The sequence below is a fragment of the Miniopterus schreibersii genome, assembly GCF_964146895.1.
Source record: "Miniopterus schreibersii genome assembly, chromosome: 15".
Taxonomy (NCBI): domain Eukaryota; kingdom Metazoa; phylum Chordata; class Mammalia; order Chiroptera; family Miniopteridae; genus Miniopterus; species Miniopterus schreibersii.
Window position 1 is genome coordinate 23139841 of NC_138115.1, and position 140987 is coordinate 23280827.

The window sequence follows — 140987 nt, forward strand, 5'->3', positions numbered from 1 at the left end:
CAACTGGGGCCCAGAGAGGCCAAGATTACCAGCAGCAGAACTGGGATTGAATTCATGTCCCCGCAATGCAGTCAGGCTGCCAAAAATTGGAAAGTGGAACAGAAAAGGTTGAGTCCTTTTTTTTTTTTTTTTCTCCTGTTTTCTCTACCCTTCTCTGTATCTCCTTCAGCACCCATCTCAACTTAACACTACAGAGAGCCCCCCGTGCACCCTAAGCTGAGGGCCTGCAGGCCGCATCCAGTTTTGTTTGACCACAAATAATCTGAAAGTTATTTCTTTGGTTAATCCTCAGTGGAGGATATTTTTTCCATTGATCTTTTAAGAGAAAGTAGAAGGGAGAGAGAGGGGGGGAGAGAGAAACAGAGAGAGAGACAGAGGGAAGGAGGGAGAGATTGGGAGTTGGTTGCCTCCCAAATGCTTCCAGACCAGGGCTGGGGATCAACCCTGCAACCCAGGTACATGCCCTTGACCAGGACTCGAACTTTTGACACTTTGGTGCTTGGGCAGATGCTCTATCCACTGAGCCACACAGGCCAGGGCTGAAATATATATATATATATATATATATATATATATATATATATATATATATATTTAATTTTATTGTTGTTTAAAATATTACAGATGTCCCTTTTTCTCCCCAATGACCCGTTCCACCCCGTCCCATCCCCCTCCCGTTCCTCTCCCCACCATTGTCTGTCTCCTTGGGTTGTGCATATATGCATATAAATTCTTTGGTTACTCTCTCTCCCTCCACCCACCCACCCTCCTCCATCCCTCTGACATTCGTCAGTCTGATCTATGCTTCCATGTCATTGAATCTATTCTGTTCATCAGTTTATTAAGTTCTTTAGATTCCACATGTAAGCTGAAATATATTTTTAATTGTGGTAAAATACACATAATGTAAAATATACCATCTTAACTGTTCTTAAGTCTCCAGTTCAATGGTATTAAGCACTTTCACATTGTTGTACAAACATCACCACCACCCATCTCCAGAACTTTTTCATCCCAACTAAAATTTTGTACCCATTAAACATGAACTCTCCATTCCCTTCTCCCCCCAGCCCCTAGCAACCACCATTCTACTTTGTTTCTAGGAATCTGCTCTAGGGACCTCATATAAGTGGAATCATACAGTATTTATCCTTTTATGATTGGCTTATTTTATTTAGCATAATGTCCTCCAGGTTCATCCATGTGGTAGCATGTGTCAGAGGTTTTCTCTCTTTTTAAGGTGGAATAATATTCCATTGTGTATATAGACCACATATCGTTTATCTATTCATTCATCAGTGGACACTTGGGTTGCTTTCATGTTTTGGCCTTTGTGAATCAAGCTATTATGAACACAGGTGTGCAAACATTTCTTTGAATTCCTGCTTTCAATTCTTCAAGGTCTATATCCAAAGGTAGACTTGCTGGATCATATGTAATTCTATTTTTAATTTTTTGAAGAACCACTATACTGTTCTCTATAGTATAATTTGAAATTTTAAAAAATTAGTTGCCAACATAAAAGTATCTGGGCTTAATACTTCTTTTGAGAAACTGAAGGTCTGACACAACCGGTCCTACACTCCTAGCACCAGCCTCATCAGGCCCCCTCTCAGGGACACCAGCACCCACAGGCAGTCCCCCCTCCTCAGAGGTCTGGATCCCAGTTCTGCAGGGCCCTGTTCTTGGTTCTAACCTCTTTCTTTTGTTCCCCCAGCCCTAAGTGGTAACTGCTTTCCTCTGTGAGGCTCTATGATACCTCAGTGGGCCCCTTTGCCTTTTCAGTCTTCGTGTACCTATTGAATGCATCCCCTATATTAGATCTTTCTGTTAAAATACCTAGTGTGGCTCTGTTTTCCTGGCTAACTCTGGCTGGTGCTCCTGCCTGGCAACACTGGATAGCAGCAGCCCTCTTTGGTCAGACTTCAGTTCTCCTGGTCCCCTGACCCCCACTCCCCATTATTCTACATCTGGCTGACTTTCCCTCCTCGACAGTAAGGCACCTGATGTGTGCCTCTGCTCTAATCTAGTAACTCTTGCTTACGTAGCATCTACTATGTGCCAGAGACTGTATTAGAGGATTATCTCATGAATCCTCTCTACAGCACTGTGAGGTAGGCACTATTGTGACTCTCCACTGTACAGATGGGGAACTGAGGCTGGGACAGGGAGGGCTAACCACACTGTCCTTAAGTCAGCAAGTTCATATTTCTATAATGACCCTTTGCCTTCTATTTATAGAAGGCATTTGATAAATATCTGATCTGTGCACTCCAGGCTCCCTTTAGATGAAAGTAAGTGACACACAATTGCTTGAAAGCAAAACCTCAGAAACTAACAATTCTTGTCTTAGTTTTCTCCTCTGTAACATGGGGATCATGACAGATACTACTTCACAGGGTTTCAACGAGAATTAAATGACATGATGTGTGCAAAGTGCTTAGCTCCACACCCAGCATGTGAGAAGTACTGAACAACGTTAGTGACTTATATTACTTCTTAAATATAGAAGGATTATTATGTAAAGCATGAAATACAGAGCGGCTGGGAATGATGCTTATGGAGAGTATGTAGTAGTGGAAAGATACTTATTCTAGGTGGAAGAAAAAGGACCCAAAATAAAAATAAATGGACTCACGCACTAAAAAGACTCAGAGAAAACAACCAACATATTAACTGTGATTGATTTGGGGTGCTGAGATTTGGGACAATTTTTTTCCTAATGAAACTGTAAAAGATGCAATCCCATCAACATTCCCATTAGCTTCTTCGCAGAAGTTGATAAGCGGATCCTAAAGCTTGTATGAAAATGCAGGGACCCAGGACAACCAAAACAATCTTGAAGAAGAGGAACACGGTTGGAGGACTGTGTCACAGGCATGGATGTCAAGGCCAAGCTGAGAGCTGAGTTTGAGACAATACAGCTGTGACTATCAAGAATGTTCCCTACTCTTAGGTCACTGTTTTTCTGAAAGAATGCCCTAAGCTTCATTGACAGAGGTATCTTGGAACAAGGGTAGAAAATTCTTGTAGTAGGAGTTGCTTTGGGAAGTAGTGAGGCTTTCATCACTTGAGGGGTGTAAGCTGAGCTGGAAAATCCCAGAAACAAGAGAATGTAAATTCTCTAGTCTCGTGGTTTCCAAAAGACACATTTTTAACCAGACCACAGTGATTTGAGGAAAGCTTAGTTTTTCATAAAGCTTAGATTTTCATAAAGCTTAGTTTATTCACTTTAAATCCCATTTTGTTTCTGATGATCATTTCCCTGCTTCTGATGTAAAAGCATCCTTTCTTTAATAAAATGGTGCTGAGAGTTGATGTTTTGTGTTGTTTTTATTGTTCTCAATTGGCACAGTAAAGAGCAGACAGCCCTCTTTCTCTCACTTTTAAAGAATATTCTATAACTGAGAATCCCAAGGTCTGGGAATGACTGGGAAAAACTGGCAGCTCTGACAACTTATTTCCTGTGGGAACTTGAGCAAGTTTTGAAACCTCTTTGAGCCTCTGTTTTTCCAGCTGCAAAATGGGGATGATTCACACATCTCAAAGCAGCTGTGAGAACTAAACCAGATAATGCGTGTGAGTTTACTGAGAACATCATAACCACCTGGGAAAGTGTCCTCCAGAGTCTGTGAGCTCCATGACGGCTCCCGCTTTTCTCTTATGCAAGCTGAAGAGTTCTTGTTTCTCTGATCATTCTTTATATTCCCACTCTGGTCTCTTCTGTGTGTTCTCAGTTTGTCACTGTTGTTCTTCATCTATGAGCCTAGAACTGAACATATGATTTTGGTGTGGCCTGGCTGTGTAAAGGAGGACCTACTATCACTGCCTTCAATCCAGACTCTGTACCTCCATTAATTCAACCAAAGTTTACAATGGACTTTGTTTTGTGCTCTTATCTCACTTTCATAATATTTGTTGAGCTGAGAGTACCTAACAGTCCCCAGATCTTTTTCATAAAAATGTTTGCAAAACCCTGTCTCCCATTCCAAACCCATGCAGTTGAAGTCTTGGACCTAAAATGAGAGGCTTTACTTTATATTTATTCCCTTTTATCCTTTATCCTGATAGATGGGGCTGCAGAAGTCCCCATATGTATTCTTGCACTCAGGAAACCTAAAGGAATATTCATGGACCTTTTTAGTACAAGGAAGAAAACCTTTATTTGAAGCTTGATAGAGTCCGGGGCCGCAAGGCTGGCATCGGGTGATGGAGCCCAGATGCTGTGGTTTAGTCTCCCATGTCTCACCCACATCAGGTTCACCCAGTGGGCCTGACACGGTGGTTCCCTGTCTCAGGACAGTGGACTATATGTCTGTCCTGGGATGGCTGTGTAGAGAAACCAGGAGTCCAGACGGATTACAGCTTGCAGGGCCCAATCCTACTGCCTCCTGAGAGCAGTGATGTCCCAGAATCTTCCTGCTGATCCAGGAGCCACGAAGTGCTCAGTTCCCGCACCCTCCCTCTGCCTTCCATCCTGGCAGCTGGATTGCATGCCAGCGCTGCCCAAATGGTACCACTGCCAGGTCTAGTGCCAACGTTCAGACCACATGGAAGGAAAAGGGCTCTATTTATTGCTTTAGCCTGGCCTGCCTGCGTGTCTCCCAGAACGTCGCTCTGTGCTCAGGGGATGCCATGGTGGTCACGCTGGGGCTTGCTTGGCCTGGTTGCCCGCCTGGCACTGGCCTCAGTCAGTCTTCCTGAACCCTGGGAGGAAAAGCCCAAAGGATGGCATGAGATTCTGAAGGCAGCCAGGCCTCATTCCCACCATCACCCCAGATGCTTAAAAACCCCTCACAGCTGGAATAATCTACTTACCCCAGAAGCCACGGGTCTCAATGATCCACAGCCATTGCAACCAATTTCCCCGTTATGAATTAAATGTCTTAAAGGAAATGGAAATCCCCAGCCCAGAGACACACAGCCCCCTGGTCTCTGAGTTTTGAGACTTAGTGGTAGGTACAGAGCTGCTGGTCATAAAAGAGGATCTCCTTCAGCTCAGTCCAACCACTCTAGCTGTGTGACCCTGGGCAAGTCACTTTACCTCTCTGAGCCTCAGTTTCATCAGACAAGTGCAAAATAAGTAAAGCCCACCTCCACCCCCAGTGCTATCAGGCAAATAAAATCATGGAGAAGATAGAGTTTAGGGAAATGTAAAGTTCTATGACAGAACACCCAGATTCTCTTCTCTTTTCTACTGTGTGTCACACTTAGGGACTTCTGCACCCATTCCTCACATGATTTTCACAACATCCTTGGTGCAGTAGGTGTTATTACACCCATTTTTCAGTTGAGGAAACTGAGGCTAAAAGATGCTCGAGGGCCCCAGAACTGGTAAATTGGAAGAGTCAGGAATTGAACCCAGGCCCCAACTCCAGGTCCTGTGCTCTTTTCTATATGCTAAGCCTCACTGGCAAGAGAAGATCCTGATCGCGAGAGAAAGTGAATTTAGGAAGAATGTAAAAGTTACCTATCAGCCTGAGCTTCTGAAAGAGGGGGATGAAGCCTTGCAGGACGCTGTGGATCCGGTACACTGCCCAGGCAAAAAGAGAAAGGTGACTGAGCTTTGGGCCTCCTCAAGGGATCCGGGGTCAGACCTCCTCCCGCCCACACTTGGACCACGGCTTAACCCACACAAACAAGGCTCTAACGGTGGAATTTCAGGCAGCAGGTTAAGCTTAGATAATAGTACTGGAGCTGTTATTTAAAACAACAGCCACGAACAGCAAAACAGCGCCAGGAAACGGAGAATGCAGCACCCAACCCCATGAACTAACTTGTTTTCAGTATCTGCCTAATTCTGTTTGTTTGCCACTTTCAGCTGTTTTTGTTGCATTTTTACAGAGCTGCCCATTTTTTCCACAGAGTTTTGCCAAAGACCTCCCGTTGACCTTGAACGTGGTCAGGAAGAAAACAGGAGCATAAGGAAATCTTTAAAAAGTGTTTAGGTCATGGCTTTCTGGCCCTTGGCAAGCATCTGTGGCTGGTCCAGCCACCAACCTCTGAGCGTGGGTGGGGTGTGTGTGTGGGGGGTGCTTACCCAGACCGAAGTAGATGCCAACAGTCTCCAGGGAGGCGAAGGTGAGCAGGCCAACCCCAAGGGACATGAACCATTCTGCAAGGGCAGCCAGGGAGCGAGTGGTTAGGCTGTGGGCCTGAAGCCCCGCGCCCAGCCCCTGTTCCCCAGCCCCCACTCACCTGCGTAATAGTGATAACACACCAGCAAGGCCCCGATTGCAAAGCAGAGGATGACAAAGTGGAAAAACTCGTCTGTGAAGGCAGAGGAGGTGGGGAATTCACTTTTTACTTCTTTCTCCCTCCTTGTCTAATTACTAAAAGTATTCCTGTTCTGCTGAAACGGAGCTTTTATTCAGAGATGCTTCTCCTGACCAGCCCAACTAAAACAGCGCGCCAAACCCCACCCTTTCCAGCCTTTATCTCACTTTATTATTTTTCTAACACTGATCACCACTCAACTGGTTATATTTCCATCTCTGTGTTTATTCTCCGTCTCCCTCAGTAGGGCGGTGGGTGGAGATTTTGCCCGTGGACTGAAGCATCATCGGGCATGCAGAGCTGCCGCCGATACTTTATTTGTGGAATGAATGTTAAAGGTAATTGTAAAAAAATGCAAATGCATCAAGTTTAAAAGTTTCACATTGCCCCGTTCTCCCTCCCTAATCCCACTCCTTAAAATTGAATGGTGATTGGCAAAACTTTTCCAGGTACATATAGGTACATGCATATTTTCAAAAACAAAAGCAGGACCAATTTGTACACTTGCTACTCTATAATTTGCTTTGTCCCTCTTGTTGCTAGATCAGGGCCATCTTTCCATTTCAGAGCATATATAGATCTGCCCTGCACTTTTTGATGGCTGTATAGTGTTCCATGGTAGAAAGTTATCCTAGTTTTTTTAACTAGTCCCCCACGGATGAATTTATTGACATCAGATGTTTGTTGTTATTACTGATGTTGTACCAAACATCACTGTACATGAACCTCGGTGCATTCTGTGGGCCCGGTGCCCAGAAGTGGAACTGCAAGTGTGGAATGTTCTTAACAGAATGTAGTTAAACAGAGATAGAGACAGGAGTGGAGAGGCTGGGCCTGTGCCTGGGGCAGGAATTCAGGGGCAGTCTGTGAAAGAGGCCCCCCTGCGCTTTGCCAGGCACTGTGTGAGTCATCAAGGGGGAGGACACAGGGGCTTTGACCCACTCAAGGGGCTGTGATTAGAAGAGATGTAAATAAAGGTTTCCAAGAAGAAAGAAAGAAAAAGAAAAAAAAGGACAAGTTAGAGACTGTTCCCGGGAATGAGGCAGGCTTCCTGAGTGGGTGTTGAAGCTGCCAGGAATGTGTCTTAGTTTAGTCCAGTTTAGCCACCGATGTGCTGTGAAGTTTTGGACAAGTGTCCTGACCCTTCTGAACCTCAGTGTTCTCACTGATACATTGAGGAGAGCAATCTCAATGCCACTGAGAGGATGGATGGGGATCTTGTGTGGGAAAGTGCTTTGTAAATGGTAAAAGGCATTGTGATACTTCATACCACAGCTGGCAAGGGGCATTCTGAAGGCAAATGAATGGAAGAGGAAAAGGGTATTTCTGGTTTTGTTTTCCTGGGTAGAAATTAAAACGAGCATTTCTAGGACTTTCTTGGCTCTGAAATCAGTTTACCCTTTAGGGAAAAAAAAGTACATTATGCAGAAATGGACTTAAAGTTTAAGAAAGCATGAGGCTTAGCTCTCTTCAGAGGTGTGAAAACCTGGGGTGAAGTGGACTCTTTTCTTTCAGAAACAAAAAATGAGTTCTTAACAGAGAAATTCTTTCTTATTTTCCGTTTTCTTAAGAATATTTAAAAAATATAAGTGTTTGAGAGAGAGAGATCAACAAAATGCAAGATGAAATAGAGGACTGGATGGGTAGGATGGCTTAAAAAATCAGAAAAATGTCTATCCAGTGGGGAATAAGTACATAATAATGTACCCACACTGTGAAATATTATGCAGTTGTTAAGATGTCATAAAAATTCAGGGGTCACCATGGCTGGGGCTGGGGCAGTCCAGGAGGGCTTCGTGGGTGAAAGAGAGTTTGAGCTGAACCTTAAAGATTGCCAAGGCAGTGGGACTTGAATGAGCGGGAAGGACATGTGTGTACATGCACATGCTACTTGGGAGGGACAGCATGACACAAGGAAAGGAGGTAAGACCAAGGCCCGGGCCCAGAATAGTGACAGGTTGGCTCAGCCAGGTGAGTGGAGGGGCTATTAGGAACTAGAAGTTTTGGAGGCTGAAGAGATAGGACAGGAGAAGGACTCCAGGGTTTTGTTTGAGCCTGGAGGGACCTGGAGGATCATTCTTGTCTGGTTTTTCTCAAATTTCAGCCATTCACACATCACCTTTGTGGTTTTTGCTCTTTCTATGTACCACTGCTTCCCATCTTCACAATTTCATGCTAATCCAAGGACCATCTGTACTCTAATATTTACTTAAGATTTCTCTTTAAACAGATTCCTTTTTCAGCTAAATAGATTTACATTAAAAGAAAAACTTATGTTCTGGCAGTAAATGGAAAGCGAGGATCCCCCTGTCTTAATGAAAACTTCTCCCATCACACACACACGAATTTGTAACTATGTATGGCGACAGATGTCAACTAGACTTATTGTGGTGACCACATCACAATGTATACAAAGATTGAATCATTATGTTGTACATTTGAAACTAATATAATGTTGTATGTCAATCATATCTCAACTTAAAAAATAAACTAAATTTCATTCAGAAAGTCAGGGGCATCTTAAACTTAAACATAAGTGTTACCAAATATACTTAAAAGCTTTGCTGCTCTAAATAGCAAAACAGCAGTAGTTTTCATTTATAAGAACTATAGTTATTGTTTCATAAATAATGTTGGAATACGCATAAGGCCAATGGTAATACTTCGTTTTGTAGAACAGTTCTTTGAACAGACAGTTCAAAATGCCCCAGTTGCCAGATTTTGCTGAGTGTGGGACACACACACACGCGCGCGCACACACACACTCCCGGCATACAAAGCAAGGTGATGAAGTTCTAGCTGGCCAGCTGCCTGCAGAAGGCTCTGCACACAGGGAGAGACTGCTCTCTGTGTCTGAAGGGCCATGAGCAAGGGTCACAGCAGCGTTAGAGGCATGGGGTCCCCAAACTGTGACCATGCTCTAAAAGAGAGAGTGGAGAGGGGACTCACCTTTTCACTTTGGGGTATAGTGCCTGTCCTGAAGCAACTCAGACATGGTCTGCACTTTGAGAATCCCAGTTTTAGTCTAACAAGGCTTGTTTTCTAGCCCAGGAAAATTAAACAGCATGCACTGGCCATCTCTCTGGACAGAGGCAGAGTAGGGGGCAAGGACCAGGTGTCCACCCCCTGAAGGTAGGCTTTTACAACAATTAAAATGTTTCTAGAACAACTGCTATTTATTTAATCAAAAATCATGGTTTCCCCTTCCACCCTTCTCCTCCATGAAGCTCCCACAAATTCCAGGCCCGGAGTGGAGGAGGTCCCTCTGGTTCTCATCGCCCATTCTCTAGTCTAGACTAACCCTAACTCACAGCTTCCGCAGCCCAGCCATGTCTAGCTCCCTATCCTGCCCACAAGGCCTGGAGGGCATTTATCATCCTAGTAACTCCACGTACAGAAGAAAGAGCTTAAGACCAGGGTGCAAGCTTAAGTCATTCCACTCACTAATTATGAGACCACTCCTTATTCTTGAGCCTCAGTTTCCATATCTGCAAAATGGAAATCATTGTATCACCTTCTGGAGGTGATTTTAAGCTGGGTACTTTGCAAACTTCAGGGCATACGACAGGGATGGGCTATGATTACTATTGTTCTAGGCCACCAGCTAACTTTCTACCCATAGAAATCTGGACAAGAGAAGTAGAAGCAGCTTTGGAACATTAATTTCCTTACCATCTTTCTTTATATTCAGTCTTCTTAACTGAGAGGCCTCCATTTCTCCTTAGGGACAAGAAATTAGTGTTTAACTTTGACACAGGATGGCAGGTGGGATTTTCTCTTCCCTGTCTCACTGAGAATGGCTGTCCTGGGTTCTTTTTCCTGAGTGAGAGGACATCTCCTGCAAGACCCATCAGGGCCAAGCTGTGAAGGTGGGGATGGCTGTCTTTGGACCCCCACTGGCCCCCTCCTCCCTCTACAAGCCTGAGTCTGTGCTCTGTTCCATTTCCCCTGAGGTTGGAAGTCCCCTTCCTAAATCACAGTGACACTCTGTCTGGTGATAGCATCCTTGCTGGGACTGACCCACCCTCCCAGGATGGCTATGATCCTATCCCACCCCCCTGGAATTCAGGCCGCCTTCAGCTCTCTTCTTGCAGCTTCAGTATTTACCACTTGCTGGGTCTGAGCCTCTCCTTCGGATTCCTGGAAATTAGAAACTCAGCATTAGTCCCCAGGTCAGCCTGGGTCCTTAACAGCTGTTTGCACACTGGGGGAGGCCATAGGTGACCTATGAAAATTCTCCTGTCAAATTGCCCAGTCCCCAGGAGCTCTTTCTGTCTCTCTATGGCTGGTTATAATCTCTGCCTCTTTCCCGGACCCCCTTTCTAATCTCCACCGACTCCCTGCCTCATGCCACAGCCAGCCCTGCCTGCTTGCTGAGCCCAGGTCAGAGCCCCAGGCTCTCAACTGGACGTGGAGCCCCCATCTCACAGGCATGAACCCTGATAACAGCTGGTGATGCCCAGACCTCATTCAACATCAGCACTGACAAACTCTCTCCCCAAAATGGGTACTCACCTGATTCTCCAGAAGGCACCACCTCCCCAGGGACACCTGAGCAGAAGGAAAATCAGTGATCACAGATCCATTACCCTCTGGGATAATTCCCTCACTCAGAGACTTTCCATTTGATCTGATTGGGTCAAGTGGGGACTGGAACAAGCTGGAGGGCTCCTATTCCATCTAAAGGAGCAGTTACCACCCACAGGCCACTAAAACTGCTGTGGGAATGCCTGCCCAGTGTTACAGGTCTTGCAATTTCCCAGGAGAAGCCAGAAATCCAGGTTTTTACAGAAACTTCTTGATTATAAAAAAGGTTGTCAACTCTTGTATTTTAGCAAATCAGAGAGTTTGTGAGACATCACATTTTTTTATATGTTACTATGTAAGGAAAACCACTGCCAACTATCATTGTAAGTTACCAGTAATTTAATGATGCACTCTGATTTCAGATATGTCCAAATGTGAAAAAGTGTGAGTTGTAGAATTGATGAAATGTATTAATAATAATTTTTAAAAGCACTCTGTGAGCTTTGTACCCAGCAGAGCAGCTCCCTCTCTGCGATCTATTGAAAGCCAGCCCTCGACACAAGGGTGTGTAGAAAAATAAAAGAAAAATAAAGACACTCTATGAGCTAGATAAAACACATCTGCGGACACATGGGTCACCAATTTACAATCTATGCCTGTTCATGACTATCTAGATCCCAGTGATGACACCTAACCACAAAGCCCCAGCCCCACCAGGCCCTGAACTCCTGGGAGCCACGCTGGGTTGTACATGGGAGCCCCAACCCCCCACCCTGAGTGTCAAGCCCCTTGCCTGGGTGACCCGAGTCCTATATACCTGCCCCGCGTTGCAGCCTTACCGTTAATCTGGTCTGGGGAGACCTTCACACCCCATTCACCTTCTAGTCCCTGGTGCCTATTCTAGTTTCTGGTGACCTCTCTCTTAGTCCATCACCTTCCTCGCCTCAAGGGCAAGTAGGACCCCTTGTAACCACCTCCACTACAACCACCACCACCAGGAGCCCCCACTCCTGTATACTTCTAGTCTTTTAAGTTAGCCCCAGGACACCAGAAGAGGGCACCCTGGGCACATGACAATAAGCATTCAGTATGCTCTTCTGTCCTTAGGGCTAATAAGCACACAGATTACCCACACTGCTACCACCTGGAAACAGCCATTGGTAATATCTTGCTGCAGAACATCAAAATATTTCATTTACATTTCTTCAAATATACATAAACATTTCCCGATGTTTTTCTTGGGTCATTATCAAGAATTAGGACACTAAGTAGATTATGGAAATGTTGGATGAAACAGAGTTAAAGAGGTTTTCTTATCTGGCCATGTGCATTACTCAGGCTTTTTGGCAAACTGGTTCATTCCTATAAATTCCCCCATTTCATCAGAGCGCTATGAAGCAAAGGGCCATAGTATTTCGATCTTGCTGTAATAATCATGATGCTTGGAGACAATTATTCCATAATATGAGTCTTGTAGAGATCAGATTCTTAATTTTCTCTTGCAGGCTTAAACAGCCAAGTATTCCAGGAGAGCAGGTACTGATCATGTCTCATTTTGTTGTTTGGGAAGCTGAGGCCCACAAGGGTTGGGGAACCGGTCAAGTCAAGGTTACAGGTTAGAAGAGAACCCAGGACAGTTCCACCATGGTGCAGAATGCTTGCCCCCATCCCCAACTGCCAACGTTATAACCACTCACTTTGCCATATTTCCTGTATCTGCCCATGACTTTTAGCTCAACAAACACACTTATGATCTCGTTTCTGCCCAACAAACCCCTAGGCCCCCTGTCCTTTGTCTAATTCTGTTTTCTCCAAAGTCACTGGACAATCAATTACCTTCATAGAGTTGAAGCTCATCCTTCAAAGCGTCAGGCTTCCCGTGCTCAGCACCTGGGTGGAGACAAACCCCATTAGTCATTTCTTCCAAGGAGCAGCATCCCAGGGCAGCTTTCATCTCCCACCTGCATGAAGCCATAAAAAGTCACACAGTTCTTGTGCTGGGGATAAGCTGAGTGATCTTTAAGAGGCAAGACAGCCTTACAAGTGTTTCCCCTTTATTCTGTCCTACTCCCTCCTTCCCCAACACACCCAGAGGTGACCCTGTTCAGTTTACTAAGAAAGAATTAGGGGTTTGAGAGGACCTGGGCCTTGTTCAAAGTCAATGATAAAAGTTGCTATTTATTGAGCGCTTACTATGTACCAACACTGTATGAAGTATTTTATATTTAGTATTTCATTTGATCCTCATGGAAATCCTATGAAGGAGGTATTAGTCTCCCCCCTCCCCCATTTTACAGATAAGGAAACTGAAGCTTACAAAGTTAAATTATTTCCTGAAGTTCACGTAGTCAGGAAATGACAAGTCCAGGGTTCAAACCCAGGTCTGTCGCTAAGGCCTGCAATCCTAATCATCTTTATTTCCAGAAACAGAACCCAGAGTTCAACTCCAGCTTCATGGGCAGCATTTATTAAACAACTTAGGTGTTCCAGGACTTGTACTAGGCATTAATCCAGGCTCTTTTTCTCATGTTCTTTTCTTCCCATGATCCACTTGAGCTGAAATTTATTTTCCTTTTTTTTCTGCAAAAAAATTCTCTCTGTTGTTAAAAATAAAGCATGCTCATTGTAAAATATTTGTAGTATAGAGCAGTTTGGAAATAAAAATAAAAATCACTCATAATTTAACTATCCAGAGATAACCACTATTAACATTTGGATATTTTTCCTTTCAGTCTTGTTTATAGCCACATATGTGTGAATTTCGACAAGTGCGTTATGAGATCAAACTGATTATATGATTTGACATCTTTCTTTTTCACTTCAGAGAGACATAAAGAAGGGAGCTCTAACCAAGACAGAGTGTGGCATCATTGACCTGTTTTGTAGTTTTCGGACATTAGATTGTTTTCCATTGTTGTCTTACTACAAACAATGCTTCGAAGGACATCTTCGCACAGACATGTTGAGGCCCAGTGAGAAACTCAACAGTGAGCTGAGTGGGGAAGGAGAAATGGTAAGGCCTATTGCCTACCGCGTGAGCCGCCCCTGTGGGGATGTCCAGCCCCCTGGCTCTGCCGATGTTTTCGGGTTTCTCTGGGGTGCTGATCCTCATCACTGCTCTCTGCAGGGAACAAATACAAGCTGTAGGAGAACCTCAGACTGAAATGAGCCTGGAATGCCCTTGTTCTGCTGTTCATTCTCAGAATTTAGTTTTCGTGAGGAGTGTGGTCTGGGGGAAATATACTAGTACATGTTTAGCAGTTAACTCTGGGTGACAGAACAAAGGATGATTTTTTTCTTCTTTCTATATGTTTATATGTTTCACATTTTGTACAATGTGCCTATGAGTAATCTTTCACAATAAAAAAAAATTTAATTAAAAAATAACAGGATATATTAAGAAAAGATGTAGGGAGAGCAGTGCTGGGTGCTGGACTATCAGTTAGGGTCCTGCATGTGGAGGAAGACTTGGGGCTGCAGTGAGACACCGGGTTTGGGGCCTTGAGGTCACCATCTAAGCTGGAAAAATGGGCATGGTCTCAGTTCCAGCAACAGGCCAGTCATTGTGGATCAGACACCAGGATCCTGAATATCAGTCTGGCTCTGTGCTTCTGCGTTTATTTGCCTGTTGCTTTCTCTTAGCGTTCAGCTTTGCTAACCACAGCCAGTCCCACGTGTGCTGTGGAGACAGGAGGGAAGTGCTTTATGGCCACATTTGAGGAACAACATTAGTGTGGGAGCAGCACCCCCTAAGGGGCAACAGAATCAGAAAACAGAATATCCCTTCCTACCAGGGAGGAGAAACAAAGGGACAGAGTCCCCCTGCAAGAGTCCCCCTGCACCTGGAAGCCCTTCTTCCAGAGCTAAACCTTGAAGTGGGTGGGTCTGTATACTTTTTAATAAGGGGGGTGGTTTCCTTTCCAGTCCCATGAGGAGACTGGCTACACACAAACCCACTGGACCCACTAACCATTCTCTCTCTTCTGTCTGCTGAAATAAGCATAGATTTTGTGGCCTTGACCCTCAGTCTCATCATTTGCAACATGAGGACATGAGGCTAGAGTGTTAGGACTTGCAAGCACTTTTAAAAGTTTTCTTTCATCACATAAAATCTCAGACCCAGGTCTGAGATTTCTTTCATCACATAAAATCTCAGACCCAGGTCCACAATGTACAACAGATAAGGAGCTCTGGTTGAGAAGGAGTAGACCAGAGCCAATCCTTAGGCTCCCCAGTCCCAGAAAGACCACCAGGGAATCCCAGGTTAGCTAAAGAAGGATTTGAACCCGGCAGGCTGCTTGGACTGACAGAGGCACTGACTCTGGCACCAGAGTGCCCCCTAGGGACCCTCGGTGTTACTTTACGGGAGATGCAGCCGCTTGGGGGGTGATTCGGAGGCACGAGGAACAGCTGCAAAGATATTGCAGAATGACAGGGCAAAATACGAAGGAGAAGGCAGCAAAGTATTTTTAACCATGGACAAAACTGTCCCTACGATCATATATAACTGTGTACAAGCTATGGGTACGGATAGGCGGGCTCTGGAAGGGAATGTGGGAAAATAGACTTGGCGTGTCAAGGCGGGAGATTATGGGGGATGGGTTTCCCACAGAAAGGCTTTCTGAATAATATAAGGTTATATATATATATATATTTAAATCTTTGCTATACCTGAGGCAGAGGAGGATGACGATGATGATGAGGAGGAGGAGGAAGAGGAGGAGGAGGAAGATGACTTGTCTCTCTTATATTGTTTTTGAGGAAGGAGCCTGGCCTCCTGGTTTTGCTTGTGGAAATCTGTCTCTCTGACTGGGAAGAACACATAGGCAAGGATGAGTGTTTCCCACCCTCCCACCCCAGAGACCACCAAGGTCTCCTCAGGGGCCTGTCTGGACTTGGGGACACAGGAGGGACTGGGTACTCTTCCCAAACCCTTAGAGCCAATGGAAGGGGCAGAAGGCCCAGGCTCTCAGGGGCCCCAGGGGTTCTAGGAAGGCCCAAGGCAGAACTTTCTCTAAATATGGAGCCCAAAGAGGGGCTTCTAAGGCTCCTGTCCTGCCCTGAGACCACTAGACTATATAAGTAGTTGCCAATTTAGGATTCTGTGTAAATTTCAGGGCAGGTGGGATCGGATTAAGCCCTAAACCTTCTTATCTCCTATTCCGGGGCTATGCAGGACCTTTCCCACCTTCTAGGTGCCAGCCCAAGCCCCCAGAGACTCCTAGAGACTTGGGAAGCAGCTGAGGGTTCCCACAGCTAGAAAGTGCTAGAGGACAGACTGGACTAAGCGCATATGTGTGTCTATATTATGTAAAATCACTGCTTCTTTAGAGGTTTCCACTGTGACTTGAACTATTGTGCCACATGAGGTAAGCAGGGTCTTCTTCTGTTCTACCCACTGCTGGGCTCTACCTCCCACGTGGCTTTGCCCAGAGAATCAGAGAAGGCAAACGTACTGTCTACGTCTGTATCTCCGTGGACTCCACTGTGGTCTTGAGTCTGGGAGGAGGATCCTGAAGTCTCCATTGCCTTCCCTGGAGGAATAACAATAACAAGTAATTAATATCACTTATAATGAATATCACAAGTAGTTAATAATCAATAACAAGTAGTTAATATCCTGAATATATAAAGAGCTTGGCAAACAAATAAGAAAATAATAATACCCAATTTAAAAAGATATAGGAAGAACAATTTACCAAAAAGAATTACAATTAGGGAAATTTGAATAATTTGAATAACGATAATTTTTTGACAATATAAGAACTTACCTAGTTTTAAAAAAATGACTTTAGTTTTTAGAGCAGTTTTAGTTCACAGTAAAATTGAGTGGAAGGTACAGAGATTTCCCATATACCTCTTATCTCCATACATGTATAGCTTCCCCATTATGAACATCCTCCACTAGTATTTTTTCAGATGTGATATTTATATCGAGGCTATATTTATTTAAAGTATCCTTAAATTTAGAGATAAATATTGAAATATTTATGATAAAATTATATGATGTCCGACACTGACTTCAAAATAAATTTGTTGGGTAGTTGGAGGGCAGAGGTGGGCATCCAGATAAACAAACATGACCATCAATCAATAATTGTTGGAGCTATATCAAAATATAAATCATGGTTCTCTCCAGGTGGTGGTATTATGTGTATTTTCAGTTTCTTATTTTTACTTTGCATTTTCTAAATTTCTAACAACATTATTATTGTCATAATAAAATAACCAATAATTTTTCATTACTTAAAAATGTAACATGCCATCTTATATCAGTATAGCACTTAACAGTTTTCCAAGGGCTATGTGTCTATAATTCCATCTGAGCCTAATCACAAACCAGTCAGGTAAGACATGGGATTAACTAGTGCTTACACTGGAATTGTAGTTTCTAGACAGAAAAAACTTCCCAAAAGATTGTCTCATTTGACCTTTACAAAAAAAAACCCTTCAAAGTAAGTTTTATTATCCCCATTTTATAGAGGAGAAAACTGAGACTCAAAGAAATGAAGTGACTTGCTCCAGATGGGACTCCAGACCCATATTCTATTTCAGGTACTCCAAAACGTTGGTCTGGGGCACAAAACTGCTCAAAGGCCACCGTGGAGTCCAGCTCCCGGGAATGGAATGCTGAATGTCCCCTGGGGACAAAGATCACTCCCACTTGAGAACCGCTGGCTTAGACAATCTAGTGTTTTTAAAAAAAATTTTGACGGACAGAAGAATAGGCCATATGATGGAAGCAAGATGCTACCCTGCTGGCTTTGAAGATGGAGGAAAAGGCCAGGAGCCAAAGAATGAAAGGAACACCTGCAGCTCTGGAAGCTGGAGAAGGCCTGGAGGCAGATGCTCTTCTAAATCCATTGGAGCCCGGCCGGGCGTGGCTCAGCGGTTGAGCATCGACCTAGGATCCAGGCGATCGGGGTTCGATTCCCGGTCAGGGCACGTGCCCTGGCTGTGGGCTCAATCAATGAATCTCTCATCATTGATGTTTCTATCTCTCTCTCTCTCTCCCTTTCCTTTCCTCTCTCTGGAATCAATAAAGATATATTTAATAAATAAATAAATAAATAAATAAATAAATAAATAAATCCATTGGAAGGATATCAGCCCTGATTTTGGACTTTGCTCCCCAGAACTCTGTGTGTATGTGTGTGTTTAAAACTTTTTTTTTCTGAATTGAGGTATAATTGACACATAACATTGTATTAATTTTACATATGCCACATAATGATTCAGGATTTGCATACACAGCAAAACAATGAGCACAGTAAGTCTGGTTAACATCCGTCAGCACACATAGTTACAAAATATCTTTTTCTTGTGATGAGAACTTTTAAGATCTATTCTCTTAGCAACTTTTAAATATACAATGACAGTCGCCATGCTGAACATTACATTTCTAGGACTTACTTATTTTATAACAGGGAGTTTGTATCTTTTGCGCCCTTTATCCACTTTGCCCAGCCCCAAACCCCACCTCTGGCAACCGTCTATCTGTTCCCTGTATCTACGAGTTGGGTTGTTTTTGTTCTAGCAGAGAATCTACTCTTGACTCACCACAAGACCTTGGCAAGGCAATATCTTTCCCTCTGTCTCAGAGCTGGATCACCTGGGTTTGAATCCTATCTGACACTGCCAGCTGTGGGAACTGAGCATGTTACTGAACCTCTTGCTGTGCTTCAGATTTCTCATCTGTAAAATGGGGACAATAATAGTGCTTACCTCACAGTATTGTTGTGAAAACAGCATGAGTTCAAACATGTGAAACACTTAGAACAATGCTTGGTACAGAGTAAATATTGAATAAATGCCAGCTGAGATTATTATTAAGATTATTATTAAGATGGTGGATGGGGGGGGGGGGCGGCAAAAAGATAGTATTTGTTTAGTGGCAAGAGCATGTGCTTTGGGGTCAGACTGACCAGGGTCCAACCCCACTTCTGTCACCTGTGCATGGGTTGACTTTGAGTAGGTAGGTTCCCTTCTCTAAGCTCTATTTATCACAATTGTAAACTAGTGATGGGAGAGGCTTAGGAAAGAAAGATGGCCAGTGCTTACCCCTAGAGGCCTTAGAAAATGTGAGTTCTCTCTTCTCCAGTCCTCCTATTATCCTCCAACATCCACTGTTGAGCCCCAGCCCTGCTCATCCCCCATCTCCTATTACCCTCTTTCTAGAATAAAAATTTCCATATCACAGGGCAGAATTTAGCTAAGCATTTGGAAGTCACTAGCCAACAAAACTGATTGTATTCAGGTGCGAATGACTGATAACCATAAGCCTCCAGGGCATATCTATGTTTTGAAAAGAACTCTTTGTACGTAGCAGGTGTCTAGTACATGCTCATTAGCTGAGATCATCTCTAATGGTGGAATTTCAGGTAGAGTGGAGGAAGAGATGGAGCACATATGGGGAAAAGAGCTTCTGGCTAATACCAAATATACCAAAAGTTCACCAAGCTGGTCCTATCTCTTTCCTGCCCTAGCTGTGATGATCACGTGGCAGTCCCTGGTCACAAACAGCATTTTCAGGCCTCCAGACTTCTATCTAGGCCATTTTTCCTATTGTCAAAATTTTATCTGACCTTCTAGGTACAGCTCAAATAACGTCTTCATGAAGGCCTGTGCTAGTTGTCTAACCAGAACTCTCCCTCCCGACCCCCACTCCATTAGCCCTTCTACCACCACCACCCTTGGACTTCTTCCTTGCTAGCAAAGCTGCAATTTTATTCTTCCAACTCCAGTTAGACACTCATTTTTCAAGTCTTTCTTGTAGCTGAGGGTGCCCATGTGATCCAATTTTCGCTAATGAAAAGTTAGCAGAAATTCTTGGGGGTTCAGGAATGGTTTTGCTTCTCCTGACAAAAGAGACAACAGGACTGGTGCTGGGTCTTGCCTCTCCTTCCTTCTTTGAACATGAATGAATGTGATGGCAGGAGCTACAGGGGCCATCTTGTGACCTTGAGGAAAAGCCAAAGCAAACAGGGATGTTGTTGAGCTCCTGAGCCCTTGCCCACAGCTGCCTGCTTAGTCAGGATTTTTGGCATTTGTAACTGAACACAATTCTGACTGAAACACATTCTCTCTCTTACAATTCTACATTAATTGAGCACCTCCTGTATGCTAGCACTGGGGAAACTGGTAAACAAGTTGCAGCACTGCTCTGGCTGGTGTGGCTCAGTTGGTAGAGCATCGTCCCATGCACCAAAAGGTCGCCGGTTCGATTCCTGGTCAGGGCGCATGCCCGAATTGCAAGCTCAATCCTCAGCAGGGGGAGTGCAGGAGGTAGCCAATAGATGTTTCTCTCTCTCTCCCTCTCCCTTCCTCTCCTTCTAAAATCAATAAAAACATACTAAAAACAAGCAAACAAGTTACAGCACTTTCTTCAAGGAATTTCAAGGTAGGCCTGGGGGCTGTTGGAACCCAGGAGCCAAATGAGATCAGAGTCAGTCAAGGAAGGCTCCTGATGGAGGAGATGCTGGGGATGCTGGGGGTGAGTTGGAAGGGCCAGAGGGAAAAATGTACAAAGGCACAGAGGCAAGGGGCCATGAACCACATGGAAAACAGTTGGCAGGAAGCAGTGTTAAAGAAAAATGGGGTTTGGGGGAGGCCCAGAGAACACTCCCACCCCCATCCCCAGCACATCACTCTCTTGAACCACAGTCAACTCTGCCTTGTATCAGACTCTTCTTCAAGGCAGGGAGGGCACCTTGTTGCATAACTCCAGGAGCCACTGTTCTTACTCCCCTTCAGATCTGGGCCCAGGGCTCAGCAGAAGGTCTGACACACCCAGGGTGTGTCTCTTCCACTAGATCATGAACCCTGGCGGGGTTAGAGACTGAGGCTGATTTATCTATGTGTCACTGAACCCTTCACAGGGCCTGACAGAAACCAAAAATGATAATGATGACGACGACAATAACAAATAAGTGCTTACTATATGCCAGGCAATGAGCTAAGCGTGTTACAAGTATTAACTTGTATTCCTCACCACAATCTTAGTAAGGCTCACCGTGGTTGTGTTCATTTTATAAGTTAAGAACATTGAGGCACAGAGAGGCTAAGAAACTTGCCCAGAGCTACATAGCTAGTAAGTGGCTAAACAAGGATAGCTGCTCAGTTCATGTTAGGGGCTGGGAGAACTGATGTCGCCACATCTTCCCAGGCCCCTGTCATTTGTACCAGGAAAGAAGCCACTAATAGTCACCGGAGTGTTATGCAAATGATGCTGACTTAGCTTATATTTAGCCTCTGGTGGAGCCCAGAGCAAGTGTCCTCACAGCCAAGGTCACTTCCTTGGGCTGTTCTTCAGCACACTGATCCATCAAGAGAGGAGAAATGGTAGGACCTATCCTCGCCCCACCCCTCCTTCACCCTTATTTCTGCTATGAGAAAGGATAAATAGAATTTAAAAAAATTTTTTAATATGCTTTTATTGATTTTAGAGAGAGAGGAAGGGAGAGAGAGCGAAACATTGATTGTTTGACTCCTGTACACACCCAGACTAGGGATCGAACCTGCAACTTGGGTATGTGCCCTGACTGAGAATCAAAGTGGTGACCTTTCGGTGCATGGGATGAAGCTCAACCAGCTGAGCCACACCAGCCAAGGCATAGAATTTTTGTAATTTAAAACTCAAGGATTAATGTGCAAGGCAATACTTAACACAAAGGACAAAGCACTAGTGGTAGAACATCAGGCACTGGCAGAGGGATTGCTGGAAGGGGCTTCTAAAAGCTCAAGTTCAGTTTACATGACTTTGAGTCAAGAAGAACCACAGGGAGTTGACAGAGAAGTGTAAAAAGAAGAAAGAAGGAAGAGGAAAAGAAACATGGCACATTCTTGAAATTTTATTTCATTCTAGCAAATGTTATTTATTTTATGCAGGAAATAACTGAGGTTTAGACAAAGTGACTTGGCCAAGGTCTTCCATCTTACAGATGGACTCAAATCCCACCCTTGCCCTCACAGAGAACTCCCATTCCTAGCCCTGGTTAGAGGCCTCTAGGGCCTCCTCTCTCAGGTGGCCCCACATTTGAGGCTCATCCTATAAAGAAATGGACTAACTTTCTAGGACTTTTCTCCAAAAAAGCCCAGCCCTGCTGAGTCACAGGTGGAGGAAGGGCCTCTGCACCCACAGGTCTTGCTAAACTGGATTTCCCCCTCCATTCAGCCCAGATTTCCTAAGCTCCTACTGTCACAAGGGCCTGGGCCTGGGAGGGAGGGATATTAGGAGACACTGAGCCATCACAGCCTCACAGAACTTTTCCTGCCCAGCTCTCGATCCTCATACTAACCAGAATGGAGACAGGCAGGGTAGGGATTATTGTCCTATTTTACAGGTGGGGAAACTGAGGCCTAGAAATGGAGAAACTTGCACAAGGTCACATAGCAACTCAGGGGCAAGGGTGGCTCCAGAACCCTGTCTCTTGATTCAGGGGCCGCTTATTTTTCCCTGGTGTCCCTCCCTGGAGGAGGGGGTTGAGGCAACTAAGTTTGAGTTGGATTTCAACAGGTGGCAAAAGACAGAGTTGGAGAAAGATTTAGTGGAGGGCGGCAGTGGGCAGTTGGAAGGGTAAGAGCCCACTGAGGCTGGGAAAGTAGTTGTGGGCCTTGAATGCCAGGTTAATGGCCAACTTTTCCCACAGGTGAACTGTGAGGAACATTCCTAGGGGCCACAAATGCAAGGCCAGTTCAGTTCAACAAGCCCAGGGCAGGAACTGGGGTCAGGGGCACAGGAAGCAGAAACAGCAGCTGTGAGGGAAACAGAGCTGACAGAGAGGTAGGCACTTGTTTGTTTTTGCCCACCCAGCATTGAAGTTCCCTTCTTCTGGCATTTACACCAAGGGGGAAAGTTAGAGCCCTTAATAATCTCCTCTAGCTTCCCAAGCCTCCCAAACAAGCATGCACCCTAATTTCAAACATATCCTGGTCAGGCAGACACAAATCCAGGACAAGAATCCCCCAAATTGATTGTATCCCCCCAACATGCTCCTTTGATATGGAAATTCTGGAGGGGTCGCTGTCCATTACCCAGGTTAGATCATCAGCCTCTCTTTCCCAGGAATCTGACTTGTGACATGTGTGACACAAAGCCTGAAATCAACTGGTGTTGGTCTGCCCTGAGACAGAGCCCTGAAGAGGCTGTCCTCTTTATTTCAGTTCCTGGCCACTGTCTGCTCTGCAGTTTAGTTCCTCAGCAACTTCCTTTCTTCTGTGAGACCCCCATATCCTCCCAAGAAAGTCCTTTTCTGGTAGCCTGAGGTGGTTTCTGCCACTTGCAACCAAAGCATGTTAGTGAAGACAAATGTGTAGGGAAGGCTCCGAGATTCTAGGCAGAGCAAAGCAGGGCTGGGGACAGAGAGATCCACAGATTTCACTCAAGGACAAGACTTGGGAAGGGTCCCAGAGGTTCTCCATACATGATCTTGCATCTCAACTCCAGGCTGCGTTGAGGATTTCCACTGTCCCATCATCTCCTTCCCTATAACCACCCAAGCAGCAGTCACCCTGAAGATCTTGCCCTAGAGACTTATACCCTTGCTGAGGTCAAAGACCATCTTAGAGTAAAGAGAGAATCATAAAAGTAGCTCTTCCTTGCTGCTGTTTTTATGTCTTCTCCTTCCACCCCACCCTCCTTATCCTTCATTTTCCTTGTTTTTCCAGCTTCTAGAGGCCACCCACATTCTTTAGCTTGTGGCCCCATCTTTCATCTTTAAAGTCAATGATGTCAGGTCAAGTCCTCCCATTGTGCACTCTGACCTTAGTGAGAACTTACACAAAGAGATAGAATGCATAAAAAAGAACCAATCAGAAATGAAGAATACAATATCTGAGATGAAGACTACATTAGAAGGAATCAAGAGAAGAATAGATAAAGCAGAGAACTGAATCAACGATTTGGAAAACAAGGTAGCTGAAAACACCCAATTGGAACAGCAAAAAGAAAAAGAATTCAAAAATAAAAAAATAAGCATAGTTTAAGGGACCTCTGGGACAACATCAAGCATAACAACATTTACATCATGGGGGTACCAGAAGAAGACAGAGAGCAAGGGATTGAAAACCTATTTGAAGAAATAATGACTGAAAACTTCTCTAGCCTGGTGAAGGAAATAGACATACAAATCCATGAAGTGCAGAAAGTCCCAAACAAGATGAACCCAAAGAGGCCCACCCCAAGACACATCATAACTAAAATGCCAAAGGTTAAAGACAAAGAGAGAATATAAAAGTAGCAAGAGAGAAGCAGTTAAGTACAAGGGACCTCCCATAATAGTTGGGAAATCCCAACTAATTTCTCAACAGAAGCTTTGCAGGCCAGAAGGGACTGGCACAAAACATTCAATGCAAGGACCTACAACCAAGAGTACTCTACGCAGAAAGGTATCTTTTGGAGTTGAAAGACAGATAAAGACCTTCCCAGACAAGAAAAAACTAGAGATGTTCATCAGCACCAAACCAGCATTACAAGAAATATTAAAGGGACTTTTTTAGGAGAAAGAAGAAAAAAAGACAAAAAAAATAAGAATAAAATAAAATATGAATAAAATACATACCTATCAATAATTACTTTAAATGTAAATGGATTAAATGTTCCAATAAAAAGAGATAGGGTGGCTGAATGGGGAAGAAAACAAGACCCATATATGTATATGCTGCTTAAGAGTGACCCACTTCAGATCCAAAGACTCACAGACTATAAGTAAAAAAATGGACAAGTTGGCAGTTACGAAATAGTCACAGGGATGTAAAGTATAGCATAGGGAATATAGTCAATAATATTGTAATAACTGTATGTTGTCAGAGGGGTACTAGGCTTATCTAGGGATCACTTTGTAAGTTATATAAATGCCTAACCACTATACATACGCTTGAAACTTATATAATATTGAATATCAACTGTATTGAAAAATAAAAAACAAAAACAATGTGCAATTTAAAATTTAAAAAAAATTAAAAAGTCATAAAGTGCTAAATTTAAGAGCTTAGAGAAATAATGTTAGGCGGGCAAAGTTTCTTTAGCATCTCCCTCTTCCCTTCAGAAGATCTTCCACTTGTTCACAGCCCTTCTTGTCCCCCTCCTCCCTCTCCTCCCTCCTCTTCTTCTTTAGAACCCTCCCCCTTCCTGCTCCAGACTCACCTTACCCCCCTCTCTCCACCAGCTCCCCTAGTTTGGCAGTCTCTCTTTCTCCAAGCTAGAATTCTACAGAGTTACAGCCAAGAGGTCAAAACTGAGCCCCAGAAAAGAGACTTGCCGCAGACCACGCAGCAAGGAGTCTGGATATGAACTCAGATCTGAGGCTGAAGTCCAAGCATGAGGGAAAGAAGGAAGATGCCACCATTTCCATCTCGTTGGCCACTTTGTCCCAAGTTTGTCCAGGCAGTTTAATAGTGAGAAAACAACCTGAACTCTCCAGCCGGCTGACCACAAGCTAGATGGACCCGTCATGAATCTGGGTGAATCTGTGGCCACAGAACACCCAAGGAGACAGCCAAGGCCTCGGGTTGCCCCTGAGGAGTGCAGGGTGGTACCTAGGCTGAAACAGAAGTGTACGAAGGGACAAAACCAAGTTGTGCAGAAAGAGGATGGGTGGGCCCAGCTTGGAGGTTGTTCACACAGAAAGACCAATGATTGCTAAAAGACACTCTGAAAGGTAAATAAATGTTAGCACAAGCATCTAACTTAGTGTTAAGCATAATAGAAGATACACAATCAATGTTTGTTAAAGTGCAATATAAGCCAACAAGGTGATAGAGCTACGAAGCAAAGCTGACACAACCTTAGGTCCTATTAATAGAAGCATAGAGTCTACAGTAAGAAGGTGACCAGTAAGGTGGTCTTACCTTCCCCCATCCTGGGTGGAACCCTGGTCCTGCATGAAATAGGATCTGGACAAATGGAGAGAATTTGGAGGATATAGGGGATGCAGAGACCACACCCAAGTGGCCGGTGGAGCAGGGTGCTCAGCGGGGGATGAGCACTGCATGGACAGACCTGGTCACTATCCCCAAGTCTCTGCAGGACTCCTTCAGAACAGGGGGACAGGGGGCCTGTAAGCTCAAGGGGAAGAGCCAGGACCTTGGGGAGCCACCAGAACAAGTGCCAGCACAATATACAAAAGAATTTTCTTAAAGTGGCATTTATTTTGGGGTGGTCATGAGCACCCTACCATGAGAGGTGGCAAGCTGAGGAATGGCAGGGGTTGGCCTAGACGTCCTTAGCTCAGAACCTATTAATCTCTCAAATAATAATCTCCAAAATACAGGAGGAAAAGATTAGATCATCTATTTCTACTTAACTTTTAACTAAAATTAGTTAATAGTACATAGTTCAACTCTGATGTGCACACTCGGCCATACGTCAGACACCAAATGTCATGTCCCCAGAGGCCAGTGGGGAGCTCAACAATACAGACAGGTCTGCTGTGGCCACATTTCCATTTTCTACATTCAGCCTGTTTTGACATGTTGTGGCATACTGGTGCTGGGTTGGATGGATTTGAGGATTAAACAATACAGTTTGAACCGAATCAGCCCCCGTAGCATGGACAAGCAGCTTCAAAGAGTCCCTGCAAAGGAACCTCTAATGGAGATAACCCTAATCTGGAAAGTACAAGCAAGCAGCAGGAAATGTGGGAGACAGACCCGCCCCCGCTCCTAGTTCAAGCCCTTCATCACCCATGTTACCACGTTGCAAACAACAATGAGTGGGATTTCTCTCTCACACAATTGCTTACTGAAATAATAGTAGGAAAACAATTTCAAAAGTAAACTTCCATCCACGATCATCAGTGAGAAAATTCACTCCTAGTGTATATTGAGCCTTGAAACATTAGCTAATGGTCCATGGTACTTGTAAATAATTTCTAAATCTATAAATATGAATATGTTGGGGGTGCCTAAAGCATTTTTCTGGAGAAGAGTGTTCATCCAAAAGTGTGACAACTACTGCTCCAGACCCTTAGGCCCAGCTAGACGCTAGGAGATGCTACTCCCTATTTGGGTTTTGGGGTCTAATCAGATTTATTTCAGATTTAGGGACCAAAAAAACTAGGTGAGAGTGTGCCACTCAATAAACTTTTTTGAGGCCTCCCCAAATGTTTGAAAAGTAATGGGATGAAATAGTCCTAAAAGGTTTTCCCTGGCTCTGACTCCCCAAGGTGGGTGCCTATTTAAACGCCAGTCCAGTCTCCTTTCTCATCCTCTCATCTAAGTTTCTCTGTCTTTCTGTCTCCTCTTTCTCTTCTCTCTCTGTCTCTGTCTCTGTCTCTGTCTCTCTCTCTCTCTCTCTCACACACACGCACACACACACACACACACACACACACACACACACACACACACACACACACACAGCAATAACATAAACCAGAAAGGAGGTAAGGAGGTATTGCTGGCTCTTGGATGTCAGACAGGCCTGACTCAGTTCCCACCTCTACCTGTCACGGACTGTAAAGGCCTCAGGAAAGCCACAGCCATTCTCAGAGCCTCAGAATCCTCTGGGAAAATGAGCATGACTACAACTCAGCTATAAAAGGACAAATAACCCAATTTTAAAAGTCAAAGGATTTGAATAGGCTTTTTCTTGAAGAAGATACACAAATAGTGCAAATGGTCAATAGCACATTGAAAGATGCTGGACATCATTAGTGACTAGGGAAATGCAAGTCAAACCACAGTGAGATACCGCTGCGCATCATTAGGACGGCTGAAATAAGAAATCCAAGCCTTGCCAATGATGTGGAAAATCAGAGCCTTCATACATGGTTGATGGGATTGTAAAACAGGACAGCTGCTTGGGAAAACAATGTGACAGTTTCTCAAAATGTTAAACATAGATTTATCACATGACCAAGCAACTCCACCCCTAGGTATGCACCCAAGAGAACGGAAAACCTATGCCCAGCCCAGCCGGGAGTGGCTCAGTGGTTAAGCATCGATCTAGGATCTAGGATCCAGGAAATCAAGTTTCGATTCCCGGCCAGGGCACATGCCCGGGTTGTGGGCTCAGTCCCCAGTCGGGGCCCTGCAGGAGGCAGCCGATCAATGATGGCTCTCTCATCATTGATGTTTCTCTCTCCCTCTCTCCCTTCCTCTCTGAAATCAATAAAGATATATTTTTTTAAAAGAAGAAGAAGAAAAAAGAAACTTACATCCCCACAAAGATTTGCACAAGAATGTTCACGGAAGCATTATTCACAATAGCCAAAAGGTGGAAACAACTCAAATGTCCATCGAATGATGAATGGACCAACAAAATATGGTATAATCATGCAACACAATATTACTCAGCCATAAAGAGGAGGAAGTGCTGACACATGCTACAATACATGTAAGCCTTGAAAACATTTTGCTCAGTGAAAAAAGCAGTCAGGAAGGATCATCTATTGTAAGATTCTATTCATAAGAAATGTCTAGAACAAGCAAATCCATAGAGACAGAGAGCAGATCAGTGTTTGCCAAGGTGAAGGGGAAATAAGGAGTGGCTGACAAAGGGTATGGGGTTATTTCTGGGGTGATAAAAATGTTCTAAATTACATAGTAGTGATGGTTGCACTACTTTGTGGATATACTAAAAACCACAGAATTGTACACTTTAATCAGGTGAATTTTATAGCATGTGAATGATATCTCAATAAAGCTGTTACTCTCGTTAAAATAAAAATAAAAAAGTACTTCGCACATAGAGTTGCTGTGAAAGTAAAATAGGACCTCTGACAAGGCAGGGCCCAGCGTGGACCCAAGCGTGGAGCCAGCGTAGTGGCTTTTCGAGGACTGCAAAACGCGGGTACCTAGTTTCCTAAATGGCTACACTAGCCTGAATTCTAGAATTTCACAGCCAGAAGGAAGTCTCATTATTTATTGATCTGCTTAGTTTGGACCCCAAACAGGACACACCACATTTCACTCAATACAGTTCCCCCAACACACACTGCTGACCCAACTTTTCTCACAGTTTCTAAACAAAACAATAAAATAATAGTCCTGAGACCATATATAATCTTTCTTGTCCCCCTTAAAAGAAAAATATATTTACTTGAGGCCCAAAGGCTGCCTCTGAGAAGAGAAGGTTTGAGAGGGCATCCCCTCACCCTCCAAAGCTGTTTGGTACCACAGGGCAGAGTGGGAGAAGCCTTCAGAAAACTAGTCAGACTCTTCATTTCACAAATGGGGAAACTGAGGCTCAGAGAGGTCCAGGGGGCTTTCTGAAGGTCCCACAGCAAGTGAGTGACAGAATCAGAAGTTAGCCACCTGCTAAGCCTGACTGAAGCCTCAAAACAACCCAACCTCCCTGGATTTTTCCTGAGATGGAGACTAGGTGCCCAGCCAGCTGGGAAGACGCAGAGCTGGAATTCAAATCCAGGTTCACCTAGGAACCACAAAACACCAGCCCTGCTGAAGAGCCAATTAAAATTTAACCCCTCACCCTGCCCCACGCCCCATTACCTGTAGTCCCAAGGCCTGTCAGGTACAAGGCGAGCTGTGTGTGAACTGTGCTGATGCCAGGCTGGGCAGGCCAAGAGGACAGCAGGAGAGGCCCTGCCACACCCCCTGTGACAGGGAAGGGGCGGAGCGGAGCGTGACGTGTCCCTGGGCCACACTCTCTCACCCCAGTGGCATTCCTTCCTGCCAGTGCTATTAGCCTTAGGCCTTCCTGTCTCATTTGACTCTTCCCTGTGACACCCCAGGAGCAGCAGATGGAGTAACCACACCCCAGACCTACCCCTGGGCCATGGACATGCCCTCTGACTCCAGGGGGGAGTGACGTGGGGGACAGCTGAACCACCCTTGGCTGTACTAAGCTCTGCACAGGGAGGAGGCATGTGGGAAGGGGGGGGGGATTCACCTCACCTACCTGAATTGGTGAGGCTGACTCAGGGCCCAGCCATGTGGACCAACCTGATGCTACTGGTGAGGTTGGGCAGACAGTGGATGGGAGCTGGGGTGGGGTTCAAGGGGCTGGGGACTCCTGTGAGCAGACTGGCAGTGCCCTCTCCTGGTGAAGAAATTGGGCAAAGATTAGAACATCACTGAGTGTGCAGATGGGAAAACGCAAATCCTGAGGGATGAGGACCAGCGTCTCACAGCTAAGGCCAGGAGTAACCCCAGCTCAGCCTGCCTCTGCCTCTCACTCGCTTACCAAGCACTCTGAAAGCAGGACAGTAAGCAAGTCCTACCCTGCCCTGGGGAGCACCCAGGCCAGAGAGAGACAGGCCATGACAGGCCGCACAAGGGCAAGGCCCCAGGAGTTGTGGGTTCCCAGGAGAGCTTCCTGGAGGAGGAGTCATCCAGATTCTAAGCTCAGGCCAAAATCTTGGAGCCATCCTTTACTCTGAAAAGCCCTGTTGGCCTCACCTTCTACATATCCTGAATTTGGCCCCTTTTCTCCATGGCAACCACCCTGGTCCAGACAATACAATCGCTAGTCTCTCTGCTCCTGCCCTCAGTCCACCATTTGTGGTCATCACAGTAACCAAAAGAATCCAGCTAAAATCCACCTCAGCTCATGTACCTCCTCTGCTCAGCACCCTCCCAGGGCTCCCTCTCACTCAGCATAAAACTCAAGTTCTTATTCAACCCCGCACAATCTACAATCTACCTCTTGCTCTCTCTGACCTTAATTCCTGTGACTTCCTCTCTCCCTCTGCCCCAGTCACACTGGAATGTGCTCCAAACACTCCAGTTAGGCTCCCTCCTCAGGGCCTTTGCACTAGCTGTTCACTCTACCTAGAATGCTTTTCCCCCAGACAGCTACTTGGCTCCTTTCCTCACTTCTTCAGGTCTGTACTCAAATGTGACCTTCTCCAAGAATCTTTCCCTGACCACCCTGAGTAAAGTAGTAACTGCCAGCACCACCTTTCCCTCTCATCCTGCCTTATTGTTCACCATCTGACATACTACATATTTTCTTATAATGCATATTTCCATGTTATGTATTTGTTTGTTTTAGGATCTAGGACAGTGTCTGATACATAGCAGATGCTCAATAAATTTTGTTGAACAAATAAGTGACCTGAAAAGGTAGCCCAAGAAGCATTCCAAAGGCACTCTAGGAAGAGGCAACCATGTGCGCAACCATAAAGGCTTACAGATAAGAGGCACTGCTGTGTTGAGGTTTCTTCAGTACAGTGGGAAAGTAGGGGCCTTGGGAGCTGGAGGAGGGGAGAAGGGAAAGCGAGAGCGGCAGGGCCTCAGAAGCCAGACCAAGGAGGCTGGATGTTATGCTGAGAGTGATGGGGAGCCACGCAAGAGGGACATGATCAAATTTATGTTTTGGACAACAATTTGGCTGCCATATTGTGGACTGGTGGGGAAGCTGTGAAAGGCAGGCATCCGGTGGGCACAAGCCATGGCAGGGAGATAATAGGAGGGTCAGGATCACCGCACTGTCCAAACAGTAGCCACCAGCCACATGTGATCATGGAGTCTTTGAAATGTGGCTGGTCAGAATTGAGATGTGCTGTATGTTTAAAATACACACTGGATTTCCAAGACGTGGTATGAAAATAAAACATATACAAGCGCTTATTAACAATCTTTGTATTGATTACCCATTAAAAAGATAATATTTTGGGTATATTGGGTTAAATAAAATATATTATTAAAATTAGTTTCACCTGCTTCTTTATAGCTACTGGAAAATTAAAATTTTTTCATACGTACATAGAGCTCACAGTACATTCCTATTGGACAGCATTGATTTAGAGGGTAGAATGGACAGGGCTAGGTGGTCAATGGACCATGGGGGTGAGTGAGACCCTTGTTTTAATTGCAAGTCTCCACCCCCCTCCAATTGCTCCTTTGTGGTAACAGCATGGTCTAGAGGCAGAAAAAATGGGCCACATGGGAGAGCCAACAGAGTTAGGATTTATCTCAACCTAAGCACACACAAACGATTCATATCTTCACAGTTAGAAATCATTTGACAGAATAGGCAATTAGACCTCTGTCCTGGCGGTATATAAGAAGAAACTTGAAGACCATCATCAAGCAGGGGAAAGAAGTTGAACTAATTAGTTTGTTCTTAAAATGTGGTACCTGGACCAGCACCATCAACAGCACCTTTTAGAAATGCAAATTCTCAAGTCCCATCTCAGTCCTACTGAATCACAAACTCTGGAGGTGGCACCCACAATTTCTAATTTAACAAGTCCCCAAGGTGATTCTGATGCCTGCTCAAGTTTAAGAACTACTGGACTAAATAATACTTCCTACCATCTGAAGGTTTCAATGATTGGCACATAGTAGGTGCTAAAAAAAATTTTAAAAATCAGCCACTACCTTCTGTTGGCCTTCTAGTCCCAAGTTAAGGTACTTTCCCCCTCTGAGCAAATGCATAGTTTACCTGCTGTAGCACTTGGTTGTATATGAACTTGGCACAGGATGGAGGCACAGTCTCAGGGCATTTCCTGTCTCTGCCCCAGGCAGATCTCCAGGGCCATGACAGAGCTGCCAGAAGTATAAGGGAGGCCCCAGCTCAACTCCATCCCAAGGTGACCTCACTACCAGTGTGTGGGGGGTGGAGGAAGGTTGATTCATGAGACAACCTCCCACTGTCCTGTGGGCACAGCTGACAGACCTGGGGAGCCAGCTCAGCAGCTGAGCATGGCATCCGGCTTCCCCGCATTCCAGAACTGCCAGCCTGAGGCCCACCTGACTCAACAAGTACATACATTCTGGAAACAACAGACAGCTCAGCCTCAGTCTCCACATCCATCAGAATGGGGAGAAGGCAGCCCCTATCTATGGTGAAATTACTTGTATAAAGTGCTCAGATCAGTGTCTGGACAGTCAGTCCTCACCACACCTTGGCATTCTTGTGATGAGGCTATGGGATCCCTCCAGCTGATGGGAACTCCCCAATGACTTCTTAGATCTGAGAATTATGCCCTCTAGTTGTAAGGGGGAAAGAATGTGCACCTATTATGAGCACCCAGTTCCTGACAAAGAGCTCCTAAGACCCTGCAATTTCCTTAGTTGATGGAGGTGATAGGATTGGCTTACACAGAGCTCCTAAATCTCTTGAAATTTTCTGGGTGATGGAAACCTCTTTTGTTCTAATGAGGCAACTCTTGGTAGGCTCTTGAATAGCTCCAGGATGGAGGCTGGTCACCAGAAAGACCAAGCAGTGATTAAAAACTTGGAACTTTCAGCCTCTGGGGAGGGGAGAGAGGCTGGAGATTGAGCTAATATTTAATCATGATGAAGCTTCCAATAAAAATCCCTAAGCTATGGGGTTCAAAGAGCTTCCAGGTTAGCAAGCACATCCATGTTCCAGGAAGGTGGTGTACCCCAACTCTATGGGAACAGAAGCTCCTGTGCTTGGGGCCCTTCCAGACCTCACCCTATGTACCTCTTCATCTGGCTGTTCATTTGTATCCTTTATATCTATAAAATAAACCAGTAAACGTTTTCCTAAGTTTTGTGAGCTTTTCTAGCTAATTATTGAACCTGAGGAGGAGGTTGTGGGAATCCTCAATTAATAGCAGGTCAGTCAGAAGTGTTGGAGGCCCAGACTTGCAATTGGTGCCTGCAGTGAAGGAAGTATCATGGAAATAAGCCCTTAAACTCTGGGGCCTGTGCTAACTATGGGTAGTTAGAAAAACCACACATTTGGTGTCAACACTTAGAATACTAGGATTGAATATATAAATAAATATATTGTAGATATTGAGAGTGAGATTTATCCCTGTTAAAGAAAGATATTACAAATAAGGAAAAGGGGAAGGTTAAAATGAACCCTGTGGTGTTGAATTGAAATCAGAGGTATCAGTATGAACTTACTTGTGGGTTTTATTATAGATACAGCATTAGAGTTGCTATAACAAAATACCATAGGCTGAGTGGTTTGTAAACAATGGAAATTTATTTCTCATGGTTCTGGAGGCTGAGAAGTTCAAGATCAAGGCACCAGCAGATTCAGTATCTGGTGAGAGCCTGATTCCTAGTTCAGGGAAGATACCTTTTCACTGTGTCCTCAGATGGTAGAAGGGGCAAGGGATTTCTCTGGGGTCTCTTTTGTAAGGGCATTAATCCCATTCATGAAGGCTCCACTCTCATGACATAATTACCTCCTAAAGGCCCCCATCTGCTAATACTATCACTTTGGGGATTAAGAATTTAACATATGATTTGCAGGACATGCAAACAGACTACAGCATATAGGTAGAAATGTGTATATATGAAGGTTAATATATATATCATAGCTCTGTCTTCTGAGAGGGCCTAGAAGACATGACATCCCAGTAGCAATGAGCAAACCCAGCACCCAGATCTTGGTTTCTAAGCACTATTCTTCAGTAAAAGAAACCAGCACGCCTTCAAAAAGTAGTGCTTAGAAAAGTATGGGGGCTTCAAAAGAACACAAGAACCAACCTGAAGGAGCTCCAAATGGCCAAAACTGGGACAATCTGAGCAAATACATAGTAATAGTATTGGATGATAACCCAAAGTATAAAATGAATATACATAAAACCATAGATATAAATTAATAATTGGAAGAAAACAAATGAAGGAGAAGAGAAAGATCTTCCTTTCAGAAGAATGTCAATTAAAAATGTAGAAGAAAAGAGGAAAACAGAAGATCGTCATTTAGCACCAATGATCATAACAGAAAGGTCCACCAATGAATGTTAAAATTAGTGGGTGCAAGTTGAGGGGAAACAGGATATTTTCATAGTCTCAAAGGATCTACCTTAAGATATTTATCAAGTTCAATGTATATAATTTTATAAATTTAGCCCTGGTCAGTGTGGCTCAGTTGGTTGAGCACCATCCCATGCACCAAAAGGTCACCAGTTTGATTCCTCATCAGGGCACATGCCTGGGGTTTTGGGCTTGATCCCCAGTTGGGGGCATCAGTATTTCTCTCTCACATCGATGTTTCTCTCTCCCTCTCCCTTTCTCTCTCTAAAATTAATATATATATATTTAATTTTATAAATTTAATTTAAAATAAAATTTAAATGCAAATTTACAAAATTATAAATGTACTAATTACAAAGAGAAGCATTGTAACTTTTTAAAAAATTCTCACCCAAGGATTTTTTTATGTGTCCCAGGTATAGCCCTCTATATGCCCCTCTCATGGACTTTTATCCTTTGTGAAGGAGTATTTACATATAGGAAGTCCATTTTAAGAGTACAGCTTGATAAGTTTTTGTGTGTGTGTGGGTTTTTTGTTGTTAATCCTCACCTAAGGATATATTTTTCCATTGCTTTTCAGAGAGAGTTAGAAGGGAGGGAAACATCGATGTGAGAGAGACACATCGACTGGTTGCCTCTCACATGCGCCCTGACCAGCGGCAGGGAGTGAACCCACAACCGAGGTACGGGCCCTGAACCGGAATCCAACCCGAGACCCTTCAGAGTGTGGGCCAGCACTCTAATCACTGAGCCACGCCAGCCAGGGCAGCTGGAGAAGTTTTGACAAATGTATATAGTCATGTAATCACCATCAGAATAAAGATACAAAACATTTCTATCACCCCAAACAGTTCCCTTGGACCTCTTTGCACTCACTTTCCCTTGGCAACTACAGACCTCATCTCTCTCAATGTAGTTTTGTCTCTTCTGGACATTTCACATAAATGGAATCAAATAATATGCAAAATTTTGTGTCTGGCTCCTTTCACTTAGCATAATTGAGAATTATCCACTTTGTTGTGTATGCCAGCAATTCATTCCTTTCTATTGCTAGGTAAAAATTCCATTATATGGGTGTGTCACAATTTATTTCTCCACTCACCAGTTGATGGACAGTTGTTTCCCGGTTTTGGTGATTATAAATAAAGCTGCTATGAACATGTATGTACAAGTATTAGTGTGAGCATAGATTTTCATTTTTCTTGAGTAAATACCTATGAGTGGAATTGCTGGGTCGTATGACAAGTATACTTTATAAGAAATGGAAACCGTTTTTCAAAGTGGCCATATTATTATTTATTTCATTATTTTTGACTTGTAAAAATATATTCACTGTCTTCTAAAATTATTACAAAATATTGTTCAATGGAAAAAAAACTTGTTAAACTGCATACTTTTAAAAAATTTAATCCTTACCCAAGATATGTTTGATTTCAGAGAGAGAGAGGAAGGAAGAGAGAGAAATATCAGTGTGAGAGAGAAACATCAATAGTTGCCTCCTGCATGCACCCCAACTGGGGACTGAACCCACAACCTAGATATGTGCCCTGACTGGGACTCAAACCTTCAAACTTTTTGGTGCATGAGATGATGCTCCAATCAATTCGGCCACCCAGCCAGGGCTGCATATTTATTTCATTTCCCTCCTTTTCAAGGAGACACATTTCCATGTAGCAAAGAACAGCTCAATAAATTTTTACCTATGTATATACCCATAATCATCACCCCAATCAAGATAGAGAATATTTTCAGCACCTCAAGAAGGTTACTGTTGACCCTTCCAAATTAGTTACCCTGGTAACTACTATTCTGACTTCTATCACCTTTAGACTAGTTTTGCCTGGTTTTTGAACTTCACACAAAAGGGACCACACAGTATACATTCCTGAGCTTGACTTCTTTTATTCAATAGAACATCTCTGAGATCCATTCATGTTACTTTGTGTAGCAGTTTGTTTTCATTGCCATGTAGTATTCAATTTTTATCCACTCACCTGTTGAATACTTGGGTTGTTTCTAAATTTGGTTATTCTGAATAAACTTGTTCTAACCAGTCTTTTGTTGAACACATAAGCATTCACATATCTTGAATACATACCTGAGAGAGGAATTGCTTATCTGAGCAGGTCAAGGTAGGTATATGCTTAGCTTTTGTAAATATTGCCAAGAAGTTTTCCAATGTAATTGTGCCAATTAAATAACTTTTAAAATGTTTTTATTTATTTGAGAGAGAGAGGAAGGAAGAGGGAGAGAGAAACATGGATCAGCTGCCTCCTGCATGCCCCCTACTGGAGATGCAGCTCATGACACAGGCATGTGCCCTGATGGGGAATGGAATTGGCAACCTTTTGGTGCAGGGGACAGTGCTCAACCAACTAAGCCACACAAGACAAGGCCAGTTGTGCCAATTTAAAGCTCCCACCATAGAAGAGTTTTGTTTGTTCCAAACAAACAAAATAATAGTTAATAATAGTTAATATTGTCCATCCTTGTACACTCTCATCACTTTAAATATTACCTCCATATGAAGACCTTCCCTCTATCTCCGATGCAGTACTCTCCCTTGATGCAACTAGTGTATCCAGTCATCAATATGACATCTCTCCTCGGATGTCTTGTCGGTATCTCCACGATAACAGGTCAATGCAGAGCTCTCAGGTCCTCTTTCCTCTCAAAGGGTTCCTTTCCCTGACTTCCTCCTTCCTATGATCTTACTCAGCTGCTCCAGCTAAAAACCTATAATTCCTTCCTTTTCCTCACCTCCACATCCAATCCTTCAGAAAAGTTGTTGTATTCTATTTCTATATTACATCCAGAATCTGTCCATTTTTTCCCATCTTCACTACCATTCCCCTAATGCAAACCACCATTATTCCTGACTGCTCAGCAGCCAGGAGGATACGGTATTTCTTTTAAAAAACAGCCACCACCACCAATCATGTCACCTCATTGCTTAATGTCCTCCAGTGGCTCTGATGTAAAATCCTAACTTCTCGCCCAGACCTGAAAGGCTGTGAATAATCTGGCCTCTACCCACCTCCCTAACCTCACCTCCTACCTTAGGGGACTGACTACATTCCAACCACCTTTCTTAAATACATTAGGCTTGTACTTTTGCACAGGACCTTTGCACTTACTGTTCCCTTGTATGGGAAGCTCTCCCCTCAAATCTTTGCCCAGCTGCCTCTTTTTCATCTGTTTGGGTCTTAGCCCAAATGTCTCTTCCTCAAAAAAGGCCCTCCCTGACCACCTTGGCTAAAGTTGGCTCTCTACACCCAGGCACTCTCTATCCCCTCACCTTTTAGTTTCTGTATAGATCTTAATTTTCCTTATCTAATCATTTACTTTCTTAATGTTCTTGTCCTCCACTAGAATGTAAAGTCCCAAGGGACGAGAGTTTTGTGTGTCTAGTCTCCTGCTGTGTCCCTACTATCCAGAACTGCACTGTCCAACATGGTAGCCACTAGCCGCAGGTGGCTATTTAAGTTAATTAAAAGTAGAATTAAGAATTCAGTTCCTCAGTCACACTAGCCATATTTCAAGTGTTCAACGGTCACCTTGTGCCTAACTGTGAGCAATGGCTACCATACTGGACAGCTTACATGTGGAAAATTTCCAACATTGCAGAAAGTTCTGTTGGACAGCACTGCTGTGGAACCTAGGTACCTGTAATAACAGGTAAGCAATTAGTGGTTATATAATAAAGATTTCTTTTACCCCCATCTTTGGGTCAGATAGACATAGACCAGAGAGGCTGTCTCATTATCCCAAGGCCACACAGCCAAGAAGTAACCTAGCAGGGATCTGAACCCAGAATTGTCTTGCTCCAAAGCACCGGCAACTCCCTTTCCCAAGAGCCAGCAGCCTCCTGACTATTTACAGAGGGCTCTCCTTGTCCTCCTACAGATCCTTCCAAACTGAGCTTGTGCCTAACTGTGAGCAGCTTCATGGAAAAATTGTCACTCAAGGCATTAAGGGTTCTGGGGTCAGTACTAATTACATCCCAGATGGGTGACCCTTAGCAAGTCCCTTCGTCTCTCTAGGCCTCAGCTGCATCACTATAAAATGAAGTAACCCACCCTGATGGCCTGAGGGATGGGGACTGCAGGCAGGGACCCGGTCAGACTGGGCACCTTCTTCAGATCCTGTCTGGCTCTGGGGCAGGCCAGCATGAGGAGTGGGGTGGGGATAGAAGTGTTTGGGTTGGCTTAATCTACAGATAGCAGCTCCTGTTCCCTGAATGCCTACAGAGGAGAAAGCTGAGGCTCAGAGGAGTAGAGTAACTTGGCCAAGGCTACCCAGCAGGGGAACTGGCGGAACTAGGACTCCAACCTAAGACTGTGATACCAGGCCTGCGCTACCGAGCAGGCTGCAGGGGCACAGAGGGAAAAGCCGGGACCCGCAGGAACGCGGGAAGGACTTGTCCCGTCGTAAGTAGTGACCTCCCCGTCTCAGAGAGTGTGCAAGACGGCGCCGACAGTCCACGTGCAGAGGCTGACGCCCGGCCGGACGCTCAGGAGCGGCGGCGGAGCCCCTCGCGGGCCCCACTCTGCCTCCCGCGGCGGCGGCGGAGGCTGGGGCCCTGTGCCCGCGGGGCGGGGCGGGGCGGGGCGGGGCGGGCGGGGGTGCTATTTCTGTCCGCGGAGCGCAGCCGGAGCGGCGAGGCGGGGCGGGGGGCGCCGCGCCGCCATATTCCCTCGCGCCGGCCGCCAGCGGCGAGCAGCCACCATGAGCACCGCCGCCTTTCACATCTCCAGCCTCCTGGAGAAGATGACGTCCAGCGACAAGGACTTCAGGTGCGCCCCGCTGCCCCGCCCCCGTGGGAACCCCCGGCCTTCTCGCCTCCCGAGGCGCCGGCCACCCGCAGGACCCCGCAGCCCCGCCTCTCCGCCCCGCGCTAAACCCCGCCCCTCCCCGCGACCCCCGCGCGTCCCCGCGACCCCCGCGCGTCCCCGACCCCCGCGCGCCCCCGCCGCCGCGCCCCCGCGGGAGCTCCCGCTGGGCTTCTCCCCGCGTTGCAGCCCTGACCTCTCCGCGACGCTGATCCCGGCTTCACCTGCGGCCGAGCGGACTTCAGCCCCTGCCTCGTGTCCCCCCATCCGAGCCCCAGCTCCGCCCCCTGCACCCTGACTTTGCCTCTTCTAGCTTCCCTCGTGCCCAGCCCTCGTCTCGCCGCGCGTTTGAAGCGCCCGGCGCTGCCTGTGCTTTCTCGCATTGAAACCAGGCCCCTTCCCGGGATCACATCCCAGGGGTGACTTTTTCTCTGATAACCTCAGCACCCTTAGCTCCGCGCTCTTCTCAGAATCACTCCGGGCCTCCTCCCTGCACATCTGGGCACCCGGTCCCCTCCCCTCCCATCCCAGGCTTGCTCCCAGACAGCTTGAAGGAGGGGGCTGGGTTGAGTGGCTTTGCAGGCACAGGTAGACGATGGTTGGGGCGAGGGGTTCGAGGTTTTGTGTGCCCACTCCTCTTCTTCCTCTTTCTCCCAGCATCACTGAGCCACACAGGAGCAGGGCTGAAAAGAATGGAGGAAACCTCTGGTTACAGCTCCCTCATGCTGAAGGTGGGGTGAGGGTGGGGGACTGAGGTCCAGGGAGGTGAAGGGATGTATGTCCCATGGTCATACAGCCAGTTCTGGACCCTCTGAGCGGAAAGGAGCCCGCAGAGGCCACTATAGCTGCATCCACTTATTGAACATTCTATCACTTTATTCCCATTTTGCAGACAGGAAAACCGAGGCCCAGAGGCTTGAAAGGGATAAGTGCAGTCACAGAGCTAGGAAGTGGAGGACTTTGGGTCCAAATACAGGTCAGTCTAATACAGTGGCCAAGATCTTAGCAGGCCATCTGATTCCAGCCCCCTCACAGGTGAGGAGATTGACCCTCTGCCTTCTCCTAAACCCATTTCTCAACACCCCTCAAGAACCTCTAATACAGCTTTAGTAGAGCCTTTGAGCCATAGTCCTGGGTTTAGATCCTGGCCCCAACCACTTACTGGCTGTGTGACCATGCACAAGGCTTTTGAACCTCAGCTTTTGTTTCTATAAGATGGGGATAATAATGGAACCCACCTCAGAGGGTTGGTGTGAGGAAGAAATGAGTTAATTAATGCATGTGGAATGTTTAGATTAGTGAGCACCAGGTAAGCACTTAATAAATGGACATGTATGATTCGGTGTGCATCAAAAATCTGCCATGCTCTCTCCCCACTCTGGGCCTTTATCTGGAAGTTCTGTGCCTCCCTTCACTTCCCCCTTCACCTGGCTAGCTCCTACTCAATTGTCACCTGTTTGGGATGCCTCCTGACACCCAGACAGAGTTAGGCACCTACTCTGAGCTCCCACACCTCTTCTGCCCATGTTTCTGCTATGTCACATCTTAGCCTTGGGAGACCCAGGGCTCCTGGACCACGGAGCTGTATGCTTCCCGTTTGCCTCCCAGAGCCAGTTCTGTGTACACAGTAGATGCTCTGTGAATGATTTCTGTGTCCCGGGCTCCCTACTGTGCTCTGCAGTGTAATCTCATCAGTCCACCTACCCACCTGGGTGATAATGATTGTTCTTCCTATTCTCCAGAGGCTTGGAGAGGTGAAGTGACTTGCCTGAGATTACGCAGCTGAGGGGATTTGCACCACTGTCTCTAGGACCTTAGGTCTAGTCTCCCGGAGAAGGAGTTGGTCCTGCCACCTACAGCCTAAGAAGCCCTTTCAGCCAGCTCTGCCAGAGGCCATGAGAACACTTAAAATGACCCAAGCATATGAGGATGGTGTCTATTTTTAAAGTCCAAATACCAGGGAGGCTGGGTCCTGCTGACCAGCTGTCCAGGCACCCATGTGGCCCAGTGTTTCAACTGAGTTGCCTCTCAGATTTCTCTGGAATGAAGCTGAGACTGTGTCCTCTGGCTCTTGGAGGCGAGCAGTAACTGCAAATGGAAGTCCCAGGCAGGGCCGAGGAAGTCTTTGATCCCTGTTACTCTGTGGGCAAGAGGCTGACCTGTTCCCACTCAGACTCCAGCAGTAAAAAGGGTAAACTGGGTGCCTGGCAGGAATTCCCACATCGTTTCTTGAAAACACAACAGCATTGGTTGAGGAGCCTGGAGAACTGACTGGTGGTGGGCTGATTTTTATCCCAACTTGCTGTATGACACTGGGCAGTTGCTGCAACCTCTCTGAGCCTAGTTTCCTCATCTGCTAAGAACTCATTGTCCTCTTCAATCCTCCCAAGGATGTTATGAAGTAGGGCAAAGAAATTCTCATTTTATAGATGGAAAAAGTGGGACACAAAGAGGGGTCAGTTAGTTGCTCAGGGTCATCCAGTTGATAAGTGACAAGACCAATGTATTCACTTAAAGCCAAATTTTGGTGCTCAAGCTCTTATCTACCAAATTAAACACTTTCCTGTACACCCTCACTATCACCACCACACACATATACACAATAGGGATTTCTTTCTCAGAGAGCTAAGTGTTTCCAGGAACTCAGGGGTGTCTGCAACGCCGAGGCATATTTCAGAAGGATTGATTCCTGAGTTCAGGTTTTCACACAGCTGTTTGGCTCTGAGCCCTGTTAGAGGCTGACTCTAACCTTCCCTTCCTGCCCTCACCCTGCCCCCCAGGCCCTCTTTGGACCCGCTTTTTGCTGGGCCTGGAGTTCCAGAGATGAAACTGACAAGCTCCTGTGAGTTCCCAGTTTAATGGGGGAGACACATTGGTGACCAAGCGTGTAGCATAGTGTGAGAAGTGCTATGTTGGAGGAGTGCACAGTTATCTGAGAAGTCCTGTCCATAAGAACCAAGCGTGCTGAGAGTGTGGGTGGGGGATAGGGCAGGGCGGTCAGAGGGGTCATCCCTGAAGCTGATTTGAGATGGGTTCTTGACAGATGAATAGGTGTTCAATAGATGGAGAAGAAAGAAGGGGGCAGGAGGCCCATCTTGGGCAAAGGAGCATATCCCTTGGGTTGCCAGGCTGATCTGGGTCTCCATGGACTGCAGCAGAAATGCAGCTTAGAGACCCTGCCTGCCTTCTGAGAATGTCCCTTCAGCTGGACAGACCTAGGAGTGCATGCACCTAACCCAGGCCTTGGCCTAACTCAGATCCAAACCTCTTCCTTCACCTTACCTTGGTTGCTTCTCCTGCGATGGCCAGGCCCATAGGTGGTCACAGTCAGCCCTGCCACTCCTTTGTTCTCTCAGCAGCTTAAGGTTATCCCAACTGTTAAAAATAAACAGCTATGACATCAACAGGTGCCCTCCTGGTAACAGGGCAGTGTGGGCCACCATGGCATCCAGCAGCAGGTCTGAGCCTGCAAAGATGAGGCTGACTATGACTGATTTTGCAGGGTGCTGGTGGGGAGGCTTTTGGTTGACTGGCTCAAGCAAGAAAACAAGGCTGGTGTGAATAGGTGGGGTAGCTTGGTGGGTCAACAAAAGCTGGAAGCTTTCTGGGGCCACTGCTCTTTGTTCCCAACTTCATGGCATCTCTCCTTGCTGCTCTGTCCTGCTTTCTCCTTCAGTCTCCACTCTCAAATGCCTGCAAGAGCCTTTGAACAGGTGGAGTGAGGTTGGTGGGAACCTGGTGGCCTGGAGAGTGTGTGCCCCACCTAAAGAGGGCAGCTACAACTCACCTAGAGCCAGTTACTGTCACCAGCGACTGTAGGCCCAGTTGTATTCAAATATTCTGTTTTCAAAATAATCTGGAAATCATTACTTTTATGTCAATCCTCCCAATTTTCAAATATTGACAAATAATTCACATTTTTCGAAAAACATTTGCAAGGTGGACACAGCTGAGGACTGCCAGTTTAAGACTGCCCTCCTTTCTGAATTTTGGCAAGAATGGTGTTTCACCCTTCCCCCTACGACCCCAACTCTTCATGGCTTTACAGCTCAGACTGCCACTGCACTTTCAAATGCCTGGAACAGGGCATCAGGCCACATGGATATGCCTATCTGGGGGTGGGTAGTCCTTGACTCTGATGCCCAGTCTGGGTCAGGAGCCACAGCTGGGGACTGGTGAGCTGTTGACATCAGTGTTTAAGATATGCCCGGGCCCATCAGCATGGCCAGGGATAGTGATTCTCAGGGTGTGGTCCCTGCCCCTCAACACATCCAGGAACTTAGTAGGAATGCCCCAGCTCAGTCCTACTGATTGGGAAACTCTGGAGGTGGGGCCAGAAGTGTTTGACAAGCCCTGTAAGTGATTCTCATGCTGGCTACAGTTTGAGAACCGCTGGTGTAAGGGGAGGAGCCGAGTCAATTCTCTGAAGTGGAAGTGGGCAGGGCTAGCCCCCTCCACCTGTCTGGTAGAGAGGCTTCTTGTTGACACCTGACTCGGTTGAAAGGTGTCTGTTCAACTTTCTAGCATGAGTGAGATGTGAATGATGTACTGTCTTTTTATTTATTTATATGTTTTTATTGATTTCGGAGAGAGGAAGGGAGAAGGAGAGATGGAAACATCAATGATGAGAGAGAGTCATTGATTGGCTGCCTCCTGCATGCCCCTGACTGGGGATTGAGCCCGAAACCTGGGCATGTGCCCTGACCAGGAATCAAACTGTGATCTCCTGGTTCATGGGTCGACACTCAACCACTGAGGTACACCTGCTGGGCTGTACAGTGTCTTTGTAATAATGTCAGTGCCACTTACTGAGTGTTTATTTACTGAGTGCTCACTGTGTGCTAAGCACATCACATGCATTATCTCCTTTTATCTTCCATATAACCCATGAGGCAGGTACTATTCTCATCGCCATTTTTCAGACAGGTAAACTATGGCTCAGAAATGTGAAGTAGCTTGCACAAGTTCACATTTGTGTAAATGGCAGAAGCAAGAGCCACCAACCTTGAAGCCCTAACCATTTAGTTAGTATGATGTGCCACTCCTAGTTGGCCACAATGTGGCAGTTGGTGTCACTCATACACGGGTCTCCTGGCGGTAGCCTGACTGTACCCACAGCCCTGATAATCTGCTTTCCCTCAAATTTTTGTATCAAGATCTGCTTCTGGGGGAACTCAAATATCTTCCCAAATCACTAGGGCCCAGAAGCTGCTTGAAAATCTTCCTCTGCCCTCCCTGCCCAGGTTCATGGCCACCAGTGACCTGATGTCAGAGCTGCAGAAGGACTCCATCCAGCTTGATGAGGACAGTGAGCGCAAGGTAGTAAAGATGCTGCTTAGGCTCCTGGAGGACAAGAATGGTGAGGTGCAGAACCTGGCAGTCAAGTGGTGAGTGTCAGCCTTGGTCACCTTCTGGCTATGCTCCCTTAGTGTGGGAGCTCCCTTTTGGGGTACAGTCTCTGAGAGAAGAATTGCTAAGCAGCTCTTGGAGTCCCAGTAGAGTTGGACAGTGACTTGGTCTGGGTTCCCCCAGAAGTAGATTCAACAGTAAGGATTCAGTTGTAAGTTTATTTGAGAGGTGATCCCAGGAAAATCCAGTACAGGAATAGGGAAGCGAGGCAGGGAAGGAAGAAAGCCAATAAAGCCTGTGTCATCAAGCAAGTTACTGCTGTGGGCAAGCAGAGCTTAACCCTACTGAGGGCCCCTTAGAGTGTTTCCACTTGCCAGCTCTCTGTCAGTCCTTGGCTGAGGGCTGCTTCTGGGTAGGGTGATGGGTGATGCATTCCCTGGCACCTCCAGCCAGAGAAAGCCCTCAGGCACAGATGCAGGTGCTGGCACTGGAAGTTCGGGTTGGCATGTACCAGAGTGGTGAGAGCTAAAGGGACATGGTTGTCCCAGAAGCCTTTGCCTTTGGCATCATGAGGCTGTGGTCCTGAGATCTTGGCTACTTACCTCCAGAGCTGAAAGAACAAGATGGGGTATGTACAGGATGATGGGGGGTGGGGGTGGGTAGTGTCAATAATTAACAAAGAATTGGGGCACTGCCTCTATAGCATTATTCTGGGAACTGGACCCAAGCATTCTGGGCCATGTTAACAGATTTCAACTTGATCTCAAGAGCAAATGGAATTCAGTAAAGAGTTTTATGGCAGAATGTGACATGGTCAGGTGTGTGGTGTGGAGTAGAGATAGGGTGGGCTCTGGTTTCCCATCAGCACAACCAATATCCCCTTTTTACAACAGGTAGTCTGAAATACCCTCTTCCTCTCATGAAGTAAAATTCATACATATTATAACCTGCCTCTACACAATTTCACAGTTATATATATAATGCCCTCAGCTGTAACAGAAAGATATAGAAGGAATGTGGTTCATAGTAAAATAGCACGTGTTTCAGTAAGTGCTCGGGCCTGATGAGAGCAGAGTGATAATGAAGTCATGAGGAGCCTGCACCTCAGTGTAGGCTTACTGTCAGTGCCATGGCAGTAGCAGGTGGGGACAGGTGGAGATGTTGGGGACTCAGATACCACAAGTGGCATTGCTCTTAGTGAAGATTTTCTGAAATGGTGACTATCTCCTTGTAAAGTTTCCCAGAAAACAAAGTACAGTCTTCCTTCAGTTTACCTGATAATTACATTCTTGGAAAATGTAGGGTATATTAAAATAGTGCAAAAAGTACTTTATGTTTATATGTAAAATGAAATTAGGTTCTGGACTCAGGTGATTATAGATAGGCTTTTTAACTGTACAAATGTCCAGAGGGATGTTAGAAACACCAGCACCTGGAATGTGATTTGCTTTGCAATGTTGTCTTTCTATCATTCTTGGCCACCTCCCCCCACCTTCAATAAAAGCCAGAAGTGCCATCTCATTAGTTATGATGACCAAAAATGATCCATAAATTTTCAAAACACCCCTTGGGGCAGTGTCACACCCTATTGTGAACCAACGCTGTAGGAGGTAGAATGGGAGGTCCCATGACTTAAATGGAGGGGCCAAGATTTGCAAACTGGCATGAATTGGGGTCACATGGGACCCTTGTTAGAACTGTGTATTCCTCATCCAGGGATTCAGATTCAGGATCCAGAGGGGTGGAGGGTGGGAGCTGAGGCAGGCAGGTGAGAATTTGAATTCTAATGCATACTGACATCAGAGAACCACTCCTTTAGGTCAGAGGTGCTCAACTTTGACTGCATGCTAGAATCACCAGTGCATATAGTGTAGCTGTTTTTAAACATTAATGCACATTTGAATCACTTGGGGACTTTGTTAAAATGCAGCTTCTGGTTCAGTAGCTCTAGGGTAGGACCTGAGAGTCTGCATTTCTGACAAGTTTCTGGTGATGTTGATGATCTGTGACCACGTTTTGAGAAGCAAGGCTATAAAGCATAGGTTCTCAAAGTGTGGTCTCAGGCCACTAGCATCAGCATCTATTGGCAACTTGCTAGAAATGCAGATTCTTGAGCCCCACCTAGACCTCCTGAATCTGAAAATCTGGGGGGCGAGGAGTGTCAGCCATCTGTGTTTTAACAAGTCTTCCAGGGAGTTCTGATACATGCTCTGGTTTGAGAACCACTGCTTTTGGGCATTCCTTAGTTTCCAGCTGAGGTTACAGGGTTTGATATTTTGGTCGTATACTGAGTTGCAAAACACAGGAGGAGATGGAGGTGCCAGGAGCGACAGTGGCATAACCAGAGAGTGCCTATCCTTCTGGCAAAATGGGAGTCTCATGTTGATCCAGGGCCTTTTCCTCAGTACATGTGGCCCCATGGGCTTGAGGGGACATATGGGGCAGCCTGACTCAGTCTGAGCCTGGGGCTTTTGAACTCCCTCCCTCCCTACCTGCTCAGCCTGGGTCCTCTGGTGGGCAAAGTGAAGGAGTACCAGGTGGAGACCATCGTGGACGCTCTCTGTGCCAACATGCGGTCAGACAAGGAGCAGCTCCGAGATATTGCTGGCATTGGCCTCAAGACCGTCCTGTCAGAGCTACCCCCTGCAGCCACAGGTACGCAGGTCCCAGGGACTAGGTACTATAATTATTTGTCCTAGTTTATGGTTAAAGAAACAGAGGCTCAGAGAGTTGAAGGGACTTACATAAGGTCAACCAGCTAGTCAGTGGCAGAGAATTCAGACCCCTATCTACTTAAGTTCATGGCTCTGTGTCAGGAATGCTTTTAGCTGCAAGTTACAAAATCTAGCTCATGGCATCTTGAAGAAATAGGGGATCAGCCATTCCATTTTTGCAGCAATGGAATGGCAAGGGTTGGATCTCTGCCCAGGTCTCTTGCCCTTTATAAGAAAGACATGTGTTTCCCCAGAAGCCTCCAGAAGATTTGGACCTCTATCTCCCTGGCCATAATGGGGTCATCTGGTCCCTCTAAGCAGCAAGGGAGTCTAGGAAAGGAACTTTTCCCTTCACCCTGGTGGAAGGAGGGGCCAGGTATGGGGTGAGCCAGCCGGCAGGTTGGTCATCAGTTCTAGCTCCCCAAACTGTCACCTTTAGTTTGGTGAGGACTTTGGGTCAAGCATAGGACCACTCAGGCCCTAGCTTCCCTGGGTCAGCAGAGCAAAGTCTGACCATAGGTAGAGGCCAGCCCTGCACCTTACCATGCCCACCTTGTGCTCTGTGCAGGCTCCGGCCTGGCCACCAACGTGTGCCGGAAGATCACTGGCCAACTCACCAGTGCCATTGCCCAGCAGGAGGACGTGGCTGTGCAGCTGGAAGCCCTGGACATCCTCTCTGACATGCTGAGCAGGTGCGGGAGGCCTCCCCAGGCAAGGAGGACTGGGGTAGAAAAGGGAGCAAAGGGGACAGGGAAGGATTTAAATCCACAGAGCCCACCTACTGCACACCAGACTCTGTGCTCAGGGCTCCTTAATTGTCCATGCAGCCCTGCAAAGGAGAACTTATTTGTCACAATTTTACAGGCTATGAGAGATGATGTGGCCTGCCCAAAGTCACACTGTCAGTAAATGGCAGAACCTAGGACTTGTGCCCCAGCCATTTTGGCTCAGTGGTTAGAGAGCCGGCCTATGGACTAAAGGGTCCAGGTTCGATTCCGGCCAAGGGCATGTACCTCAGTTGCAGGCTTGATCCCCCACCCTGGTCGGGGCTCGTGCAGGAGGCAACCAATTGGTGTGTCACTCTCACATTGATGTGTCACTCTAGCGTCGATGTTTCTCTCTCTCTCTCTCTCCCTCTCTCCCTTCCACTCTCTCTGAAAAGCAATGGGAAAAAATATCCTCAGGTGAGGATTAAAAAAAAAAAAAGGAACCTAGGATTTAAACTCAGGTCTCTCCAAGGATTTAAACTCAGGCCTCTCCATAGCTGAAACCCAGGTGGGTTCATCCTATCCCTCAACCCCTTCTTTCTTTCTCTTTCTTTTGAGCTAATATAGTTGGGCCTTTGTTTTAAATTCTACTGCACATTTTAAAAGCATTCATTCATTTATTCAACCTCCCAAGATTTGAGCACCTACTTTGTGGCCAGAGAAATGTCAGGTGCCGGACTAGTGCTGCAGATGTGGAGTGGCTCAGTCGTGGTCCTTCCTAGAAAGGAGCTCTCAGACACCTCAACTGTGACTAGACTAAGAACAGCAATAAGGATAAGAGCAGCGCTTGTAGGAGCTCAGAGGAGGAGGCCCCAACCCAGCTTGGGGGGGAGGGCTTCCTAGAGAGAGTCCTGGTAGATAAGCCTTCAAGGATGGGCAGGACTTGGCCAGCATGGGCAGGAGTATCGGGGACAATGGAGGAGGAAACTGCCCTTGGCCCAGAGAGCAGAGGCAGGAGGAGACATGGGGTCCCAGGGGTTATGCAAGGCAGTCATGGGCTGGGGTGTACTGTGGAGGGGCCGGTATGGAGAGATGAGGCCTGAGGGCTGGGAAGGAGCCAGGGGTGGGTGACTAATAATTATACCAGGGCTGTGAAGAGCCCGTGAAGCGTTTTGCGGCAGGGAATGAAGAATGCTGTGTGCATATTTGTGAGTTTTAGATTAATTGTCCTATCTTCAGCGTGTACGGTAGATGGGAAGGGGTGGAACAGGCAGGGAGACTAGTTTGGAGGCTTCTGTGGGCAAGTGAATTCAGATTGTATTTGAGAAGTAGACTCCACAGGGCTTGGAGTGGGTGAGAGAGGCAAAGACTCAAGAATGATGCCCAGGTGTCTGGCTTTACTACCTGGGCCACAGACACAGGGCCATTGCTGTGGTGGGGTGACCTCTGGGAGCAGGAGCAGGTGTGGAGAAGAAAATGGATTCAGCTTCGGGCATATTGAATTTGAGGTGCCTGGGAGGCCCTCACTCAACTGAAAACTCCATAAGGGCAGGTTCTAAAGGCAGAGTCTGTCTTGCTCACTTCAGCTCCCAGCACAGGCCCTATCACAAGTAGGTAAACACATAAGTAAATAAATGAAACCCAAAAGAGCGATCTGGGCTGGATGGAAAGATATGGGAAGATGAGGTCAGTGTGTTAGTGTAGAGCAGGGATGGGGAACCTTCATTCTGCCAAGGGCCATTTGGATATTTATAACATCATTCGCGGGCCATACAAAATTATCAACTTAAAAATTAGCTATGAACAAATCTAGATTTATTAAATTCCGAGTCTTGCCTACAGTTGCCTTGGTAGGGCCAGACCAAATGATTTCGCTGGCCATATACGGCCCACAGGCTGGAAGTTCCCCACCCTTGGTGTAGAGTGAGAGAAGAAAAGGTCTTAGGACATGTGTGGGACAGAAAATGTACAGGCCTGGTCTGAAGGTGAGGATAGAAGCTGTTAAGGTGGTCAGGGGCTGTCTTCTACCTGTACAGAAACCGTTCTCTTGTGTTGCCTCTTGCCTTGAGCCCAGAGCTCAGCTTATCCAAAGGGTAGTGGGGAGCCATTGAAGGAGTGTGAGGGAGATAAGCAGAGGGGTGACCAGGTCAGAGGTAAATTTTGGACCACTCTGGTCTCAGTGGTGTGTGGGGAGCTGGACATTGAGGCAAGACCCAGAACCCCAGGAAATCAGGACAGCCCCACTGTAGCCCCCTGCACCTATTACCATTAGGTCTTCCCAAGCTGGGAGCCTGGACACCTGGGTTCAAGTTCTGGCCTTGCATTTCTTGGCTGGGTGGCCTTGAGAAAGTCCCTTCCCTCTCTGCTTTCTTTGTGTAATAATAATAAATATTCAGCCACACAGTTGCAGGGTGCCTTTTCGTTTAACAAGAGCAATAGGGTTGTCATAATTCCTGGGAGGAGGCCAGGAGAGGATGGGGAGTAATGAGGTGCCTGGCCCAGGGTGCCTGCCCGGTGGGCCTGCCTGATGTCCCCTCTGGCTCCCCAGGCTGGGCGCCCCGCTGGGTGCCTTCCACGCCAGCCTCCTGCACTGTCTCCTGCCCCAGCTGAGCAGTCCACGCCTGGCAGTGCGCAAGCGAGCTGTTGGGGCACTAGGCCACCTGGCGGCCGCCTGCAGCACCGACCTCTTCGTGGAGCTCGCGGATCACCTGCTGGACCGGCTGCCTGGCCCACGCGCACCTGCCAGCCCTGCTGCCATCCGCACCCTGATCCAGTGTTTGGGCAGCGTAGGCCGCCAGGCAGGCCACCGCCTGGGTAAGGGAACTGGGTTCCCGGGCAAGGAGGTGGGGTCTAGGCCTGGAGGTGCTGGGGAAAGGAGTGGGGGCCCAGGCTGAGGGGCGGGACCTGGAGGCGGGCCACCTCTAGAAGGCGGCTGGCAGTTAAGAATTTGGAAGAGGAGGGCGGGCCCTGAGAGCCATCTGCTTCTGAACATCAGATAATTATAAATCATTCCACCAAACTTTAATAAAACATGTTTTAAAAATAAATAAGTGCTCGCTTTGGCAGCACATATAGTAAAAATTAAAAAAAAAAAAAAAGCTTTTCTATCCTACTTTGACAGGTATACCTTAATAACAACCTGCAAGCCAGGTTTGAATTTGTTTAAGTTTTTATTGGAAGAACGTACATGCAATAAACCACACTGTTTAAAGTACCATTCAGTGTGTTTCAGCCTTTGCGTACACCCATGAAACTACCACAGTCAAGGCGCAAAACATTTCCATTACTCCCAGAAGTTTCCTTGTGCCCCTTGATAGTCCATCTCTTCCTTTGCCCCACCCCAGGAACCACTTATCTGCTTTCTGTGACCATAAATTAATTTTATGGAAACAGAATCCTGCAATCAGATTTAAATTTATTCTCAAACACCTTGGAGTTCCAGGCTAGAAAAAGGCAGTGTCGATGGAGTTGGCCATGGTCTGCCCTTCTCTTCCTTCTGGTTCTCTCAGTGAAAGTGACCTTACAAGCACACATGGGGACCCCAGCCTGCAATCCACATTCTATCTACTTCCCATGCCCTTCTCTTCTCCACCCTCTCAAGACAAACTGCAGCCACCCCTTGGCTACTCTTGGGAGCGTGGCCTCGGGAAAGAGGCCTGCACAGGACCCAGACAAAGGTTCAGGGCCAGTTGGGCAGGAAAGTGGGGAAGGGTGTTGCTGGAGAAGGGCTAGGGTGGAACCCTCTAAAGCCCAAGGATCAGGCAAGGGTCGGGTCCCTCTTGTCTGGTCTATAAGGGCAGTACCTACTTCTCCCCTTTTTCCATCCAGGGCTACAACCTAGTACAGGAAATAAGGCAAGGACATGAGTAACAGTTTCAACAGCAGATGCTACTTATTGAGTGCCTACTCTGTGCCAGGACCTGGGCGAAGCTCTTTATCTGCATCATATTAATCTTCACAAAATCTCTGTCTGGTAGGCATTGTTATCTCTACTGTGAAGATGAGTAGACCAAAGTCAGAGAAGTGTTGTGACATGCCCAAGATCTCAGAGCTCATAGGTGACAGAGTCAGAGCTAGAACCCACATCTGCTTGATTCTGGAGCCGCTTGAGTTGAATTTGCAGTGGTCACGGCTGCAGATGCAAGGACAGATTGAGTGCTGTGGGCTAGGGAAGCCTGGGGGAGGGTCTTTCCTGTCCACAGTGACCCACCTGGCCTTACAGGGGCCCACCTGGACCGCTTGGTGCCCCTGGTGGAGGAGTTCTGCAACCTGGATGATGATGAGCTCCGAGAGTCCTGCCTCCAAGCCTTGGAGGCCTTCCTGAGGAAGTAGGTGCAGCAGGATGCTGGAAGATGGGGCCCCAGAGTTTCTTTGGGAAGTTGGTGGGATGGGGTTGGGGGCAGTATGCTGGCCTCAGAGCAGTAAGATCTCAGGACTCGCCACTGGGCCCCACTGCCTACCCTGTCCTGCCTGGGTCCACCAGAGCCTCCCTGTCCAACTCCACAGGTGCCCCAAGGAGATGGGTCCTCATGTGTCCAATGTAACCAGCCTGTGCCTCCAGTACATGAAGCATGACCCCAACTATAACTATGACAGTGACGGGGAGGAGGAGCAGATGGAGACAGAAGACAGTGAATTCAGTGAGCAAGGTGGGTGGCCAACTTGTCATTGGAGCTGGAGGGTGGAAATGAGTGCAGCCTTACTGGGACCCCCTTCCCCAGCCAAAGATGGCCCACATTTAGTGCCCTTATCCTGGTTCCAGCTGTTCCTCAAACCCTGCCTTCCATAATCTGGGTTCACCAATGTCCCCATCCTTTCTGACTGCTCAGTAAGAATAGTAGTAATCACTAACATTTATTGAGCATCTACTGGTGTCCCGAGCACTCTCTTATTTCATGTTCCTTACAGTAACCCTAGAAAACCAGGCATTAGTATCCCCATATTTTATACAAGGAAACTGAGACTTTGCGAAGTGATTTGCCTGAGATAACACAGCTTTGAGATAACACAGCTAGGAAGTGGCATAGCTGGGGCTTGGAGGCATGTCTGTCAGACACTGCCATCTCTACCCTTTTAGTCATGGCTTCCAGGAGATAATGCTTTAATCCAGCAAAGTGAAGCTCGAATGGTAGAATGATAAGCACTTACCCAGGAATCCGGCTTGTAACTCAGATGGGTGCCCCTGGGTTCTAAAAGCAGGGCATCAATGGAGGCAAGGGATTTAGGGTCTGATGGGGTACTTGGAATGAGATGCGATGGTGGGAGATGAGATTGGATAGGCATGTTGGGGCCTTGAATGCCAAGCCAGGGAGATCAGGCATTTTTCTTGTCCATAACAGGGAGCTGTGGATGTTTCTTCATGGATGGTGTAGGGTAGAGGCAACAAATAATGGTCCATCAGAGGGGACATGTACTAAACTGACATGGGGCCATCCCTGTGGTCCACTGTGGCTTGTCCAGATGCCAGTTCTGAGAGTCCGAGTTGTCAGCAGAGCAGTGTGGATAAGCACATACTCGCCTCTGAGCCTGTGACTGGGGTGTTCCTAGTTAGGACCATCCCCCTCTGAGCCTCATGTGTCTCCACAGGTGATATGGATGGGCCTCATGGGCCTGAATCTCAGCTCTCTAGTTCCCTAGCTGTGTGCCCTCAGGAGGGGCTCTCACCATATCTGATCATTATTCTAGACATCTATTCATCTGTAAAATGGGGCTCAAGGCACTGTGTGAGCTCTGGCCTCTCAGGGGAGCTGGGAGAGTAGGAAGCCACACAAACACAGCATTTCTGCTTGGAAGCTGAGGAATCAGGACCCTTGAGAGGCTGGGGCAGGGCAGGGTGGGACAATGCAAAAGGAGGCCCTATTATCTCTCCCTCTGGAATCCCGGTAAATGAAACATCACACAGCCAGCCCTGAAACCAAAGGATGGGTTTTGTACCCCAAATGGATTGTCTAGGGCCTCATTGAAGACTTGGAAGTCAGTGTTTTCCCTGGTGTAGTCAAAACAGAGAAGGGTATGAGGCAGGAGGAGGACCCTGATTTAATTCCAGCTATTTCCCTGCTCATGTAACTTGGGGCCAGTCACTTCCCTCTGGGCCCCAGTTTTCTCATCTCTGCAGTGGGGAAGTAATCCCTGTCCCACAAGGTCGTTGTGAGGCTAAAATGAGGCTGTGGATTTGACGTGCTTGATGCCACCCCTATCACACAGTAGTGTTCATTACATGGTAGGTAAAATTCCTAATACAGGGATGGGCAAAAGTAGGTTTACAGTTGTTCAGATGGAAAATACCATAATTGATAAACAGTAATACAAGAATAAACTCTGTTTCATGTACTCACAACTGTAAACGTACTTTTGCCCACCCCTGTAGTGTGTAAATAATGATCATCAAAAGGTGAAACACAGGCTTGGCTCCCTCTTCACCTCTCCATCCTGGGAAACCACCTGGGTGGGGCAGGCAGCTCCCTATCCATCTGCTACAGAGCACAGGGCTCCATGGGTCTCTGGTTCCTGCCCCAGAGAGCGAGGATGAATACAGTGACGACGATGACATGAGCTGGAAGGTGCGCCGAGCAGCAGCCAAGTGCATGGCGGCCCTGATCGGCTCGCGGCCTGACCTGTTGCCCGACTTCCACTGCACGTTGGCGCCAGCGCTCATCCGCCGCTTCAAGGAACGTGAGGAAAATGTCAAGGCCGATGTCTTTGGGGCCTACATCGTGCTGCTGCGGCAAACACGGCCCCCAAAGGGATGGGTGGAGGCCGTGGAGCCTACCCAGACTGGCAGCAATCTCCACAAGCTGCAAGAACAGGTGGGCACGTCTTCACCCCTCTCCCCTTCTACCCTCCACTCACAAGGTACCCTCCCACCTTCTCACATCCGTCCATCCATCTTCCACCCATCCACCCACCCCACTATCTATCCATCCACTAAAGAGTGCATATTGCACACCCACTGTGTGCGCGGCCCTGTGTATCAGGTCCTGGGGCACAGCAAGGAACAAGACAAATAAAGGCCTTGCCCCTGGACCACACAGTTTTCCGGTCTTGCTGGCAGACTGGATGTGGAGGGAGGGACAAGGAGGTGGCATGTGAGTTCCAGGCTCTGGCTGAAGCATGGAGTGCAGTTCCCTGAGGTGGCAGAGCATGAAAAGGGCAATGTCTAGAGTTCTGTTCTGAACATTTGTGTTCAAGGTCCTCAGATGTCCAAATGGAGACATCAGGTGGGCAGTCAGCACTCAAGTCTGGTGCTGACAGTGTAGATCTGAAGTCATTGCTATGTTGGCACCTGAAGCTTGGGGAGTGGATGAGTTCATCTGGGGAGAACCCAGATGGGGAAGGGAATGAGCCCAATGCCTCTCCCTTGGGGTATGTGGTGAGACCCAGACTGCCTGAGTAATTTTGAGAAAGTTACTTAATCTCTCTGTACCTATTTCTCCATCTGTAAAGTGGGCCTAGGAGTAGTACCTACTTTAGAAGGTCTGAGTATAGAATCAGGTGTCCGGTACAGAGCAAATTATGAAAAGGTTAGGATAGAGCGATCCTCTCCATGCTAGGATCCCTGATGGGCACATGCCTGGGCACAGCCCCTCAGGAGTGGGTGGGGTGTGGAAGTTCCCTGGGTGGTCACTGACCTCCCCTCACCTGCCCACAGGTGCCCCTTGTGATCAAGGCCCTACAGCGGCAGCTGAAAGATCGCAGTGTCAGGGCCCGCCAGGGATGCTTCAGCCTCCTCACTGAGCTGGCGGGCATCCTCCCCGGCAGCCTGGCAGAGCACATGCCTGTGCTGGTAGCAGGTAGGATGGACTGGAACCTGGCACCTGCTGTCCTGGGCCTCTTCCAGGATCCAGCCCCCAATCCTCAAGGATGCCCCTATTCAGCAACATACGGTGGCTCCCCATTGCCAGCAGTGAGAACAAGGCTGGAGTGCAGGCCCTACATCCTGGTTTCAAATGGCATTGTGTCCCTCAGTTCTGGTCCCAGCCAAACCCTGACCTCTTAGAATCTGCTGCATAAGAGCCCAGGTGCCCGGATCTAACTCTAATACTTGTGGGTATTCCACCTGCATACCCAGGGAGGGCTGTGTTGGGTCAGGGTCTGTGGCCCATAATTTTTGCACCCATCCCGCAGGCATCGTCTTCTCACTGGCGGACCGCTCTAGCTCCTCCACCATTCGGATGGATGCCCTGGCCTTCCTGCAGGGGCTGCTAGGTACAGAGCCCGCTGAGGCCTTCCACCCACACCTGCCCACCCTCCTGCCACCTGTAATGGCCTGTGTGTCTGACCCTTTCTACAAAATTGCGGCCGAGGCCCTGCTGGTGCTACAGGAGCTGGTGCGGGCCCTGTGGCCCCTGGATAGGCCTCGGATGCTGGACCCGGAGCCATACATTGGAGAGATGTCTACAGCCACCCTGGCACGGCTCCGTGCCACCGACCTGGACCAGGAGGTGAAGGAGCGGGCCATCTCCTGCATGGGCCACCTTGTGGGCCACCTGGGTGACCGGCTTGGAAATGACCTGCAGCCATCACTATTGCTCCTCCTGGACCGCCTGCGGAATGAGATCACCCGGCTGCCTGCTGTCAAGGCCCTGACCCTCGTGGCTCTGTCCCCACTGCAGCTTGATCTGCAGCCTATCCTGGCCGAGTCGCTGCCCATACTAGCCTCGTTCCTGCGCAAGAACCAGCGGGCACTGCGGCTGGCCACGCTGGCTGCCCTGGATGCCCTGGCCCAGAGCCAAGGACTCAGCCTCCCTCCAGCTGCTGTTCGGGTCGTGTTGGTGGAGCTGCCTGCCCTGGTCAGTGAGAGTGACATGCATGTGGCCCAGCTGGCTGTGGACTTTCTAACCACGGTGACCCAGGCCCAACCAGCCTCTTTGGCCGAGGTCAGTGGCCCTGTGCTCTCAGAGCTGCTGCGGTTGCTGCGCTCACCCCTGTTGCCAGCGGGTGTACTAGCAGCTGCCCAAGGCTTCCTGCAGGCTCTGGTGGGGACCCGGCCCCCGTGCGTGGACTACGCTAAGCTCATGGACCTGCTCACTGCCCCTGTTTATGACCAGGCTGTGGACGGTGGGCCAGGCCTGCACAAGCAGGTGTTCCATTCGCTGGCTCGGTGTGTGGCAGCCCTCACAGCTGCCTGTCCCCAGGAGGCAGCAGGCATGGCAAACCGCCTGGTCTGCGATGCCAAGTCACCCAACTCCAGCACGGGGGTCAAGGTCCTGGCCTTCTTGTCGCTGGCTGAGGTGGGCCAGGTGACCGGGCCTGGCCCCCAGCGGGAGCTGAAGGCAGTGCTCCTGGAAGCCTTGGGGTCGCCCAGTGAGGACGTGAGGGCTGCAGCCTCCTTCGCACTAGGGCGTGTGGGAGCTGGGAACCTGTCCGACTTTCTGCCCTTCCTACTGGGACAGATCAAGGCTGAGCCCCGAAAGCAGTACCTGCTGCTGCACTCGCTCAGGGAGGCCCTGGGCGCTGCCCAGCCCGACAGCCTGAAGCCCTACGCAGAGGACATCTGGGCTCTGCTGTTCCAGCACTGCGAGAGTGCCGAGGAGGGCACCCGGGGGGTAGTGGCCGAGTGCATTGGAAAGCTTGTTCTCGTGAACCCTCCATTCCTTCTGCCCCGATTCCGGAAGCAACTTGCTGCAGGTAGGGGCACAGGTGTGGGCAGAGGCGGCCCAGGTCATTGGTGGGCAGTTTGCCCCTGAGTATCTGAGCATACCACACAGCGAGCTAGTTCCAGTGATTAGGTCTGAGAGTCGTGATGTGTATAAGATAAGGGCAGAGGAGTCATTAAACACTGTTTCCTGAGACTTACAGGCTTCCTCCTGTGGGATGCTCTGGGACGGAGGGAACAGAATCCTTGATCTTCAACAAATAAACATTTCATGATGCCACTTTCAGAATCCTTGTGGACAGCAGCCTCATGTTCCAGGCGAAGGGTAATAAAAGTAGTTCTCTTGGACCAGAAACTGCAGCTGCGGAGTGCAGCTCTTTTGGGCTAGCTTGAGCCAGGAGGAAATGGAAATGTAGGCTAAGATCGGATGCCATGCCCTGGGGTTTGGAGAGGGCCAGGCAGTAACCAGGGTGCAGGTTGTGTGTGGTCAGATCAGGGACATCGGGGTGTTCCACAGCTCGGGGAGAAAGAAAGCATATAGGTGTACCTGTGGGGCTATTTGGGCCCCTGAGAACGAAAGGTCTCCAGGCCTGGAGCTGGTCAGCTAGCTGGTCCCTGATAGGGTCAGTGGATGTGTCAGTTCACATAGTGCAGGCAGAGTGCTTTGTATAGTCTGTGGTACCTGATCGACACTGAATAACCGCTGCCATTGCTGTGCTGGTGATTATGGTGAGCCCTTGCTGGGTTTACAAGAAGCAGCTGTGTGGTTCTCACTCCTGTGTGGACAGGAAGAACATTCCCTGAGGACATTCCCCATTACACTCACAGGGCTCTTCACAAGGACCCTTGAGAGGCGAGTCTTGGGTTGAGGAGCAGCCCTGCCTTTTCTAAGCTCTGATTTGTTTCTACCTCATGCATTCTGTTGAGCCAGCTAACCAGTCACATAGTAGGAAAGAAAATTCAGAGCCAAATTAGTGGCCCTGCTTCTGGCGAGTTCATGGGACTTCTCAGTTGCCTCTCTCTGCAAGCCCCTTACTCTAGTCTCCAGCTCACTTCCCTGCCTTGTCCTGTTTTTCTTATTTTAAATTCACTTAATCCTGTTCTATTTGCGTATCTTCATCAGCCAACTCCAGTCATCTTAAGAGCCAGTCAGGATAGAAAGAGAAGGAGGGAAAAACCAAAAGTCTGAATTCTGTAATTCACTCACACCAAATTGTAAACTTTCTTCTGAGTCTCGAACATAAAGTTTGTGATAGAAACAGCCTTAACCCACTTACTGTTATATGCTGGGCAATAGTGGGGGGACGTGGAGAGAAGCAAGCAGTTTCTTTTTTTTCTTCCAGTTTTATTGAGATATAATTGGCATAGAACATCGTATTAGTTTTAAGGAATGCAACATAATGATTTGATGTATGTATATGTTGCGAAATGATTACCACAGTGAGTTTAATTAACATCCATCAACTCTCGTAGTTATAAAATTTTTTTCCCTTGTGGTGAGAACTTTTAAGATATACTCTCTTAACAACTTTCAAATATACAAAACAATACTGTTAGCTACAGTCATTATGTTGTGCATTACATCACCAGAAATTATTTAGCTTATACCTGGAAATTTGTATCTTTTTGACCGCCTTCATTCATTTTGCCCCCCCTCTCCCCGCCCCAGTCTCTGGCAACCACAAATCTGATCTCTGATTTTATGAGTTTGGTTTTTTCAGATTACACATATAAGTGAGATCATACAGTATTTGTCTTTCTCTTATTTCATATAGCATAATGCCCTCAAGATCCATCCATGTTGTGGCAAATGGCAGGATTTCCTTCCTTTTTGTGGCTGAATAATATTCCACTGTGTGTGTGCGTGTGTGACATTTTCTTTATCCATTCATTTGTTGATGACATTTAGGTTGTTTCTGTGTCTTATGGTATTATGCTGAAGTGAACATGGAAGTGCAGATAACTCTTGAGATAGCGATGGGATTTCCTTTAGATATATACCCAGCAGCGGGATTGCTGGATCCTATGGTAGTGCAATTATTAGCTTTTTGATCCGCCTCCATACTGTTTTCCATAGTGGCCGCACCAGTTTACATCCCCACCAATAGTGCACAACGGTTCCCTTTTCTCCACATCCTGGCCAACATTTCTCTTTCTGATGACAGCCATTTCAACTGGTGCGAGGTGATAACACATTGTGGTTTTGATTTGCATTTCCCTGATGATTAGTGATATCAAGCACCATTTCATGTACCTGTTGGCCTTTTGAGTATCTTTTTTTGAAAAACAAACAAACAAACAAACAAACAAACAAACAAACGTATTCAGGTCCTTAGCCCATTTTTAAAATTGGATTATGTTACTTGCTATTGAGTTCTATGAGTTCTTTATATATTTTGAGTATTAACCCCTTCTCATGGTTTGCAAATATTTTTTCCCATTCCATAGGTTGTCTTCACTTTGTTGATGGTTTATTTTGCTGTGCAGAAGCTTTTTAATTTGATGTAGTCCCACTTGTTTATTTTTTATTTTTTTGCTTGTGTTTTAGGTGTCATGTCCAAAAAATCATTACCTAGACCCATGTCAAGGCGCTTTATTCCTATGTTTTCTTCTAGGAGTTTTATGGTTTCTGCTCTTACGTTTAAGTCTTTAATCCATTTTGAGTTAATTTTTTTTGAGTGCTATAAGATAAGGGCCTAGTTTCATTCTTTTACATGTGAATATCCAATTTTATCAGCACCATATAATCTTGGCTCCCTTGTCAAATATTAATTGACCATATATGCCTGTATTTATATCTGGGCTCTTGATTCTGTTCCATTGTCCTATGTGTCTGTTTTTATGCCAGTACCATGATGTTTTGATGATTATAGCTTAATACTATAGTTTGAAGTCAGGAAGTATGATGCTGCCTACTTTCTTCTTCTTTCTCTGGATGGTTTTGCCTATTTGAGGTCTTTCGTGATTCAATACAAAATTTAGGATTTTTTTTTTTTCTATTTCTGCAAAACATGCCCGTAGAATGTGAGCAGTTTAGAGAAGAGACTGAGAAGCATGTGGGGCAGCTGCTGATTTATTTCTTTCACCCAATGGGAAATGTATTTCCCTCCCTTTTTTCAGCTTCTCCGCTCAGAAAACAAGCAGAAAAGCAAAACTAAGCGAGTTCTTTATTCCCAAACTTTGGAGATGCTCTGAATTCTGTTGGAATCCCCTTGGCCTTCAGCCTGCCTAAAGTACAGCTGCCCCCTGCTTGGAGAATGCAGGGCTGGGGAGGAGAGCCCAGCCAAGGCTCAGAACTCTGGATCTGTCGTGTGACCCTAGACATGACTTACCTTTTCTGGGTCTCTCTTTCCTCATATATAAAACAGGTTAATAATTTTATTAGTTATTTTAATTAATATATATTATTATCAACCAATTAATAGGACAGTTCTGAGAATTAACTGAAATAATGTGTCTGAAAAATAGAATGCAGTCCCAAGGCCTGAGTAAAGGTTTCTTTAGGTTGGGTTCTTGGCATTTGAGTTCTTGATTCTCCGTTTGTATCTGACAGTGTGGCTACCTGCACACTTACACTTTTACTCTCTCGGCCACAGCAGAAAGAATTCAGGGAAGTTTCTAGGCTACCAAGGGAAATGGTCGCATTGACTTTCCCAAAGATTGAGGGGAGTTTCAAGTGGGGTGGGGTATATTTCTGTCTTCCATGGAGGCAGAGGACAGTCTTGGCACCTTCTGACCTGTGGGTATCCAGGATTGGCACCGCCCCTCTTCAAGCTACTGCCTCTTATCCTGCAGGTCAGCCGCACACCCGGGGCACTGTCATCACAGCGGTCAAATTCCTCATCTCGGACCAGCCTCATCCCATTGACCCCCTCCTGAAGAGCTTTATTGGTGAGCAGAGCATCCCCTTGGCCCCTAGCTTCATTCAGTCCCCTCCACAGCCCTTGAACTTGGGCTGATTTTTCTTACACGTTAACTGAAGGGAGTTGGAGACTCAGGAGGCCACCTCACTCCCATGACAGCAGCAGAGCCTGGGTTCAAGTCCCTGTGCTGCCACTGAGTTGTTGGGTGAGCCCAGCATGCCCTTTCTCACCTCTGAGCCTCAGTTTTCTTATCTGTAAAATGGGGACATGAAAATCAGTAGTTCTAAGGTTTTGGAGATTCCATGTGTAGTTGAGGGGGAAAGTGTTCCATGAACACATAGGCTCTTAGAAGTGGAAATCTACCAACCCCTCAAAATGTACTGGCTTCAGTGGGCACCAAGCTAGGCAGGGCTGCACTGGGACGGGAGAGAGTGGCTCCCTGACTTACTTGTCAATGTCCGAGGGGCCTTTTAGCTTGAGGGGCCAGAGCAGCCTTTGTTGAGAGGAGGCTTAGCCCCCCTCCCTTTGGGCCTCTGCAAGACTAGGCTCACTTCAGAGCTCCAAACCTGTGGGTCTCTTTTTGTTTTTGTTTTTTTGTTATATCTTTATTGATATTTTAGATAGGACAGGAGAGGGAGGGAGAGAAACATCTATGTGAGAGTGAAACATTGATCTGCTGCCTCCTGAATGCCTCTCCTGGGGATCGAGCCCACAACCCAGGCATGTGCCCTGATTGGAAATCAAACCAGCAACCTTTCAGATGCCCAACCAACTGAGCCACACCAGCCAGGGCATCTATGGGTCTTTAACTGGGCAGCCTACTGGACTGTGGAGAGGTTTTGGAGTCTGCCAACCTTGGGTTCAAATCCTGGCTCTGCCACTCCCTGGTTGTGTGAGTATGGATGGATCATCTCATCCTCAGCCATAAAATGGGGGTGCTAAGCTCCACATGCTGGGGCACCATTGTATGAAACCAAGGAAGGGGTCAGCAGATTTGACTACGCTTAGAATTGGAGAACATGTCCAGAAGCTACAGCAACATCATCAGCAGTGACTTCATCCTGTGTCCTCACCCAGTGGGTGCACACTGCCCCAGCCCTGTTTTTTTCATCTTGCCCAAGCTGCCCATGGCTGCGACCCCAGCGGCCTCCACCTGGGTGTTTGGTTTTTGTTGTTGTATGTTTGAACCAGTTTTTGAGCTCTCACTGTGTATTAGGTACCACACTAGATCCTTCAATATAACTCATCACAGTTAATTCTCAAAACCCCCTGTGTGAAATGTAGGACTGGCCCCATTTTACAGACGAGAAAACTAAGGCCCTGGGTTAGAATACCACTGTGCTGGGAGACTTTATTTTCCCCAGTGCGTGACATCAGGAGGCACATGATGGCAGTTTGTCCTGTGTCTAGTGATGGTAACTCCGATCACCTCGTTAAGGTGGAGATTTGTAGGTTTCTTCACCCTAAAGTTACTCTTTTTCCTTTGGAATGAATAAATATGTGTTAGCCTATGGAAATACCTCTTCCTTATCAAATTTTTGCCCACTATGTTTTGTATCCATTGTGGTCTCTTGTCTGAATCAGGGATTACTGACAGTTGCCAGATGGCAACTTTTTAATTCCAACATTCCTTCTATATTCATTAGTTTGCATTCTATTCTCGGGAAAAACGTTTTCTTCTCCCCCATGTATTTACTTATTTGTTGTTTTATCCATATCATTATAGACTCATAGAGTCCTAGTTCATTCAGTGGGTTACTGTCTTTATTTATTTTGATTCTCAAGATTGTCTCAGATTTGGCACGTGGGAGCCCTTCAAGCTGGTTCCCATGTTCATTGACACGTTTCTGTCATTCTTTGAGCATGTCCTTACTTTTTGGCACAATAAGATGCTCCAGCCTCATCTTTTCTGCCCCAGCCCTAGAATCAGCCATTTATCCAAGCAGCCAAGATTGCTTTTAGTGGAGAGTGGTATTGAGAGTCCAAGATCTGAATACTATATATGCTTATGGCTACTGGGTGCCATTGCTTCTAGGCCCTCTCAGCAGATAGGACGTACTAGGAAATATATGTATGAGGACATCGAGGCTCTCCTAGGTCCCAGAGTTAGGAAGTGGTAGAATTTGGATATATGTATGCAGACAGACACACATGTATCCATTTTTTTACCTCCTGTTCTTCTCCACCACCAAAGGGTTCGTTCTAGCCTCCTTTTCCAAATACCCTTCTCTTACAGGGAAAAACCTAACTCCTATTATCTACAGTGGTTAGAGCATCGGTCTGCGAGCCTAAGGGTTTTGGGTTCGATTCCCAGTCAAGGGCACGTATCTAGCTTGCAGGTTTGATCCCCGGCCCCAGTTGGGGCACGTGCAGGAAGCAACCAATCAATGTGTCTTTCTCACATCGATGTTTCTCTCTCTCTACCTCTCTCTCTCGCCCTCCCTCCCTCCCTTCCACTCTCTCTAAAAAAATCAATGGGGAAAAAAAGATATTTATTCACTTAATTTTGGAATACGCAGAAAGTAGTCTGAGAATTGGTAATCTTTATCTCTGTGAAAAGTCAGTATTTGTTTATAGTCCTTTTGTCTTTAACCTGAGAGCATGTAATCAGAATTCTTTGTTTGGAAGTTACTTGGGTGAGTTGTTTTCTCCTTCATTTCCTAGGCAGTTATATTAATCATTTGAAATACAGTTAGTTGTTTTTTTGGGGGGGCTCTCCCAATTCTCGATTTTATTTATTTATTGAATATATAAAACAATAACACAGTTATTAAAAAGTCTAAACTATACAAAAAGGTATACTTAGGGAAGTGCTGTGTGACTTCGTGTAAGTTTCTTCACCTCTCTGATCTTCAGGAGCCTCATCTATAGTATCAGGTTAACATTCGTAGGATCTTTGCCTTGTGCCAGGTCCTCTGCTATGTGCTCTATATACTACCACATTTTATTTTATTTTTATTTATTTCTTTAATCCACACCTGAGGATATTTTTTCCATTGATTTTCAGAGAGAGTGGAAGGGAGAGAGAGAAAGAAACATCAGTGTGAGAAAGATACATCGATTGATTGCCTCTCGCATGTACCCTGACCAGGGTCGGGATAGAGCCTGCGACCAAGGTACATGCCCTTGGCTGGAATCAAACCCGAGACCCTTCAGTCCCTGGGCCAACACTCTAGCCACTGAACCAAACCGGCTAGGGCAACTACCACATTTTAAATCATAAACACAGTGCTACAGGATAGATACTGCAATTACCTCCATTTTACAAAGATGAGGACATCGAGGCTCTCCTAGGTCCCAGAGTTAGGAAGTGGTAGAATTTGGATTTGAACCCAGGCCAGGCTCCAGTCCACATTCTTTTTTTTTAATCCTCACCCAAGGAGTGAGAATATACTTTTTCCATTGATTTTTAGAGAAAGGGAAGGGAAGGAGGAGGGGGAGAGAGAGAGAGAAACATTGATGTGACAGAGACACATCGATTGGTTGCCTCCTGCACGTGCCCCGACCTGGGGCAGGGATCGAACCTGCAACCCAGGTATGTACGTGCCCTTGACTGGGAATTGAACCCGCGACCCCCTGGTGTGCAGGCCGACACTATAACCACTGAGCAACACTGGCCAAGGCTCGAGTCCACATTCTTATCTGGACTTTGAAGGCTTGCTGTGCATGGTACAAAGTAGATGCTCGTAACATGTCTGACCCTGTTCAGCCAGGTATGCTTGACTCACATGCACCAGGTAATGGAGGGGAGGGTAGAAGTGGTTTGTGTCTTGACTGTGCCGTCCCTCACACCCCCCTCATCTTTCTGCCAGGAGAGCTCATGGAGAGCCTGCAGGACCCAGACCTGAACGTGCGCCGGGCCACTCTGACTTTCTTCAACTCTGCTGTGCACAACAAGCCCTCTTTGGTCCGGGACCTGCTGGGTGACATCTTGCCCCTTCTCTACCAGGAGACAAAGATCCGCCGGGACCTCATCCGAGAGGTGAGGCTGGGGGAGGGCTGAGTGGGAGCCTTTGGGTCTGACCAGTGGGGCTGTGGTGAGGACCAGGGTCCAGCTCATCGGATGACCAGGTCCCATGGACTGAGTCAAGTCTTGCTCCTCCGCTTCCCAGCTGTGTGACCCTGCCAGGGCAACCTTACGCACTCTGAGCCTCAGTTCCTCCTCACAGGCAAAGTGTGCAAAATGATCATGTGTGCATCATAGGGTGATTGAGAAGATTCAGTGAGTTGAGTCCTGTAGGTGCTCAGAACTGCTCCTGGTATACAGTGGGCACTCGGTCAATGTTGGTGACTCTTGTTATCACTCAACATTCAGCAAATGGTTGCGGAGCACCAGCCCAGTGTCTGAGTGCCAGGATTCAGAGCTGGACCAGACATGGTTTCTGTACCAGGGAGCTCATGGCCTCCTGAAGGAAACACCCACTCTGCTGATTATTTAATTTAGTTATAGCCCAGTTGGTGAAGTAAGGATTTAAAGGGCAGAGATTAAAGGTTATTGAACAGCTAAATCATCATACAATGATCTGTCAAGCACTCAGCACAGTGCCTGGTACATCATAACTGCTCAGTAGATTATAATAATGGTAATTCTTATTGTTATCATCATGAAAGGGCATTGTCGGCTAAGCAAAGGCATGCAGACTTGAATATAAAGCATGAGACACAGTACTGAACAACAGATGTGGGGTATGCAGCAGGAACTAGGGGAGGTGTTCCTACAATCTAAGGTCACATCCCCTAATCTGTCATTCTCCCCTCCTGCAGGTGGAGATGGGGCCCTTTAAGCACACAGTGGATGATGGGCTGGATGTGCGGAAGGCGGCCTTTGAGTGCATGTACTCACTGCTTGAGAGCTGTCTGGGCCAGCTGGACATCTGTGAGTTCCTGAACCACGTGGAGGACGGCCTGAAGGACCACTATGATATCCGGGTAGGATGAGCCACCTGCGGGACCCATGCCCACTTCATACCGAGGAGACAGCCAGGCACCACTGGACCTACTGCTTGCTTGTCCTGCACTCCCTACCCCAGAAACCCCCATGAAAATAGCTCTATTGTTTTTTTCTGATAAGTAAAAGAACCCATGTCTCAAACACCTTTGGTGGGTTCTACGATGGCAAGCTCTTTGAAGGATGGTTTGGCAATAACTAGAAAAACTTTTAATTCTCAGACACACTGACCCAGCAATTATACGTCTATGAGCTTCTGGACTGACTTCTGCATATGTTCAGAATTTTATGTTCAAGATTGTTCTTCACAGCCCTAGCCAGTTTGGCTCAGTGGTTAAAGCGTCAGCCCTCGGACTGGAAAGGTCCTGAGTTCAATTCTGGCCAAGGACACATACCTTGGTTGCAGGCTCGATCCCCGGCCCTGGTCAGGGCTCATTGGGGAGGCAACCAATAGATGTGTCTCTCTTACATCAATGTTTCTCTCTCTCTCCCTTCCACTCTCTCTGAAAAGCAATGAAAAAATATCCTCAGGTGAGAATTAAAAAAAAAAAAAAGACTGTTCTTCACTAATTTCTAGGAATTGGGAAAATCTGGCAGCTACCCAAATTTCCACTTATCTCCATAAACTCCACTGGCTCCATAAACTGAATACCACCAGTCATGGAATCCTAACCGCATTAAAAAGAATGAGCTGGATCTCTGTGTGCTGATGTGAAAGATGGCCAAGACTCACTGATAAAATCGAGTTATTTTTAATGGGTTTTTCCCATGCTTGAGCATGTCTTTCTGTTCTTCTCTCCCTCTCTGGCCATTGCTCTTCTTGCCTGCCCTCCAGGGAGCACAGGACAAGGCCTGGGCATCAGTGCAAACTTTGGGCTGATTTAAAAAACCCAAAACCAAACAAAAAATTGTGTGAGCCAACTAAATACGTCTACAGGCTTGGATTCAGCCTGGAGAATAATGGTGACCTCTTTTAAAAAGGGTAAAGTCCCTACGAATGATACAGTTTAAAGGGTGGTCGTTTGAAATCCACACTCCCTACCCACCCCCACCAGCTGTCTACCCTGCCCTGATCCCACATGCCCCACAGCAGAGGAGGAAGAAAGGCAAAACAGCAAAGAGTATATGGCATTAGATACCATAAGCTGTGTCCAGGCCCCTTTTGGTGCTGACAAGGGTGGGTGAGACATCTATTGAGCAACTTCCAGTTATCTCATCAAGCCTTCACATTAACCTCTGGAGAGAGAGTTTAGATGTCCAGCTTACAGGGGAGAAACCAGAGACCTGGCTAGTTCAAGGGCACAAGGCAGGAAATGGAGGAGCCCTGGGTCATAGCTCATGTTGTCTAATGCCGTGCTCTTTGCTGCTCTGCCCCAGTCTTTTTCCTTTGCTGTGGGGCATGTGGGGATCAGGGCAGGGTAGATGGCTGGTGGGGATGGGTAGGGCGTATGGATTTCAAACAACCACCCTTTATACTGTCTATCATTTGTAGGGACTTCACCCTTTCTAAAACAGGCTGAATCCAGGCCTGTAGACATATTTAATTGTCTCACAAAGTTTTTATATTCTATTTATTTTTTTAGAGAGAGGAAGGAGGAGAAGAGAGAAAGAGAGAGAGATATCAATTTATTGTTCCACTTATTTACGCATTCATTGGTTGATTCTTGTATGTGCCCTGACCAGGGATCAAACCTGCAACCTTGGTGTATCTGGGACAACACTCTAACCAACTAATCTACCCAGCCAGGGCCAGCTCACATAGTTTTTTTGTTTTTGTTTAAATCAGGTACCAACATTTAAAAATGGAGAGATTTTACATGAAAATCAGGTTCCTTTTGAAAAGAATCCATCAAGTCTGGGGCATATTCCACCCGCCACAATGGGGTAGAGCTTAGTAGCTGCTGTCTGGCGTAGACTCCTTACTCCTTCCCAGTTCCCATCTGGCTCCCTTCACTCATGGGCAGTATCTGCCTCGCCCAGGGGGCATCTGAGCTTGAGAACTACCCCCTCCCTGGTGCCTCTTCTGATCTGATTCTCTTCAGATCAAGCAAGTATAGTTGGCATAGTTGGTATTACCAGACTCTGGCAGGGGCCTGAGTGAGAATTAGTGCTAGAGTTTGAACTTGAGCTCCAGGTGTTGGGTCCAAAGTCTCTGCTGTTCCCCAGGGCCTGCTTCGTCCGGTCTGGGGCCATTTCACCAAGAACTCTGTCTCTTTCCTCCTGGGCAGATGCTGACTTTCATCATGCTCGCACGATTGGCTACCCTGTGTCCTGCACCGGTCCTGCAGAGGGTGGACCGGCTCATTGAACCACTCAGGGCCACCTGCATTGCCAAAGTAAGCCCCCTGTCCAGCCCCGTGCACACCTGTGGGCCTTCTGCAGCTCGCTCATAGGTACCATTTACCAAGAACCTCCTGCAGCACGGGACGTATGGGAAGTGCTTATTTTAATCATCATCCTATAAAGTTCTTCTTGTTCCTTCTTATTCTTACCCTTGTATACACAGGGGAACAGACCAGAAGTTGTTGGCAGAGGCTACATAGCTAGCAAATTGCAGAGCTGGAATTCAAATCCAGCTCTGTCTCTGTCGCTCATTAAATATTTCCTGGGTGCCAGGCCTTGTGCAAGGTACTAGGGATACAACATTGAACATGATGGGCTCCCTCCTCTCACATCTAATTGGGAAACTGAGGCAGACTCTTAGTAGTCAATGATTGACTGGTTGATTGATACAGGGCAGCGTTGCTGCTAGACTGGAATGCCTTAGGGTCCAGGGTAGGGATCTGGGACAGAAGGCTGCATGGAAAGATGCAGTGTTGAAAACAGAGCGTGGAACACCAGTAAATACCTGTTGAATGAAAGAACTAATTTGGGTTTTGAACGAGTAAAAAGATTAGTCACAAAGAGGGCAGAGTATTTGAGATTGGAGCTTAAAGAAGAGAGACACCCATAGAGCAGTAATTTCCAAGTAGCAAAATCTTTTAAAAAAAAAAAAAAAATCTGTTTATGTGGATAACACAGATAAAATTGGTAAGTAATTGAAACCTGACCTTATTTCCCTCTTTGTGATATTCATAATATTCTTACATTTTTTTCATAAACTTAGAGGGGGAAATAGTAGTGTATTTGATTATATGGTACTGTACCAGACCCATGTTATCTGCACACTATCACCTTTCTAACACCCCCAAACTCCTGAATTTCAAAAGCACACCTGGCCCCAAGGGTTTCGTACAAGGGATGTGGACCTGCTTGGTCATTTAATCCTCATAGCAGCCCTATAAAAGGAGGCTCCTATTTATAGTTTGTGAAGTGAGGGACAAAAAGGTGATTACCTGAAGTCACAGCTCTGACCTGGCGGAGCCATTCGAACCCAGGACTGTCCAACCCCAATACCAAGCTCTTGACAATCAGATTCTTGAGGGGGAAGAGACTAGTTGTCTGGGTTAAGTCATGGAGGGCCTTTATTCTATAAGCAATGGGGGAATTCCTGAGATTCTCTGAGTAAGCGGGAGAGGGTGAGGGATGCGGAAACAGAAAGCAGACAAGGCACCTTTGATGTTTATTCTCTGGCTACCTCTGCAGAATGGACAGATGACAGCCTAGAAGACTGTCACAGTCATCCATTCAGTGATGTCCTCTGGTACCAAGAGTTTCTTTTAAGCACAATAAAGAGATAGGTCAATGCTTCTTGTCAGGGGAAGATTATGTGAACACTTTATACCAATTGTCACCTTCAATTTATTACAAAAAATAAAGGTAATTTAGATTGGCTGTTTGGAGGTGCTTTAGGTGACTTTGAAGCTAATTTGAACGACAAAGAACCCTCTTGGGAAATCAGCCAGTGTAAAAGCCCAGAGGTGGAAGAAACCCTCAGGAGGCTGGAACCATAGGAGATTGTGAAGCAGGTGGTAGAGAGGAAGCCGAAGAGGCTGTGGTGCAAGGACAGGCTCAGTAAAGGATGGCTCATTGTTGTTTCCCACTTTAGGTCAAAGCTGGTTCGGTGAAGCAGGAATTTGAGAAGCAAGATGAACTGAAGCGCTCTGCCATGAGGGCAGTGGCCGCCTTGCTGACCATCCCAGAAGTGGGAAAAAGCCCCATCATGGCCGACTTCTCTTCCCAAATCAGATCCAACCCTGAACTTGCTGCCCTCTTTGAGAGCATCCAGAAGGATTCTGCTTCAGCCCCCAGCACAGACTCAATGGAGCTCAGCTAGTCCTACTCCAGCCCCTAGATGGGTCCTCAGTCAAGAAAAGGGGACCCACCCAAGCCGAGGTCTCAGTCTCACTGTCCCACCACCAAAGGCCACTGGCCTTTATTCCAAACTTTCTTCTCCTTGGGGGACCTCCTGTTCCAGTTTGGGCTTTACAGTGCCTTCTCCAAGGACTCCAACTCATCGGCCCCCAACCAGAACCTGTAAGGCTGCCAAGCCAACAGTTGGGCCCTTTAACTCAGGACAGCCATTCAAAGCAACAGCAGAATTCTCCAAGCCTTTCACAAAATTGATGAGACTTCACACTGGTCTGTCTGGTTCCTTCAAGCTGGGGAGGCCCTGCCTCACAAAATACTTAGCATTTAGATATACTCTTGTGTTCACAGCTGTGAGGTTAGGAGGCAGCAGGCTGGCCTTTCTTCCCACTCATTTTCATGATTCACTTGATCGAATTGATACACCAAAAATTAATGCTTTGGCTGGACATCTTAAAAACTCAGATTCTACTTCTGAGTTTTTCACATTTTTAGAATTCAAAAAAATATATATATTTCTAATTGGCAGTGATGAACCAGAAATGTTTTCTTGCAGGGGGTAGAGTGGGTAGTGAATTAGAGCTACTGTGTTTTTTAAATTTCAAAACTTGTGAGCAAACTGGGAAACAGTAAAGCATGAAAGTACAAACCATGGTTTGTGTCCTTCTGAGGAAGGTTTTGAACATGTCCCTTTTAGTACTGAGGACACAGAATTAAGTGACAGGCCGAAGAACTTTGTGCTATCCCAGGCTAATAAAAGAGGTCCTAAATTACAACTATTTCTCTGCACAATTCTTCTAGTCAGTACATGTCCCAAGTCAATCTAAAGAAATCATGAAAATGACCAATAATTTACTTAACAAATGTTTCATACTAGGTTTTGGACAGAGGACAGTCAACCTGTAAGACATTTTATCTACTCAAACTAAGAGCCTTAAATCCAGTCCTGGCTAGCACACCAGGAAAATTATAACCAGTGCATTTGTTTTTGGCTCAGTTGATGCAGGATGGTGAAAAGAAAACCATGCTGCTTAAGGTCTTAAACTGCAGCAGTGATTTTCAACTGGTGTACTGCAAGAGTTTTTTAAGCATGCAATACCGTCAGGGACACTGACCTTTTTTGTTGATCCTCACCTGAGGATATTTTTCCCATTGCTTTTTCAGAGTGGGAGGGAGGGGGAGATAGAGAAACATGAATGAGAGAGCCATGACTGGTTGCCTTCCACATGTGCCCCGACTTAGGCTGCAGAGCCAACCAGAGACCCTTCGATGCTCTAACCGAGCCACATCAGCTGGGGCAGGGGCACTGACTGCTTTCTCCTGTTGTCAAAAAATGACAATAGCCTGGCCGGGCATGACTCAGTGGTTGAGCATAGACCTAGGATCCAGGAGATCATGGTTGAATTCCTGGTCAGGGCTCATGCCGGGGTTGCGGGCTTGATCCCGTTGGGGGGCGTGCAGGAGGCAGCTGATTGATGTTTCGTTCCCTTCCTCTTTCTAAAAACCAAGAAACTATTCTTTAAAAACAAAAACACATAGATTCTAGCTGTTGTAGTTGAAAAGGAGTTTTGGGTGTTAAATCTGAGTCCCAAGAGGCCCAATTATCACTAGTTAAGGATCTCACACCTGTAGAAATTATGCCTAAAGCAGCAAACTGGGGGATTTTGTATAAGCGGGATTAGATTGAAAGCCATCTACAAATATCCAAGGTTTATCATATATAGAGGGACTTGTGTGTCATCCTAATTTGTATTCTTGGACAGAAGCTATACGGTGCTATTTCAGCACCAAATAAAAATTTAAAGAAGAAATTCATCTAGATCTTTTCACACATTTTCTCAATCTTCACAAGAACTACACAGGGTAACCTGTCATCCAATTTTACAAAATTGAAGCTAAGAACAACTTGCTCCAAGCTGCAAGGACTTCAAATCAAGGGTTTCAGAACCTACCTTGGTCTAAGGGCCAAGTCTTCTCCAGCTCTAACTAGAGATGACCAAGGCTGGTCTGGGCACCTGAGGCCGGTGCCCTGTAAAGGATCGAGTATCTTTTATAAACCCCTTCCAAATGACAGATTCCAGAACATTAACAGGCAAAAGAACAATCTCTGTGACAAGCTGTCAAAGTAAGAAACTGGAGAGTAAAACCAAGGGTGGAAATGCCAGATGGCAGAATTTTATAGTTTTATTAACACAAATACAATGTGTACACAATCTGTCTATTCATTTTCTTCGCTGCGCAGTCTGGCATTGGGATTGGTGACTCTGATGGCCAGCTGGGCTGCTCTTTCCACAATGGCTTTGCGGTTCTTTGAGGAGACGTTGTGAGCAATCTCAGCACAGTAAGATCTGGAAGAGAATCCGTAAGTAAGGAGCAAGTCAGACGAGAACATACTTGTGTATTCTACTGGGAAGGCAATGGCTTTGGTCGCTTCACCTCCAGAGCCATAGCACTGAGCAAAGAGGGTGCAGGTAAATGGCTGCTGAGTGACATCTGCACATCCCTAAACCCCAACTCCCCAAATTCCATGGTATTAGCAAGACATTTAAAATACTTGCTGTGACAAAAATCACTCTCTCTATCCCTTTTATTTAATCCTCACAGCAGCCTTGTAATCCCGGTATCACCTTCATTTTACAGACAAGGAAGCCAAGGACCACAGAGGTGGAAATGAATTTCCAAATCACATATTCAGTAATGGACGGACCAGGATGCCTCAGCCTTAGACTCCAGGTTCAGAGATTCTCCCTCAGTCTTTCTGGCCAATCTGCCCAGCTCAAGGAAATCTCAGGGAGCTTAGACTTGCTCTGGAAAAGTTTTGGAACTGCAAGTAGCAGAGGAGACTCCAACAGTCTGATTAATCCAAGGGCTCCCTAATCCAGACCACAGACATTTTACTTGTTTGCTGCAGATAAAATTCCAAGTCAAAAGTAACGCTGCCTCAAGCCACCTAGTAAGTAGCAACACCTAACATTTCCCAAGCATACGTATGCCAGGAACTAGTCTCATCCATTCCTCACAGTTAAACCAGACCCCAATTTGATAACAAACTGGTCTATTGAATACATTTCAGTAAGGAGGTGATCTGAAGCCATAAAAGACAAAGAAAAGACACTACCCCTGGGAATTTCAGCAAAAAGACTAAGGAATGATTAAATAAAGCAGTGGGTATACATAGTTTTTAAGATCTCTGTAAGAAAACAGCTTAACAGGCAGACAAGCAGAATAAACAATTTTTTAATTTTATATAAAGGAGTCCACTCAAGCTCAAAGTAGCTGTATTTTAAAAGCGTTTCTATAATCTTTGTTTTTAAGGAGACTAAGTCTTTAAGTTTCTTGTGGCCACACTTTTTGGCTTTTTTCCTCTTCATTTTTCCAAAACAACTCAGGTCTTTCTCCATATGTATTTAATAATCACAATCACACTGTGCATTTTAAATACTTCCCCCTCTGCTTGGGCATTTTCCATATGTGACAATTTTCAATGTACGTAAGTATAGCATTCCACTCAGTGCTGCACTCCCACCGTCCATCAATTATATTTATAATTGTTCAGTTATTGTTGCAATGATCAGCTTATAAAGTTTCCCTGCTTTTTAATTAAGGATAAATGCCCAGAAATGGAGCTTGTGGATTAAAAGCCATGGGTTCAGAGTGTTCTATGGCTCTTGACACTGCAACATTTGCACCACACCATTTTTTGCTACACAACAGGTATTAGATTGCATCTTTCTGTTACAATTCTCTATCAATCTACTTAGTACAGTTTGGGCATCCACCATTATTAATCGCTATGTTCATCCTTTCTAAAGAAAATTTCAATGCCTGGTTAAATCTCCAACCTAGAAAACTCAACCAAAAACGGTTTTGTTCATTTTTATTACCTGTGTCTTTAGTCACTATAGCTAAAAGATCTTAGTAAACATACATACACAGAGATACCAGTTGTGTCTAAATCACTTCCCACAAGCAATCTTTTCTCAACCCACTGCCCTAGTTTTGGCCTAAGCAGACCATAAAGCCTCACACAGAGCTCACTAAGTGTCTAACTTTTAAGTCTTAAAACAATGAGAAAGCAATGCTGTGACCCCTCCACTCATTCTTGCATCTATACAACATTGTGTAAGTGCCCTCTGCCTGCAGTCTTCCTCCTTTTCTCCACCTCTGATGGCACTGAGCTCTACATCAGTGACTCCATTCTTGTAGCAGTCTGAAGATAACTATGGCCACAGTTTAAGTGCTCCTTAGGTCTGAGGCTACCCCTCACATAAAGCAACGTTCTGGAAATGAACGCCAAAAGAACACTGCAGTGTTTGTAGTGTCAAAGTCCTTCTCTTTGGGTCTCTACGTTTTTCTGGACAAGGTGACACCCACTCCACCCCCAACAAGCATTCACTAAGTTCCCAAGAAAATATACAACTTCTCCACATACATTTTGAAAGGTCTAGAGTCCCTTCCAAAAAATGCTCACAGATGCACACTTCTGACACATCAACCCAGAGCTGGGATCCAACTCACTTGTTGCACATCAGCAGCACTTCAAGCTCCTTGACATTGTGGACCAGAAACTTCCGAAAGCCACTGGGCAGCATGTGCTTTGTTTTCTTGTTGCTCCCATAACCGATGTTGGGCATCAAGATCTGGCCCTTGAATCTTCTGCGCACCCTATTGTCAATGCCTCTGGGTTTCCGCCAGTTACGCTGGAAAAAAAACCCAAAACCACACAAGAGGGTTAGTGCCTGTGCACACTAACCCTTTTGCAGGAAAAAAGGGGACCAAATGAAAAGGAAACGTGACAGACAGTCATGTTTGTGTAGCAGGATTTCACTACTTTATATATTACTCTGAGGAAGATAAATAGGAATTATATTTGCAAACCAGGAATATAGATCCACATCCACACTCCTTCTAAGCAAAGGGAAAGCAGACTACACACCAAAGGAACGTGAGGGGATTGTGCACATAGAAAGATGAAAAGCATGGGTTTCCTCATTGCACTCAAGACCCAAGTTTTCTCATCTATAAGGATAATCTACGTCTCATACCTTCATAAGGCTACCTGAAATATGCATATGAGCCTCTAGACACCTCAAAACAGCCGTGTGTGCCTTGTCATTTAAATTTCAATTTACACTTCAAGAGGCTGAGTGGCAATAAATGCCTGGGTTTCTACAGTGAGCTCTTCCACCAACCATACTGGATGGGTCATCTACCAAAGGTAATCTGATTAGGTAATGTTAGAAATCTAACAGCCAATTCAGGAACCCTCTTCTTCACCCCAACACACACTTCCACTTCCATCCCAGGACCACATACCTTAATTTTGACATATCGGTCTGACTGGTGCCGGATGAACTTCTTGGTCCTCTTTTTGACAATCTTGGGTTTCACGAGGGGTCTGAGGGCAGCCATGGTGCCTTTAAAAGAGACAGATACCATATAACAAAGAACAGTCCTGAAAAGAGGATTTCCTTCCCCCGGGCTTTAACCTTGTTGCAGAGTGTCTTCCAATCACCAGCTACGGGGCAAGCTGGGAATGGAATGGGTACCTCTGCCAGGCCTGCTTTCCCTCCCATTTCCGAAGCTGGCAGAATATAAGCCACTCTCCAGACGCGATCCTGGGAGGTTACGAGCCACCTCACCCCCTCAAAGCCAAGAAAGAATACCAATAGCTGACCTAAACCAAACTGGCCCCCAAACGTTCTCAGCCTGCAAAGGGGTAGCAGATCCTACTCCACAGTGTCCCAACCCCCAGATGGTACAATTTCCTTTTAGTTACGCCGGTTGGCAAACTGCATGAGCTGGAGACTGTTTTCTCACCTGTAAAAATGAAGATGCTATTGCACACTGAACACTTGCAGTGCCCAGACCAAAGCAGAGGCTTAGTAAAAAAGAAACCTCTAGATGTACTTCTAAAACGCCTCTGGGTCTTTGAACATACCATTCTACCTGAAGATCAACTCAAAAGTTACCTTCCTCAAGGTGTCCTTTTTGGTAACCCTCCCTTTTTCTGCTGCAGCACCCTTTGTTTTCTTCACAGACATCAGTATGCTTGCACACAGTAGGTACTAAATGAACGCCCCCCCCCCCCCCCCCCGCGCCCCATCAGTTTCAAATTCACAGAGATCCTGTCTCGCTAATAGAATTTCTGGTAACTGAACGAGTCCACTCGCAACTCCGTTTCTTTTTTTCTTTTTTTTTGCAGTCCCGCCGCAGCAGTAACCCCAGGGCCAGAAACTGGAGGAAAGGGAGCGTCGTACAGCAGAAATAGATTTTTTATGCCTGTAACACATGAGCAGATATCGCTGACCTAAGTAACCCAACTACTCGAGCCCTGGCCAGTGAGGCCGCAAATCTCCGATCGCTCCATGCCCAACAGGAGCCCTCTCAGTCTGGCCCCAACCGACGCCCTGCGCCCCCAGGGTTCAAACAAGCTGCCCGCAGCTCTGACTGACCCCAAGCGGCCTCCGTAGGAGAGCAAGCGGCCCTGGTAAGTAAATTTCCATCGCCGGCCGGGTCACTTCGCTGTGTTACTGTACGCGATCCAGCCAGGCGACAAGGATACTACCCACCGAGAGACCACTCGGAAGGACAAGCCTCCTCACCAGGGGGCGATGGGGCCTGATGGAGACCGCAGAGATACAGATGACGAACGATTAAAACTCACCGAACAGGAGATGGCTGCCACCTCCGTAGGCAGCGCCGAGAAAGAGAGGGGAAGGTAGCGCGAGAGGCCTGCTGGGACTTGACCTCTGGGTCCTGGCAGGGAAAAGGCGAGCACTTCCGGCTCTTGGGCATTCAAAAACAAAAAAACGTCAGAGAAATAATACTGAAAAAAGCCGAGGGTTACCTATGTTTTACTAGACGTTGATATCTAGGAGTAGTACTGGATTTTTTCATACCTGTTGTTGGGACTACGTAGAATATTTTGAGTTCTTTCTGAGCTTCTAAGACCTGGTCGGGGCGGGGGTGGGGAACCCACTTCCGCCAGAAGTTGAAGCCGCTCTTCCGCCTCCAGCTTTTAGATTATTTTCTCCCACGTTTCTCCCTCGCTCCAAAGCGCGCCTCTTGGTGGCCAGGAGGAAACAAAACAGATTTCCTAATATTCACTTACGTGAGTTATTGCAGAGTAAATAGCAATGTGCCTATGTATAATAGCTATCATTCAATGGGATTTACTATCCTTCCCACAATTCTATGAAGTAGGTATATTATTTTCCCCATATTACATATGTAGAAAGTGAAATTTGGAGGTTCGGCTACCCTCTCCACACACACGCACACTTCTAACCATTAGACAAAACTGCCAAGTAATTAATTGTTGTTCTTAGCTTTTGGTTTTAAGATTCGTGCGAAAATAAAATTTCAGAAGGGGAAAAAAATGCCCCTCGATTCCACAATACTGATGTCATTAGTGATCTTGATAGGAGTAATTCCTGGAGACAGAAGATAAACTGCATGTGTTCTCAACTGAATGAGAAGTGAGAAGGGAGGAGAGCTAGTGTTGACAACTCCCTCATGAGATTTTGACTGTGAAGGGAAGGGGAGTTCGAGGAGACCCAGAGAAGCGAAACGTGAAATGTGAAGTCAAGTGTCTTGTTCCAGGTCACACAGCTGGCAAACAGTCGAGTTGAAACTAAAACCCCATTGTGTTTGTGACTGCACCACACTTCATGAATCCTGCTTACCCTGTGGTCTGTAGGAAGACATATGTGATCGGGAGCATGGAAACACTGTGTTAATACCTGCCCATATGATGCCTGTCATGAAGGAAAAGGTCTTGACAGGATCAGGTGGGTTAATCAGATAAAGAACTAATGAAGCAGAGAAAATACTTCGAATTGCAAAAGACCCAAGAGATTTGGAAGTAGTAATCCAATGGCTCAGTTTGGAGGGCATGAGAGACACGGTGTTTCTCAGAGGAGGGCACAGAGCTCCTTACACTGCCTGCTGCTTCCCCATGGGCACTGAGATCCCAGGATGAGAGGCTGGGGGTGCCAGGCAGGCGTCTGTCAACATCCCAGGGAATGTGCCTGCTGTATTACCCCAGGCTCAGGGCCCTAACTTTTCCAAACACTCCTCTAGCTACAGCTTCTGAGCAAGAAATCACATCAGCTAGATCACAGGTGACATGAGAAAAACTCCAACGTGGTTTATTTCAAAAGAGCATGGAAACACTCAAAAACTGCACATCTTTCCCTGGACACAGCTGCCTCTGAGACCCTGGACACTTTGCTATAGAGACAGCTAGCCTCAGGCCACCCCACTGAAATTATTTCTTCTGTCTGGCTTTTTGACACTCCTGGTGTCTACAGCTATGGGCTGCTAGCTGTGCTGGTCCCCAGCCCCAGGATGGCTGAGTCTGATATAATCTGGGCCACTCCAACTGACATAGTAGAACTTGGGGGCATCGTAATTGGCACAGGTCATGTAGTTCCAGTTCCTAATGGGCTACCAGTGGTTGCAGTGGTAGGTGGCTGAGTAAGCATGGGGCTTCTGTTGGACACAACTGAATAGTGCCAGACTCCGGTCCATAGTCACAGTAGGCAGGTAGAGCTGCAGCTTGTCCAGGAGGTGTCCCGGCCAGAAGAAATTGGGGTGGGTTCGCTGTGGACCACGGGGCCTCTTCACCTTCAGCTTCCTGGGAAATGAGAAGACACAGGGAAGGTTTTCATGATGGACAGGCTGGGGCTGGGGCTCCTCAGCAGAGCAAACCAACTGTGACCCTAGAGAAGGTGTAGCATTGCACTAAATGTTTCAATACCTCAGTGTTCACCACAGTTCCATGTGGTAGGTTCTGTTACTCTGTCTACCTTACCAGTGAGGATCTGGAGGCCTAGAGAGGATAAGTCATTTCCCCAAGGCTACACAATGACCAAGCGGTAGAGCACAGGCTTGACTTCCAATCTGCAGCCTCTAAAACCCAAACTCTTAAGGGTATGCTATCTATTCTCTAGAAACATTTTAATATGGTGTTCAAGTACAGCCTCTGGAGCCACCATAGATGGACTGAATCCCTGCTCCACTACTTTAACAGATGTGTGACTTTAAGAAGAAATTAACTTTTCTGTACTCAGTTTCCTCTTCTGTAAATTGGGTATGTTAAAAGTAACTTTATTGGGTTGTTGAGAGGATTTAAATGAGTTAACACATGGAAAGCACCCAGAGCAGAGTCTGCCTGGCCCTCTAAGTTGTGTTTCTGCCTCTCAGCTCTTGAGCACTGAGCCCCAGATGCTGTGCTAAGAGCACCACGGAACATGCAGAGTCCCAGGCACCTCCACAAAGTGAGGCTAGATCTCCTCCCCCTTCCCCCCCGCCCCTTCCAGAGTTAGATGATTGTACTGACCTGGTGAATTCCTCAAACTCCTTAAAGTGCATTTTCTTTGGTGGTTTCCTAGTGGGTAAGAGACAAAGAGGTACCTTGTCAGGAGAGGGGAAATCCAGGTTGATGGGGCCTCAGGGATTGGTCCATCTCTGAGTTCAAACCAGAGCTTTGAAAGGAGAATTTTTTCTTTCTGGGTTGGGGCCCTGACTCTGTCCTCCAATGCTCCAGGAGAACACATAGTGGGCTTGGGTCAGCCAGACCTGGGCTCATAACCTGACTGGCTGGGTGACTCTGGGCAAGTCACTTCCCCTTTCAGAGCCTCAGGTCTCTAATTTCTCAGAATGGAGATTAAGTTATGAGAGATGCTCAATAATCTAAATCATTTCTAGGCCCCTGGCTTCTACTTCCCCTGCCAGGGCTGAATCCAGCCTTGGAGATAGGATGGTAAAAACTAACTCTCCAAACCTCGGGCCTGGCAGACATCTCCAATCAACCACAGCACTCTTTCCCAGCAAGCCTGCATTCTGCCTCAGAATCTTACACGGCACAGTCTAAGTAGCAACACAAAACCCATGTCCATCCCTGCCCTAAGTGACCTCTCTTTATCTTTTATATTTGTGGCTTACCTAAACATGGACAAGAGTCCCTTTCTTAGGTTCCCACCTGTGGTCTGTAGCACCCCTGACACTGGGCCCATAATTGGTGAAGGGGCCTCCCAATTCTCTAAGAAGGGTCTCTTTTTTAATCTTTTCCAGGGAGCTTGAGATCATGTAGGATGTGGCCAGGAGAGTAGCTGTGTGACAGTGAGGCAAGATGGCTGCAGACCCCAGACATATGCCGGGGGTGACACTGAGGACTGGCCAGGCTTGGTGACTTGGTTGGACATGCAGGGTTAGGATAGAGACACTGGTGCAATATGACATCCCAAGTATGTCATCAACCCAGCTTCTGTAACTAAAAGACAACAGCAGGGCAGGAGGCAAAGGGAAAGGGGAAGGGGGTCTGACACTCAGCTTGTCGGTCTTCTTAGCCACAGGCTCTTTGAAGCCCAGAGACCTGAGCTGGGATGAAGTTGGGCCGAAGATAAAGTCCGAGTAGTAGCCTCCTGGCTGCCGGATCGGGCGCACTTGGTCCTTCTGGAAAATGATCTTGTCCCCCGGATACAGCAGGGCTGTGAGCAGCAAGAGAAACATGGCCTGCCAGCCCAAGACATGCCCCGCCCCCCCTTTTGTTTAAAAAGATTTTTTTATATACATTTTTTAACTTTTAATTTTTAAATTATTTTTATAGATTCAAAGTAAATTGCAAAAATAGTGCAGAGGGTCCCTTAGACCCTTTCCCCAGCTTCCCCCAACCATGACATGACATATATAGGCATACCTTGTTTTATTGCACTTCGTTTTATTATGCTTCACAAATGGTACTTTTTTTTTTACAAGTGGAAAGCAAAGCCGTCTACCAGTAAAAAGATTATGACTCGTTTTATTGGGATACTGGCTTCTAATTATGGTGGTCTGGAACTGAACACGCAGTATCTCCAAGGTATGCCTGTAACTGTAGTGCAGATCAGGAAATGGAGTTGGTAGAATACTGCTAACTGGATTAGAGACAAGGGAGTTTGTTTATAACCAGGTCCGCAATGGCCCTGGGGCTGGGGTGTAATTAGGGTGGAGCACGAGACCCCATATCCCACTCTGCAGGGGTGTCCTGGTCAGGAGTCCGAGGAGGAGGTGTGTGTGAGGAATTCACCTGAGACTTCAATAGGTTAACTTAGACCTAGCTGATGGCAGTTTTCTCTTTACCTAGAGTTAGTCTCACAGACAACCTTGGGAGACTTTTCTAAGAAGTGCAGTACATAAAAAACGCTGGGCCAGGGTTTTCATCTTCCTGCAACTATGGAGCAGTGCTAGTTCTAAGATGGTAACACCTGGGGCCCTGGCCCAATAGCTCAGTTATTTACAGCATCGTTCCCACACGCCAAGATTGCAATTCAATACCTGGTCAGGGCACATACAAGAAGCAACCAATGAATGCATAAATAAGTGGAACAACAAATTGATGTCTTTTTCTCTCTCTTCCTCTCTCTCTCTCTCGAATCAATAATTTAATAAAAATTTAAAAAGTTGGTAACATCCAAAAACCCCATGTTCTAGAAAATTAGTGAAAGGTTACACTCCTGGTTATTAATGTTGGTTATTTGTGGGGAGTGCAGGTGAAAAAGGAGAAGAGGGAAGGAGATATGTAGCACCACTTCAAAAAAGTATATAGGTTTTTTTAAAAACTACAGTAAAAAAATATATACATGATTTTCAAAAGTGATTACATAATTTTGTGTAAATGGAAAAGAAAAATAGGTTTGTGAAAGGACAGTCACTAAAATATTAATGGTGGTCAACTCAGGCTGGAGGGGGATTTTTATTTTTTTGTGTTCAAAAGAATTTTTTAATGTTTTTTAAAAAATTGATCTTAGTGTCCGGCCGGGCATGGCTCAGTGGTTGAGCATCGACCTAGGGTCCAGGCAATCGGGGTTCGATTCCCGGTCAGGGCACATTCCCAGGTTGTGGGCTAGGCAGCCGATCAATGACTCTCTAATCATTGATGTTTCTCTCTCTCTCCCCCTCCTTTCCTCTCTCTGAAATCAACAAAGATATGTTAAAAAAAAAAAAAAATTTGATCTTAGAGAGGAAGGGAGAGGAAGAGAGAGAAACATCAATGTGGGAGCAACACATCCATTGGCTGCCTCCTGCACGCCCCCTACTGGGGATTGAGCCTGCAACCTAGGCATGTGCCCTGACTGAGAATTGAACCGGTGACCTCTTGATTCATGGGTTGACACTCAACCACTTAGCCACACCAGCTGGGCTGTTTTCAAAAAAATTTAAGTGAGCAAGTATTATTTATAAAATATGGGGGAGAAAAACAATGAAGCTATATTTGCTGGGGAGAGGGGAAATGCCTCAATGTTCTAGAATTCTGGCCCACAAGCTTGAGACCTGGAGTCTGAGCTCACCAAGTTCTAGTCTAGAACACATCCTTGAAAGTCCCAATGCTTGTGCTTGTCTATAGCAAAGCAAGCCTCTGTCATAAAAACAGCCAACAGATAGTGGCCAGGACAGTGGAACTTGTACACTTCCAGTATTCTTGAAACCCCATCTAACAGCAAAACATGCCAAGCTGTTCTTCCCCTCCCATCCTTCCTTCTTCCCAGTGTCCCCACCACAGGCCACAGTGGCTCTAGTCACAGATGGAACTTGGTCTTTCCATCTAGGCCAATCAAAGGCAAGAGGAAGCCAACCACAGATGCTCCTGTGTCCCCATGAATATGAGATCCTGGCAAAAGGGGAAGCTCACAGACCCAGGAGCTAGCAAAAGCCACCATGGAGAGAATACATAGTTGCTTGATGTTCTGGCAGGACAAAGAATCCACATCCAGAAGAAATATCTGACCCACAAGAGTAGTCTGTGGTGCATGGCAAGCCTGCCTACATTTCAGAAGACAGCTGCAGCTCCACCAATAACCCAGATGAAGGGATGTAAAGATTAGGGAAGACAAGGCTCCCTGAGGAAGGAGGAAGGGAGGATGATTTGGTGAAAAGTCAGTGCTCAGAGCTGCAGGATCTCCTGTCTCTGTCCCCCCAGCTGAGGCAAGGCAGCAAGTGGCCACCCAGTAAGGATGTGCAGCATGTGCAGGAAACAGTGACCATTTAGGTTGGTTTGTTCCTGAAGGCCCTTGGTCACATCCTCCTGGATAGACCTGTTATGGCTGAATTGTGTCCCGCCCCCAAATTAATATGTTGAAGCCCTAACTCCTAGAACCTCAGAATTTGTATTTGGAGATAGGGCCTTTCAAAAGGTGATGAAGCTAAAATAAGGCTGTTAGGGTGGACCCAAATCCAATCTGACTAGTGTCCTTATAAGAGGAAATATGGACACTAAGAGAGACACAGGGGTATATGTGCACAGAGAAAAGACCATGTGCAGAGGCCGCCAACCCAGGATTGAGGCCTCAGAGGAAACCAATCCTGCTGGCACTTCGACATTGGACTTCTGGCCTCCAGAGTTGTGAAAAAATAAATTTTCTGTTGTTTAAGCCACCCAGTCCGAGGTATTTTGGTATGTCAGCGCTAGCAAACTAATATAAGACCCTAGGTCTTATACATTTAGCACTTGTTTCCCTTCCCCTTGGGAAAGGATGGAAATAATAAATTGTGACTGTTAACTGGTTTTTTTTAAGCAAGACTTTTGTTACTTTTCTCTTTTTGATTTTTAAGATAGAGAGTAAGAGAAAGAGAGAGAGAGAGATCGGCCTGCTGCTCCACCTATTTATGCATTCATTGGTTGCCTCCTATATGTGCCCTGACCGAGGATCAAACCCATAACCTTGGCATATAGGGGCAACACTCTAACAAACTGAGCTAGCAGGCCAGGGTGTGACTGTTAACTCTTGTTCTTGGGTAATTCTCACCACTCTCTGTGTGCCCTTTCTCAGAAAAACTCATTTCCCAGTATGGTCACAGCTTCTGCAAAGTTCCTACGGGAAAACCTCTGCCCTCATGCAGCTTGCCGTTCACGTTTTTTAAGCACAGAGAGGAACCTACCTATTACATTTATAAATTCATCAACTTGGGATGCCAGCATTGCTCTGTGGTCATCAGGAAAATATGGAGACACCTCCTGCCCCCACCTCTCAGAAGCACACACTCTGCCCAGAGACATGGAGGGTTCAGGTCCATTTGGATGTATGAAAACACAATTTTTCCCTCAAGCAGAGGGTGGAACCAGCATGGAAATCTCCATATTGAGCCTCTTGTCTGAGCAGAGAGCAAAGGGCATCAGCAAAACCTGACTCCTGATGTATTCCTATCTCAGTGTTGCAGAAAAACCAAAAAACAGGTCTGACCTAGGGAGGTGGTTTTGGAAACTGATAGCAGTTTCACTTCTATCAAATCTCTCTCTTTGAAATTGGGATTGTTCCTTTATGCTCAACTTCAGGGCTGCCTTGCCCAGAACTTCTGTCCTTGGAGCTTCCTGCTCTAGAATGCCAATTCACCAAGCTCAACTGGGGAACCCAGACCTCCAGGCATGTACAGGATTCTAAAACTCCCATCTAACAGCAAAACAGGCTTGACTGTTCTTTCCCTCCTCCCCCTCCTTCCCAATGTCCTCACCACAGGCTGCAGCAGCTTGGCTGGGTGCATGTCAGCTGGGGAGGAACAAACCTCAGGTGGACACCTGAGGCATTTTTCTGGGGCCAGTCCCCAAGGCCCTTACCTTTTATGAGGATGTCTTCTGTCAGTGGGAGTCTGTAGTACTCACAGAGCTTCTGGCACTGCAGGTAGACCAGGAAGGTGTCCCCGCGGAACAGGTTGATAAGTCTATCCATCTTCCTACCGATGGTGGATGGGAGGCAGTGGTTGTCAAAATGTTTATTCCCACTGCGCACCAGGCGGCACCGCTCTGTGTACTGGATGGAGGGGATCGTGAGCTGCAAGGAGAACAGAAGTTGGCACACACTTCCCTTCGCCTTGCCTCTTTCCTCCTGGCCTAAAGGCTGACAATCTACTTTTCCCCACTAGGCCCCAGGAGGGGCAATGGCAAAGAATGTACAGTGGGACACCAAGTTCAGGTTTTGAAGTCAGCGACTCCGGAGAAAAGTCACACACGGTCAAGGTTACCTTTGAAGAACACTTGAATGATCAGCGCATGCAGCCCTGTATAAAGATTTGCACACGTGATTGTGTAATATATACAATAGTGTGTAGTGCAACTGCCCCACATGTGTCCCATTGAAACATTACATTCAAGGGTTTAGTTGCATGAGAATTTAAATTAGGTGCAGCCATCTGTGACTTTGAGGTGGAAGCCAAACGTCAAGGATGGCAGAGTGAGGTAGGAGAGGCCTGGGCAGTGTGTAGTCACTTTTGGCCTTCTTATTTGTTTATTTATAAGAAAATAAAATCTATTTTATTAAAACTTCTAAAGCCAGAATCAGTAAAGTACAACTTATAGGCCAAATCTGGCCCACCACCTGTTGTTTTTGTTTGTTTGTTTTAATCTTCACCCAAGGATATTTTTTTCCATTGGTTTTCAGAGAGAGTGGAAGGGAGGGAGGGAGGGAAAGAGGGAGAGAGAGAGAAACATCAATGTGAGAGCGACACATCAATTGGCTGCCTCCCGCATGCATCCCGACTGGGGTCAGGAGTAGAGCCTGCAACCGAGCCTGCAACCCTAGCCAGAATCAAACTCAGGACCCCTCAGTCTGCGGGCTGGCGCTCTAACCACTGAACAAAACCAGCTAGGGCCTACTACCTGTTTTTTTAAATAAAGTTTTATTGAAATACAAGTGCACTCATTTGTTTAGCTGTGGTCTGTGGCTACTCCTGTGCTCCAATGGCAGAGCTGACTGGTTGTGACAGACACAATAGGGCCCAAAAAGCCTAAAATATTTATTATCTGGCCACTTACTAGGAAAGTTTGCCACTCACTGCTCTAATTTTTTGGGTTTTCTTGTCATGCAACTGAATCAGATCTTAGTTGGTATAGCACTTATCAATACCTAACATTTTATTATATATAAAACATTAAAATATGTATCTATATGTAGTATTATACTAATATTGTCTGCCTCCATGGCTAGACTCCCCAGACTGGCAGCTTCTTGAGGACAGGGGCTCTTTTGTTGTCTGCAGCACCTAAAAGAGTGCCTGGTATGTCACAGGCTCTCAAAAAATATTTATTGGATGAATTAATTCAGGCAATCAATTCTTCCTTCCTTACTGGTCGTGTATTTCTAGTTCCCACTGTGATGAAGACACAGCCCTGGTCTCAGGATGCAAAGTCATAATTAAAGAATGGGAGGAGGGGCCCTAGTCAGTGTGGCTCAGTTGGTTGGGCATCATCTTGTGCACTTGAAGGCTTGCAGATTAGATTCCTGGTCAGGGCACATGCATGGGCTGTGGGCTCGATCCCAAGTAGGGTGTGTGCAGGAGGCAGCTGATCAATGTTTCATTCTCACATCAATGTTTCTCTCTCTCTCCCTTACTCTCTCTCTAAAAATCAATTTAAAAATCTAAAAAACAAAACAAAACAAAGCAATGGGAGGAGGAGAACCTGATACTTTCAGAAACATCATCTCATTTCATCTTCACTGAAACCTTGTGGGGTAGGTATGGTTCTTATTATCCAAATGAGGGAACAAAAATGTAAAGCACCTGCCCCCTAGTTCCCCCAGCTAGAAGGTGGTGCAGGTATAGAGGATTTTCCCAGTGCCCTCCCCCTTTGGCAAGGGTACCTTGCTCTGCCGCTTCCTCTCCCGGTACCGCTTGCCAACGTCCTCCATCTCCTCCAGGGTCAAGGGCCTTGCCTCCATCTGGGTGTCAACCACAGGTACAGTCAGCAGGTCCATCTTGGGAGACTGTGGGGCTAAATTTACCTGCTTCTTGGACAGATGCTGTGTGGAAACTCTGTGCTTGGCAGACCTATAATCTGGGGTTGGAGAGAAGAGACAAAGGAAGAACTGAGAGGCTGCCCAGCCATGAAATCTGTCAAGCAGTTAAACAGTGTCACCAAGCAAGCGCTAGGCCATCCCTCTGCTCATATCCCATATGTCCAGTCACTGCCACCTGAAATGCACCTTGAAGGTGCCCTTTCTCTCCATCTCCACTCTGGCCTCCCTCATACAAGACGCCTCCTCCCTCTCCTGCACCATGGCTTCAGCCTTCCTGTTGCTGTTGTTATCCTCTAGCATCCTGTTTTCACCAAACAGAAAACAAGACCTTTAAAAGATATAAACCACATCACTTCATTCCCCTGCTTAGAACTCTCTCTGGGCTTCCCACAGCACTTAGACTAAAACCCAGAATCCTCTCTCTGGTCTGCAAGGCTCTGCAGGACCTGGCCTCAGCCGACCATTCACCTCGTCCACCTGACCCATCTCCTACTGCTCACTCCTCACTCACTCCATACAGCCACCCTCTTTTATTTCTGTCCCCCGAAGACTTTCCTGTCTCAGGGACTTTGCCTTTGCAGTTACATCTGCCTAAGATGTGCTTCCCAGGCAGGCTCCTTTCTCATCAGTCACTCAGGTGTCAGCTCTGATTTCTAGTTTTCAGAGAGGCCTGCTCTGACCAGCACCCTCTCACTCTGACCTATTGTCTTCAAAGCATTAATCACTACTGGACATCATCTTGGGTAACCTTTTCCATGGAAACTCATTGAAGACAGAGGTGTTGGCTTTTTCACTGCTATGTTCCCATTCTTAGAATAGTCTAGCACATAGTAGGTGCTCAACAAAGATCCAAATGAATGAGAGCACACCACTGCTCCTGCCTTGGTTCAGGCCTGCATTGTCCCAGGCTGAAATGAAACTCAGGCCCTGCTACCTTCTGGTTTTGAGACAGTGGAAAGGTGGTCAATCTCTCTGAGCTTCAGCTTCCTCCTTGAAAAGCATGAATAGCAGCCCTGACATCTGGGGACTTGAAGATCAAATTGTGTGAATGCTGTGGGTAAAGTTACCCAGCCTAGAGAGGGTGCCCCCAAAGGCTACCACCTTCTCTCTTGTGAGCCAGGCACCCAGACTCTTGACACTGCTACCCCTTTAGGCAAAGCAAGTGTGCTTACCTTACTTGCTGAGGATCTCCACAGGAAAAAACTCAGCTATGACAGCTGTGACAGCACCATTTAAGAAAATACCTATTGCTTGGCTTCAAGTCTATTTATTGAGAAATAATAGGCTCCAAATACCTTTGCTGCAAATACGCATTGCAGCACACTGTGGTCAATGGCTTGCAGCCAACTACATGGATAGCGATTAGCTTTGGTGATTTATAATGAAAAGGCCAAAAGAGCATGGGTCGGAAAGCACCTCCAACTCAAGGTGACCCTGAGGATGCGTTGGACAAGAAGGGTGCGGGAGATTACTGCTCTGGGGGTGTTAACACCCAGGAGGTGACTGTGGAAGCATGCAGGTTCCCTGGGACCCTGAGAGGGCAGAGACCCTGCCTGAGGGTGAGGATGCCTCTGCCCAGAGGCTTGTTGAGACTAGAGGTTGGAAATCTGCATGCTGTGTTGTGAGTGAAGCTCCCAGGGACTGAGGAATGACTGCTTTCAGGTTGCTGCCTGCTGTCCCCAAAAGAACCAACCAGTGAGGATGCTGAGCACCCAGCTCAGTGTGACTGGGAACTTCAGAGGCCCTGCCCCAAATCTTCACCTATGTAAGGTAAGGAACCCCTTCTACTAGCCCCCGGGGTTCTTACATGACCTTAGGGAGGACAAGGAGCTCCTCCTCCCCAAATATGTCTGAAATTAAATTCCTGCCAACCCAGCAGGTGGGGGCAAAGCAAGATTTGCTTCATTTGGAAAAAGAAAGATGTGGTTATATATGGTGGGTGGTAGTTAAAGGAGGGTTTTAATGTTATCTGTAGGTGTTCAGTTTTTCTTTACAACTAAACTATAAAGAAGCATGATGCACCCTTGTGTTGCGAATTCATATCCAGAGCTATGGTAAGTACATTTCTAATTTGCCTCTGTGTTTTGTGTGGACAGATGTGGCTCCAGAAGCACATGGCTTGGCAAATGGAACTTGAGCTGTGCACAACCTGTACAACTGTTCACAGCAGCCCTGCTAATACCTCTGATAATATTAGATACCTCTAGAATATCAAAGTAAACTTTCCAGTAAACTCTAAAAGTGTTAATTCTGGTTTCTGAATTTTAGTTAACTTTTTATCAATAAGGTGCAGATTAGTAGTAAGAAGGCCTTGGGACCACATACAAATAGAAAGGCGTAGCATTTGGCTTCTCAGCCTATCAAGTGGGCTTTGGTGGGCTGAAACTACCCTCTGAGAATCATCCTCTAAGGATAACAGCTGGGCCTAATCTAATTTTTAATGGATAAGGTAGCCTGGTACTCCAGAAAATACCTACTCCTTAGTTGATCTCTGGGCCTGGAAATTCCAGAGGTTTGGCCTACCTACAGTAAACCAAAGTTGGAGAACACACTCAGGAAATGAGCCAAGGCTGCATCTACTATGCTTGTTCCAAGACTGGGGAAGTGGAGGCATGGGGGTGGGGTGGATACATACAATCTTTTGTAGATGACAGGGAGGTTCTCTGCTGGGTCAAAGACCACTGCTTGTAGGTGTTGGCCAGGATATCCATAGTGATGCTGTTGTGCTTCCCCAGAGAGCTGAGATAGATCACAATATCCTCTACCTCCTGGTTTTCCAGAGGGATCCCAACCTGGAGAAGAGAAGCCCCAAAGTGGACAGGCTCCAATCCAAACATCATACCAGGCCAGCCAAGGCCTTGTCAGCCTTGCTCCACCTTTCAGTCTGGTTTTATCTACAGCCACTCCCAGCTCACATCCAAGTTCTCTACCACAGGAGCTCAGAGCCCTTTCCTGGCCTTGAACACACTCTGTGCTTTCTCACCCTCTGCCATTACTCAGATGTTTTCCTTTCAATGCCTGAAAAACTCCTATCCTTCCCTCAAAACCTGGTCTAGATATGCCATCATCTTTACAGAGTCTGTTAGTTTGTACTCTGGGCTCCCACCTGGCTTCATACCAGTCTCAATGCCAGCTTTCACATGATGGATTTGAAGGATTTCACATGTCTATCATCCTTGCCCATGAGGGACACATAAGCCTCCCTTAACTGAAAGAAAATAGGATTAGAAATATGATACATGTTACTTTTTTAAGTTCTGAGCAACTTTGGAGGAATATAAAAAGCTTGCCACCCATACTGAATATTCAAGAAGAAAAGTTTTAGCCCAGCTGGGTGAGTGTCATCCCATGTACCAAGAGGTCACTGGTCCAATTCCTGGTCAGGACACACGCCCAGGCTGTGGGCTTGATCCCCAGTAGGGGGTGTGCAGGAGGCAGCCGATGGATGTTTCACTCTGACATCAATGTTTCTGTCTCTCTCTCCCTCTCCCTTTCTCTCTAAAATCAATAAAAAAAAGTATTTGTTTTTAAAAAGAAAAGCTTTAAAGGGGATATAAATTTGTTCTTCAGCTTCTTTAGACAGCAGTCATTGTTATTGAGCTTTCTTTAAAGCAGATCAGAATTCTTCAGGTATGAAAGGATTCAATGTTTTATCTTCTTGGTTATGATGATTAAAAACCATTTATCTTTTTGTTGTCTTAATGCTTTGAAATGTTGTTCAGATAAGTACATGTTATAAAATGATGATGTGAAAACTGTGGTGATTTAAAACCATAAAAGGTGTGGTAGTCAGCTTCCTAGAATTATTTATAAGGTACCTTGGATTTGAAGTATATAAAAACTTAATTCAATCAGACCAGGAGTCAGCAAACATTTTCCATTAAAGGGCCAGAAAGTAAATATTTAGGCTCCATGAGCCATATGGTCTCTGTCATAACTACTCAACTCTGCCATCATAGCATGAAAGCAGCCCTGACAATCCATAGATGAATAAGTGTGGCTGTGTTCCAATAGAACTTTATTTACAAAAACAGGAAGCAGCTGGATTTGACTCCTGGGCCATAGTTAGCAGACCCCTGCAAGACCAATAGAACCTTCTATAATGATGGAAATGTTCTCAATCTGTGTGGTCCGATAGAAGAACTGCTTATCACATGTGACTACTGAGAACTCAAAATGTGGTTGGTGTGACTGAGGAACTGGATTTTTAATTTTATTTATAATTAATTTACATGTGGAATAGCCAGTGAAAAGTGTGGTCCATGGACCAGTACCATGGGCATCACTGGGAGCTGCACAGAGATACTGAGTTAGAAGCTGCGTTTTCATAAGACCTCTATGTGATTCATATGCCAGTGACAGTTGGAAAAGCTCTAGAAGGTTCTAGAGGCAGGACTGAAGGCCCAGCAATCTCAGAGTTCAGTTCTGGGGTCTGATGGGCAGCTGGCTGGTAATGGGATCAGCTCTGTAGAATTTCCACTCAGACTTTCAGGGTCCGACCCATGCAGGGGAGGTGTTAGGGGTCTGATGTGGCTGCAGGTTAAGCCACATTTTCCAATCTGGCTTTATAAGTAATAAGATTGATTCTGTAGTTTGAGTTCCCTGAGCCTCCTTTTCAATTGGTCCAGGACCTCAAGTGGCAGCATGGATACCTCCCCCACTCAGGCCAGCCTAGAGGGAGCACTGGAGGTACTTACTGTCTTCAGAGCCATAATGAACTTCTCCCTGGAGATCCTATTGTTCTTGCTCTGGTCTACCTTGTTAAATATATCCTGGATCTTGATCCTGTGGCTGTGCAGGTAAGAGTACAAGGCCAACAGGGCAGGGGGCTTGGGCAGTCGGAGCTGGGGCACCGGTTCTTGGGCAGGTTGGAGGCATTTCTTCTGAAAGAGGCAAGCAAGTGGGGCAGAAGGGAGCGTTAAGGGGAGACAGGCCAATGGAACATGATCCCCAGAGTTAGAGAGAAATGGGAGAGAGAGGCTGAGCAGATCTAAGCAGATAGCAAGACGTGTGCATAGAACACTGGATTCAGGCAGCCATGGGACAGTTGCATTCTGCCACAGAACTCCTGGGAGACTTTGCTTTGCTGGGCCTTCGTCTCCCTTCAGAAACAAGAGGTTTGAACAATATGAAAACTAAAATTTCATTCTTACCCACATCTCTCTTGTCAGATCAGTCAGTATTATAGTCCCACTGGGCTCTCAGGGCACCAAAATACATGCCCCTGCCTAGAGCCAGATGAGGTGCCCCGCTCCTCCCACCTCCCAGCCTTTGCCCCATCTGGGCCTTCTGCCTAAATACCTTTCCTTCTTTCTTTACCTGTGCAAATCCTCTTCCTCCAATTTCAGGTGAGTGGGAAAATTCAGAAATAACACTCCCTTACCTTGACGCAGCACTTGACAGTTTACAAAGGGCCTTCCTATTTCCTAGCTTATACCTCCCCTGTGCTCCAGGAGGATTGGGACCCACAACTATTCATGGCCTGTAGCAAACTGTAGTCATTATCCCTCCTAGGGTGGTTTTAAGATATAGCCACAAGTTCTTCAACTCTCCTACCCTCTGAGATGGAGAGTAATTCCCCTCCCCTCAAGTGTAGGCAATACTTAGTGACTTCCTTCTGACAAACAAATAGAGTGGAGGTAATGGTGTGAAGTTTTCAAAACTGAGGCTCCGAGATGGGTTATAGAAGGCACTCCTCCTGTTCTCTCTTGGACCATTCGCTCAGGGGGAAGCTGGCTGCCATGTGGTGAGCACACTCAAGCAGCCCTATGGAGAGCTCCAGGTGGCTAGGAACTCAGGCATCCTGCCAGCAGCCTTGTGAGTGAACCGCTTGGAAGTGGATCCTCCTACACTAGTCAAGCCTTCAGATGTCTGTGGCCCGGGCCAGCATCTTGAGATGAAAAGACTCTGAGCGAGCGCCACCAAGCTAAGCTCCTCCCATATTCCTGACTCAGAAAAAATGAGAAAGCAGCACTTGCTGCTTTAAGCCATTTGGGGGTATTTGCTATGCAGCAATAGATAACTAATACAACTCTCTTTAAGGACTTCTGTTTGATGCTCTGTGGGGCGAACAATCTCCATCCTGCTCCTGACACCCTCATCTGGCAAATGGGGCTGCTCACTTTGGTGACTCCGTTAGTAGTCAGATGGGTCACCATCTGGGCCTCATGCTCCTTGTGGATCATGTGTAATATCCTGGCCTCTGAAGGTGTGAGGCTGGACTTGTTCTGCAGCCACCTGTTTACGTTGCCAAATGACTCCAGTTCCTGCCGAAACTTCAACCTCCTGCTCAGCCAGGTTCTCAAGTCCTCCGGCGGCTCTCGGATGTCCCCTGCTTCCAGGGCTTTGAAGCTGGGGGTGAGTTGTGGGAGAGCCTGAGGTTGTGGTGTTGGATTGGTGGGGGTTGGATCTTCCTTTTGAGGCAAGATGATGATCCGCCGGCGGCTCTGAGGCAGGTGGAAGTCCTCCTGCTTGAACTGCTTGAAGCAGTGGGCAATGACCAGTTCAGGGTCGAAGACGGGATCCCTGCTGGCATTTTCATCATCGACTGAGGTCTCAGACTGCCAGAGCCCTTGAGGGAAGAACGTTAAAAGGTGAGTTTCTTTCAGGAAGAGGGGGTTGGAGTCAGCATTAACCCTGGGCCGGGCACTGGGGCCCCCAGGTTCCAGGCCCAGGTCTATCACTGCCTTCCTATAATGGTGAAGATAGTTACATCTGATGTGGCACCCCCAAGGGCAGGCACTATGCTAAGGGCTTTATGAGCTTTCTCTGATTTAATCATCTCAGATTCTACTCTTACCCCACCCTCTCCCCACCCCCAGTACTCCTAATTGGCAATCAGAGTGATCTTTTTTATTTATTTGCTTATTTTATTTTTAAAATTTTTTTTATTTATTTATTTTTAAAATATATCTTTATTGATTTCAGCAAAAGGAAAGGGAGAGAGATAGAAACATCAATGATGAGAGTCATTGATCGGCTGTCTAGCCCGCAACCCGGGCATGTGCCCTGACCGGGAATTGAACCCTTATTGCCTGGATTCTAGGTCAATGCTCAATCGCTGAGCCATGCCAGGCAGAATGACCTTTTTAAAATGCCATTCTTATCTGCTCTGGTCATCCAAAGCAGCATAGCACTGTTAAGAGCAGAGGCTTTGAAGCCAGAATGCTCCAGTCTGGGTCCTGGCCCTGCCACTTACTGGCAGCACGATCTTGGGCAAGTCCCTTATCCTCGCTGTGTCTCAGTTTCTTCATGTGTAAACTGGGGATGGTACCCACCTTATTGAGTGGTGATGTTTAGAATCAGTCCATTTTGGCATTATTTTGTTCATATTAAGTGTGCTATTATTTTTTTTCCGTACTCACTCTTCTGCCATATTGAAACCCATGACTTTCCAAAATGAAGTCCCATAACCTCTTCTGCCATCCTTTCCTGACTCATTACTTGCCCAGCTTTCCTTACTATGTCCCACAGGCCTTGACCTTCTCTCTGAATCATCCAGGCCCCATCCTGCCTGCGGGTTTTGCACATGCTACTCCATCTGCCAGGAATGCTCCCTCCCCCATCCATCTCCTCCTCATCCTCCAGATCTCAGACCAAATGTTACCTCTCTGGCTCCCAGGCTCTCTTACATCCTCATGTTATCTCTGCATAACACAGCCCATACTTTTCCTTCAGACCACTTATCACAAATATGTAAATGAAAGGTTGCAAACTGGCAACCCTCATGCTTAATGAGGCTTGGGGTCCTATTTTATTTGACATTCTTTAAAATTTTCCAATTTGAGTTACTTTAGGCTGGGGCATGCCCTCTCCAGCTTGCCGTGGTCCCCACTGTTCCCTATTGTCTCATATACAGCTCAATTCTTTCATTAATGTGTCTGGTTCAGGAAGACATTTGTGTTTGAAACCCCTGATTCAATTATTTGGTTGATGTTTATTTTTTTGATAGATTGTGAACCAGGTCCTCATCTCTCTTACTCCCTCACCTCTCAAGCCCCAGCACCTCCACAGTGCCAAGTGGGAGCTCAGTAGATATTTGGTGGATGAGTGAATGACAAATGGACAGACCTAGCAGGTTGGCTCTATGATTATACTCATTTTAAAGATAAGGACACTAAGGCCCAGAGAGGCCCAAGGTCACACAGTTGCAGATAAGTAGCAGAGCTAGGACATGAACTCTGGTTTGACTGGCCCCAGGGCTCTGTTCGTAGCCATTATCCCAGGCTGTCACTGATTTCTGCTGAGTTTCAATTCTTTTGTGCCTAAAATGATATAAACTGTGCTCTAGATATCTCCTGAAGCTGTTATGAAGATCAAATGCATAATAGATATCGGAGTGTTCTAAAACTCAGAAGAGATATAACACTATTATTAAAAATATTGTCACCATTTTTCTTCTAAAACCAAAACTCCTCTGCTCCATTACTGCCAACTAGCTTCCAGAATAAGGTTCAGTCTTTTTAACCTGATCCCACCTGCCTAACACAGCCCTACCAGCCTCTCTAATTTCTCCTTCTCATTCCTTCTGCTTCACCTTGTATTACACCCAAACTGTATCTGACTGTGGTTCCTCAGTTCATCCTCTCTACTCCCCCCAAAACCATGCTGTTCTCCCCCTGGAATGCTCTTCTCTCTTCCCTGCTTCACTTGAGTATTTTGTACTGATCCTTCCAAACTCAGCTCAGGCATCATCATCACCTGAAGCCTCCCCAACCCCTCCCTCGCGCCCCCTCTGGATCCCCACAGCCCCCATGCTTAGCCCCATCATAGAATTGATCATATTTTTCTGGATGAAGATGCGTTCTGAGTCTTTCCTTCCCAACAGCCTGTGAGTTTCTCAATGGCAAGGAATGTGTCTCAGTTCCCGTATGTTCCCAGTACCCAGCCTGACATAAAGTGAACATGCAGTACATTTGTTCAAGTCTCTTTACAATGCCCAGGTGAACCTTTCATAGTCAGAAAATAATGAGTGTTCATCAATGTGGACATAAGTGAATGCTTCTCAACAATCCATTTATCATTTCTTGAGGACAAGATGCTGGGTACACTGAGAATTTAGTTATTCATCAGGCCGGCTTTTACTGAGAATCACCCAGGGCTTGGTACTGGCCTGGTGTAGATCCAAGCAAGGCTGGGTGCCCAACTGCAGTGCACTGGCACAGAATAAGGTAGGGTAACCAGAGGGCTGATGAGGTGCTCTCAGTCAGGAGAGAAACACAGATGGAGACACCCAAGGAGGTCATCATGGAGAAGGGGGATGACGTGAACCTTCAAGAATGAGTCCGGTTTCAAGGGGTGGAGGGACCAGTATGGGCAACATGGGAGGCAATGGGATTTTAGGATTTCAGAGTTACTCAACATTTTCCCAAGTTGGAAACACATTGTGTATGAAGTAGGAGGTGAATGGGAAATAAAGTTGGAGTCATCTCGAATGCTAGGTCAAAGGGTTTAAATTTTACCTTGCAGTCCATGGGGACACATTTAAAATATGCTCCTCACTGGTCTCGCTATTTCCACTTGTGCCCTCCCTAGACCCCCAAATCCATGATCTACCACAGAAGAGTCATCCCCCATCTGAAACCCTCCAATGGCTTCATTGAAATGGCTTTTCAGTCCTTTTAGAATAAAAAACTCCCTCCTAACAGTGGCTTACAAAATTACCCTTGCTGGGGCCCTGCTCCACTCTCCTCCCTCATCTCCTCCCCTCCCCTCCCCCTTGATTACTTGATCCTGCTGCACTGGCCTCCTTTCTCTTTGTCCAACTCTCCTAGCTCTGTCTTGGGTTTCAGTTTTGGCATTTTCTATGCCCTCTGAAGAGCATGGAATTCCCCAAGTTTCCCCCCTGGCTGAGTCCTTCTCATCATATAGTTCTCAGCCCAAGTGTCATCCCCACCCACAGTCACCCTGACTGCCTCTTGAAGGTCTGCATGCCTACCACACCATGGAGCTTGCATTCTAGTGGTCTTTGGGGTCCTGTGTCCACTGATAGGAAAGTGAGGCAGGCTCTTAAAATAAAAGGGGTCACTATGTAGTTAGTTGTGTGTAGAGACTGAGAAAATGTTCCCAAGAGACTGATGAGGAAAGCTCTCAGAGGCTAAGTAGTCCTGTTGCCTACCCAGGTCGGGGAACTCTTTCTATAATGCCTCTGGCACACTTTGCCTCTGTACACCTCTGGGGACAGGGAGTTCCCTGCTTAACATTGGGGAAGTCTAATTCTGTCTGCTGGAAAAGACTTCCTTATATTGACCCAAAATTTGTTTCCCTGGAATTTCTACCAGTCCTAATCCTCCCCACTGATGCCTCAGAAAACACATTTATTCCCTTTTTCTGGAGCAGCCCTTCAGGTGTCTGGAAACAATTCAGCTTCTTTTTTTAATTCTCCCTTTTTCCTTTGGCTCTGATTCAAATCTCTCCCTAAGTTTCATCCTACTACTCTGGCCACTTGTTCTTGGGTCCCTCTTTTCCTACCCACCCTTTAAAAGTTGATGCCTTCCAAGCTTACACCCAGGCTCTCTTCTTTTTTTTTAATTGATTTTTTAGAGAGGGAAGAAGAGAGACAGAAACATCGATGTGAGAGAGACACATTGAGCGGTTGCCTCCCATACGTGCCCCAACCTGAGACTGAACCAGCAACCTAGGTATGTGCCCTGACCGGGAATAGAACTCGCGACCTTCCGGTGCATGGGAGGACACTCCAACCAACTGACCCATACTGGCCAGGGCTCTCTTCTTTTTTTAAAAACCAATCTCCTTCACTCTTGTTTCTGTAGCCCTCTATATGCTGAGGACAAGCATATCAACATTTATGACTTGAAATTATCTCTAATTTTCTACATACAGTTGTTCCTAAAGCATGGCCACTTCAATGGCTTACAAGGATCTCAAACCCAACCAAGACTACATTTGTCCATGTCCCTGCTCCCACCTAATCTGGTCCTCCTGGTAGGTTCTCAATCATGTGAAAGTCACCTCCACCTACCAGGTCACCCTAATTACCAACCTAAGCATTATCTTTGATTAATCTTTCCATGTTCCCCATCCAGTCAGCCCCCAAGTTCCTGTAGTCCCCTCTAGTCTGGCCCCTCTTCCTCACCTCCCAGTATCTCCCACTCCCAACATTCTGAGTCTGCCAACTCAGTCTCTGCATTTGCTGATACTCTCGATCCAATCCCATCATTCCCAGTGGCTTCTCCATCTCCTGGCTCACAAGATCTTTCATGATCTTATCCCTTCTGATCTCTTGCCTCTCATCTCCAGCAACACTCAAACTACCAGCAGTTTCCTGAAGACACCGTGTTTCCAGGTCTCTGTGCATGCTGTTCCCTTGACCTGGAATACCTTTTCTCCCCCTTTTGGCTTGGAGAATTCCTTGTTAAGCTCCAATGTAAATATCTTGTCCAGAACCTTGCAACTGTTCCTCCCCATTCCCTCTATTTAGCAGACCTCTTACTCTTGGATGTCACCCTGGACCCAGCATTCACTCCTTCTGTAATCATCTGTTTATCTGTCTATCCTTCACCTCTGATGTTGTAGTGCTTTGCTGAGGACTTGTCCCACAGCAGTCTATTGCCAAAAGTTTGAAGATTGATGGTCTTCATGCCTCCTCTCTGGTACCAAATACATTAACGTCCAGTGGAGAAATGGAGTGAGCCTAGGCCTGGATACCTTTTCCAGGCACACAGGGGTGGGCCTCTGGTTTCCAAGCCAAGGCAAGTTGGCCCACTCCTCCACCCTGGGAATGGAAATCTGAAAAATGTGTAGGACCCGCCCCCAACTCCTTGGCAACTCCTCACCTAGAGGGGGGACGGCACAATGAGGTATGCACCCCTGCCCCCCCCCCCATGGGGCTGAGGGCTTCCTGGAGGCATCGCTGCTTCCCTGGACCTTACCGAGGAGCGACAGGTTAAGAGCCTCCGACTCTTCATAGGAATAGTTCATGATCGAGGCGCTGAAGAGAGAAAGGTGTGTGTGTGTGTGTGTGTGTGTGTGTGTGTGTGTGTGTGTGTGTGCGCGCGCGTGTGAGCGCGCGCGCTCGCGCGCACGCACGGACTTGCTTTCGTGGGGGTATCGAGGTACCTGAAAAACAGTAAATTTAGGTTTTGAGCTTAGAAACAGTCTGTTGCCTGGACTACGGACGCCCCACGCTGATTGGCTGATCGCCGCCACGGCGCCGGGAGCGCACCGGCGGAGGACCGCGATCCTGGGGATTGGATTCCTTTCCCCTGCCCAGGGAGGGGCCCTAGGAAACCGTGGCAGTGGAGTTCTCGGCGTGGAGAAAGGCAAGATTTCTTAGTTTGGTCCAGTGGCCCCTGAATGTGGAGTAATAAATCTCTGATTTTCCAGTAAACCATGGGGTCTTCAGCAGGTCTCTCTTTTTCCATCTCAGTGTTCTCACCCAAAGAACAGGTCCTGTTGTAGGAACCCGGGTGAGTCAAGGTCAAATAGAGGCAGTGTTTCTTGGTATGCTTTGCCAGTGCAAAACAGCATGCCATAGTTTAAAATTACAGAATCTGAGAACTGGAGTATTAATAATGAACATTTGAAATGCCCATCAACTAATGAATGGATAAACTAAATGTGGCCTATCCATACAATGGAATATTGTTTAGCCATAAAAAGGAATGAAGTATTGATCCATGCTGCGACAGATGAATCTTGAAGACATTGTGCTAAAAAGCCACACACAAAAGGCCACATATGATTCAATTTATAAGAAATACCCAGACTAGGCAAATCTATAGACACAGAAAGCAGATTAATAGTTACCAGAGGCCCAGGGTGGTGGGGTATAGGGTTTCTTTTTGGGGTGACGGAAATGTTCTGGAATTTGATGGTTGCACAACTCTGTGAATGTACTAAAAACCATTGAATTGTACACTTTAAAAATGGTTATATGATGAATTTTATGTTGTGAATTTTGTCTAAATTAAAAAATAAAACAAACACTGAGTGCTTAGGCTGTGTATTCACCTTTACTGAGAGTCATCTTTGCGACTCTCTCGACAACCTAAGGTAGACACTCAGATCATCCCTATGGGCCACATTAATGTAGCACTTTTGTAAGGCTCCATTTAAGTACTTACATGTACTAACTTAATAATCATAGGCCCCACTCTAAAGAGATTAGGAAACGGGTACAGGGGTCAGGCAATCTCACATGCAGCAAAGGGGAAAAGCCAGGCCTGGCTGTGACACTCCTGATGGAGATTCTAGGGGAGGGAATTTGACAGCAGGCCCTGCCACCCAATGCCCTAAGCTTGGTGAGCTTGACCTACCCTCCAACCCCAGCTGTGGCCCAAGGTTCCAGAGGCCTCTCCATTCTCTTAGCTACAGTATTTGGGCATCTTGTCTCCACACCTTACCCTTTTTGTTCCCTTTAATTGTGCGTGCATTTGTCTCTCCCTGTGAGGGTGTCTATAGAGCCTTTTCATCTTTGTACCCCTCCACAACACACAGCTTTGCCCTTAGTGAATGCTACTTTGATTTTTATTAAATAAAAACGTTATGGGAAGTTATGAAGTGATGTTTGCCTTCGGTGTGTGTGTGTGTGGCCAGTTTTCCTGTTCTCTGGTCAAAATCCACCCCTCTCTAAAAACAAACATGCTCACTAAAATGGAAACAATCAACTAGCCCTGCAGCACACTGCATTCTGATTCTGTTCACACACCACCTTACAACAAAGGTAGTTTCTTTAACAATTTCTTTATTTTTAATTTATTCAATCCATTTATTTATTTTTTTTTAAATATATCTTTATTGATTTCAGAGAGAGGAAAGGAGAGGGAGAGAGCTAGAAACATCAATGGGAGTCACTGATCGGCTGCCTAGCTCGCAACCCAGGCATGTGCCTTGACCGGGAATCAAACCCCAATTGCCTGGATCCTAGGTCTACGCTCAACCGATGAGTGGCACCCCGCCGGGCCATTTAATTTTTAATACCTGAAAATGGTGATTGGTCATTGAGACTTGCTAATAGGATTGTTTTGGTTTGTGAGTTCTTTCACAGGCAAATGTTTCAGTATTTGAGCTATAACATTATAGAATCTGTATTAAAAATGACATAATACTTAAAAGTTCCTGTCCTCCAGCTGGAAGATGAGAGATAGGTAAATGCTTGAGGTTGTGTGTGTTTTTTTAACTATCTTTATTGATTTCAGAGAGAGGACGGGAGAGGGAGGGAGAGAGATAGAAATACCAATGATGAGAGAGTCATCATTGATCAGCTGCCTCTTGCACACCCCCTACAGCACACTGCATTCTGAATCAGCACACAGAATCAGAATGCAGTGTGCTGCAGGGCATGTGCACTGAAATCCAGGCATGTGCCCTGACCAGGAATCAAACCTCGATCTTCTGGATCCTAGGTCAATGTTCAACTGCTGAGCCACACTGGCCAGGCTAAATGCTTGAGTTTTCACAAAGGGATCAAAGTAACATGCATGAGCTAGAAGCTGACAGTATTGAAATGGAGCTGAAGGCAGATATTCAATTAGGTTATCAAATGGATGCTGGGGTCAAACCTCCAATTCCTAAAAGCCAACACATGAAAATCTTAATTTTCTTTGAGGGGTTAGCTTCTTTTAGTAAACATATTTTAAAAATTAATTGCCTGATACCCACTGTACTATCTTTTTACATGTTTGGTTGCAAACTCTTTGACTACTTCTTTTTTAATTGATTTAATTGGTATTAGAGAAAGAGAGGAAGGGGACAGGGGGAGGGAGGAAGGGAGGGAGGGAGGGAGGGAGGGAGGGAGGGAGGGAGGGAGGGAGGGAGGGAGGGAGGGATCGATTTGTTGTTCCACTCATCTATCTATGCATTCATTGGCTGATTCTTGTTTGTGCCATGACCCAGGATTGAGCCCACAAGCTTGGCATATCAAGATAACACTTGAACCAGCTGAGCTACCCGGCCAGGGCTCTTTAGATTACTGCTTTGTATAACGATTATATATCTTTATAGAAAGAGAACAGAAAGTTTAATCTTTCCTCAAGTAAGACTGACAAAAATTTGCTTTGTAATATTGATAGTTTAGAAAATTTTTTTCCCCCTTCAAATCACATTTCATTATTGGAAAAGTCATATACATTTTTAGGATTGTTGTCAAATCACAACTTATTTTTTAAAGAAATCTCAAAACATGTTATAGCATGTTCAGTAGCAAAGACCAGTGGCACACACATTAAGAAAACGTAATTAGGTCTCTAGTTGGGTTGATTAAAATCTATACGCCTGGAAAAGTAGTTGGTTGGCTTAATGGAGCTCTGAAGAATCAAAGCGGTGCATAAAAAAACGAGTTTAAAAATTTCACAGTTTTAAGACAGACTTAATTTTTCATGATTTTCCCAAAGCCAGTCATGATATTTATTTAACTTATGGTCTTCAGGGTGCACCTGGAAGAAATTAGGAGACAAAGGCCTTATGTAAGTTAGTCATAAATACGTTTTTTAAATTGACTTTTTAAAGATATGGTGGAAGAACACACATTATGATAATATACCTGGAAATTATAACCTTTAACCTAATGGGATTTACAAATGCTTAAAATTATATCTTACATTAAGGTAATAGTTTACAGTTTATAAAGTACTTTCCAATTTAGTACTGATCTTCAGCAGAACCTGGGGTGTGAAGTAGTGATAACATGACCAAGCATTAATATGCCATTTTCCAGTAGGAGGTTATTAACCCTGAGAGTTAAATGAATTGCTCAGGTCACAACAAATGGTGGAGCAGGAATGGGCTTGGCCAGACCTATTAGCTAAATGCTTTAGGGTGGTGAAACACTAAGAGGGCAGTGTACCAGGCTACCTGGCAGTGCCCAACAGCCAGGACACAACCCAACTGCCTATGTGCTAGGCAAACTCAACAGAATGGGCAGATGAAGTAGAACCCAATTACCACAAAAATAGATTACTAGGAGAAACCCTAGTAAGCATTCCAAGCTCAAACCTGCCTGCTTTCCTGTGGTGTACTTTTGAAGACTAGCAGGATTGTGACAAGAAAACTACATCAGTCTTAGAGACATTACATGAATGGAATGACTGGAATAGGGCCAAGTGACAACTGTTGCAGGTCAGTCGGAAGTCACACCAGGAGTACTTATGGACTTGTGTCTATTGATCCTCTCCCTGCTGCCAATAACCGCATGCCACCCGCTGCCTCAAGCCTGGATTTTGTGACTGTAATAGCATGTGTCCAAGAAACGCTTTTACCCATAGTAGTGAACTTATTTTGTCTCAGAGACAAAATGTGCTGGAGACATTCTGGCTGCAAGTGGACCTCACCTGCTTCCACTCATTGATGCAAAAAATTCGGTAGGAGTCATTGCCGTATTTGCCAATCCCATGAAGCTCAATCGGGTATCTCCACTGCTTCGTCAGATATTCATCTGAGAATACAACAGCCCACATATCAGGCCAGCCTCTAGGAAGATACTTTCCTCAAATGTGTGGTGATGAGGGGATAAATGGGAGAACAGAAAGGGACAGAAAAGAATCTTTACTAAAAACCCTAGTTGTGATTGCTCTTTCTCCTGAGTTCCTGAAGCACCTCTGTCTGAACATCTCATCTGCCACTTTCCATTATTATTTTGTGCAAACTCAAAGAGGTACTGTCTTGAGGGCTTTCTGCTTCATGACTTCTTCCTCTAATTATGCCCACATGGCCTGACCCAGTACTGGGCAAAGATTTATTGCCTGTGTTGATGGGAGACTATGGTTTGGGGCAAGTTTTTAAATGCCTTTGGTGCTTGAGGTGAATGACCTCTATTAATGTAGCATTGGTGGACATAAAAGTTTAAGGTGTGGCTTTCTTAAATAGGCACAGTTTATGTTTTCCTTTGGGTATATGGGAAAGTACCTGAGAACTTGATAATGGTTTTTGCTCGAAGTTCGTAGAGACCAATAGGTTTAAGAAGTTCTGACACATCTCTCCAATGTGCGGTTCTTGCTACCTCAGCTGAAGGATACTTCTCCAGAAACTCCCAAAGCACAGGGATTGCCATTTTACCTGGGATGTAAAGATAACTATGTGATTACAAGCCTCCGGATGGGCTAATCTAGGTTCGGGTACTTCTTCAACTAGAAATCTCATATAGAGCTTTTTTTTCTTTTATCTTTTTAAGCCATTAATGAGAAGTCATTACCTAAACCAATAACCACTTTCAGAGTAAAAAACCAACACCAATAACCTATTTGGTTCAGTCCAGATTATGCTGTGACCTGGCCCTATGTAATACAGGGGGGAAGGGGCCAAAAAAGTAGGTTTACAGTTGTGAGTACAGGAAAGAGTTTATTTTTGTATTATTATTAATTATTGTATTATTTATTTGCATTACAGCTGTAAACCTTTTTCCAACACCTGTATTAGTTTTTAAACAGTCAGATCATCAGATAACTAGTATAAAAGCATACAGAATAGAAGGTGTCAATGACATTAAAGAAAGCATTCAATGAAAAAAATGCTTTTATACATGACTAATGGTGGAGGGATGTTATATAACTGATTCTCATTGATGACCAAAACTAATCTGGAAGTAGAAAATAAGTGCAAATTTGCTCCTTAGTGCTACAAAGGATAGCCTCATTTTCTCATGGATGAAGAGTTTGAGGGCTGAAAGGGGGGAAGGCCTTTACCTGAGGTCACACATAGACTCAAAATCAAACTTGAACACAGGCTTCCCATCAATTCAGTACTCTTTCTTATCACACTGTCTCTACTAAGGCACAGATTAAAATAATCCACAAACCTGAGGTCCGATTGAGAAATATAGTCGCTATGAGGAGCTTCCATGGATCGTGAAAAAGTGTTTCTTGGACAAGATTAAAAGGTGACCGAGGAGGTGTCCACTTCTTAAAGGCTTTGCGTCGTGGGGGGCTAAGAGCTGAACAAACACACTGCATCAGAGTTGGGTATCTGAAATAGATTTAAAATCTGATTTTCTGATTGGGAAAAGAATACCTTCTTTGTTATATTTGCTGGAAAAATATAGACTTGTTTTCCTTTTCTCTACTTGCGTCAGTGGGATGGTATCTTCTGAAAAGGAAGAGTAAACATTGGTTATAGAATCTATGGTTTAGCCTAAAGAAATATTCAGGGATGCAAATAATAGTAATAATAATAAAAACTACAATTATAAAACATTAAGTGTATGCCAGGCACTATGCTAAGCACTTTACAAAAATTAACCAGTTTAATCCTACTAATGACCTATGAGCTAAGGGACTTTTTAATCTCCACTCTATAGATATGGAAATTGAGGTAGGAAGAAGTTGAATAACTTGCCCAAGGCTAAGTAAGTACTATTAGAGCTGAAAGTCAAATCCAGGTAGTCTGGCATTTGAGTTCAGGCTTTTAACCACTCTGTTACACCAGTTCTTTATGACTTATGTTCAGAGTTCACAGTTCTGAAAAATTGGAATACGGAATATTTAAAATTATTACATTTGTACAATGTTGTCATTAAAATATTTTTGAGAACATAACATGAAGATTTTCTCACATCATTAATGTTCAGGTGAAAAAAAGCAATATTCTACATATGACCCCAATTTAATTAAAAATAAACAAACAAATAGTGTGTGTGTGTGTGTATACACACATATATATACAGAGATTAGAATAAAATAAACCAAAATGGTATAATGGTTGTTTCTGAATGGTAATTTTTCTCCTTTAATTTTCTGTATTTTCCAAAACTTCTGCAGTGAATATTTTTACACTTGCCAAAAAGGGGGGGCGGGGGGCGCGCGGGATATAGACAAAACAGAACCTGCAGAAAAAACCTAAGATCACTATCTACTGGGAAGCTCAGTTAATTTACCAGACTATTTGACCAGCGTTATCAGGCTTCCCATTTCAAAAATCATCACATTTAATACTCCCTTGAACCATATCCTTTAAATTTGAATGTCAGTTAATAACACCTTGTATTTGTATAGCATGAAGCCATCTTTTTCACTTCTCATTTTACTTTACAATAGTCTTGATATGAAAAACAGCACTAGTGAGGGTTCCTACCTCCATTTTTCAGATGAAGAAAAAACCTTAGAAATTAAGTTACCATCCCAAAATGATAGTGGGACTGACTAGAGACTGGGATAAGTATCCAGTCTCCAGATAATTAGTTCAGTGTTTTTTGCCATCTAGTTTAAACAGGTAAAGCCTAGTAGAAAGTAAAAAAGAGAGAACAAAGGAAACTGAGCTTACTAGCTACCTAATAATTTTTTCTGTGAGTTCCTATAAATAATTATTAACTAGTTTCCTTTATTATTTGGAAACTGGGAAATTTCTACTTAAGCCAATGGTCTTTACTATTCCAATGCACATTAACCTAAGGGTACTTCATCTTACATTGAGAACTAGACTTTATGTATAGGATAGATACTTCCATTGCAATTGCAAAAGGATGTTTTTAATATTTAATTTGACCATTATACTAGCAATAAATTTACATAAGCCTCAAGGATTTAAAGAGCTCAAAGTCTTTAAAGAACAGACTTGAAGAATTCTTATGCAGGTCACAGGTATAGATGGCCACCTTCTATGAAAGGGGAAAATTCTAGGTACAGCAAAGACATAAAATCATGAGTGGGCCTGAGAGCAGGAATCAAGTCTAACCCCCTGCTCCACCAATTTGTCCAGGCTGTCTCCCCACAGGATTTAAGTAAAATTACTATTGTTCTTTAAAGGAGTTATTCATTATACCATAATGGCATAATGAATAACTAATATCAGGGCTGTCAAATGGTCTCCTTTTTATCTCTTATTCACTGAGGTATTATAAAGGCAAAAGTACTCAGTTCTAAACTTTGTATTAAGAACGCATTACAAATAATAGATGAACTATGTGAGTAGTTTTGCATTATTTAGAGCTCTAAAACAGTTTAGAGAAGCATTACATTATCATGGATGATAAAAATGACTATGATATATACAAAATTAAATGGGAAGTCACATATCCGTAATAAGTAACAGGAGAGGTGTGAAGAGAAAGCACTGACTATTCTCAACCAGTTTATGTATAAAAGGAGTCTTCCCCAAACCTTTTCCAAGTGAAGTCTTTTCATTTCCCTCAAGCTGTAAGATTAATGGCTGGAAAGGAAAGCACTGTTGAGGAGATTCCCAGCTGCTGCACCAGGGAGAGATGGTAGCAGCTGTTAGTGGCACAATTTTCCTTTGCAGGGGGCATCAAGGCTGTAGCCAGCTGATTCCCTCTGACAAAGGAAGGGGTTTGAAGATCAGTTAGACAAATATAGGATCAATTGGTAGAATGTATCTGATTTTTGGCCCTATTTCTTCATTCTACTCCCTTATATTTACCGGTTATAGGCATAAAATACAGTATCCCGGAGTATAAACCTCATCACATTTTTAATAGAACTTTAATGTACTAAATACCTTGACATATTTTCACAGCAGTAGAGTCTTTCTCAGTTTGTGAGCAGTTGTTGTCCATTTCAGAGCCACATTTTAAACTGTCAATATGCAAATGTTCCTTCCTTTCCCCAACTTCTACTTTTGTTATTTCCTCAGAGTCTAAAACGGTATCCTCTCTCTTCTTGTTGTGTTCTGCTTCTTTGGTTGAACATAATTTGTTTATGATGCCAACAGTTGTTTGTTCAACATTGAAATTTGATCGTGAACTCAATGATTTTTCTTTTACAAGTCTCTTTTCTTCATTGGCCACACTGAGGGTCTTGTTGCTTGCTGTGGCATCAGAAATGCAGAAAGTTCTATCAAGCTGACTTTCTTGTACAACAGGTTCACTTTCAACATTTGCCTTATTATGCACAGATTTTCTTTTTCTATTTCTTTGAACAGAATCTGGAAGACTTTTCCAGCACCCTGTTTTAGTTTTCTTAATTTGAATTACTTTCGAAGTAGTCATCTTCCCTCTGGACTTTCTAACCTTTCTGGAGTCAACATCATTAACACCCTCACCTTCTTTCAATAGCAAATGCATGGAAGTGAAGTTAGATAGTTCTTTGCTATTTTGTGATTCCAAACTACCACTTGGCAGAGGAAACACATCTTTTTTCCACCTGCTTCTTGTCCTGAGGTTCCGGTTTGAAATGCTATTTTCACTTTGCAGTTGGGATGTCAGAGCTGCCATGCTGCAGTCTTTATATCTTGACTTGATGCCCCTTTTAGAAAGTACAGTAAAATCAAAATCCTCTGGCTTAAGAGAAGTCTCTTCATTTTTGTGAAGATAATTAGCAAGTGAACTTTTGGATCTGAACTTCAGTCCTTGTGGGCTAAAAATGATATTAAAGGAAACACTGAGTAAATAAAAGTGACTTTTAAAAAGAATCGGGCCACATTTCAGATGCTTAATTAATAATTTCCAAATGTTGCCACAAGTATTTGTCATTTAAAATAAAAATAGTGATAAAACTGTATTTTTAAATAATTTCCTCTATGAGGAGGAATATGATACTATAAAATAATTTTACAAATATAACTTAAATGCAACTTTACCATTAAGCATTCACAATAGGAGAAAATGTATGTACTTGTCCCTAAATCACTAGATAAAACTGAAGGAATAGAATACATAATGGTTTTGTGGTTAAAACAGAAAAAAGTCAAGATACCTGCTATGTTTTCCCACTACCTGTTTAGACAAAATTATTTGGCTGCACTGTCTTTACCACCTTGCATGCTCACCTGATAAAATATACATCATATCTTCCTGCTGTTTTTCCAGATAACCTTTGCTTCACAACTCTTTCCCATCCACATGGGACAGACTTACGGCATTCTGTCATTTCAGCATCACCAAACTGAGCAGAAGCAATGGGTTCTTGTACCAGGGGATTACACTCACTGCTGCTTTTCATCACCATTTGTTTTTCATCTTCTACTCTTTCTGATCCCAGAACAAGACTTTCCTTGCTGAAAAAACAAAGTACAAGTGATTAACTCATTTAACATGGATTTTCTAGTGCTTATTCAATTTTAATCTATGACAGAGCAGGAACCACACAGACTATTTGGATTATGGAAGAGATTAAAATCAATATGGACCAGTCTTATGCTATGGGACTATCTCCCTGCCCTCCAATGTCTTCCTGTTCTCCAACATGGGTTAAAAAGGGTTGAAACTCTCTACACAATGAAAGGCTCAATCTATTTGCTAGAAACTTTTTAAAAATTAATCATTAAATTGGGGCTATTATAAAGACTTCTGGTGACACTGGCATAACTTTAAAAAAATGAACCAAACACTGAGCTCTTAACCTGAGATCAACAGACCTGCTAAAAGGAGTCAGTGAGGAACCCTCCTCTTCCTCAAATAAGTTATGTAAAAATGTTATATATATATATATATATATGTGCAACTTTCTGGGGGAGAGTATCACTTTCATCAGATTACTTACCAAAAGGTAATTTCTGACAGAGAATTTTCAAATTGCTTTCAATCTTGATCCTCATGATAACCTTATGAGGTGGGTTGGACAAGGATTACTCTAATTTTACTGATAAAAGTGAGCAACGGGAAGATTAAGTTACTTGCAGAGCTGATATCAGAACCCAGGTCTACTAAACCTTGGTCTAATAGACTTCTCCCCTTGTTCTAAAAACTTTAGTAGATTGTATCCTAATCACTAAATCACAAGTTTCAAAAATTGAATGGGTCTATAAAGATGTCTAACACAAGTTTTCTACAAATAGGGAAACTAAACAACAGCTAGTGACTAACTAAAATTAGGGATCGAGGTCTTCTAACATAATTTGGGGTTATATAATTTTGGGGAGCTTGGTGGATCTTGAGAAATTATATAGTCCACAATTTTATAGATAAGGAAACTGAAACCTGGTAAAGAGCACAAACTTTAAAGTCAACATACTGGGTTCAAATCCCAGCTCTGCCATTCACTAGCTGTGTGTCCAGGAGCAAGTTACTTAACCTCAGTCTCCTTTCCTCATCTGTAAAAAGTAGATAATATCTTTTAAGGTAGTTCTGAGGATTACATTTTCAAAGAAAAGTAGGTAGCTCATCTTAGCTCCAGATCACACATATACAAGTACTCAATACAAGACGGTAGCTTCTTCTGTTACTGATCACAGGACCCATTTGGGGGGCACTGTCGGCTGCTTACCATGACATCTCCAAGGTCCTCCTAGGATCCTCCAACCCAAGCAGCCCTCTCCTTGTACCACCTCCCTGCTCCTCCCAGCTCCCTCGTCATTTTGGGTAAGGAAGTCAGAAGCACCCCAGGGTTGACCCAACCGTAATAGTACTAAGCTCCAGCCTTAACTCCTAGTCACTAACCCTTGAGCATCAAGGTCTCGGTCGACTCTAAGTTAGAAAGGCCCACCCACCTTTTATTCCCCCGCTCCCACTTTACAGATGGTGAAACTGAGGACCAAAAGGGGACAGTAACTTGCCAGAGATCACAAGGCGGGTCTGGGACTAGGCTCTCACTGGAGGTGACGAAGGGGGCAGCTCCACCGTCCCACAGGCTCGGACTCTCCATCCCAGCCGTGTCCCTCAAGCGGGCTCCGACTGCACCAATGGGCTGACAGGGTGCGACGCCCTAGATGTGGAGGAGAGTAAAATATGAAAACTTATTCGGCTCAGATGCTACGCTGAAACCAAAAGCTGAGGTCAGTAAAAATGGGTTAGACTCCACAGCCACTTTCCAGCCGCCCACTCCGCCGCACCAATTTCCACGGCTCAGCCAATCAGGTCCTTTGTCGAGGAAGACGCACCGCCCTCCTCCCATGCTGACCAATCGCACGCGCCTCAGTTGCGCAGACGCCTGCTAGGCTCTAGTTCCATATTCGCTTTTGCACTTTTCCAGCCCTCCTTTTAAGACATGCGCAGTCGGAACTCTGCTGCGCGCGCGCGTAGCTCATTGCGCATGTGCGTTGTCAGGGGTAGCTCAGGTAGCCAAAGTGGCTAGCGGAGAGGGCTTGGTGGCTGAGGCGGGGAGGAGGGGCCCGAGGCGTGAGGGAAGGCGCGATGAGGGCCGTGTTGACGTGGAGAGATAAAGCCGAGCAGTGGTGAGGAGCCGGGCAGTCGGGGAGGAGCGGGAGGCCGAGACTTGGAGGGGATGGCGGGAGCCTTTGCGTCAACTCCTGTGGTTGCTAGGGGCAACGGGCCTGCGGCCTAGGCTGAGGGCACTGAATCCCGGGACTGGGCGACTGCGAGGTCGCTCTCCCACCCATTTGCAGGCGGAGAAACTGAACCCCGGAGAGGGGGCAACGGGATGTACAACGCGTGAGGTAGTGGCCTGTCGAGGTGGTTTTACATATTACATAGTCACAATCTGGTCTTGTCGCTCCCTTACTCACATTCCGCCCTGGGCTCCTTTTACATCCACGATAATGTTTCTTCAACTTAAGACTTTTTGCCATATCCACATATTGCCCATACCCTTATTTACTTGACTTTTTTTCTAAATTGTCTCACTTATTTTCGCCTCAGTATGCTTTTATGTTTTATGTAAAAAATATATTTTATATATAAAAGCATATTCTATGTGCCTCATAGCTCCGTATTTAAAAATCAGTATCACTTACTGTAATAAGATAACTGTAAAACCTAAAGCAAGGAGCCCTAGCCGGGTTGCTCAGTTGGTTGGAGCGTGGTCCAGTACACCAGAAGGGTTGAGGAATCAATTCCCAGTCAGGGCACATACCTAGGTTTCCGGTTGATCTCGGGTCGAGGTGCCTACGGGAGGCAACCCATCGATGTTTCTCCCCCCCCCCTCTAAAATCAATAAAAAGCATACCCTCTGGTGAGGATTTAAAAAACAACAACAACCTTACAGCAAGGAGAAGCAGAACTGTTAGTAAGTTGTAGCTAGATACTGTTGCTATGGAGCCTTTAAGGCTGAGGTGGGATGTCTCTAGAACTGGAGATTTAACAAGTATGGTCAGAGAGGTGCTTGAGGTGAATAGCATAGAACGGAGACGTTCTCCTATGCTCAATTAGAAGGTTTGAAAGAATGAAAAGAGAATGACATCCTCACCTTATGATTCAATGTTATTTAATGTCCTATTCCATTTTTATCACCTAAATTCATCACAGCCCTCTGAGGTAGGTACTGTGTTTACCTCTATTTTGCATATGAGGAAGCTAAAGCACAGAGAGAGTATATGACTTGCCAAGGCTACACAGTGAGTTAAGTGCTGGAACCAGCTTTCAAGCTCAGGTCTTCCTCATTCCAAAGCTAATGCCTTTAGCCACTACATTAATTTTTCTTTGTGTTACTGAGGCTGCAAACTCAAATGCCTGCAGGAGTCAGGAAGACAATATCAATGGGAGATGTTTGTGTGCATCTAAAACACAAGGAATTATCTGTTTTCCCTGAGTATTAGTCTATTCTATAACCCACTTTTCGTGAAACACATAGCTTATCGTTTCTGTTTTTAATAGAGATTTGAGTTTTAAAAAATTCCTTTTTACTTTTCTCTTAACTCTGTTATAAAAGTGCCCACAGCACGAGATGATAATAACTGGCAACTGAACATTTGGCTTTGATGCCAGAGAGTAATAAGGAGTGGCAAAGAGTGTGGCAAACTGGAGAGCTCATGCTCTGCCTAAAAGGGGCAGCTGCTGCTCAGATCCTGCCAAATACTGTCCTGCAGGAATTGGCCTAGTTTGCTCAGGTCTTCCTTTTTTCTGGGTTTTTATGCAAAATGTCCTAATTTTTAAAAGTTGGAATTTAATCTTAAAAACAACAACAAAAAACACATGTGGGCCAAATAAAACATTTGCTGGCCAAATACAGCCTAATTTGCTCCCAGTTTTCAACCTCTGGCATAGAATTTTGATCATTCCTCTTGTGGTACTTAGAATTTGTCTAGTGCAGTGATTTTCAACCAGTGTGCCATGGCAAGCACACCGGTATACCACAAGAATTTTTAAAACATGTAATACCTGACTAATAAAGGGCACTTACCTCTTTTCCCTTAGATTGTCAAATAAAAAAATGACAACAGCCAACAAAATAATAGCCATCTAGTGTGAATGACTTTTTTTTTTTTTTTTTTTGTCAGATTGGCAAAAAATATATTTTTTGGAGTGCCACAGAATTTTAGTAATTAGTTTATGTGTGCCATGAGATGAAAAAGGTTGAAAGTCGCTGGTCTAGTGTAAGAGTTTTTTGTGATTCTATTTATCTCAGAGGTCTATAAAACCCTTAAAGACAACAGCTATGTTTTATTCATTTCCAAATTATTCCAGAGCCAAGTCAAATAAATCAGTGGTTGTTGCGACTATTTGGTGGATAGATGGATAGATATAATAATGAATGTGTGAGTGAATGAATGATGAATGAAGATTGGTTATTTAGTTTTTGGCCCATTAGGGGTTCTGTAGATCAGCAATCCTGATAACAGCTACATATGCCAGCTGATGGTGCAGAATGAGACAAAACAGAACAAAAAACTGTAACAGATAGATAGTAGAACCCAAAAAATCCCAGATGTCAAAGATAAGTCCTTCACAATAAACTAGCTGCTCTGATCTTTTGCTTCCAGTCTAACCATCAGTATCAGCAGGAATTCTCTTTTTTGAGTTGTTACTGTGATCTGTTACTTTACTTCTCATAAACCTACAGTAACTCCCAGTTACCGTCCACATCAAATTGTGCACTTTATTAGGTGGTCCTACTTACTCCCCACTCCTGACTGCTAATGTTTAAATTTATGCTTTTCAGTTCAGCTAAAAACTCCATATTCCTGTCCAAAGGCCCTTCCCAGATGCTATATAATTCTACTCTGAACTCCCTCATTTTCTCCCTTAAAAGATCTGCTTCAGGTTCATTTCTACTAGGATGCCATATTTGGCTAGCCCAACTTATTCCAGTCAGGCCAGCATCTGTTATAAACCTAGTATTTCCTGGAGTTAATTCACACCAGCTAGTTTAGCATTTACTGAGTACTTGCTGTAGGCCAGACTGTTTACATGTGTTACCTTGTTCAACCTACACAACAACTTATAAGGTCAGAATTGTTATCCTACTTACAGATGAAGAAACTGAGACTTAACAAGGTGACATAATTTGCCTAAGATACCAAAGCAAGTAAGTGGGGCTGGGTCAGATTGTGCAGGATTCAGAGAGGCTCCTTGGGACTTCAGTTTATAGTGGGGTAGGCACAGGGTTGGCAGAGGACAAGTTGCAGGACTCCCCCCCCCTCTGTTTCTCTTCAATGGAATCTGATGATATATCTTTTTCATAAAAGGGGGCAGGGTGGGAGAGAGGGACATTCTACAGTATAATAGACTGCCTATAGAAGGGTGAGCTCTCCAGCCCTGGAAGTATTCAAGCAGAGGCTGGATGGCCATCTATAGGGAATTCCTGCCCTGGCGGAGGAGTTAGACTACATGACAAAGTCTAGGGTCTTTTCCAGTTCTGAGTTTCTGTGATTTCATGATGTAATTAAAGTCCAAGGGATTCAAGATAAAATATTGTCAGTTTGTCGATTATATTGATCGACAAGATCAATGTGTCTAGGACAAGACCATGCATGTGGCCCAGCTGGGCGTGGCTCAGCAGTTGAGCATCAACCTAGGATCCAGGAGAGTGCTGTTCGGTTCCCTGTCAGGGCACATACCCAGGTTGTGGGCTTGCATGCAGGAGGTAGCTGATCAATGATGACTCTCTCATCATTGATGTTTCTATCTCTCTCTCTCCCCCTCTCTTCCTCTCTCTGAAATCAATAAAGATATATTAAAAAAAAAAAAAGACCATGCATGTGGGTTCACAAATGTTTATAACGGTAATTTCCCTCAAATAGCATGACTCTAATGCAAAGGACATGAGATAGTATCTGAAACAGTGTAAAATATAGAAGATTATATAATTCAGAGCTAAATTGGATTGTATAACACAGTAAGAGTGTAGATTGGAGTAAATCAGACATATATGTTATACTTTAGGAAGGCAAATTTCAAGAAATTAAGAGAAATTGAATTTTCACATCTGAGGGAATATAACTTAAGCCTTGGCTCAAGTGAGACACTCAGAAATGATTTTCTGATAATTCAACCCAAAATGATCCTTATGAAGAACAGGCCACACAGTAACCACTTTGAAGAGCTCAGATATATACAAGGCAGAAAGGGAGCCACATATCCTAGGATTACTGTAAAAGAGAGGTGCAGACCCCCTCCAAAATCTAATACCTTATCATACAACCCACAGGTGGCAGGTGCTTTGCACAAGGCTGGCTTATGTAGGTGAGGACTAAAACTCAGACAGGAAGTTAGCTTTTCTGGGCTCAGCTCCTCTCTACTTTTCACTCTATTGCCCCACTTCTCTTCAGTGTGAAATGTACCACGTACGTTTTCCCCTAGACTCAAAGAAAGAAAGCCTGAGAAACAGGAACCCAGTCTGTTACCATGTAACAGTGAGGAAACTGAACTCAGGGTCTGTGTTTGCTTTTATCAAGAGGGATGCCCAACTGGAAAGGGTCTAACAATCACCCTTGTTCCAGCTTCTCCATCAGCCAGCTGTGCGACAGCAGACACAAGACTTGCCTTTGTTCTTTAGTTTCCTCACTGATAAAAATGGGCCAATGGGGTCTGGCCTGCCTACTGCATTATGTTATCATAGGATCAGATGAGATAATATAAGTTTACAGTCTTTAACAACTCTGAACTGTTGAATATGTGTGGAGAATTATTTTTCTCTAAGAGACGCCTGAGGTCAGCAGAGCCTATATTGAAACTTTGTGAATTCTACATGTAAATGCGTTGAGTGGGTGATAATACTTTTTTTTTTTTTTTTTGGTGCTGTTGATAAAGCATGGAAACGGTTGCTAATTATTGTGTCAGCTATGGCATATGCTAATGATAATGATAATGAAGGTCACAAGCATAATGGTTAGAGCCTGGGCTTTGGAGCCATACTGTCTGGATTTGAATTCTGGCTCCACTTCCAATCAGTAGCAGTTTATTTTGGGGCAAATTATTTAACTTCTCTGTGGCTTAGGTTTCTCATCTACAAAATAGGTGTAGGGTTGTGGGGATTTAAATTGTACTTAATAAATATGCTCAATAAATGTTAGCCAGTGTTGTTATTATTAAAACATCAAGGATAACAGAAATTTGTCACACTTGGCAATAATTCTGGAGAGTGAAAGGCAGGCAGTATAGCATAGACTCGAGTCAGACCTGAGTCGAAATTCTGGCCCTTTGACTTGCTGGTCATGTGATGTTGGGGGAGGTACTTGACTTCTCTGAGCCACGGTGTCAACTGCAAAATCAAGTGATAATTCCTACCTTAGAAAAATGTTGTGAGGATGAAATAAAATAAAGCATTTGAAGAGCTCAGCATGGGATCCTGGAAGTGCTTTCCGACACATTCTTACTAGAGTCAGATGAACCAATGAAATGCTCTGGGGCATTCAAGAATCTTTGTAATGTGGCTCCTGCCTGTTTTTCTAGCCCTATCTCTCCTGACTGCCTTGCACATAGACAAATGTTTTAGTCAAATTAGATACTTCATATTCCCCCTTCATGTCTTTGCTTTTGTTTTCTTCCTGAAATGCTGCACTTACTCAATCTCCTATGTGTCTCAAAAGCTCTACCTTTTTCAAATACTGTTCTTCATGAAGCTTTTTCTGATCCTCTTTCCAAATCAGAATACTGTGTCTTTCCTCTCTGAATCCTATAGTATATGTTCTAATGTATCTCCTAAAGCCTTTAAAATTTTTTTAAAAAATTTATTGGAGCGACACTGGTTAATAAAATTATAGGTTTCAAGTGTACAATTCTATAACACATCATCTGTATATTGTGTATTCACTACCCAAAGTCAAGTCTCCTTGTCACCGTTTATCCCCCTTTACCCTCTTCTACCTGCCCCCATGCCCCTTTACGTCTGGTAGTCACCATACTGTTTTCTGTGTCTGTGAGTTATGTGTTTTTTTCTCTTTTTTTGTTTTTAATCCTCACCTGAGGGTGCTTTTGCCATTGCTTTTCAGAGAGAGTGGAAGGGAGAGAGAGAGAGAGAGAGGGAAACATCGATGTGAGGGAGACACATCGATTGATTGCCTCCTGCACGCGACCTGACAGGGCCAGGGATTGAGCCTGCAACCCAGGTACGTGCCCTTGGCTGAAATTGAACCCAGGATCCTTCAGTCTTACCACTGAGCCAAACCGGCTAGGGCTTGTTTTTTTTTTCTTAATCCTTTCACCTATTTCACCCAGCCCCCAACCCCTCTCTACTCTGACAGCTGTCAGTCTGTTCTTTGTATCTATGAGTCTGTGTCTATTTTGTTTGTTTATTTTATTCACTAGAGTCCACATGTAAGTGAAATCATATGGTATTTGTCTTTCTCTGACTGGCTTATTTTACTTAGCATAATACTCTCCAGGTCCATCTATGCTGTTGCAGAAGGTAAGATTTCCTTTGTTTTTACGGCCTAGTAGTATTCCATTGTGTAAATGCACCACAGTTTTTTAATCCACTCATCTACTAATAGGCACTTGGGCTGCTTCCAAATCTTAGCTGTTGTAAATACAGTGGTACCTCGGTTTTCAGAAGTCTCTGTTGATGAACATTTCGGTTTATGAACGCTGTAAACCCGGAAGTAAATGCTCCTAAATGCTCCGGTTATCAAACACACCTCTGAAGTTGAACATGCCACCCAGCTTCCGCTGAGTGCAAGATCCTGAGGCCTAACTGTCAGCTGTTGATCCCTGAGTTTTCGAACATTTCAGAACTTGAATGGTTTTCCAGAAGGGATTATATTCGAAAACCGAGGTACCACTGTAGTGCTGCAATGAACATGGTGCATATATTCTTTAGAATTACTGTTTCTGGTTTCTTCTGATATATTCCCAGCAATGGAATTGCTGGGTCATAAGGCAGTTTCATTTTTAAATTTTTTTAGGAGACTCCATACTGTTTTCCACAGTGGCTGCACCAACCTGCATTTCCACCAACAGTGCATGAGGGTTCCCTTTTCTCCACATCCTCACTAATACTTGTTGTTTGTTGATTTATTGATTGTAGCCATTCTGACAGGTGTGAGGTGATATCTCATTGTGGTTTTAATTTGCATTTCTCTGATAATCATTGACATTGAACATCTTTTCATATGTCTCTTGGCCATCAGTATGTCCTCTTTGGAGAAGTATCTATTCAGGTCCTTTACCTATTTTTAAATTGGGTTGTTTGTTTGTTTGTTTGATGTTGAATTGTTTAACTTCTTTATGTATTTTGGATATTAACCCCTTATCAGATGTATCATTAGCGAATATGTTCTTCCATTTAGTGGGTTTTCTTTTCATTTGAGGATGGTTTCCTTTGCTGTGCAAAAACTTTTTAGTTTGATGTAGTCCCATTTGTTTATTTGTTTATTTTGTTTCCCTTGCCTGAGGCGATATATCAGAAAAAGTGTGGCCACGAGATTTTACTGTTTATGTTTTCTTCCAGGATTTTTATGGTTTTGAATCATAGACTTAAATCTTTAAACCATTTTGAGTTTATTCTTGTATATGGTGTAAGTTGGTGGTCTAGTTTCATTTTTTTGCATGCACCTGTCCATTTTTCCCAACAGTATTTATTGAATAGACTATCTGTATCCCATTGTATGGTCTTGCCTCCTTTGTCAAATATTAATTGACCATAAAGTTGTTGGTTTATTTCCCCTAAAGCATTTATCACAGCATTACTCTGTATTTCATCTAACCTAAGAGGTCATTGATTTTAAAATACCATTATTTTACATACCATTAAGAAAGCAAAAAATGCTACCAGTTGAACTGACACATCATCAATTATAAGACACATCCCAACCTTAAAGATGCTAAAATATGAAAATGGATGCTTTAGAATTGATGACATGTGGTAGTTCTTTGTGAATGTGTCTGAGTCATACCTTCCCACTGGATGACAATTTCTTTGAAGGCAGAGAGGGATTATGATTTATGCATCTTGCATCTGTTAGTGCCTAGCACTTCAGAGTCATTCAATAAGTATCTGATTAATTAGAAATAGATATGATTTTTTGAAAATTGATTTTTAGAGAGAGAGAAAGGGAGAGAGAGAAAGGAAAAGAGAGAAAGAGAGAAACATGGATGTGAGAATAGAACATCCATTGGCTGCCTCCTACATGCCCCCTACTGGGGATTGGGCCTGCCACCCAGGCATGAGCCCTGACTGGGAATTGAACCAGCTACCTTTCAGTGCATGGGACGACCCCCCAACCGGCTGAGCCACACTGGCCAGGGCAGTTATGATATTTTAATAAAGGACCAATTTTTCAGAGACATGTGGATTTACTAGCCTTCACATATTCTCTCAGGTTGTCTAGCCTTTATGGTATTATTAGGAGAATTAGTGCCCTTGACTGTTGACCATTTGAATCCTATCTGGTGCCTGGCTTCTAGACAAGTGGAAACTGGGACATAGAGCTAGCTGCCCAGTGGGGCTACCAAGGTATGGTGGTTGAGTGGAATTTGCAACCAAATGCAATTCTTAGCCATTATTTTTCTCCCTTATCCGCAAGTAGTGTTTTATAATGGAAGTAAAGTTTGCTTTTCTGGCGAGTAGCAGACCTCATCATTTTGGTTCCTAATTGTCCTTTTGTCTTGTCTTTTCTTCTGTTTAGTATATATGACCTCGCATTTAAGCCTGATGGAACCCAACTGATTTTGGCTGCAGGAAACAGATTACTGGTAGGATTTTGTATGAATTTCCGTTTTTTTTTTCCTTTCCCTCTTGTAAGTACACTGAAATTTGACACCCCCCCTTTTTTTGAGATTAAAAAAAGCAAGGACGGAAAAACCAGTCATTACTTTTTAATAGGGAAGGAAATGTGCTATTTAAAATAGGTAAGTAAACTGTCTATCACATAGGAACCTGTGAACAATAACTCCTTTGGAGTCATTAATCTTTCCCTTTTTACTTTGAGACACCCATGAAAGGTTGAAACCAATTAATCAAAATGCCTTTGAAACTGGGCTGGTGTCAGCTCATATTTTGTTCCCCCTGAAAAATTCAAGCTACAGCATTGAAGGGGCTCCCTTAATGAGAAGCCAGATAGTCTGACCCTGACTTTTAGGTACTGGCCTACCTAAACAACTCCATATGGATGTTGTGCTATTTTTCATATTTTCAAAGAATGTAAGCTCCCTCTGGAATCTATCCCAGTGTATAAAAGTAATTTTCAGAGAACTCTTTATGTTTGACCTAAAAACCTTTCTATGATGTCTCCTTCCTTCTGCGTAAGTCCACTTCCTCTTGCTCTGTTGTCTCTAGATATGCAGACTGACTGATCTCTATTCTTTTATAGTAACTACATAATCTTAAAGTCATGGTTAAATTGTTCTGTAGACTTCTTTTCTCCAGGGTAAACAGTCCAAATCCTTTCAGTTTTTGGGTTTTTTCATAGGTTATTTTCTCTAACACTAATCGTTTTTGGAGGGGTTTTCCTTGATTTCTCGGACTTTTTTTTTTTTTTAAATCACATATTAATAGGTCTTAAACAGCTATAAAATATCCTAAATCCACATTACAGCTGAATTTTATGACACTCCCTTCGATTTGCAAACCCAGAGTTCAGGTCTGTGACTTTCAAACTCTTGGTAGCAAATATGAAACATCCTCTATGATGTTGATATTGGGGGCAGGGCTAGCACTAAAATTTAATCATGTTATACGTGGCTCTGTGTGCTGGCTTTATTTGGAAATATATCCAACTTCACATAAGTATGAGTGAAGTTTGTGGAGAAGGTCCACAGAGTAAACTTTTGTTTCTTGAGGATTAATGGTAAGTTTCTGGTAATAAAATGCATAGAATCGGGACCTCTACTTCTTGGGTTTCCCAATATTAAGTCACATTCTTTCTGGTTTCTCAGTGTAGTTTTTACTTGATACACATTTAGAATATTGACAAGTGTTTTGTTAAAAAAACAAAAATAGCAGCAGCAACCTGTAGGAATTCTAATTAATGAGTGCCATGTGGATAATGTGTACTTTTGTCCCCTTTTTGCCAGGTTTATGACACCTCTGATGGCACCTTACTTCAGCCCTTAAAGGGACACAAAGATACTGTGTACTGTGTGGCATATGCGAAGGATGGTAAGAGGCTGCTCTGGGTTTACATGCTCTGTAATGGCCTCATAGCTTTTCATTTTTCTCCTTAGTCACTCTTTAATTCTTTTTTTCCTTTTTTTAATTCTCAACTGAGGATATTTTTTTCATTGCTTTTCAGAGAGAGTGGGCGGGGGAGAGAGAGAGAGAAATAGAAATAGAAATATTGATGTGAGACACATCACTTGGTTGCCTCCTGAACACTCCCGGACTGGGGCTGGGGATCGAGCCTGCAACCAAGGTGTGTGCCCTTGGCTGGAATCAAACCCGGGACCCTTCAGTGTGCAGACCAACGCACTAACCACTGAAAAAACCGGCTAGGGCTTTAATTCTTTTTAGTAAGCTAAAGTACAACTTGCAGGTTCAGAAGATAGTTAAGTCTCTTAGACTTCATTTCAGTCATTCTATTCAACAAGTACTTATTGAAGGCCATCTGTGTGCCAGCCACTGTTCTAGCTGCTTGAGATACTTCAGAAAACAGAACAGACAAAGGTCCCTACCTTTATAGAGTTTATATCTATGGGGGAGGAGAAAGAAGAAGAGAGAGTGTGAGGGATGATATATAATAAACATAGTAAATAAGTAAATTAAACAGTATCTGGAAGGTAAGTGTCAGGGAAGAAGAAAAAGATCAGAATAAGGGGATTGAGAGTGTTGGGTGGGGTAGTGGATTGGTTATAGTATTGAATAGGATAGTGAAGGTGGACTTATTGAGTCAAGGACAGGTGAGCAAAGACTTGAAAGTGGACACAGTGAGACTCTGACTGTGGGCATCTGGAGGAAGAGAGTTCCTTGCAAAGGCTCTCAGATGGGAGCATGCCTTCCAGGGGCTGGGGCAGCGAGAATCAGGGGGAGCAGTAGGGGATGAAGGTAGAAAGGTAATAGTCATTGGGTGGCCAGATCATGTTGGCTGTCCTAAGGACTTTGACTTTGATGCTCAGTGAAAATAGGGAACCACTGAAGAGTTCTGAGCAGGAGAGGTCTGATCTGACTTGCATTTTTAAAAGACACCTCTGGCTGCTGAAACAGCCTGCAAGGAGAGAGGGTTGTGGCAGGGAGATGAGTGAGGAAGCATTATCCAGGCAAGTTTTATAACACTGGTGACCTCTGGGAGCAGAGGATGTGGTGAGAAGTGGTCATATTCTGGATATAGTTTGAAGGTGGAGCCGATAGGATTGCCTGACAGATCAGAAGTGGGGTGTGAAGAAAGGAGTCGGGGGTGACTTCAAGGTTTTTGACTTGAGAAACTGGAAAGATGGAGCTTCCCTCCACTGAGATGGGGAAGACTGCAGGTAGAGAAACTTACAGTGGGAGATCAGGAGTTCAGTTTTGGACATGTTGAATTTGAGAAAAGTTGGTGCTGTAAGAGAGAGGGGAGGGCATTGCCAGAACAGAGTCATCAAGTGGGCAAGAGGAGAAGGGATCTAGGGCATAGATGGGGCATGGTGGGGAGGTAGAGGATGTCACTGCAGGTGCTGGCAGGTAGGGGCATGTGGTGATAGGATTCTAATGGAAATTCTCTTCCATTCTTTCCATGAAATAAGAAGCAACATCAGCTGAGAGTGAGGATGGGGAAGGAGGTGTGAGAGAGTTGAGGAGAAAGGAAAAAATTTAAAATGGACCCAGGAGGTATGGTGAGATCCCCAGTGACATGAAAGGCTCATTTGAAGCTGGTGATCATGAATTGAAAGTGAGATCAGTTGGTTTGATTGTCTTTTTCTCCACCACTTTGAGCTGCATAGATGCAAGGGTGGAGGAGGTGGAGAGTTGGATTTAACTGAGTGGTGGATTTCCAAGCACCTCTGAAAATAAAGTAAGAGGGTAAGGGAGTTGAAGATGTATGCAAAATAGTGATTATATACATTGACCTTGAACTGTCAGCTGAGTAATGAAGGGTGAAAGGACTGCAAGGGGTGAGGGACAGTGGAGAGGCAGTAGGTTCTGGTGGGGTTGAAAGATTATTGGAGTTGGGGTACCAGGTGGGATGAGAAAGAGGAGAGGTGGTGGACAGAGAATGGGTGCATGCATTTGATACTGAGAGTTAAAAATAAATCTGTGCTACCCACAGTATGGGATTAGTGGAAAGAACACAGTCTTTGGAATGAGATGGCTCCAAGTTCCAACCTCAAAAGCTCTATGAGTTTGAGGTGGTTATTGAATCTCTCTGAGTCTCAATTTCCTCATGTGTCAAATGAATGTAATATGGAAGATAACATTTTGTGACCATTGCTGAGAAGTCATAGAATTAGAGTGTTATAGTGCTTGAATGAACCTTGGAGATCATTCAGGCTCCAGGCTATTTTCTTTTGAATGACAGACCTCTCTGGGGATCCTATAAAAGCTGTAGACCCCTTTATAGAAAAATACACATATTTAATATATACACACAATTTTTTGTATACAGCTTTGGTCTGATCTAGCCCAGTCTCCTCATTTTAAACCTACATAAAGACCTAGAGAAGTCAAATGACTTGCTAAGTTCATGCAGCAAGTGCTAGTGGTCAAGACAACACTAATTTCTTGCCTTGTAATCAGATGTGCTATGCCACAGTCGTCATTTCTTTTTATGTGGATAGCGCATTCTCCTCTCTTTGCACCTGGCTAAGGTTTGCTCAACCTTTAGGTCTCAGCTGAAGGATCTCATCCTCAGAGAAATCTTCCCTTATTTAAATTAGGTGCCCCAAGTTATTCTCTTTCATAGGTCCCACTTCTTTTGTTATATTGTATTTGTATTGGATTAATTTAATGCTTACTTTTCCCACTACACTAAACTCTATGAAGGTAGGGATTATGTGTGCTTTAATGACTACTAGATTCTTAGCACGGAACATGATTCCTAGCAGATAGTAGGCTTTCAATACATCTTTGTTTACTTGGTGCCAGACAGACCCAAGTAGGTATTAGGTACCTACCAAGTAGGTATTAGGTACCTGCCAGTAGGTATTAGGGCGAGCCATAGGACATTGCTATAGACCCAGTTTGGATTTGAACCCAAACTTCCTGACTCCAAAGTACTGCTGCCCAGTACTAACAAGGAGGAGGAGTAGAGAAGCAGCTGACACTTGTTAAATACCTTAAAAGAACCAGTTTTCTAAGAAATATTCTGGCAAATGCTGGTTTAAAATAAATGTGAGAATTTTCTTTTTACAAATACCTTTAGGCAAACGCTTTGCTTCTGGATCAGCTGACAAAAGTGTTATTATCTGGACGTCAAAATTGGAAGGCATTCTGAAGTACACGTAAGTAACCATTTAGGTGTATTGTATTATTAGTTTGACTCTTATCTTATTGAGCGACTGTAGCAAAAGCACCTTAGAAAAGATATAAGGAATAACTTTTTTCTCTGCAATTGAACTTGAAGTGAAATTATGGGGTTTGTGGTGGTATAGGAAGGTTGGGTAATGAATAAGTGAATGGACATTTCTTGAGCACTACTAGTTTGGCCAGCACTGGGCTGAGTGTTTTTGTATAGCTAAGTTTAGTGAATCTGACCTCGCAAATTCTACTCCGCCCCAACTTGCCCTCTTCCAGTGGCCTTCTGTCTTAGGGATCAGATGGCCTTGCATCCACCCACTGGCAAGAGCCAGAAACTTGGAGTTGGTGTGCTCCAGGCTTCTCTCTCTACAGAGGCTCTGCTCAGTCTTCCCTGTGCCCCTACCTAGTTAGTACTACTCACCCTTCAGCTCTCAGTCTCAAATGCTGTTTGTTCTGTGAAGCCTTTCCTGCCTCACTAGACCTGGTCAGGTTCCTTGATGACATTTCTCACAGTTGTTGTTTTACATTTATCTGGTGATTGATTGCTATTTCCCATCAGCCTTTAAGCTCCAGGAGGGCAGACACTGCATCTGTTTTTGCTCACCCAGTGTCCCTGATACAATGCCTAGCCCATAGTAGGTAGTCAACAAATGCTTTTTTTCTTTTTAATTGTGGTAAAATACACATAAGATGAAATTTACTCTTAACCATTTTTAAGTGTACAGTTCAGTAGTGTTAATTTATTCATGTTGTCGTACAACCAATCTCTAGAATTCTTTTCATTTTGCAAAACGAAAACTCCATACCCATTAAACAACTTCCATTCCCTTTCCCCAGCCCTTGACATCCACCATTCTACTTTCTGTCTCTATGAATTGGACTGTTTTAGGGTCCTCATCTAAGTGGAATCATACAGTATTTAACCTTTTGTGACTGGCTTATTTTACTTTTAGCATAATATCCTAAAGGTTCATTCATGTTGTAGCATGTGTCAAAATTCTCTTCCTTTTTTTTAAATCCTCACCTGAGGACATGCTTAGAGAGATAGAGGAAGGAAGAGAGAGGAACATCGATGTGAGAAAGAAACATCGATTGGTTGCCTTCTGTACATGCCCCAACTGGGAATCGAACCAGCAACCTTTCGGTGCACAGGAAAGCACTCAACCAACTGAGCTACTTCTGCCAGGCAGAATTCTCTTCCTTTTTAAGACTGAATGATATTCTAGTGTATGTATAGACCTCATTTTCTTTATCCACTTATTTGTTGTAAGTGGATACTTGGGTTGCTTCCACCTCTTGGCTATTTTGAATAATACTTCTATGAGCATGGGTGTACAAATCACCAAACAACTTTTGAATGAATAAATGAACGAATAAGTGAAGTTGTGAGTAAGCTGTTACCTGGAAGTAAAGGAATAAAACTGAGGCTGAGATGCAATGTGTGGTACATGACTCACTCACTTTTCATTGTTGTCTAAGGATTTGCCATGTTTCCAGATTTTAGCCTGTAATATCTTCATTGCACCTCCATCTTATATTTCCAGGCCTCGACAAAACAGAGTAACAGCCATTAATAAAGCATTTCCTATGTAGCTGGCACTAGACTAAGTGCTTTACATCATTAGCTTAGCAGCTCACAAACTGGAGGTTTCCAGCATGCTAGTCCTTGAGGGGGTGGCATTTAAGCTAGGCCAGGCTGATGGGTGGGTAACGTTTAAGAGATAAAAATGGGGCGAGGGGCAATGCAGGGGAAGAAGAATTAATTCCTGTGCTTTTTTTGTTAGTTACTTGCATAAGAGCTTGTGGTGTGTAGTCAGAGAGGCTGTGTGGGTTCATCATTTAAATCTTCAGTTGTAGCCATCAAAAACATTTGTGGTTTGCTGCGTAATAATCTATAATTGTTTATGTCCCAGGCACAACGATTCTATCCAGTGTGTCTCCTATAATCCTGTTACTCACCAACTTGCATCTTGTTCCTCCAGTGACTTTGGTAGGTTCCTGATGTCTTGTCCTGGAATAACTGCAGATATGAGCAAAAAATACTGAAATCCATCCAAAATGTGGTGATTTTTGTCCTGAGAGAGTTATGATATTTCTGTCCCTTCAATGGCTGGGGGGTGAGGGAGGGCAGGAGTGGGAAAACGATAGTTATTCTTTAAGTTGTGTTGAAACCAGGAGAGTGAATGATGACATTGAGTCTGGTAAGAAATCTGGGAAACAGCAAGAAGGCCTCAGGGAAGGAAAATGGTAAGAGGGATCGGAGGGCACAGGCATAACTTGGTGTTGCCACCTCTGGGAAGCCTTCCTTGCCTTACAGACAGTTCAGTTGTCCCCACTTCCGTGTCCTCCAACATCTTTGTATGTGTGAAATTCTTCACCATTTTAACTATGCTTCTGGTGCAGTGTTTCACCATTACTACTGGTGTGGTGCTGTAGCTATCCTCCCTGAGGGGTTGAATACCTTGAGGCATTCACCCTGCCTCAGCACTGGCATGGTGCTGGCACAGAGGAGGGATCAGTGTAAAGTCCATCAAGGCAGGGAGAAAGTGAGCAGAAGCTTGTAGATTATCTCTATTCAAGGTCACTTCTGGCTTTCAGCTACTCAGTTCTGTTTTCCTTGCTAAGAGTTAGTGGGTACAATGGAACAGCTGCTATTGAGGAATCAGACTTAATCTCTGTTAGTGTTTGACTTTCCTTATCTAGATAAACATGTTCCCACCATTCTATCTCACTGATAAAGTTCTGAGTTTCAAAAGAGAGAATGTATAAACAAAAGAGGAAAGGACTATCATTCATTAATAAAATACAGCATTTTCTCCAAGTGAGGCACTGGTTCAGTGTGCTTGCTTTGGGGATTAAGACGACAAAGTAGAATCCCTGACCTCAAAGAGCTTGTGGTTGGGAGTAGGAGGAGAGGTAGAATTTGTAAAAATGTAAGAGTGAGTAATAATAGTACTAATTGAATGTTTGTGATGTGCTAGGCACTGTGCTGAGGGTTAAAAATGAATTCCTATTTGAGCTCTATGACAACTCCTGAGGTCAGGTTATTCCTACTCTCACTCCACTGATGAAAAAGAATTGGGGCTTAGAGCAAGTGGTTCACTGGAGGTTACCCAACCAGTAGTGGTCAAATCAGGGCTTAGACTTGGGCCATGTAAGCACTGGAGGCCAAGGAGGGAGGGGTTTCTTTCAGTAGAGGGTCTGGCCAGGCTCAGTGGAGCACAGATGATATGTGTGCAGGTGGAAATGTTTGGAGAGGTAGGTATTCAGGACCAGGGAAGGGTGAAAAAATCATTTGATGTTGCATCTTGAATATAAATATATTTTTGAACTATATTTACTTTCTTGGTTATGCTTTATGACTCAGGCAAAGGGTAGAATTTGCTTATATTGCCTGGACATTATATCTGTTGTGGGACCCTGAGCCAGAGCATCTGGCAGCAGGAGGGAGCAAGTTGAAGGTGACCAATGTGCCTTGGACAAGGCACAGCTTGTATAGGATCATGTCATGTGGGTGAGGAGAGAAAATTGGATTCCCAGAAAGCATTATTCATTACTTTAAACGCTAAGTTATACTTTGGTAACAATTATTATTATTATTTTTAAAATATATCTTTATTGATTTCAGAGAGAGGAAGGGAGAGAGAGAGAGAAACATCAGTGATGAGAGAGCTGTCATTGATCGGCTGCCTCCTGCACGCCCCCGACTGGGGATTGAGCCAGCAACCTGGGCATGTACCCTAACTGGGAAGCAAACCGTGATCTCCTGGATCCTAGGTCGATGCTCAGTCGCTGAGCCACTCCCAGCTGGGCTGGTAACAATTATTTACACTGAAGTTGCCATTTCTCTGAGTAAAACCCCTGAAAAGTTGGCTGGAAATTCATTAACCTTTTTTTTTTTTTAAAAATAATTATAGATTCACAGTAAGTGGCAAAGATAATGAAAAAGTTGTGTGTACTCTTCATCCAGTTTTCCCCATGGATACATCTTATGTAACTATTGTATAATATCAAAACCAGAAAGCTGGGTCTGAGGCAATCTGTGTGTATAGTCCTGTCATTTCATCACCTGTGTAGATTACCATCACCACAAAGATACTCCTTATCATCATCTCCCCCCACACCTCCTATTATCCCTAACATCTGGTACCCAGTAACTGTTAATCTGTTCTCCATTTCTATATAATTTTGTCATTTCAAGAATTTATAAAGTAGAATCATACAGTATGTGACCTGGGATTGGCTTTTTTCACTCAGCCATAAAGACCCGGAGATCCTCTAAGTTGTGTGTGTATCAATTATCTGTATCACTTAACCTACGGAATATTATTGTTGAGTAATATTCCAACTGATCTATCTTTTTTTATAATATTTTGCATTGAAGGCTTATGGTCTCCTGAACAGAAGTCTGTCTCCAAGAACAAATCCAGCAGCAAGATCACCTGCTGTAGGTGAGTTAGGGACAGCTCTGAAGGTCGGCTTTATGTTCTGTCCTCTTCTAAACAGACTCAAAATCCAGGTAATTCACATAGTAGAGAAAGTCTGTGTTAGCTCATTGGTTTGGGCTCCTGTATTTCCTCGTTTCTTCTTTTCTGGTCTCCTTGGTGGGAAGGACTTGTGCCTGCCTTTGATCATCAAGCAAAAGAAAACTATAAATTGCTTTCATGCAGTTATCTAGTTACAAACCTCAGCCTGCAGCTGTCATCAATGGAGGCTCTCTGGATATGCAAAATTGTCCTTTCCAGGTGGCATGTGCACTGGAGAAAGCAGGCACAGGCTTTGATGCTAGACCTGGATTCAAATCCAGATGGATCACTGACAGGCTCTGCGACCTTAGGAAAATTACAAAATCTCTCGGAGCTGGAGCCTGAGGTTCCTCATCTTATAATACTGGATAAAAATACTGATTTGATAGGGCTGTTGTGAAATGCCACAAACTAATGAGTCTAAAAGCATACAGTACAGCACCTGGCATACAAAAGTCACTCTATAAATGGTAGCTATTCTTGCTTTTCGGCTTCTGAGTATAGCCTTTCTTTCATTCAACATCTGTTAAGCACCTGTTCTAGAGGCTGGGAATACACAAAGACATAGATTTTGTTCTTAATGTGCTCTTAAAGTGGGAGGGTGTTGAAATGGTGAGTGGGAGGCTGACCCAGCAATACAGGCACAAGCTAAGGGCTATCCTGGAGGTCTGTACAGAGAGCTATGAGAGCTCAGAAAAAGGTGCTCCTGCCTTCACATGTCTGTTGATCCCTGAAATAATGGGATTTTAAGTCTGGTCCTCTAATTTTTACGTTATGACCAGGATTAGCCTAGCCATTGCTACCTCATCAGACTATCAACCAAGGCATCATCCTCACTGGTTTTACTTTCTGTGTTCCTTTCTCTCTCCCTGTGCCCTTTGCTGGTTGTGTGAACAGCTGGACAAATGATGGTCAGTACCTGGCTCTGGGGATGTTCAATGGAATCATCAGCCTACGGAACAAAAACGGCGATGAAAAAGTGAAGATTGAGCGGCCAGGGGGCTCCCTCTCCCCGATATGGTCCATCTGCTGGAACCCTTCAAGGTGCTCTTACAGCTACCCTCCTTCTAGGGCAAACACTCTTTCTTTTCCCGTAAGGTCTCTCCATGTATTTAAAGGCTTTTTAGCCCACTTGACTGATATGTTTTGGAACCTGTTCCATTTGAATGGAATTTTTTAAGAGCCCATCTTGTGTTTTGGAATGAATCCCAGAGCTTTCGCTAAGCAGATGAGCTATCTAGGCCAGCTCAAAGTGTCTGTGTGCGCGTTCACACATGACACAGAAGGGCCATTTTCTTATGAATTAAGAGCTCACCTCTTTACTGTGACTTTATTTTGGTCTTTTTCCCTTTTTCAGCTCTTTCCTCTAAGTTGGGCAGAACATGTGCCCACCCAATAATAAATAGCTTTTTCATGAGTCTTTTTTGCTGCCCTTGCCAAAAAAAGTTTAAATTGTCTACAAGTGTCCCCAAGTCCTATAGTACCACAAACAATTGGCATCTGCTTTCTCAAACCTTACACATACTTTTCTTTCTATGCCAATGTGACTTTGAATGTGGACTAATATCTTTATATGCTCTTTGTATAATCCTATAATATTAAACCACCAATGTCTCCCACAGAGCCCTCTGAAGGTAAATTAAAGGACTTAATTGTCACTTTACAGGTGGTGCCTACTTGATTTAGAAGGTTGTTTAATTCCACTGCCTTTTCTGCACCAGATTATTATGCTTCTTCCTGAATAATTTTGTCCAGCCCAGAGCTGTACCATGCATGTCTAATGCCTTCAAAGGCCATTAGCCTACCCCAGAGTTCCTGCTGTTTGATTTTGTGGCTACAGATGACTTTGTGGCTTCAGGGTACCATTTTTAATTCATGAGAAGCAGGATGCCCAGTGTACCTGGTTGCTGTCCTCTTCCGGCAGGGTTCAAGGGCTCCTTGACAGGTTTTGAAATTATGGCTTTAGTGTAGTTCTAGGCATTGTGATTGTGAACAACCAATTACTGTCTACAGCCGGTGGGAGAGTTTCTGGATGAACAGAGAGAACGAGGATGCCGAGGAAGTCATTGTCAACAGATATTTTCAGGAAATCCCTTCCACTCTGAAGTCAGCAGTGTACAGTAGTCAGGGTAGTGAGGCAGAGGAGGAAGAACCAGAGGAAGAGGACGACAGTCTCAGGGACGACAACTTGTGAGTGTGTCCTGAGGAGCAAGAACCCTCCTGGGAAGGGACAAGACCCCAGAGCAGACCTCCTGGGGCAGATGCTGCTCTAAGCTCCTTTCTAAGAGGGTTTGAGGTTGTTGGTGGTGAAATCTCCTCCAACAAGGGGGAAACACACCCTTTTAAAACTCCTGTGTGGATTATAAAATTATCCTTTGAGAAACTTCGGGAAATACTAAAAAGTCTAAAGGAGAAAGTTCAACTCTGTAAAACTCCATCCTTTGAGGAAACCACTGTTTCCCCTCAGTGTATTCATATAATTAACTAAATCATATCCTACTTTTTTATTTCCACTTAACATCATAGAGTGAACTATTTCTAGTAACATTAGAAGTCCTTTGAAAACATGATTTTGAATGCCTACATAGTATGCCCCTGTGTGGATGTACCATAATTCATTTAACACTCCCTCTATTACTGGACATCTTTCTTACCCTGCTCCTACACTGTACCTTACCTTGCATCCTACACTGTACTTTACCTTGCATATATCAGAGAAGCTCTCAACTTACCCACAGTCCTCACCTCCCAAATCTTGGCTGTCCAGGCATTCTTTCTTTCTGGAGTAGAAAAGCTGGGATAGCCAGGATTTTCTGATTGGGCAAAAGCGATCTGGCTTGGAACTTCCCAAACTGTGTTCTGTGGTACCTGAGGTTCTTTGGAAAACGGAAGTGGGAGCTGGGGGATAAGGAAAGGAGGAAGGGGCGGGTTTCAGGTCCCCATCTGTGCTCCAAACAGAGTAACCCCTTATTGCTTGACATGAGTTTTGTTTTGGTAGAGACCCACTGCTGGGGGTGGGGGGAGAGTTTGAAAACCACCAATCCAATTCTTGGGGCTTGCACCCAACTCAGAAGCATATATGGCATGCCCAAGAGGGCTCACTGCAAGCTGGGCTCCTAGACTGTGTTTGGACTTCAGTGCCAGTCATACAAAGTTTACCTGTAGGTCCTTTCCTGTTAATATTGCCCTTGGTCTTTGTCTTTTCCCCCCTTAGTTGTGAATTAGTGCCTGTGGTATTTGCCACTTTGCCACTCTTGGCTGGGTTTTGCAGAAAAGGTTGTACCATTTCAGGCCTGCATATCTAATGGTGCTGCTAGGTGACCACAGGGGCTTAGGCTCAGAAAAGCTGGACTTAATAAACAAAGAGGAAGCAACATTAGGTGGGTTAAGACCAGGCCTCAAGGGCAGGGAACATCTCTCTCTCAAACTAGATTCCCAAGTAGCCTGATCCCCAGCCTCAGCTGAGGAGGTTTCTCCTGTGTGTTGGTCCTATAGCCCTAGTCCCAAGGCACTTGTCTTGATAGAGACTCCATTTCAAAGACAGTTGTTGATCTTTAAAGAGCCCATTACTCTTTTTTTTTTTTTTTTTTTTATTAGATCCAGTTAGAAACTATTTCACCCCAATTGTAAGAGAACCTAGTTTAGGTATTAATTTTCTCTCTTCAAGAAGAGCAAGCAAGGTTTCCTCTGTCTATTAAAAAAGTCAGACAATCTATGCCTTTCCACTGTGAAAGACGTTTCTCCTCCATCTTCCTATATTTTATAGTACATAAGAATAAAGCACTCTTGAATCTGCAGCGTTGCCCTTTCTTAGTGTTGCTCCACAGGAAGCTTTGAAATGATGGGTTTAGCTTCTTCACTGTGGCAGTGTCCCAGCACCACAAGCTCATGGTAGGGCATTTAGTGAAATAACAGATCCCAGGAGGGCTGAACCAAGCCTTGCCTCATCCTGTTAGACTGATTGATGGGTTGACCCACGTTACAACTTTTGGCCTCAGTACTGCTGTACAACATTTGGCAATATGACAGGCTGGCCAGGGCTTTCTTTTTCCTGTTGTTTATTAAACACTTAAGGCTAACTCATCAGCAGACCGTGGCCTCACATAACCTCTTTTGTCTTCTGTTGATTAGAGAGGAACATAATGACATCCTGGCTGTAGCTGATTGGGGGCAGAAACTTTCCTTCTACCAACTGAGTGGAAAACAGGTATGTAGCTCTGTACAAACCCAGTGGGAGATACAGGTACAACATGCCTGTTAATAGTTTTTTACTTTCTGAGACTGTATTATTAATAATTATAATTTATTGTTTGCTTTTATTTATTGAGCATTTGCTGTGATATCAGGCACTGGGCTCTGTGCTGTGCATCCTTTATCTCATTTAATTCTAATAAAACCCTGTGAAGTAGGTACTTTGATTATCAACTTTTTTAGAAATGAGTAGACAAGACTCAGAGCAGTGAAATAAGTATTATGCCTAAAGCTCCACACTGCTAGTAAATGGTGGTACCTGGAATTGAAACCCAGATTGGCCTGACTGTAAAGCCTGCCTTTCTATATTTGCTTTATTCATCCTGCCCGCATTTATAAGTGCCATTTAGGCCAGCCCTTCACCTGTGTTAGGAGCCGCTGATGCTGAGCTATGTCAGTTAATGCCTCTGCTCTGCCAGAGTTCACAGGCTGGTGGAGACATACTCCACAGCCAACAGTCCCAGTGCAGTGTGATACATAGCATGATAGAGAACTGTACAGATAGCTAGCTATTGGGACACAAAAGAGGGTGACATCACTGCTTGGTGGAGATGGGGCATTTGTAGAGGTGACTTTGAGCAGGATAAGCGGAGTTTGCTAGGCAGAGATCACTGGGAATGGTGTTTCAGTCAGAGAAAATAGCATCTGCAAAGGCAGGGAGGAATGAAAATAGATAACTCAGGGAACAGTAAGTTGTTCAGGGTGACTGGATCCAAGATTTGTGAAGAGAAGATGGCACTAGAAAGGAAGATGGGGACAAGATTGTAGTGTGAATAAGGAATTTGAATATCATATACTGTGAGTATTCAGGAGCCATAGATTTAGGTAGGGAGCGACTTGGTCAGATTGCTGTTTCAGAAGAATTCTTTGTTTCTGTGGAGGGTGTATTAAAATAGAGCCTGGTGGTAGGAGACACTGAGGATTATAGCGAAGGTAGTAGAGATGGCTTACTACCACAGCCAAGCAAATGAGAAATGCAGTCGTTTCAATGGAGCCTTTTGTTTAACAGCATCCTTTTTTCTCAAAACATATCATGCTAGAAGTAGGGGTTTCAGATATGCATTGCCTAGCTTTGGAGCCATTTCTTCTGCCTCTCCTTACCATTGGTCATTTCTTTTGAAGTCAAGTAAAGATAAAGATTCTGGATAATAAAGAATTTTCCCAGTTTCCTGTGGCTGTTTTCTCAGAACCATCATTTTAATTATCTGGCATACTTAATGTATGTCCATCATCCCTTAACAAATATTTATTGGCACATCGACTGTGTACCAGGCACTGAGGGAGGGTATTAGAAGTTCCCTGGAACAAGTAACCACACTATATTAGGAGGGAATGGGGTCTTGTTGCTATAGTGACAATAAAAAAGAGCTCAACATGGTAGTCTGGGTTATGGGAAATATCTTGCATGTATGCAGCCCCACAGTTCATGTTGTGGCCCAGAGGTTTTGACTGATAAGCAACCTCAGTCTGCTGAGAAAGTAACCCCCAACTTGTTTGGGACAGTAAAATTGTTTTCTTAGGGTGTAAGTATCTTTTAACTCTGAGAAGATTTAGAATTAAATATGGGATGATGAAGTAAATCAAACCTGTGCTTTTGTGTTTGGCTTAGGCATAATTTGTGTATTTTTGGCATTTTAAGTGTTTGTGATATTTAAAGGGATCTGGCTTAATAATAATAATAATAGTTAACATTTATTGAGTTTCAAGGCATTATATAAACTCTTTACAAGGCTAATTCTTTTATTCCTTAAAACAACTTTGTGAGGTAGATACTATTATCACCACTTCACATGTATGAAAATTGAGGCACAGAGAGGTTCAGTAACTGCTCAAAGCAACACAGTTTAGTTAGTGGCCAAGCCTGTTTTGGAACCCAGGCAGACTGGTGGTAGAATCCATATTAGAATAATTTTTAAAAATATATATGTTTTTATTGATTTCAGAGAGAGGAAGGGAGAAGGATAGAAATATCAATGGTGAGAGAGAATCATGGATCGGCTGCCTCCTGTATGCCCCCTACCTGGGATCGAGCTCACAGTCTGGCACGTGCCCTGACTGGAATCGAACTGTGACCTCCTGGTTCATGGGTCGACACTTAACTACTGAGCCACACCAGCCTGGCAAGGACAGTTTTAAAATTAAATAAATTAAGCTTTGTGAAATACTAAGAAAGAGAGAGAGAAAGACAGACAGAGAGAGACAGAGAGACAGACAGAGAGAGACAAACAGAAAGACAGAGACAGACAGACAGACAGGAAAGACAAGACAGGAAGAAGGGAGGGAGGGAAGGAGGGAGGGAGGGAGGGAGGGAGAGAGAAAGAAAGAGAGAAAGAGAGAAAGAGAGAAAGAGAAAGAAAGAAGCAGCTGAGGGGAACAATTGAACCCAGCAAGTACTACGTGTGAAGGAGGGCCTATGGGAGAAAGACTATCCCTGGGTTCACATTGGCTAAGGAGCAAAAGACACACACTCCTGGAATGGTTAGGTGGGACTGGGGGAGATGCTGCTGGCTCTAGTGGTCAAGGATTCAGCTGTATGGAGGGGAGGAGTAGGGTGCTCTAAAGGAGGCTGGCCTGTGTTCATGATGGAATCACTGGAAATAAGGCTGGCCAGCTCTCCACTGTCTTCCACCTCCCCCCATTAAAGTCGGTAAGAAAAGCCCTTAATTGTATTGTAATTATTATGGATTCAGAAGTGGTTTTCCCTTCTTTTCTCAGATTGGGAAGGATCGGTCACTGAACTTTGACCCCTGCTGCATCAGCTATTTTACTAAAGGGGAGTACATTTTGCTGGGGGGGTCAGACAAGCAAGTATCTCTTTTCACCAAGGATGGAGTGCGGCTTGGGACTGTTGGGGAGCAGAACTCCTGGGTGTGGACGTGTAAAGTGAAACCCGATTCCAACTATGTGGTAAGAAGAGGAAGTTTATTTTTTTGTGCCATTGCCTGAGTAGGCACTGAACATTAGGCATGGTTATCCAGTCAAGTCACTGGTATTTGTTTCTGACAAAGGGGAGAGTAGACTCTTTCTCCACAGAGAGCTAGGAATTGACAACTCTCTTTCCCTGCAGGTGGTAGGCTGCCAGGATGGCACCATTTCCTTCTACCAGCTTATTTTCAGCACTGTCCATGGGCTCTACAAGGATCGGTATGCGTACAGGGATAGCATGACTGATGTCATTGTGCAGCACCTGATCACTGAGCAGAAAGGTAAAAGGCAGGTAGAGCCCCTCTGCCCTCCAGACACTGGGAAGAGGGTTAGGTTGAGAGGGCCGCTGACAGAGCAAGTGAAATGGTAGGAAATGTTTCTCCTTGGTCTTTTGGAAACGCGTTAGACCACCGGATCTTGCTTTCTTGGGAGGGTTGGTGAGGGGAGGATGTAGATATTTTTGAGAATCGAATGAAAGCAAGAAACCCTCTCTCAAAAAACCCCACACACAGATTCACAAAATTTTGCAAATAATTCCAGAGGAACATGGACTACCTAACTAAGGGAGGATAATGTATAACAAGTCAGAACCAGGGTGGTTGATATGCATGAGTCTTTGTGGACCTGTATCCTCTTGGTCAGAGGCACTTCTGGGTACTTTCCGCTCAGCTCCATCTGTACTTGCCTTCTGGCAGGTCCTTGCCCCAGAGATAAGCAGGGACAGTGGGTCACCATAGGCTCAGTCAGATCAGGGTTCCTGGCCTAGTGCAGTCAGTCCAACTCAGTCTTCTCTTCTGTCCACCCAGGTGTCTGGGCTGGTTAAATAGGCTGAGAATCCATTTGTTTCAAGTGTATTCATATTCAAATGTATTGGACACATCTTACTGCCGGATGCCTGTGCGTAGGGATTCTGGTTGGGAGTTGTCTTACAGATTCAGATGACAGACATCCTTTGGTCCCCATCTGGGAGCACCTCTGTTTGAAGATCCCAACTGTGATGGTGAGGTTGTAGCCACTTGGCCAGCTCCATAGAATCACTTCTGGAGACATTTTCTCAACCTGGTCTGTAGTGAGTGTGAGAGCCTAGTATGTCCCAGAAAATACACATGGTTCCCTGTTGTCAAGGGTGGTGTTTGGGGAGTGGCCAGAGTTGTGGGCAGTAACTCAGGCAGGCTCCCAATCATCAGGGGCCATTAGTGCCATGTAGAGGAGTTTAGATTTATGTTCAGCAAGTGATGGTAGTACTAAGAATTTCATTTTCCATACTCATTTGTAAGCTTTGGACCACAAAGACTATTTATGACTTTGGATCCTGGTGTTTAGCAGACCTGATTGTACATATTATACACTCTGTAAAGATTTTTTTGATGAGAGTGTCTCCTTAATTGCCAGTAGCATTAAGTAAATGATAGCTTTTCATTTCTCTGCCTTCTACCTTACTTAACCTCTTGCTAGAACTGTATTTTTCTTTTTCTTTGACAGTTCGGATTAAATGCAAAGAGCTTGTCAAGAAAATTGCGATCTACAAAAATCGATTAGCTATCCAACTGCCAGAGAAAATCCTCATCTATGAATTGTATTCAGATGATTCGTCAGACATGCATTACCGGGTAAAGGAGAGGATTGTCAAGAAGTTTGAGTGCAACCTCCTGGTGGTGTGCGCTGATCACATCATCCTCTGCCAGGTAAGCAGTAGCAGGTTGGGCTGAATCTGTCTCATGCTTCCTCCAAAGATAGGGTACCCAACTCAGGGTTTTTGGTCATTAGGAATTGGTTATTGCTTTTATTTTATTGACATCTATATGAGTCAGACTTTACTAGAAAGTCATGGGCCATAAACTGGAGAATATCTATTTTTTGCATTGCAAAGTACTTTGTTATAAAGCCTAAATTGATATCCCACAAAATGAAGATTGACTTTTTTTTTTTTTTGGTAAACATATACACATAAAAATTCATGCTATCCTTTAGTTAAACAACAACAAAATGTATTTTAATTCAAAACAGTAAAGGAAGTTTTTACTTTCTGATAGATTTTTTTGACAGAAAAAAATTTCTCAACTTAGAACGTCCTAGGAAATGTCTAGGGCAATACCAAGAGAAGTTTGGAAAGACTTGGAGAGAAGGCCAACCTAGCATCTCTCTTGGAAGTAGTGGTGGATTTGGTTTCATGAAACTAGGCCTATTGGAAGTAATAAAATGGATTCCTTTAGGAATCACTGGATATAAAATACTGTTAAAATACCTCTGAAAGTCTAGAACTTTAAGAAGTTTTAGGGGTGCCACAGGTTCTAGGGTAGAAGTGGCAAACGGTGTGCTTTTGACTGCTTAGGGGTCTGCACGAAAGACCCAAGGCTGAGCTAGGCTCTGTGGGAAGACTCATGAAGAATGAACGATACCAGTCATGGGAACTAGGTTAGATATATCATGAATGTGAAATTTTTTCATCCCTCAGAGGCAGAAAGACCTCCTTGGGAGGGCTGGGGAACACTTACTCTATTGAATATCCATGCAGAGGTAGGTTTGCTTTCTAGGAGAAACGACTGCAGTGCCTGTCCTTCAGTGGAGTGAAGGAGCGGGAGTGGCAGATGGAGTCTCTCATTCGCTACATCAAGGTGATTGGTGGCCCTCCAGGAAGGGAAGGTCTGTTAGTGGGCCTGAAGAATGGACAGGTGAGTGCTCTTTCAGGTCGCCCATCAGTCTGACTATCTGTATGCAGATACAGACAGCCAGTCAAGTAATTACCCTGAGATAGGTTTTCAGGGCAAGAAAAGGCTTCTTCCCTTCATGGGCACATTAGAGCTTCCTTTTATGAGGATAGCCTCAGGCCAAAGAAGAGGTGGCCCTCAGACTCATAGCATGCCCTATTCTGGCAGAGTTGGCGCTGCAGCCTCTGGGCTGCACATTGAGTAGATAAGTGGGCTAAAAGTCACGCAGAAGGTGGGAGATTTGTTAGAGGTTCAGGTTCTGTGGCTTGCTAGAAAGGGAGGCAGAGATCACTCCTTAGGTCAGATCCCTATTAGAGCAGTGAATGGATTAAGGCAGTGTATTCTTGCTTGTGCCCTGGAGGGTGTTGGTCTGCAGGCTATTACTAGATGTTATAGGAAAAATGGGTCCTCTGCTCAAATAGATGTGGAAAATCTAGGTTACACAAAGTTGAACAGTTTTCTGTGTGTATTCTTTGCTCAAAATAAAAGTTCTAAGTGGGCTACATGGAAATTTGAAAGTGAAAATGTAATTACATTAGCCTGAGAGCCAAGCTGTCTAGCAGATGGCTTGTGGTGGAGGTTTTTCAGGCCTTTCCCAGGGAAGGAAGTCATGGAGTATGAGTTAGCAGGGACCATAGAATAGCAAAGCAAGAGGAAAGCCTGCTTCTTTGTCAGTGTCACTTCCAGTGTGAGGCCTGAGAGGATGGACTTTGCGGGCAGGTTGACCTGGGGTCATATTTGTGCTAAGCTGTGTGACTTCACCTTTCTGAGGCTCAGGTTTTACAAATGAAGATAATGTTTTACAAAACTATCAAAAATAGTTAATGAGTGATTGCTTTCACCATTATCATCGTTATCATCATTATTTTGCTGTGGTTATACCAGATGTTTTGTCAGTGTTTACAGCAGCCTCTTCCTGTGTTAGTTGCTCAGATCTCTGCTAGATGATGTTTCCTAACCCTGCAGTTGGATAATGTCATTAACAAATCCCCAGTCAAGCAGACTTTCAAGTGAGTTTGTCATGTCTTGGAGCCGACATGTCATTACTTTGGTGACCTCAGGTGAACTACACTCTGTTTTAAGGATAAGCCCTGCTCCCTTTCTTTTGATGAGTCCCTCTCTCTGCCCAGAGCCTCTAATGAAGTTAGTGGGAGTTGGTTTTGTAGAACACATGGGATTCCAACAGCCTGGCAGTATTCCAGGGTTTTGTTGCCATGGTGATTCACATTTTTTATCTGAAATTTTGCCAGATCCTGAAGATCTTTGTGGACAATGTCTTCGCCATCGTCCTGCTGAAGCAGGCCACAGCCGTGCGCTGCTTAGACATGAGTGCCTCCCGAAACAAGCTGGCTGTGGTGGATGAAAATGACACATGCCTGGTCTATGACATCCACACCAAGGAGTTGCTTTTTCAGGTGAAGTTCCAGGGACTGCCCAGGACATGGTTCTTGGATTAGAGACCCTCCTTTAGCTTCCCAGTCCTGACAGGAGGTACTCATGCTCTGGCTTCCAGGTGGGTCCCTGGGAGGAACAGTGAGGTGTAAGGGTATAGGGATCAAGCAGGGGTGCAGAGTCTACGAGGCCCCCAGACACAGCCTGCCCCTCCCACACGCAATCTGCAGGAGCTGAGTGAGTCTCTTTGAACTTTGGTTTCCTTGCAAGTAAGATGAGCAAGTAACATTTTCTTACAGGGTTACAGAGAGCAGTAAATGAATAAATTTAAGTGGGGCATATTGTAGGCTGTCAGTATATGGGTTAATGTGATGATGATTCTT

The 140987-nt window shown here is 45.0% G+C and overlaps 6 protein-coding genes across 16 annotated transcripts in view; 2 read left to right on the top strand and 4 right to left on the bottom strand.

Annotated features, from left to right (window-relative positions):
- Positions 1-4142: 4142 nt before the first annotated feature.
- Positions 4143-39617, bottom strand: TMEM40 (transmembrane protein 40). 2 transcript variants are annotated; one of them, XM_081160058.1, is made up of 12 exons: positions 39481-39617; positions 16260-16337; positions 15475-15612; positions 13835-13924; positions 12640-12693; positions 10792-10827; positions 10384-10416; positions 9949-9996; positions 6199-6270; positions 6041-6115; positions 5471-5533; positions 4143-4707 (listed from the first exon to the last, which is right to left on the bottom strand). In XM_081160058.1, the coding sequence occupies exons 2-12, from the start codon at positions 16327-16329 to the stop codon at positions 4688-4690; spliced, it is 699 nt and encodes a 232-aa protein (XP_081016184.1). In that variant the 5' UTR covers positions 16330-16337; positions 39481-39617; the 3' UTR covers positions 4143-4687. The 2 variants fall into 2 exon arrangements, with proteins under 2 accessions (XP_081016184.1, XP_081016185.1); XM_081160059.1 differs by lacking the exon at positions 39481-39617 and adding an exon at positions 29254-29307.
- CAND2 (cullin associated and neddylation dissociated 2 (putative)) lies at positions 39071-72920 on the top strand. 3 transcript variants are annotated; one of them, XM_081160042.1, is made up of 16 exons: positions 39106-39248; positions 40177-40260; positions 44528-44671; positions 47134-47288; positions 47916-48039; positions 50603-50868; positions 52277-52382; positions 52561-52703; positions 54571-54860; positions 55703-55844; positions 56179-57681; positions 61445-61540; positions 65325-65494; positions 66277-66441; positions 68689-68796; positions 70449-72920. In XM_081160042.1, exons 3-16 carry the CDS (start codon positions 44532-44534, stop codon positions 70674-70676), a joined length of 3636 nt encoding a protein of 1211 aa, XP_081016168.1. In that variant the 5' UTR covers positions 39106-39248; positions 40177-40260; positions 44528-44531; the 3' UTR covers positions 70677-72920. The 3 variants fall into 3 exon arrangements, with proteins under 3 accessions (XP_081016167.1, XP_081016168.1, XP_081016169.1); XM_081160041.1 differs by lacking the exon at positions 40177-40260 and having other exon boundaries at positions 39071-39248; XM_081160043.1 differs by lacking the exons at positions 39106-39248; positions 40177-40260; positions 44528-44671; positions 47134-47288; positions 47916-48039 and adding an exon at positions 51883-52027 and having other exon boundaries at positions 50787-50868.
- RPL32 (ribosomal protein L32) lies at positions 72862-77456 on the bottom strand. 2 transcript variants are annotated; one of them, XM_081160061.1, is made up of 4 exons: positions 77376-77456; positions 76025-76125; positions 75227-75408; positions 72862-73056 (listed from the first exon to the last, which is right to left on the bottom strand). In XM_081160061.1, exons 2-4 carry the CDS (start codon positions 76118-76120, stop codon positions 72927-72929), a joined length of 408 nt encoding a protein of 135 aa, XP_081016187.1. In that variant the 5' UTR covers positions 76121-76125; positions 77376-77456; the 3' UTR covers positions 72862-72926. The 2 variants fall into 2 exon arrangements, with proteins under 2 accessions (XP_081016187.1, XP_081016188.1); XM_081160062.1 differs by having other exon boundaries at positions 77164-77421.
- Positions 77457-78836: 1380 nt separating this feature from the next.
- On the bottom strand, positions 78837-92357 carry EFCAB12 (EF-hand calcium binding domain 12). The gene is made up of 7 exons (XM_081160057.1): positions 92178-92357; positions 90116-90272; positions 87325-87518; positions 85305-85518; positions 81048-81204; positions 80055-80102; positions 78837-79349 (listed from the first exon to the last, which is right to left on the bottom strand). The coding sequence occupies exons 1-7, from the start codon at positions 92190-92192 to the stop codon at positions 79160-79162; spliced, it is 975 nt and encodes a 324-aa protein (XP_081016183.1). The 5' UTR covers positions 92193-92357; the 3' UTR covers positions 78837-79159.
- Positions 92358-101225: 8868 nt separating this feature from the next.
- MBD4 (methyl-CpG binding domain 4, DNA glycosylase) lies at positions 101226-111176 on the bottom strand. 2 transcript variants are annotated; one of them, XM_081160053.1, is made up of 8 exons: positions 110878-111176; positions 109153-109380; positions 107884-108740; positions 105445-105519; positions 105233-105367; positions 104344-104493; positions 103770-103873; positions 101226-102875 (listed from the first exon to the last, which is right to left on the bottom strand). In XM_081160053.1, exons 1-8 carry the CDS (start codon positions 110964-110966, stop codon positions 102798-102800), a joined length of 1716 nt encoding a protein of 571 aa, XP_081016179.1. In that variant the 5' UTR covers positions 110967-111176; the 3' UTR covers positions 101226-102797. The 2 variants fall into 2 exon arrangements, with proteins under 2 accessions (XP_081016179.1, XP_081016180.1); XM_081160054.1 differs by having other exon boundaries at positions 109241-109380; positions 110878-111161.
- Positions 111177-111314: 138 nt separating this feature from the next.
- Positions 111315-140987, top strand: part of IFT122 (intraflagellar transport 122) — a 65729-nt gene continuing 36056 nt past the window's right edge. For 2 of the 6 annotated variants that reach the window (XM_081160035.1, XM_081160036.1), the window contains exons 1-14: positions 111315-111495; positions 120064-120130; positions 121451-121535; positions 124708-124786; positions 126716-126792; positions 129187-129253; positions 130226-130372; positions 131342-131518; positions 133460-133535; positions 136295-136486; positions 136647-136785; positions 137987-138189; positions 139039-139176; positions 140463-140627. In XM_081160035.1, coding sequence (XP_081016161.1) covers positions 111455-111495; positions 120064-120130; positions 121451-121535; positions 124708-124786; positions 126716-126792; positions 129187-129253; positions 130226-130372; positions 131342-131518; positions 133460-133535; positions 136295-136486; positions 136647-136785; positions 137987-138189; positions 139039-139176; positions 140463-140627 — 1653 coding nt within the window. In that variant the 5' untranslated portion in view covers positions 111315-111454. Of the gene's footprint in view, positions 111496-120063; positions 120131-121450; positions 121536-124707; positions 124787-126715; positions 126793-129186; positions 129254-130225; positions 130373-131341; positions 131519-133459; positions 133536-136294; positions 136487-136646; positions 136786-137986; positions 138190-139038; positions 139177-140462; positions 140628-140987 lie in introns of those variants that run through there. The other 4 variants (XM_081160037.1, XM_081160038.1, XM_081160040.1 and 1 more) reach the window with 3 other exon arrangements.

Excerpts from the sequence above, each read along its gene's own strand:
- TMEM40 (XM_081160058.1), bottom strand. The coding sequence starts at position 16,329 with ATGGAGACTTCAGGATCCTCCTCCCAGACTCAAGACCACAGTGGAGTC. Across the intron at positions 15,613-16,259 it reads CGGAGATACAGACGTAGACA|TCAGAGAGACAGATTTCCAC; the intron begins GTACGTTTGCCT and ends TGTTCTTCCCAG. Across the intron at positions 6,271-9,948 it reads ACTGAATATAAAGAAAGATG|ACGAGTTTTTCCACTTTGTC; the intron begins GTAAGGAAATTA and ends CTGCCTTCACAG.
- CAND2 (XM_081160041.1), top strand. The coding sequence starts at position 39,181 with ATGAGCACCGCCGCCTTTCACATCTCCAGCCTCCTGGAGAAGATGACG. Across the intron at positions 47,289-47,915 it reads GCTACCCCCTGCAGCCACAG|GCTCCGGCCTGGCCACCAAC; the intron begins GTACGCAGGTCC and ends TGCTCTGTGCAG. Across the intron at positions 50,869-52,276 it reads CCAGGCAGGCCACCGCCTGG|GGGCCCACCTGGACCGCTTG; the intron begins GTAAGGGAACTG and ends CTGGCCTTACAG.
- RPL32 (XM_081160061.1), bottom strand. The coding sequence starts at position 76,120 with ATGGCTGCCCTCAGACCCCTCGTGAAACCCAAGATTGTCAAAAAGAGG. Across the intron at positions 75,409-76,024 it reads ACCGATATGTCAAAATTAAG|CGTAACTGGCGGAAACCCAG; the intron begins GTATGTGGTCCT and ends TTTTTTTTCCAG. Across the intron at positions 73,057-75,226 it reads GTGCTGCTGATGTGCAACAA|ATCTTACTGTGCTGAGATTG; the intron begins GTGAGTTGGATC and ends ATTCTCTTCCAG.
- EFCAB12 (XM_081160057.1), bottom strand. Across the intron at positions 85,519-87,324 it reads AGAGGAAGCGGCAGAGCAAG|CTCACGATCCCCTCCATCCA; the intron begins GTACCCTTGCCA and ends TTCTCCTTGCAG. Across the intron at positions 81,205-85,304 it reads AGAAGACATCCTCATAAAAG|CCCTGCTGTATCCGGGGGAC; the intron begins GTAAGGGCCTTG and ends TGCTGCTCACAG.
- MBD4 (XM_081160053.1), bottom strand. The coding sequence starts at position 110,966 with ATGGAGAGTCCGAGCCTGTGGGACGGTGGAGCTGCCCCCTTCGTCACC. Across the intron at positions 104,494-105,232 it reads ATTTCTCAATCGGACCTCAG|GTAAAATGGCAATCCCTGTG; the intron begins GTTTGTGGATTA and ends TTTACATCCCAG. Across the intron at positions 102,876-103,769 it reads GCATCAATGAGTGGAAGCAG|GTGCACCCTGAAGACCATAA; the intron begins GTGAGGTCCACT and ends AATTTCTTCCAG.